At 49.9% G+C, this 124,816-nt stretch overlaps 7 protein-coding genes across 13 annotated transcripts; 1 reads left to right on the forward strand and 6 right to left on the reverse strand.

The window, feature by feature from the left end:
- Window positions 1-7,515: 7,515 nt before the first annotated feature.
- Window positions 7,516-10,358, reverse strand: MRPL28 (mitochondrial ribosomal protein L28). The gene is made up of 5 exons (XM_040078838.2): window positions 10,025-10,358; window positions 9,766-9,918; window positions 8,926-9,060; window positions 8,280-8,366; window positions 7,516-7,898 (listed from the first exon to the last, which is right to left on the reverse strand). Exons 1-5 carry the CDS (start codon window positions 10,310-10,312, stop codon window positions 7,815-7,817), a joined length of 747 nt encoding a protein of 248 aa, XP_039934772.1. The 5' UTR covers window positions 10,313-10,358; the 3' UTR covers window positions 7,516-7,814.
- A 680-nt stretch (window positions 10,359-11,038) lies between these two features.
- PGAP6 (post-GPI attachment to proteins 6) lies at window positions 11,039-28,005 on the reverse strand. The gene is made up of 13 exons (XM_040078804.2): window positions 27,909-28,005; window positions 23,721-23,898; window positions 22,030-22,237; window positions 21,818-21,951; window positions 21,195-21,460; window positions 19,723-20,042; window positions 18,937-19,030; window positions 18,242-18,365; window positions 17,461-17,597; window positions 15,376-15,554; window positions 14,421-14,567; window positions 13,927-14,043; window positions 11,039-13,475 (listed from the first exon to the last, which is right to left on the reverse strand). The coding sequence occupies exons 1-13, from the start codon at window positions 28,003-28,005 to the stop codon at window positions 13,179-13,181; spliced, it is 2,298 nt and encodes a 765-aa protein (XP_039934738.1). The 3' UTR covers window positions 11,039-13,178.
- A 7,512-nt stretch (window positions 28,006-35,517) lies between these two features.
- Window positions 35,518-36,342, reverse strand: LOC120759534 (hemoglobin subunit alpha-A). Its single transcript, XM_040078891.1, has 3 exons — window positions 36,186-36,342; window positions 35,840-36,044; window positions 35,518-35,745 (listed from the first exon to the last, which is right to left on the reverse strand). Exons 1-3 carry the CDS (start codon window positions 36,278-36,280, stop codon window positions 35,617-35,619), a joined length of 429 nt encoding a protein of 142 aa, XP_039934825.1. The 5' UTR covers window positions 36,281-36,342; the 3' UTR covers window positions 35,518-35,616.
- Window positions 36,343-38,322: 1,980 nt separating this feature from the next.
- On the reverse strand, window positions 38,323-39,217 carry LOC120759893 (hemoglobin subunit alpha-D). Its single transcript, XM_040079580.2, has 3 exons — window positions 39,058-39,217; window positions 38,739-38,943; window positions 38,323-38,503 (listed from the first exon to the last, which is right to left on the reverse strand). Exons 1-3 carry the CDS (start codon window positions 39,147-39,149, stop codon window positions 38,375-38,377), a joined length of 426 nt encoding a protein of 141 aa, XP_039935514.1. The 5' UTR covers window positions 39,150-39,217; the 3' UTR covers window positions 38,323-38,374.
- A 2,247-nt stretch (window positions 39,218-41,464) lies between these two features.
- LOC120759626 (hemoglobin subunit pi) lies at window positions 41,465-43,518 on the reverse strand. Its single transcript, XM_040079090.1, has 3 exons — window positions 43,389-43,518; window positions 42,248-42,452; window positions 41,465-41,693 (listed from the first exon to the last, which is right to left on the reverse strand). Exons 1-3 carry the CDS (start codon window positions 43,481-43,483, stop codon window positions 41,565-41,567), a joined length of 429 nt encoding a protein of 142 aa, XP_039935024.1. The 5' UTR covers window positions 43,484-43,518; the 3' UTR covers window positions 41,465-41,564.
- Window positions 43,519-48,661: 5,143 nt separating this feature from the next.
- On the forward strand, window positions 48,662-90,819 carry NPRL3 (NPR3 like, GATOR1 complex subunit). Of its 5 annotated transcripts, XM_040078854.2 has the most exons (14): window positions 48,662-48,795; window positions 50,585-50,654; window positions 55,594-55,632; window positions 59,016-59,145; window positions 62,282-62,356; window positions 64,408-64,561; window positions 65,365-65,446; window positions 71,626-71,763; window positions 72,453-72,609; window positions 74,395-74,501; window positions 75,697-75,826; window positions 83,421-83,610; window positions 84,750-84,942; window positions 89,814-90,818. In XM_040078854.2, the coding sequence occupies exons 1-14, from the start codon at window positions 48,678-48,680 to the stop codon at window positions 89,977-89,979; spliced, it is 1,749 nt and encodes a 582-aa protein (XP_039934788.1). In that variant the 5' UTR covers window positions 48,662-48,677; the 3' UTR covers window positions 89,980-90,818. The 5 variants fall into 5 exon arrangements, with proteins under 5 accessions (XP_039934788.1, XP_039934783.1, XP_039934784.1 ...); XM_040078849.2 differs by lacking the exon at window positions 55,594-55,632 and having other exon boundaries at window positions 64,408-64,612; window positions 89,814-90,819; XM_040078850.2 differs by lacking the exon at window positions 55,594-55,632 and having other exon boundaries at window positions 89,814-90,817.
- A 1,428-nt stretch (window positions 90,820-92,247) lies between these two features.
- On the reverse strand, window positions 92,248-105,620 carry MPG (N-methylpurine DNA glycosylase). 3 transcript variants are annotated; one of them, XM_040078855.2, is made up of 5 exons: window positions 105,557-105,620; window positions 101,466-101,614; window positions 100,652-100,877; window positions 97,448-97,652; window positions 92,248-92,768 (listed from the first exon to the last, which is right to left on the reverse strand). In XM_040078855.2, the coding sequence occupies exons 3-5, from the start codon at window positions 100,871-100,873 to the stop codon at window positions 92,374-92,376; spliced, it is 822 nt and encodes a 273-aa protein (XP_039934789.1). In that variant the 5' UTR covers window positions 100,874-100,877; window positions 101,466-101,614; window positions 105,557-105,620; the 3' UTR covers window positions 92,248-92,373. The 3 variants fall into 3 exon arrangements, with proteins under 3 accessions (XP_039934789.1, XP_039934790.1, XP_039934791.1); XM_040078856.2 differs by lacking the exon at window positions 105,557-105,620 and adding an exon at window positions 105,199-105,337; XM_040078857.2 differs by lacking the exon at window positions 105,557-105,620 and adding an exon at window positions 103,213-103,352.
- Window positions 105,621-124,816: the final 19,196 nt, after the last annotated feature.

Genomic DNA, 124,816 nt, shown 5'->3' on the forward strand with positions numbered 1-124,816 from the left:
GTATCACAGAGAGAGCCTGGAAAGGGCAGGTCACTGACCCTGACAGTGGTACCAGTGTGTTGGCAGAAACCCTCCTGGAAATGGGCTTTTTGGGCACCAGAGTAAACACCAACCATCTGGGAAGCTTGGGTGATTGTAAAGGGAAGCCTGTGTCCTGAGGGCAGCAGCAGTGAACGATGCCCACAGTAAAGGTCCCATGGTGTGCAAAGGGCTGGTGACAACGTGGCCACCAAAGGCTTCCAGAGAAGCGGAGGAGAAGGGGCTGCCTGGCTCCTGGAGCCGCTGCTGCCCACACCGCTGGTCCCAGTGCTGGTCCCAGTGCCCCCCCGGGGCCAGGGCAAGCGAAGGGTGGCACCAAGAGCGGGCTCTCCCCACCCACGCTCATCAGCAGGCGGCTCAGGGTGGCCGGGAGGGCTCAGCTCAAACATTCCAGCCCCGATGCAGCCGGGCTCTGCATCCCCCAGTGCAGGGAGCACACCACGCAGCCACACTACGGGCGGTGCCACGGCCCCAGCCGTGCTCTGGGCCAGGAGCTGGCTGCTCCGGGCTCTGCTGGCCGCTGGGGCGGGTTTGGGACTCAGGGATGGGACTCGGCACAGCTCGGGGACTGATCGGGTCCTGCCCGGGGCTGCTCTCCTGCTCGTGCTTCCTCCGTCTGTCAAAGGCAGCGTCTCTGTGGAGTGCTCCGGGGTTTGGCTGCGGGGGGATGGCTCCCTCGGCGCTGAGGACGAGCTGGTACCCGCCGGGTCCCCGCAGGTCCCTGCGAGGGGAGGGAGCTCCCACCTGCAGAGAGAGCAGAGCCCGCGCTGCCCTCCGAGCATCCTCCCGCAGTTCCCATGGTAACTCCCGGGCTCTGAGCCGGCAGTTTTAGCCGCACGCCATCGCGGCTTCAGCCACACACACCCACTGCCAGCTCCTTGTCACCTTCCTCCCTCTCTGCCACAAGCCGTCCCTTTCTGCCTGTGCCCCCGCAGAGGAGCCAGCGCCTCGCTCCCCGCCGCAGAGAGTGTCTCCACAAGCCCCTCCGATAAAGGATCCTTCCCAGAGCCCTACAGAGGCTTTAATTCACCTTGTTCTTCAGCATGTCATGCAGAAGACCGGGAAAACCACCCAATAAAATGTGACACGGCATTCAAAAAAAGAGAAGGGAGCTCAGCAGGAGAAGTGGGTCTGGGCATGAGTGATTTCCACAGTACTTTCAACTCTGTACATCCCAGGACCACCTGGCCAGGTGGAAACCCACTAGCCGAGTGCCTGCATCCAAGGAGATTTGCCTCCATTTTTGGTGCTGGTTCCACAGGCTCCACACTTTAAAACCGTGGTAGAGAACTGCTATGAAAAGAAAAAGCCACAGCTAATGACTTCTAGAGGAAAAGCCTTGCAGCAAGGCTTGAAGCTCAATAGACTGGGAGGATAAAGTGTGAGAAAGAGGAGAAAATCCCACGAATGGCAAAGTCCTGCACTGGGAGCAGAGCGTGACAAGGTTCCATTCCCAGAGCTGGAGCAAGGCAGCTTAAAGTTAGGAGTAAAGACTTTCCACCCCTTGAAACCTTCCAAATCCATACATGACTTTTAGGGGCAAGGGTTTAACCAAGCTCAGGTCCTCAACCAGCCTCCAACGTCAAGGGACAGCATCCTAAGGAATAAAATGAGCAGTCATAGACAGTTATGGGCTGTGGGGGCAGAGTCACCTCACATCCAGCTGGGCAGGTGAGACTTGTCTGGGAAAATCCACCTGAGTCTCACAGCACATGCAGAAGGGGTCTGTCAAGGAATTTAAAGGGCTGTGAAGGAAATTAAAATGCCTTGGAACGTGTGAGTAGTCTCCATGGGGATAAATACCTGGCTGATGCACAAAAATCTTGGCTTCATCCATGCCTGGAGCACAGCCAGAGAAATCCCCTTCCTGCTGCTCCCTTTTCCCTAGTATGTCCCATCCTGTGTGCTCCCTCCACCTCATCTCACCCCTGCTTGGGGGACACATCCCTGGGGACAGCAGGGCACAAGGATCTTCTCAGAGCAGCCACATCCCTGGGTACCCAGAGGCCGTGTGAGCAGAGCCCTGCTGCCCTCTCAGAAATGCCATTTTCTGTGTTTGAGCGCTCTGGCTGGCCTGGACCAGCACCATTTCCATGTTACCATGGCAATGGCTGCCTGGAAAACGTGTGCACTGGATGCACAGAGAGCAGAGCCAGGCAAAGCCTCTGTGGCCAGCCCGGAGCTGGCGTGGCCGCCCCTCGCAGCTCCTCCTGCTGCAGCCAGGGAGCCCGACCTGAGCCCAGGGCGTGTGGCAGGAGCAGGGAATGGAGGGAACCCCACCTGAGAGCAGCAAAGAGCTGCAAGGTGTGCCCATCTCCCCAGTGCCCCAGGCAGCTCAGCCCTCAGCTGCAGGAGAGATGGTGGCAGGAACACGGCAGGGAGCTTTTGGCCATTCTTTTGCATATGTAGATTTTATTAGTTTGGGATTTTTTTGGTTTTTTGCTTTCTTATGACTCCTTACTCTAACAACTAAGCCCTCATGTCCCTCTCCACCTCTCTGCTCAGGCTCAGGCACTCCCTGCCTGGCTGCAGACCGGTCTCACCCCAGAGAGAGTCCCCCAGAGCCCTGCCACCATCAGGCCACCAGCTCTGCCCTGACACAAGTGACCACGCACCTCGTCCCCTGCAGGGCTGGGGCAGCCGGCCAGGACGAGCAGTGCCTGGAACCAGCAGGGCTGGAAAAGCCAGTGGGCACTCATGGAGAGCCACCAGGGCCTTCTGCCACCCACAGCCAGCACCCGAGGGTGTCAGCCCCAGGGATGCTCAGACAGAGCCAGGTGCTCTGCTGCTCCACTTCACTGGGCTCCAGGTGACCCAGCACATGGCCAATGACTCCATCCTGCCATCCCTGCCTGCAGCCACCTGTCCTGGAGGTGAGGGTTTGGCACACGAGACGATTCCTTGGGTGGATGGGAGAAGAGAGAGCACAGCACAGAGTGCAGAAGGAGCTCAGGCCAGAGGGTGACTGTCCACACCCCAGAGCAGGGAGGGAACAGAGCTACTGGACTCCCTCCTCTCCTGCCAGCGCCTGGGAGCTGCTCATCCTCAGACCACGACTCACCCCCTCCTCCTGGCTGCTCTGCAGGGAGGAACTGCAGCTCGGAAGCTGCACGCAGAACAGCGAGCTTGGGAGGACCTCTGGAGGTGTCAGCCCAGGCTCCTGCTCCGAGCAGGGCTGGCTGCAAAGCTCCAGTGGGTCACTCAGGGCCTCACCCTGTCCTGAAAACCTGCGCCAGACCCTGTCCCAGCACTGCACCACCCTCCTGTGGAAGTTTCTCCTTAAGTCCAACCACCGGTTCCCCCATCACTACCCGTGGCCTCCTGCCCTTCCCTTGGCAATGAGCCCGGCTCCATCTTGATCCCCCAAATCCAGAATGATTTGTCACTCACGGGCAGAGCCACCAGGATGTTTGCTGCCATTTGCTCATCCCCAGAGCAAATTCCAGGGAGAGAGCGAAGCTGGGGGTGAGCACGGCACGTACTCCCAGCCCCAACAGCCTGAGCATCCCAGAGCAGGTGTTTGGAAGGAATTGAGTCCTGTGGGTCTGCAAACAAACACCGCAGTGATACTGGAAAGGGTTTGCTGGAACTGTCCACGTGAGTTTCTAAATCTCATGTCTCCTTGATTAATGCCATAGGACGGGGGATGACTTTTAGGCTACATTTTGCCCTGTGCTGACACCAAGTTTGGGCTGATTCACAGTGCTCCTGAAAGTCACATCCCTTTGCTGCAGTGATTCCAAACCAAGAGCCTCCAAGCCAGGAGAGAAAGACAGGCTTACCTATGAGACCAGCAGGAAAGGACATGCTGCTTTTGCTATTGCACCCCAAATATCCCTTTTGCTTGAGTACATGGGGCTTGTTGGGAATTTACAAGGAAAATATATTTAATTCCTGAAGATAAACAGGTAAGAAAATGTTTGTTGAGAAGCAGAGTCTTAATCTCAAGCTGGTTTTTGGATCAGTGACTGTGACTTGCTGGAAATCACAAGTGAGACAGGCAAAAGTCAAACATTTGTTCAAGACACCAGCAAACACCTGTTACCCTGGTTTTTCTGAGCCTTTTGATTTTCTTAGATGGAATCAGATCTTTTTAGTTATTGTACAATATTAAGAGCAGTTTTCTACCTTTCCCACAGAAGTAACATAAACAAATCCTTTGTTTTTCATTCTCTGTCCTTTGTTTGCATATTTCTAACCTGAAAACAATTGTAACTGACAGCTGGTCTGGCCACTGAGGCTGAGGGGTGGAAACCCCAAAAAGCCAATCTTCTGCTAGACCCAGAAATGTATAAAAAGTAAAAAATAAACAAAGGGGCTCTCTTCTCTCTGCTCTTTCAGCTGGGAGCTGGATCGGAAGAACGTCTGCAAAAATCTCTTGTCTGCGTGTGATTGCTTTGTGTGTCTCGGTGACAAACACCAGAATTCAGAACCACCAAGTCCCAAAGAGCAGGATTAGTCCAGCCATCCCCCCCAAGACCTTCCCTGCTTGGATGCTTTCCCCAGTTAACCTTTTTCCCTGCTATATTACTTTGCAGTGTTGAGTTTGGGGGTGATTCCCTACCAGTTGTTCCTCCACAGCTGGAACATGGGCCTAAATTCCACGTTCCAAGGGGCAGTTTCATATTTGTGGCTCGCTGGGACCATTAAAGAGAGTATCGTGTTTTTAATTCCTGAGGAATGAATTAAACAGGAATCCCTCAGTCCTGGATTGACCATCTCCCTTCCCAGAGCTGCTGATTGATGCAGCACACGTGCCTCTCCCAGCCTCTCATTCATCATCCTTTCACTGCTGCCTTGATGAGATAATTTCTCACCATTCCCCACCCCAAGCACTGCTGTCCCAGCCAGGTCTAACGCTGCCAGATCCAAGGTGACCCTGGGCAGGGCTCTCTGGCACTTTGTTGGGGGCTGTCACGTCCTTGCCAGCTGCCAGCCCGGTGTTGGATCCTCCCAACGCCCCACGTGCCTGTGCCTGGCTCTGGGCCTGGAGCAGAGGCTGGTGACCTTTGCAGAAGCCTGAGGCAGTGCTGGGGTCGGAGCTGTGCTTGGCAGCCAGACCCTTCCCCTGTCTGGGGGTGGATTTTCAATCTGACAGCACCCTACTTGCACGCGCGGGTTTGTGCCATCTGTGGTTCCCTGGGAACACGTTGTCATGGCAAACCACCGGTTCCTCTGATCTCCCCTGTCAGGGCAGCAAAAGAACCATTATCTGCCAGACTGAGCCCACCTGGACAGGGAAGAACCGTCCCTCAAGCAGCACCAAACTCTCCAGCTGCAGCCAGCTCTGTAAAAGCAGGACAGGTCTAACACTGAGCCCCGAGCTGCTCCTCCACCTCCTCAAGGTACCCTGGCCGGGGGGGTTGTAGTCCAAACTACCCCAAATGCTGTGCAGGGTCTTCCTCCCCACTCGAGACATCTGCTGCAGTGCCCAGCAGCCCTGTGTGCTCCAGCTCTGCTCCCCTGAGGCTGCAGCACCCCTGGTCCACAGTTTGCAGCAGAATAATCTGTGAGAGTACATTTCTGGGCCACATCCAACGTGGGTGTAAGGACAGGAGCAAGGGGAAGGTTTCTCCACAAAGGCAGCATGACAGAAAGTCAGGATCCATCATATCCCAAATAGATTCCCCCAGAGAACCTCTTGCAGCTTCAGCTGTGCTCATGCAGTGCCCCCCTTAGAACCTTCACCCCCAGCAGGACAGGAGCTCTCCCCCAAAAGCTCTGCTACCCCTTGTCACCCACCAAGCCCTCCTGAGGCAGCAGATCCTGCAGATGCCCAAGGAGCAGCTCTGGAGAACAGTCAGGGTCCAGGCTGGGTGGTTCCAGCCCTGGGAGGACACACAAGCAGAGCCTCGGTTCCACAGAACCAAACCTCCCACCCCTTGGACAGAGCAGCAGCTGCTCGCTGTCCCCTCAGCCCCTTGCAAGAGCTCCCTCAGGGACCCCCAGAGGGCTGGGTGGGTTCCAGGCAGGATCTGGGCAGGATCCAGGCAGGGTCCAGGGCAGGTTCCAGGCAGGATCTGGGCAGGATCCAGGGCAAGTTCCGGGCAGGATCTGGGTAGGGCCTGGGGCAGGATCCAGGACAGGGTCCAGGACAGGATCCAGGACAGGATCCAGGACAGGATCCAGGGCAGGGTCCAGGACAGGATCCGGGGCAGGCTTCGGAGGCCAGGCACGTCCCAGCAAGGCTGTGCAGGGGGGCCAGGACAGAGCCACGGGCTGAAGCTTCGCTGGGAGCTGCATTAAAATGCATGAGCTGCGCTGGCCCTAATGATGAGCAGAGCTGTCAAACAAGGAGCTTGTCCCAGCTAATTATCTCTAACGAGGGCAGAGTGTCAGGGTCCCCGAGGAGCTGGGCAGCAGCTTCCCACTCAGCTCAGTTGCAGCAGAAAGAGAAGATAACCAAATGTCATTGTGCTGGCCTAGCTGCACAATCATTAATTAGGCAAATATGACCTTCTGTGCCAGTTTGCTCTTGAGAACCTGCACTTGCTGGGGACGGAACACACAGGCAGGCTGGAAACATCCCAGCTTCTGCCACCCAGCCTGCTCCCCCTGTGCCCCTGCAGGAACAGCACAGCCCTGTCTGGCAGCCCCAGCCAGCCCTCCCAGCCTGTGCCAGGCTCCTCTGCAGGCTCAAAAACCCCTTACGACGACTCCAGCCCCTCCTCTGCCCTAAGGAGCAGCAGAGAAGTCTGGTTTTCGTGAAATGCTGTTGTTTAGATCCCATTCAACTCTACCCCAGCACGGCTCTGCTGAGACTCTGGGCTCACCAGAGACTGCTTCTGCACCTCTCCTCCCCTAGACCTTCAAGGCACTGGCAATCTCCACTCCCTGTGGTCTGCACCTCCAGTGCAGAGGGGCTGAGCCACACTCTTCTCTACAAGCCCAGTTCCTCTTCCCTCAGTCCTGTGGCTCACAAACCAAGGCAGGGCACTTGCCCTGATGTGCCAGAGAGGGGGAAACCCAAGGCAGGGGTAAGGCAAAGTCTCTTCCAGTGGCAAGGAATGATCCAGAGAGACGACCCACACAGGCTCAGCCTGCAGGCTCTGTGCTTGTCCCTCACCTCAGAGCTGATGGGAAAAGGGCAGAGGCTGATTTTGATCCACCCAGAAACCCACTGCACCACCACAAAGCTTCCAGACACCAGGGACTCCCAGTGCTGCTCATCAGCCTGTAATTATGGCAAGTGCTTTGCAGTCCTTTGTTGCCAGACAGCAGCAAAGACTTCAACACTCACTTCAACCACATTTTTACAAAATAAGATTTAAAAGTCACCAACTTACAGCAGAAACAGGGCTGTAACCCCAGGGTTAGTGAGCTGTGCTGGGGAGCTCAGCCCCACCTGCTGAGGGGCTCGGGGTCACACTTTGGGGCACAGCCATGGGGGCTGGTGAAGCAGGGGATTGATCTAAGTTACATTGTGTCTCATGGTCCCTGCTACAACACACTAATAAAATAAATATCAGAGAGAAGTTTACTGCTCTTTATACCAAAATGTGTATTTTGTATCACAGGCGAGCTCTCAACAGCAGCCAACTGCTTGTACAGGCAGAAGATCCACACTGAGTCAGTCTGACGAGAACTCTCAGAGCCACCGCACAGAAACCCCTTCCTCAGGCACAGGAACAGGTCCTCACTGAATTCAGGCTGTCATGGCACCTCAGGAACGTGGTTTTCATGTGGCCCCTTGCCCACCGGCTTGGTTCAGGCAGCAGAGCCCTGAATCCCACTGCTTTGTCAGCAGCTGGGGTTTTGCTCCCAAGGTTTCTCTCCTACTTCTTCTGCACTGCCTGTTGCTGCTCTTTCAGCTGGCTGACAAGCTCCTCAGCATACACCTTGAAGAGGGGGACAGGGTCCTGCAACAAAGCAGAGGATAAACCACGTGAAAGGAGTGAACCTGAACAGCAGCAGGGGAAAGTGCAATGGGGAGCCGAGGGAGAGCTGGCAGCTAAAACCAGAGGAAGATGTGACTGGGTTTAATTCAGGGGCTGAGCAAAGCAACCTGTTGTGCCATAGCTGCTGCTCAGCTCTGTAACCCTCCCTCACAGAGGGCAGGCACCTGTGTGGCGCATTCAGCAGCTTCCCCAGTTCAGAGAGCAGATGAGAATCAGCAGCAGCTCCCAAGGATCCCTCCCTCCCTCCTCCCTTCTCACACTGCCTGCCATCAGTGTGTACTGGAGCACATGGGTGAACACGGCCCATGAAGAAGCTGGATGTGCAGGAACCCAGGAACTCACCTTTTTTTCCAGGAGCCTCTGTTTTTCTATGGCTTCTTCCAAACTCAAGCCAACCCATTCAGCTTCCTCTTCTGGGATCACAAATTCCTGTGACAAAAGAAGTCTTTGCAGGTGACCCGGATACAAATCCTCTCTATGCTCAGGACACAAACACGTGATCCAGTGGGAACATTATTATGGACAAGCCTTAAAGGCCTGTTCCCTCATTTCTAACAACCAACTTCCCCTCTCTCCTTTCTTCTTAACAGGGGTTCTGCTCTCTGATCAGCTCTGTCTGCTCCTGCAATTCCTTTAGGTAGTTCTGGGGCTGTTTCTCAGCACAACTCCACGGACTGTGGGTGCTGGTGGTGTTTCCCTGCTGGCAACCGCCACCAGCTGCACAAAACTGAACAGCACAAGGGCACTCGGGGCTCCTTCCTCCAGGGATAGCACAAATTCTTACTTTTTTTTTTAACCTTCAATCACAGCACAAACCCTGCTTTTTGTGTCCCTAAATGATGAGTACACAAATCAGAAGCCACAGAGAGACAAGAAAACCTGGTGATGTTTATATCTTCTTGTCCCTCAGCACAGGAGCACCGACACCAGTGACGGGCGACCATCCAAGCAGCGGACACCAGGACAGGGACTGCAGGCCAGAACCCACCTTGTACTTGTCATAGATGGCCTCTCTCCTGGCTGGATCATCGGGGTGCAGCCGGGGATCCCGCCGGGCCAGGCGCAGCAGCATCGTCCGCTTCAAATCCATCCCGAGCTTGGAGCACAGGTCAACTTTGGGAGTCTGCAGAAAGGGAGCCCGGAGTTAGGCTGCACCAGGGGACAGCTGCCAGGGGGAACAGCAGTCCCCCAGCACACTGACAGAGCTGGCAGTTTATCCACACACAGCAGAGGCTCTCAGGACACGCCTTGTGAAAGGGGAAAGATCTGTGGGATTTGCTCTACAGACAATCTGATCACAGGTGTGAGTTTTAATATTAATGGTTCCAGTCAAGAGGGTGTTAAAGGCTGGGAGCATTAGATCTGTGCTAAAACATTAACAGCAGCAGTTATTCAGCCCAGAGGAGAGGAGAGGAGACTGAAGGCAGAGCTCAGCAGGGGCTGCAGCTCCTCCCAAGGGGCAGCTCCAATCTCTGCTCTCTGTGACAGGGACAGGACCAGGGAATGGCTGGAGCTCTGTCAGGGGAGGTTTAGGTTGGATATCTGGAAAAGGTTCTTTCCCTAAAGGGTGCTGGGCACTGCCCAGGCCCCCCAGGGAATGGGCACGGCCCCGAGGCTGCCAGAGCTCCAGGAGCACTTGGACAATGCTCAGGCACAGGGTGGGATTGTTGGGGTGTCTGTGCAGGGCCAGGAGCTGCACTGGATGATCCTTGGGGTGTCTATTCCCACTTGGGATTTTCTGTGCTGAATTCTAGGGCTCCGGGCCTGCCAGCCCAGGGCTGAGGGCAGCGTGGGCACAGCCCTGCCTGGCCGGGAGCCCCGCCGGTACCTTGAGGATGTAGAAGTCGAAGCCGAAGGCGGCGTCGATGAGGTCAAGAGTGCGCATGGTGACTGTGATGGTCAGCGTGGCGTCCAGGATCTCGCTATAGAACTGCCGCTCGAACAGCTGCGGCTTCCACGTCTTGGGCAGCCTAGTGGACAGCTGGGCGCGGCCCGGCGGTCAGGGGCTGCCCCGGGGGGCGGCGGCGGCCGCTGCCGGCGGGGCCCGGTGCGGGCGGCCCGGGCTCGGGGAAGGGCGCAGCGCTCACCTTGTCGCCGCGCGCGTAGCGGAAGCCGCGGATCCACCCCTCTCCGCCCCAGAGCCCTTCGTCGGCGGCGGGCGGGAAGTACACGGGCACCGGCACGTCCTGCACGCGCTCGCGCTCCCCGGTGCGCGGGTTCCGCCGGTAGCGCAGGCCGTGCGGCTCCCAGTGCACGGGGGTGGGCGGCGTGTCGTCCTGCAGCGAGGCCAGGTAGTGCTGCGGCAGCCGGGCGCAGATGCCCTCCCGCAGCCGCATGGCGGCCCAGAGCCGCGGCGGGAAGCGGTGCAGCGGCATCGCCCCGCGCCCTCGGCACCGGCACCGACCCCACCGCCGCTTCCGCTTCCGGCCGCGCGGCCGCAAACGGGGCCACGGCCGCCGCTCATTGGCTGCCGCGGACGGAACGCGACGGCGGCCGGGAGGGGCCGCGCCGCGCCCGCGTTTCGTCCCCGGCGAGGCCGGGGCGTGTGCGAGGCTGGTGGCGGCTCCTCCCGGCGGTGCCCAGAGAGGAGCAGCGATGGGCACGGACGGAACCGCTGGAGATCCACCTCAATGGACTGAGGGGAGCGGCTGGAGCTGGGCCAGGGCAGGCTCAGCTGGATCTCAGGGAATGGTGCTTCCCCAGAGGATGCTGGGCGCTGCCCAGGCTCCGCAGGGAATGGTCCCGGCCCCGAGGCTGCCAGAGCTGCAGCAGTGTTTGGACAGTGCTCAGGCTCAGGGTGGGACTGATGGCAGGTCTGTGCAGGGCCGGGAATTGCAGTGGATGATCCCTGTGGGTCCCTTCCCGCTCTGGAGATTCCGTCATGCTGTGCGGGAGGACTGCACACGGCGATGGCAGAGCCCTGGACAGAGCCCAGGGAAGGCTGGGATCTCCTCCAAGGCTGGGATCTCCTCCCTGGGGACATCCCAAACCCCACCTGGACACGTTCCTGTGTCCCCTGCTCCAGGTGACCCTGCCTGGCCAAGGGGGGTGGATGAGATCATCTCCAGCGGCCCCTCGAAGCCCTGTGATTGTGTGACTGCAGCCACCAGGCGTCTGCCCGCAAATACCGTCACCTTTATTAAATTATAAAACCGTAAGCTTTAAAATTTACCGTATAAAATAATCACAGGTATTAACAGCAAAGAAAAAAAAAATAACCTTTTTCTTTTTTTCCCCAGACACAGGAATTTGCTCAGATTTCACCCAAAATAATTAACCCTCCCTCCTGCAGGCACCAAGGCCAGGTCAGCAGGGAGAGGGAAAAGCAAAAATTAACAACTGAACACAAAATAAACAATCATGTCAGCGGGATTTCTTTCTCCAAAGCTTCTCCTGCTTCCAGCATGGAAATCCCTGAAGGGAAAGGCCCGATGAGGAATTATTGCTTTCAATGATAACCGGCAATACCTGGCCATATCAGTGGCATCACTGGTGGCACCTGGGTCATACTAGCAGCACCCAGGTCACACTGGGGGCACCTTGGCCACCCCGGTGGCACCTGGGCCACACTGGAAGCACTCAGGTCACCTTGGCAGTACCCAGGTTACACCAGTGGCACCCAAGTCACACTGGCAGCAGTCAGGTCCCAGTGGTGCCACCCAGGTCCCGCTGGCAGCACCCAGACCAGTCTGGTGGCACCCAGGTCCCACTGGTGGCACCCAGGCATGGACGGCACGGCTGTGAAGGAGCGGCGGTCTCCTGCCACGGTGCTGAGGCCTCAGCACCGCTGTGCAAACCGAGATGGGGGGAAAAAAGTGCCTAAATGTGGTAAAAGTCAGAGGAAGCCCTGAGGGCCCCATGTCCCCCTTCCCACCGTGCTGCCCTGGATGGCAGCAGCTGAGGGAAATGCAGGGGACACAGGTGACGGGGGGAGGACACTGCTGGGTGTGGACAAGTGTCCCTCACTTGTCCTGTGCCTGCTTAAAAAGGGGGACTTTGCTGAGGAAGGGGAGGCAGAGGGATAAAGTGCAGAGCTGAGCTGGGTGCTCTTCAAAGCAAAGAAAGAACCCCGAGGAGGCAAATCCTTCATTAAAAGCTCTTTCCTCCCCAAATCCACCTGAGGAGGGGCTCCCAGCAGCACACACCGGGCTGACATAGCTGGAACGATGTGGTTGAGCCCTTATCTGTAGAAGGATGGGCAAAGAACTTCCCTGGTTGCCAAGTTCTGCCCTTGCTCTGTGCGTGCCCTAGAGTAAGGCTAAGGTGAGACGCTGCAAAGGAGACCTTGGCCACCTGGGGAGCCCCTGGTGACGCTCCTGGCTGGGCTGGGACACTGCTGTGCCCTCAGGACCCTGCAGCACACCCAGGCTCCCAGGAACAGCAGGCTGGAGGAGCAGCTCAGGCACTGCCCCGAACCACCTGCGCTGCCCCAGAGAGAGCCCTGCCCATGCCAAACCCCCCAAAAGGAGGAAAACTGTCAATCCCTGAACACCATCAGCCTGGCTCCTTCCAGAGCTGAAGTTAAACTCAGACTAAACCCTGCACTGCTGCGGGTTTCACAGCTCTGGCCGAGATGCTGCTGCTGCCTTCTGCATGTCCCCACACGGGGTTTGTCACATTCCTGCAGGGTCTGATCCTGAATCCAGGGCCCAGGTTCCACAGAATCAGGACCAGGTAAGAGCAGCAGCACCTGTTTCAGAGGGAGAGAGGCTCCAGACCCCCAAGGAGATGGCAGCCAAGGGCCCAGCACGTGCTGGGATCAGCTCCCTCCCTCCCCACCAGCACCAAGGGCACTCGGCAGCATTTGCTCCCCAGAACAGAAGAAATGTGTTCTTCTCTTGGGTCCAAGTGCTGACTGCAGGATGGCAGGGGAGGTCCCTGTCCCACATCCTCTACCAGGACGGGGTGCAGAGAAGAGCCCAGCAGCCAAAGCCTTGGCTCCAGCTCAGTGTGGGCTAAGCCCAAGCCTCATGAATGCAGCAGCGGGGGAAGAAGGGTTGGCGATTTCCCCCAGGGCTATGGGGAGGTGGGGGACAAGATCTTGAACCGTGAAGAGCCTGCCCCACCCCAGCAGAAAAGCAGAGGTGGCCTCAAACTTGCCTCCACGAGACCAGCCCAGACAATTTTCATCTTTAAACCCAGTCCACGCTGCGCCCTTCTGTCCAGGCAACGAGCACGTGTGAGGGGCAGCCAGGGCCAAGAGCAGCTTCCCCATCCCTCCACCCCTGTGACCAGGACAGGTCAGGTCACAGCATAGAGCTCCTCACGGTCGTTCTGGCAGATCTGATAGCGACACGTGAGCTTCTGGGGCCAGGCCCAGGGCTTCTTATGCTTGTCCCGAGGAGGGAGCAAGAAAGCGACACTGCAAGCCACCAGCACGTGCCAGATGCTGTGGGTGTAGTAATAGTTCTCATTGGTTTCCATGAAAGCGTAGACTGAGATGGCAATGAAAGCCAAGGTGATCCCTGGGAGGAGGTAGAAAACCCAGCGCTTCCACGAGGAGGGGTAGCAGTGCCTGCGCTTTGCTCCGTGGTGAACCTGGGGGGTCAGAGCACACGGGGTTAAGCAGCCAGGCAGAAGCTGGGGCAGGGGGGGAACAGACCCCAGGGCATCTGCTGACCTCCCAGGGTGCCTGCTGTCCCTGAGGAATTCGGCCCCACCCCTGCTTGGGCCCATCTCTGCTGTGCAAAAGCCCCCCAAGAGCTGTGGCACCAGAGCCCAGCACAGAGGCTCCAGCTCCTGCCCAGGGCCAAGCCACAGCCCATGTTTTGGGACAGCACTGCAGCCGTGGGTCTGAGACCCAGAACCAGGGGATTTCTCAGCTACTGCAGGGCTGGAAGGTGAATCCCTTGCCCTGCCCCCTCCACAGGGGTGTTTCAGGGTTTCAAGCCATGCCTGTGGATGGGCTGGAGCCTTGGGTCTGCTCGACCACCAGCATTCCCCACGGGGAGCAAAGGGCAGCAGGTCCTGCCTGGCTGCCCTCACTTACCCACGCTGCAACCATGATGACGAGGGCGAAGAGGCAGGGACCCATCATGTTCCACACCCCTCTGCGGTCCAGCTGCAGGGACATGGCAATTAACAGGGTCCCCAGGACGAAAAGCACCTGGAAAAGAGACACCAGCACTACTGTCAGGAGCTCATCTGTTGAGAAAGTACAGCCAGACATGCCAGAGGCAAGGAGAACCTTTTCTGGCCTCCCAGCTCCACATCCACGCAAGAGTCAGGAAGAGCACCCTCAAGAAAGAGAAACCACAGGACCCATGAACCTTTACCCCAGATCTCAGGGGAAATCTTCAGGCCCAGCCCCTACAAGCACACAGGCTCACGAGCCAAACTGCTGGGACAAAACAACCCAGGGTGGCGTTGGGTGACAAACAGGCTTTGTCACCCAGCTGCGTCATTAAAACAGCGCTGAGAGGGCTCAGCCTGGCCACTGGTGGCTTGCTCTGGCCAGGCCACGTGGGGTCACCTGGCACTCACGTATTTCAGGATCTTCTTCAGGCGGGCCATGCAGAGGATGGTGACCCAGATGGACACCACGGAGCCCAGGAAGTCGCAGTACTGCAGGGTGTCGTAGTCCATGATGCACATCACGGCCACGCCCGGCTGGTCACACGCGTGGTAGAACTGCGGCCGGGGACAAAAGCAAAGGTCAGCAGCAGCCCAGCAGCACCACACGGCTCTCTGGGAAGGGGAGGCAGGAGAAGGCTCAGCCCACAGGCAGGATCCCTCCTGCAGCGGCTCCAGGAAGCTCCACCAAACCGCTGTGGCATTATGGAGAGCGGGTGAGAGCGGGCACCCTGCAGTGTCCCAGCAGTTCTGAAAGGGCAGGACACAGTGCTGGAACGAGTCCAGAGGGGGGACATGGAGCTGATAAGGGGACTGAAGCACCTGCTCTGTGAAAACAGGCTGAGGAAGTTGGGGCTGTTCACCCTGGAGAACAGAAGGTTGCATGGAGAACTCACAGCACCTTCCAGCACCTGAAGGGGGCTACAGGGAAGCTGGAGAGGGATTCTCCTCAGGAACTGGAGTGATGGGACAAGGACTAACGGGTACAAATTGAAAGAGGGGGAATTTAGGTTAGGTATTATGGAGAACATTTTTACTGTGAGCATGGTGAGACACTGCAACAGGTTCCCCAAGGAGGTTGTTGATGCCCCAGCCCTGGAAGCATTCAAAGCTGGGTTTGGATAAGGCCTTGAGCAACCAGGTCTAGAGGGAGGTGTCCCTGTCCAAGGAACGAGGTGATTTTTAAGGTCCATTCGAACCCCTTAACATTCTTGGATACTATGATGTGCCCATGGAGGTGCTTATCCAATGATCCCAGAAGCTCCTTGTGGAGCTCCAGGATGGGCTGCTCCATCAAGGACTCGATTCTGGCGCAGCATGCCCAGAGCTCAGGGGGAGGTGTCAGGGGACACAAGGCAGTCCCTACCGTGGAGAAGAACATGGTGTAGGTGTAGACAGAGGCCTCCACCAGGTAGAAGCGATAGACAGCGACTGCAATGGCAGGCAGGAACATGAGGTTGCTCAGGGTGAGCAGGAGCGTGGCCAGGTTCTGTGTGCCCACGCTCTGGGCCTTGGTGTCATCCGTGCAGCTCCAGCCGCCCCAACCTGCGGACAGAGAGGCTTCTGTGGATCTCAAAGTCCTGCCTTGTCCTCCCACAGCAACCAGCAGGAGCCTGGGATGCCTGAAAAGGAGCAATCCCACACCCAGACTGTCCCTGAGCCTCTTCTCCAGCAGTCTCTCACGCTCCTGCTCTCAGGGTGGTCTCATTCCTCGTCACACACTCTGCTGTGGGAAGCTGGGAACCCCAGCAGAGCCCCGTGGCTGCCCTGAGGACGTTCCCCAGGTTGTCCCCATGTAGCTGAGGCCATCCTACATCCACACTGGTACTTTCCATCCCTGCAGTAACTCAACACACGTGCTGCTTGCCGGTGGAACATCAAGCACTCCAGGCTCAGATGCTTCACGGGATGGTGTAAGGTGGGTGCAAGATCCCTCCAGATCCCAGGAATCAGGGGGAGAATAATCCCCAGCACTGAGGGAGCCACTGGGCTCCTCTCCTACCAGCTGTCATAGCAGAGCAGACCCAAAACCAGGTCAGGCTGCTCTGGACCTTCCCCAACAGACTTTTGAAGATCTCCAAGGATGGAGACCTGGAACCTGTGCCAAAACAAACAGCTCTGAAGGGGGGAAAATGTGTCTTCTCCAATTTAGGTGAAACTTTCCTTGCTGCAGCCGTTGTCCGTGGCCTCTTGCCCTTTCCTTGTGCTCACCCTGCACAGCTGGCTCCAGGGTCCCTGTAACCTCCGTGGGCAGCAGAAAGTGTGACTGGTCCCACTCCAGCTCCTCTTCCACAGGCTGAACAAACCCTCTGCCTCAGCCCATGGTGACATCCAGGGCTGCACAGGAGACTGGGAGTGAAAATTTCCTAAAGGGCAGTGCCTGACACAAAACACAGCTCTGGCTGGATACCAAGGACTGAACTGAGGCAATCTATACGACCACAAATCTGCCTCTGCTTTTTAAAAGTTATTTAAATTATTCAAATTATTTAAATTATTTAAATTATTTAAATTAAAGATTAGGATGCCCATGCCCTCTTTTTGAAAAAAGGAGCTCAGCCACAGGGCAGCCAGGGTATGTGCAGGCACTCCATGGTCAAGAAGCTGAGTTATCAGCAGCATCCATCCCATCCCAGAGTCACTGGAACACACAGCAGCAGCTCTGCCCCGTGTGCTGGCTCCCTGCCAGGCAGAGCCCAGGGAACCAACTCTCTCTGCTTTATTTCTGGGTCACAAATATGCAGATGGGGCACTTTGCTCGGAGTGATTCAGCGGAAAGCTGTCCTCAGCCTGATTCCCCAGTTCCCTTAAGGTGCTCTGTGCTTCCCAGAACCCGGCAGCCCTCAGGGAAATTGGGATGATGCTCTCCATCTCGCTCCTCACCCATCATCAGCACTGCAGCAGGGAGGTCCTGGCTCAGGCCCAGAGCAGCAGGGAACCACGTTTTGCCTCGTCCTTCTGCTGAGAACAGGTGCACTGACCCACCCAAGCACAGCAGAGCTCATCTTCCCTACACCACAGGCTTCCCAGGCCATTAAGATAATTAGGAGCTGACACAGATATTCCTTCTCCAGGGGCACCTCTGAGTCTGAGGCCCTTGGCAGGAGACACACAGGGACCGCAGCCCGGCCCCATCGCATCTCGTACCAGGAACCGACACTACAAACCTCCCCGACAGGCACAGGCTCTGACACAGGCATTTTCAGGCACCCTCGTCTCTCTGGGGATGCTCAGAAGCATTTCTCCATGCCCTGAGGGACTCCGAGCCATCCTCATCCCAATTCCCCATCACCCCTGGGCTGCCCGGGCGCTTCCCAGGACTTTGCTTCCCCAGGCACTGTGACACTGCCAGCCAGGGCAGACCCCAGGCTCCCCCACTCAAACACCACCCTTTTAAATTGCGTTGTGCCCTCGGGGAGGACGGCACAGCTTCCCAGGAGGAGGCACTCACCAGCCTTGCAGCTGCAGCCTGCATAGAGGTAGCCGTGCCTGCGCAGGAGGCTGCACTGCCCGTAGGGCCCGCAGTCGTTGAAGCAGGGGGTGAGGTACGCGAACACCGTCACTTTGGCTTCGGCACTGGCGCATTCCCTGCAAGGAGAGCACGTCCCCGTGGCGCCACAGTCCTTGGGGCAGCCCTGTGCCCCGCTCCCAATGGCCAGGCCACGCTCCTGAGTGCAAGCTCCCCGCTGTTTCGGCATCTGCTCCGCCCCTCCCAAGAGCCGCGAGCAGAGCCCGCTCCCTCGCCACTTGGGCTGCCAAACTGACGTCCAGGTGGGTGCCAGCTCTCCCCACACCGTGGCAGACCCCAGTGCCCACGACTGTCCTCAGGACCAGTGTCACCAGTGCTGTTTTGCATCACGCACTTGGCTCCTTACACAAGAAATCAGCAGGAAGGAAAACTGCACAGCTGCCTGCACCTTAGAGACCTCCCAGAAGGGTGACAGCAGCAATTATTTCCCAGTTTACCACCTCTGACTCCTCCTGGGGAAGGGGAAGCTCACCTAGGCAGGCTCTGCCACGTGCAGCCTACATGAGCTCAGCACCAAACAAGCTGCCTGGGTGCTCACAAGGGAGCGGGCGAGCAGGGCCACCCACCTCCTTGTCCCTCTGCAGCCACAGTTCAGCTGCCACCAGGCGAGAGGAGCCCACAGCCTGGACAGGAGGACAGGGGGTCGGGTTTGCTCACACAAGCCGAGGGCAGTGGGGTGCAGCGGGGTGACATCCAGACTCACCCCTGTCCCTTGGGGCAGAGGAGCTGCAGGGACAGGAACCAGTCGTCTGTCTGTGGGTACAGGACAATCAGCATCGCTTCCGCAGAGGACGTGCTCACACTCAGAGGGTAGCCCTGGGAAAAAGCTGAAAGAAAAGGGGGTGCTGTGATGCGCCAGGGCTTGAGGAGAAGGGCCCATAGCAATCCCAGGCTGAGACTGACCACACAGGAACCAGGTGCCTCCTGGCTCCCATGCTCAGGGGGCTCCAGGGGCATGGAGAGGACCCCTGCTCTCAAAACCCTTTTTCCTCAGATCTCAATTTTTTCTTTCATCTCAGTTCCTGCTAGATATCTGGGCAGCACAGGGCACCTGGAACAGCCTGTTGTCTTGGCCGGTCCTCCAGTGCACAGCTTAGCTGCTTTGCACACCAGCAGTACCTTCACCATCCCCAAACCTCCTGCCAACAAGGCTGGAAGAGCCCCAGCTGGTAACCAGACCTTCCTTTGGTGGAGGCTATCTCGTGGTGCCAAGACCCCCACTTGCACCCCAGCACCCTGGGAATGTGCCAGCACAAAGACCTCATGAGGGTTTGTGCAAAAATCGGTTTCTTTGGGACACACAATGAAATTCTGAGCCAGTCAACAACCGGCCAGGTCTAAAAGCAGAGCTCTGAGATGACACAGCTGAGCTGGTGGCAGTGCCAGCATCTCTCCTACCTGTGCTGCAGTTCTGTGTGGCGTTGAGGGACAGCACTGGTGAAGCAGCACTCACACAGGCTGCCACGGTGGCATTGGCCAGGCTCACAGATGTCTGTGCAAACAGAGCAGTGTCCCACGTTAGAGTGCCCCGATGCCATCCCCCTGCACCTTCCCCTCCCAGTGCCCAGGGCAGTAAATCCTTCAGCTCAAGTCACCCATCAATTCATGTTTCTGTTTCACTGGACTTTGTGCTACCACTGTGTTGTGTCACGGCTGAGAGGCAAAACACCCTCGTGGGGGACCCTGCCAGGAGAACTGCCCCAAAGCTGGGATACCCACACATCATTTCAGCACCAGCACAGGGGAGACACAAGTCAGAGTCTGCAGAATATCCAGGCTGAGCCCTGGTCCATCCCTCAAGAAGTAGTATGGAATTTCAGGGGGCTGATTTTGGTGGTGGTGAGGTGTCACTGAAGGAGCCTAGGAATCAGTGACTTGGACAGGAACATCCCTGGGTTCCCCTGCTCAGCCTCCTCTCCTGGTGGCAAGGTGCCAGGCTCCCATGGAGAAGATGGCATTGCAGCTGCTTTCCATTTTGTCTCCTCTGCGTCACTGCCGCCACATGCCGCAGGCTGTGCCATTTGAATTGGAGCTGGCAGGTGGGACAAGCTGGAAGCAGCTAAAAAAGGCTCCGAGTATTTTGTAACAACGAAAAGAGAAATAGTCCCACTGGCACCCACACCCTGCAGGACGCGCAGGAGCAGGGCCAAGCCCTGCCTGGGGGACACAATCCCAGCTGCACACCTTGTTGAGCAGCACGTTGACCACGAGGGATCCCCCGCTGTCCATGCCCGTGTTCAGGTTGAGCAGGAGGAGGGTGGGGGACAGGGAGCTCAGGGGCACACCAGGACCGTTGAGGAGCCGGTAGCGCACGGACACCACGTCCAGGTCCTCCCTCACGACGGGCTGGCTCTGCAGGCAGGAGCTCCGCGGGCCGGACGCGTTGCGTGGAGCCTCTCCTGCAGCTGGAGCGGAGCTGCCTGCTGCTCCTGGTCTGGCACCAGCCTGGCTCTGGTTTAGGCTGATGAAGTTAAGGAAGGGACTGCTGCTCCCTGGTCTGCAAACTAGAGCAAAAGAGGAGAGGAATCGGCACAGCCAGGTCTAGCACCTCAGCCAGGCGGGGCCCCAGCGCGTCTCCAAGGGACAGCACAAACTGGAAGGGTTCCAGGTGGTTCAAGTCCTGCATGAACTGTCCCTGAGGAGCTGTCTTTGCAGGAGGAGCATCCACAAGCTGGGACACTGTTGGGAGCCAGTGGTACAGTGTGTGGAAGCAGCCTGGAGCTGCAGGGGAGGGGGAACAGAAGAAGGGATAACACAGCAGCATCAAGGTGCCCAGGGAGTGCTCACCCGCCAGCAGCAGAGCTCAGCACCCAGCTGTCCCACAGCCACAGGCTGCACAAAAGTCTCTCCCAGCTCCCCATACGTGAGCAAACAAAGCTGAGCAGGAGGGAGAAGCCAAGCCAGTGGAGTTATGGGCACAGGCCATCACCCTGTGGCAGACGGAGCTGGAAGGGACGCTTGGAGTCCCACTGCTGGAGACTGTCCATCGCTCCCAGACACTCCAGTGCCACCCTCTAACACCTCTGCTGCCAGTGCCAGGTCTTCCAGCACACAGGATGAGGTTCTGCCTTGAAGAGGAGGTGGCAGAACCCCCAGCAGAAGAAAACTTTAAAAATTTACCTAGCTGGTGAGCTTCCAGCAGTCAAACAGGGATTATGGTCAAGTAATAGGTGTAAATGTGTTTATCACAGCCACAAGGACCTTGTGACCACCTGAACCACGCAGTTTCACCGGAAATGGTGACGTTCCCCTACTACAACCCCAGACATTTCCCCAAGTAAACCTCTGTGAAGTGGTTTCCTGCCTGTAGCCTGCTCTTGGCCAATTAGTAGTCAGCACAGCCTTAGTTTGGTGTACCACAAAAAACTATTTTCCCCATCAAATTGTAAGCCAGACACTGTTTCCTAAACAACCTTTGAAAAATAACATGGAGCTTTTCGGGTGTTTCCAAACAGGCAGCTCTAGCAAACGCCTCTCTGGGGTGAACACTGGAGTTTTCAATTTTGTTCCCAAAGCAAAAACTAGAGCATCCAAGAGGAGGCAACCAGCCTGACGGAGAGCCATGACAGCCCGGCACCCAAAGACCCAAGAGGGACACAGCACACCCAGGGTCCCCTCTGGCCCTTCCCTCACAGCTAAAGAACACGGAATCCCACCTGTGAAAGAAGCCAGCATCTCCACCGACACGCTGGCATTGGCAGCGCCGAGACTCTCCACCATGATCTGCAGCCACTTCTCCCAGGGGGGCGAATCCAGGGCCAGGCTGCAGTTGGTGCTCCCCGTGCAGGTGAGGCTCCTCTGGAAGGACTGAGGCAGGGTGATGGAGCCCAGCAGCACCCGCACGGAGCAGGCTCTCTGCTCGCTGGTGACGCAGCTGCTCAGCTGGAACCGCATCCCTGCGGCGTGTTTGGGAACGAAGACCCTGCGGGGACAGCGAGCAGCAGTTTGCAGAGCTTGGGCTCCCAGCACAAGCCAGGTCCCCAGGGCTTTGTGATGAGAGCTGGACTGCCCTGGTGCTGTGAAAATCCTTCCCAGGGCAAACGTGTGGAAGAACCGAAATTCCTGCAGTTGAATCTATGAGCACCGGGGAGGTGTTGGGGAAGGGTGCTCTTGTGCTCCCCGTGCAGACCCTACCGCTGCTGCAGGGAGCTCAGCACGAGGCTCAGAGACCCCCCAGCTCCAGCCCCACGTGGGAACAGCACTGGCTTCCCCATAGCAGCTCCTGCGGGAAATCCCACCCCGCCGTGCCCTCAGTTGCCCACCCGCTGCTCCCACTCACTTGACATGCAGTGGCTTAGCAGGCGAGACAACCTTGTGTGGCATGGGGACACCAGGCTCCAGGACTGGCATATCAGTGAGTCTGAGCACAAACATATCTGCCTGGAACATATAGGGGCATGGAGTGGAGAAACCCTGCAGGAGGGGAGAGCACAGGGGTCAGGTGTGGCTGTGATGAGACACGCGGGGCAGGGCACCGGGCGGGACGCTGACCTTGACCTCGATCCTGCCCGCAGCCTCGGGCAGGTGGGCAGCGATGAACCAGTCCCCGGCAGCGGGGCTGCTGACGTTCACAAAGGTGGTGTTTTGCACGGCGCTGCTCAGGGTGATGCTGATGTTGTAGGAGGGACGGACGGTGGCGTTGGCAGGAAAGCGAGTGCCCAGCGGGTTAATGACCGGAGGGGCTCCGTGCCGAAAGTGCCTGAGAGGGAATCCACAGGGAGAGCAAACTCAGGGGTGTACAGACACCGGCAAGATAACCTGGGTTACAAACTGGCCTGGGATTGGAAAGGGAGCAGGCTGGAAAACCCCACATTTTCAAGTGGAGTCATCATTTTCATCTGGTGAGGATTGGCTGCAATTAGCTTATCTGGGATTTATTTAGAGGTTGGTTTAACTTGGCAGCTTATTAAGATTTACACGGTTCCATCGAGCCTGGAAGCAAATTTCCAACGCTTCTTAAGGTGAAGCCCCACCCACAGACTACTGCTTTATAACCATCAGCAAATCCCCCATATAGGGAAAATCGTCCACAAAGACATTTAATTTTCTAGCTAAGATCTGCATCTTCCCATTTCCTCTTTTAAGGAAGGCAAACAGACTGAAAAGACGCTTTCCAAGGAAGGCCCGCGTTACAGACTTCAGTACAGTATTTCTGCTTTCCAGATAAGCATTTGAAGCAGCAGAAACACGCACAGCTGAGGACTGTGGGAGATATTTATTCAGTCAATTTGGCATTTAATTTGATTGCTTTTGGACTGCGCTGCAACAGGTCCAGCAAGCAGACTTGACAGGTGATATGTTATTACCCCTTGGAGCTTATCTGGTTTAGCCATCACTTCTTGGATTATTGTTTAGCTGCTGCCTTGTCCCTCATGACTCCAGACTGCTGGCAACCTTTCTGGGAAGCAGAAAGCAGGAAGATCATCTGTGCCAGGCTGCTCAGGAACAACTAAGAGTGCCAGTCTCCTCAGGACAGACCAGGGAAGCACAAGCCAAGCAGCTTCAGTCACTCCCAGATCTCTCTGGAAGGGGTGCCAGAGACCCAGGCGGCTCCATGGACCCAGCTTGCTGAGGAAGCTCAGTGTCTTCCAAAGATAAAGCTCAAAATCTGGCAAGTTTTGGACCTCAAATCCTTCAACAAGTCGAGTACTGTTTTAAGCAGCATTTCTTTCACTGGCATTGAGTTTGCAATCTTCTCATGCTCCTGTATCCACACACACCACATTCCTCTCCTGTCTCTGCTCCACGCTTGGCCATGCCCCTCACAAAGTGCCCCCAAATCTCCTCAGTTCTTCTGCACTGGGCAGTTTGCCCAACTCCAACCAGTTTGGGTCTGCTCAAGTCCCTTGTAGTCCTGCACATCCTCTGGCACCATGGGCAGGTTCTGCCAGGCCAGGAACAGCTCTGAGCAGCACATCTGCCTCACTGTGAAGCTCTCTGCAGCATCCTAAGGGGTCTCTTGGACACCACACCTGACAGGCAGCCCCAGATCCACCGGTAACACTCACACAAAACACTCCTACGGGTTTAACACAGATCCAGTCCTGCTGCATGAAGAAACTACAGCTCCTGCAGCTGAGGAACTGCCCAGCCTCCACCACCAGCCAGCCCCAGCCACGAGTGACCAGGACAAGGGGACAAGAAGCCCAGAAGGAGAAGCCCTGGCACGGGGACATACGCACACTGTGATCTCCATGCTGGTGCACTCGGGCCCTTTCCCCCGGGACGCCTGCAGGAGCCAGCGTAGCAGCACGGTGTCCTCCGGCACGTGGAAGTGGAAGAGCTTGGCGTTCCCGTACCAGCTGTAGAAGGACAGCTTCTGTGCACTCTGAGAGAAGTACTCGGAGACATAGAGGGAGTCTGGAAGGGAGAGAGCACAGCAGTTGGTGGGGGAGATGCTGGGGGCAGGCTGCAGGGCTTTATCCACCCACAGAAGCACACAGGAGGCTCAGTGTTTCTTGGAAAAGTGCACTTTGTGTCCCCGATTTCTCATTCCAGTCCCATTAGATCCGTGGTGATCCGTGCACCTCCAGCCAGAACCACCCACATGCCTACTATAAAACCATCACCCTGAGCCAGAGAGCACTAACAGATGCCTAAACTACGCTCTGAGAAATGTGCCCTGAAGATAAGAGATCACCAGAGACACCAAGGAGGAGGAAAAGGTCAGGGGGAAAGGTAGATGGCAGAAGGAAAGGTGATGGAACGGGCAGCAGGAAGCCCTGGGGCACAGCGCAGAGCAGATGGGTGCAGGCAGCACAGGGGTGCCCTGTGCCCCAGCAGCAGTTTATGGTGCCAAGAGGCAGGAGCTGTGCCCTGGTCTTCTGCTGAGCACATGGGCTGATGTTTTATGTGGGCAGAGGGTCAAGGCACGGGGGGGATGATCTCAAACTAAAGGAGGGGAGATTTAGATTGGGTGTTAGGGGGGAAATTCTTTCCTGCAAGGGTGGTGAGGCACAGGCTGCCCAGAGAAGCTGTCGCTGCCCCATCCCTGGAAGAGTCCAAGGCCAGGTTGGACAGAGCTTGGACCAGCCTGGTCTGGTGGAAGGTGTCCCTGCCCATGAGGTGATTTTTAAAGGCCCCTTCCAACCCAAACCACTCTGTGGTTATCCATTTACCCAGCCCAGGACATAGGCACTGCCCTCCTGTGACACACAACACTATGGAAATTCATGTGCTGCAACTGTAACTCTTTCAGACATCCCTTCTAAAGCCTAACGATTTTCCTAGCTGGAAGAAAGGCTGCTGGGATAGTGAGAACAGCCCCAGGGTAGGCTGAAAGGGCGTGCGAGAGGACAACAGCTACTCAGTCAAAGTGCCATCAGGACAAACTAGATCCTCCATCCCTCTGCCCAGCTATACACCTACAGATCACCCCCAGCAAAATTATACATTACCCAAACCAGCCAGACTGCAGCTCAGGCTGGAAAAGAAGCATTACACCAGCAGAGAAAGGGATAACCTGCACAGAGACGGCAGAGCCAAGGCCATCCAAAACCAAGGCTCGTAACACACAGCAAGAGGGTAGAAGGCTATGTGTTCATGTGTCTGTGGAGTGCTTCCTGATGCTCCTTTCCTGCTCTGGAATCCCCAGAGTGGGGAGAAGCTGTGGCACCTTTCAGAGGCTGATTCCTCATTTCTATCGGAGAGTAAGTGAGGGTGAGTTAACTTGCCTTCCCTCAAAGCTGCACAGGGTCGTGCTGGAAACACAGGGGACCCAACTGCGTGCAAAGAGGAAAACAATCCTCAGGCAGGACCAGATCCTTGCGACATACTTCCTGCCGGGAGGAATCTAATCCTAGCAGGAACTCCGATCCATGCCCCAAAGGAGGACGCTGGCCGGCCTGCTGTCACCCACAGCGCTGCAAGGAGACAGGAACGGTAATCATGGGTTTAACTCCTTGGCAACTTACCAAGCCAAAGCCTGCGGGCATCCTGCAAGCCCAGAAGGGAAAGGAGGGAACAGGAAAGCGAGAAATACCAGCCACACGAGGCGGCTGGAGGATTTGCTCCTGGAGGAAGAGCGCGGCTGCCTGACCTTGCCGCAGGGCTGCCCCGGCCACGCAGCCAAGGGGGCCAGCCAAGGGAGTGCACCGAGTCAGGAAAGGCCAGAGGGAAAAGGGAGCCTTGAGCAGGACAGCCAAGAGGCCACAGCCCCTGGGCAGAGCTGTCCAGGGCAGTCCCCACGCCGGGGTCACGCTGCTCTCCAGCAAGGAGCAGAGACCACAAAAGGGGCTTTTCAAACCAATGCTCCCTGGCTGAAACGCCAGCGCAGCGCGTGGCTACTGTGGACAAGAGCTGGCTGTGATCCCTGCAAGCCCAGGGACATTTCCCACAGCGGGGCTGTGGAAAGGAGCAGCCTTTCATCCGTGGTGTCTGTACCCCCAGCACACTCCCCACGCACTTGGCACACTCGTTTCTGGCAGTCCATGGAGACACTTGGGCACAGGATGAGGGCAGGCAGGGACACAAAGTGTGATTAGAGCTGGGAGAGCCCCGGTCCCTCTCCACACAACAGGTCCCATCGGACAACCCACAACCTGCCCCGACCCCACCAGCTGTCAGCCACGGTCACCACCCATCCTGCACGTCCTCACGAAGCCAAAGCTCTCTTTGTGTGGGTTTGGGGGAAGAGAGGGCAGGGCAACTGCAAAATTAAAAACTCCAGCAATCAGCGGGGCTCTTTATTAAGGACTGGTCAATTATGTGGAGCGAGCTCAAGAGCATTTCCAGGTCAGAGCAGGCAGACCTGCCCTGCCCATGCACTGCCTGTCACCAGGTAAGCACCAGCTGGGGCTGTGGACAAAGTCCACTGACAAACAGCTTCTCGTGGTGACAAGGGCTGAGACCCTGCTCACAGCTGTGCTGGGCACCCAGAGCTGCACCAGCAACCTGGTATGTGACTCCCCCCGCCCAGGCTGACAAGGAAATACCACAGATAAGCAGAACATCAGCACAGAAAAGCCTGAAAGACAGGTCACTGCAGCGAAGCGTGTGCTCTGGCAGCTCATTTGTATCAAGAGAGTTCTCTGGCATGTGCTGTGCTCTGTCTGTGTCCATCCCCATCTATTCAGCTTGCTCCCCACCAGCATGGCACCACCTGGAAAGTCCCACTTGACTATTCTGTGATGTGAAACAAGCTTTAAACTGAGCCAGAGACCCATCCAGTGGAAGCTGTTTTCCATCCTTTTCCATATAGATTTTGCATAAGCAGATGTCGAACGTATTGTGCAAAACACAGAAATGTTTTAAGACAAGGAACAGAACGTGGTAGAATCCCTGATGCACAGAGACATTATTTCAATTTCAGAGTAAAGAGTCACCTGCTACAGCTTGGGTTTGTTTGTCCAAAGATGATCTCATGGTAGTTTTGACTGCGGGTTTCACAGGGCACCCCATCAAAGGGATGAAGCCCTCATTTCAAAGCAGACACCGTCTAAAGCTACAGAGTCGACGAGCCTGACTCAAGGAAATACCGGGCTGCGTTGCAGGATGTTTTCCCACTTACAATGTAACAGAAATCCTGTTCCTTTATCCCGGGTCGAAAATCCACAATGTTGCAGAACAAGGACCCCTCGCTCCCTGGGGAGCAGCTGATCTTTGCCAGCGCCCAGATGTGACCCTGCCGAGGTGTTCCTCCAGAGGCATTCCCGCAGCCGGCGGGACGGCGCCAGGACAAAGCCGGCACCACACCTGAGGCGCAGGGGAGCTCTCCAGGGCTGGGAACCCAGCGAGCAGGATGCCAGAGCAGGGTGGGCCTGGGGCACGGGGCCATCTCACCCGCGGCTCCCCGAGAACCTCACGCTCTGCGGACTGTGAGGAAGCGATAACCACCATCAACGGGACAAGCACGGGCAGAACGAGCCGATCGCCGGGACGGGACGAGCAGGTGAACAACCTCACCTCTCCAGACCTCCCCACCGCCACCGCAGCTCCGGAGCGGGGCACGGTCCCCGCGGGACCCCAGACACACCGCTCTCCCGAAAGCCCCGCTCCCATCCATCCATCCATCCACGCGTCGGCATGCACTGGAAGTAAAGTAACCCGAAAGCAAGGCAGACCCAAGGAAAACAACCGCTGCAAACTCAGTAGAACCCCCCTGCGAGTGGCCTGACCTCCCACTGCTCTGCAGGGCCGGCACAAGCGCTGCTCCCCGGGGATGCTCAGGAGCCCCCGACTCCCTGGGGAAAGCACGAAGCCACCCCAAAGCCACCGCAGATCCGCCAGACCCGGGCCAGCTCCCGGAGCTCCCCTCAACATCACCCTCGGCTTTCGCACCGCCGCCTCTGCCCCCCCCCGAGACCCCTCCGGCCGCCCCCGCCGTGCCCCGGCCCCGCGGATCGCCCCCGTCCGGCGCCGCCGGCACTCACCGGGGCCGGTGCGGTTGGCGCGGCCGGCGGGCAGCGCCAGGAGCTGCAGCAGCAGCAGCAGCAGCAGCGGCAGGGGCGGCCCGGCTGCCCCGGCCATGGCCGCCCGCCGCTGCCCCGGCCCCGCCGCCCGCCCCGCAGCGCCGCCGCCGCCGCCGCCGCTTCCGCCGCCCCGGCCCCGCCCCGGCCCCGCCCCGGCCCCGCCCCGGCCCCGCCCCGGCCCCGCCCCGGCCCCGCCCCGGCCCCGCCCCGGCCCCGCCCCGGCCCCGCCCCGGCCCCGCCCCGGCCCCCGCACGGCCCCGCACGGCCCCGCCTCCCGCCGCACCGGGAGCGGAAAACCGGGAGGGATGAACCGGGAGGGACGAACCGGGCCGCAGGTTCCAGCCGCCACGCTCCGCCCTGCGAGCCCCCGCGATGCGCCTGGCGAGTCGGAGCATCCCGGGCACGGGGCAGAGAGCCCTGCGGAGGGGCCGGTGCTGCTCCTGCGGGTGATTCTCAGCTCCGTGAAGGCCGAGGAAGGTGGTGATTTGAGTTCAGGCTGGAGTCGCAAGCATTCACATGCCACGGTGGTAACCGGGCAGCCCAGCGTGTCCCCGCTCGGACGGGAAATCCCAGGGGAGGCTCAGCCCGTCAACCGATGGGTCATTTAATGCCCTGGAAAGTCCGGTTGCTTTCTCCGTCCGGTCTCACGTATCTGCCACGTTCATGAGACTCACGGGAGACGTGGCTTTCATAGGCATGGTCAGCTCATTCTCTGATTGTCCAGCTGTTTTCAAAAGAGTCAAGGATTTTCTTTTACCTGCGTTTTCCTTGGGAAACCCTCTGATGTGGTCCCTAGCAGAAGTAATTCAGCTTGGGGATAGTCTCGGAGTCCTTGCTCAGGCAAAAATCCCAGCACTCCCTTAGCGGTCAGCCTAGTTGAGGATTTCAGCCTGTTTCCAGTCAACCACAAGCTCCCTGGTGACGGAGTTTCTACTTCTGGAACTCAAAATCTTTGCTGCTTGCTCTCACAAGATGTTACCCTTTGTATAAATTCCTGGGGCATGGGAAGGAAATCCCCTGGGGAAGTGCCTGTCATTTTCTAGGAACTCTGACATCACCAAAATCCCAGTCAGGGCAGGCTGTGTGCTCAAAACTGGCACTGTCCTCATCTGGTTTAGGAGAAAACTTCCCTTAAGTCAGCCCAGAAGCTTAAGCACATAAAGCTCAGGGGATGGGAAAGGACTATTCTGCTAATTTCTAGCTTCAATTTCTTCGCTGCTTGTTCATTTCCGTTTGCCCTTGGGTGATACTATCCTTGGATTTTTCAGAGCTCTCCTTCTAAGAGGAAAACAAATAAACCCTTTTGTCCCCATTCCACATTAATTTAGCCTTCAACTCCACTTTTAAAGATATCAGCCCATCTCCAATCCGCCCTTATGAATTACTTTCTTGAAATGCTGTTTCTAGATATTTTCCTCTTAAAAGAGGGGAAAAAAAAAAAAAAAAAAAAGACCATCAATGTCAAAGACCTGAGCATAAATGTAGCTTATCTAAGACAGCACAGAGTCAGATCCAGAATGTGTTACAATACCTATTTTTTTCACAGCTTGGGTCCCTTGGAGTTGCTTGTTCACAAGAAAAGCATTCCAGTGTTCACTGGAATTGTGGGTGGATGCTGTAGGACATGCCACCTCCAGACTGGCAGCTGCTTCAAACACATGGGGACATGAAAATGTTGTCATTGGCTTAGTGACTGTCTGGGCTTTTCCCTCTGGCTGAGCAGCCTTGCAGCCTCAGAAGAGGCGAGTTTGGGCCAGGGAGGGTCTCCTTTGGCTGCAGAGCTGGAGCTGGGGCTGGAGAAGCCGAAGCTGCCTCCACTTGCACAGGCAGTGCTGCAGGTGGATCACAAAGACTTGCAGCCAGGCAGAAGATACAGCTGCAGTGGCATCTGCCTCGTGCTGTGTGGCATCAAGAACCCACAGGATTCAGAAAAACACATGGGGTTTCTGTCTGTGCTGAAGCCTGAGGGACCATGGCCGTGCTGGGGCCAGGGCTTCTGTCTGAGTCAGTGGCAGTCTGAATGTGGTGTCGGTGTCCCTGTGATGGTTAGGGCTGACCACTTCTGCTTCTTGCTCTTTGGCCCATGAGTCCTGAACACAGCCTTTCATTAAGAAGTTGTACAACAGAGGAAGATGCTGTTCTGCAGAGTGTATTTCCTACAGTGTTTCAAACAGGCCTGTGGAGAAGTCTGGATTATATACTGGAAGTATGCCTCTTTGAGGCAACAACCTGGAAAAATAAATAATGGTGGCCTGTGCAAATTGGATTTATGGAGCTTTAACTGTGCTGACCCATGAATTTTGGTAAATACATTTCTACTATTAATAAAGGCACTGAGATGCTCAACTATTGAGGGATGTCTAAAAGCTTTCTGGATGAGCAGCTGCAATGTACATTTTGCTGTATTGCTTTCCATAAATCCATAGCTGGGATCCTCCTGGCCATGTGCAAAAGTCTCTGGAGAGCACAGAGCTGGCACAGTCTGCTCCCCTATCTCAGTTTGACCCTAGTGTGAGGAGTAAAAAAGTGACACTGACTGGAAAACTCTCTGCTTTAACTATCTTCAGCTAGATCCTCATTGAATTGTGTCCACCCAGCAGCTTGACTTGATGTCACTGTGACAGGGGAAAGAAGAGTATAATGAAGAACCGTACCCCAGAATTAGGGACCAAAACTCTGCTGTTAGAGTTGCACAGTTGTAGCTTTTGATAGAAAAGTCAGATGATGCTCCATCACTGCAGAAGACTGCTGAAAGGATATTTGATGTACTCTGTGGAACTTTGCTATGTGCAGCTCTCTCAGTGTTACTCACAAATGGAAAAACAGAAGGTCAATCCTTTCAATGTAGATAAAGAGGGTGACCATAGGGAAATATGATCTAAAACAGAGGAGGCTGAACTTAAACTGGCTATTACAGCTCAGGAAAAAGATGCTGGAGTCCTCACTGATGGTTTGCCAAAACTGAAGCCTTGATGTGCAGGAAAGAAAAAACAAAAGAAAACAAAAGAAAAAAACAAAAGAAAAAAAAAAAAAAGCCAACAAAATACAGTGATGTCATCAGGAAGGGCATGGGCTTGCAAAATAACAAAGAGAGCATCTCCTGCCTGTTGTGTAACAGCTTGGTGCACCCACATCTGTGCAGGTCTGGCTTCTGATCATAGAATCCCATAATCATGGAATAATTTGGGTTGGAAGGGACTTCTAAAGGTTGTCTAGTTCACCCCCTCTGCCATGGGCAGGGATGGCTCTCACTAGGTCAGGTTGTTCAGAGCCCCATCCAACCTGGTCTTGAAAGTTCCCAGGGATGAGGCATCCCAGCCTCTCTGAGTAACCGGTGCCAATGTTTTACCACCTCCATTGTGGAAAACTTCTTCCTTATATCTAATCTAAATCAAACCTCTTAGTTGGAAACCATCACCCCTTGTCCTATGACAACAGGACATCTTAGGATGTGAGAACACTGTGGACTTAGAGCCCTGAGCAGGGCGACTGAAATCAAGGGATTGGGGTAGCTGCAATATGAGGGGGTTCTGGGGAGGCTGGGATTTTTCTCTGGAGAAGGGGGAGTAAAACATGCCAGCCTTACAAAATCATAAAAGGAACGTGGACCTGGTGTGTGATGAGAGTTAGAGTCCATCAATCAGTCTGGTAGGTTGATTTAAAATGGATAAAAAGGACTTTATTTGGAGCAGGTGGGAGAATGAACTTCTGGAACTCACTGCCACAGGAGGTTGTGGAAACAGACAGGATCAGCAGGTTTATAAAAAGTAGAGCAAATTCGTGAGCAGCAGCAGGTCAACAGACAGATGCTGAAGGCAACAGGCAGGAATGTAGCCTCTGGAATTGCTATTACTGCTTGTGTGGGAGCTAGAGGAACACAAGCAAAGCTGTGCCCTCCCCAGATGGCGTCTCCTGCTGCTGAAAAATACAGAAAAACAACACGGGGAGAGAGGAAGCTGATGTCACCAGCAGAGCATTGCTTATCATCTCAGCTCCAAGCAAATCAGATCTCCCAGGTGGTTGCTGCGTGGTAGGAAGACAGGGCAACCAGCAGGAAGAAAGATTTTGCATTTCTATTCAATTTCCATCTTTGTAGTGAAAATCTAATCAATGCTCATTTTCTGTCTTCTACCACTTTTCCTTTTTCCAGCGGCAAAACAGCCAGTGGAGGAGGTGGGAGGATTCCAAAAAGTATTAAAGTATATTTCAATCATTCCTTATTTTCAGACTGCTTGCCTGAAAAAAAATCCCCTTCACATCAAAAACTGATGGAATCCACCTCCAAACATCCAATATCCCCGGGAAAAGAGGGAGGGGGATGGGGTCACAGAAATGAGACCATCGTGGCTCTTATCATTAGCAGGGTGAAAGGAGGAAAGCAAGGAACTACAAACCAGGCAGCTTCAAGTAAAAAAACAACAACAACAACAAAAAAAACCAGTGGGGCTTTTAATCAAAGAAAGAGATGAGTAATAATCATGGCCATTGCCAAGAATGAATCCTTTCAGATGAATCTGTTTTCCTTCCGTGACAGATTCCAGTTCTTTGTTTACCATTATTATTTACTGTTCTGTCATCAATAACTTGTAGTGAAGAATGTCCTGATTAAGGTCTCAGATGTTCCTGAGCTGGAGGGGCTGTAAGCACTGGCTTAAAATTCAAAAGGATCCAGACAAATCAGGGAGATGATTTCAGCAGGGAAAATCTGGCATTTAGGAAGGAGCGGCTGTCCAAACACGCAGCAAAGAAGCAGAAGACCTATTGGCTACACCACTCATGGGTTACACTATTGCCATATTGAATTCCAATATGTGATGTATAAACAAGAACAGTTTGTAAAATACACGGTGTTTTCCCTCCTCATTCCAGCAAGAGGATCTGTAAACTGGTCTCCTAAGATCAGCTTCCAGCGAGGAATTAATTCTCCATCTTCCCACTTCTTGTTTGCTAGATACCCCTTGCTACTGGGAAGATAGAAAATTCATGGAGAATTCCTGTCAGCCTCCCCTAGGGTGCTTGACCTTCTCCAGAAGTATGTGTTCCTGTGTCCCTTTCCAGGACACACTCTCTGGGGACATGACTATTTAGCCAACATAATAAATTAGAATCCAGCCTATCTGGACAATGCTGTTTGCAGCTCCTCAAGAAACTGGTGAAAGTCCTGTGATCGGGTAAGTCATTACCATCAAGCTCAATTCCTGATGTCATTGAACTCCTCCTTCAATAAAAATGAGCTCTGAGATGCCACCCTCCTTGGTGACACCAGAGAACAGAACACCGTGCTGTTCTGGGAGTATCTTTGAACCCCGGGTGCTTTGTCTATCAAGAGTAAATGAGAGCTGAGAAAGTCCTGCAGAGAGTGGAGACATCAAAACAGGCATGACCTGGAGATATTCATCGTCTTTCTTCTGCTGAAGCTGCCTGGTGTGATTTGGCTGAGTGCTGCCATGGCCTGGATCAGGGGGCTTTGTGTACAAATCCTCAGCGTCACCTGGGGCTGTTTCAGGCTGCTGCTGCTGTGGCAATGCAGAAGTTGCCTCCAACTCTTTCCTCAGCACCGGAGCTGCACCAAAGCCAGCTGCAAAACCAGCCTGGGCCAGCGCTGGGGCAAATATTTGACTTGCTCTGCTCCAGAGCACGGCTGCTGTGGTGCTGGTGGGTCCCAAGGCAGCTGGGCAGGGATGCCAGCCCAGGGAGTGCCAGGCTGTGGCCAGCTCGTCTGTCCCACGGGGCAGGCGGTGTCCTGGGGCACACCAAGCCATGGGCACCAAGAGATGCCCAGTGAAGGGGGCTCCTGTGCTAGGAGCCGGGAGGCACGGGGGGCTCGGGGCTGGAACTCTCAGCACGGGGTCTGCACCCCGCTCCGAGCCGGCACCAAAGCACTCGGGACCTGGAAGCCCCGGAGCAGCCGCCCCGCTTCTCCCAGCCTCGCAGCCTCTGCCTGGCCCCGATAGAGCACCACGGCCTGAGGTCCCCATCTTGTGGCAGCAGGGACAAACGGCCGGGACAAGGCGAGCTCAGCGGGCCCCCGGCCAGGCAGAACGCTGGCAAAGTACTGCAGCGGCAGGACACTGCCCGCTGCCACCCGACGTGTCCTGCCTGAGGGCACAGCACGGCTTGGGAGCAGCCAGAAGCTAAAGGAAGTTGGGAACAACTTTCACCCCTCGCATTGCCCTTACACCTTGTCTCATGTGCCCACCTTGCTTGGGACCATAAGGGCCCTTAGAAGCTGGGTTTGGAGGAGTCCAAGTCCGTGCTGGATTTGATGCTGGCTCTTCCCAACGCTTTCCACACCAGTTCACAACTCCTCACACACCTGTGTGCCCTGAGTTCCCACCGTATCCTGGTTCTCCACAAGATTCCCAGGAAGTTGTGCCTACACCTCTGCCTGAGTGATGGAGAAGTGGAACCCGCTCTGCATAAAGGTGGATCAGATTGGCCAGTGATGCCCTGGCTGGTTTTCTCCTCCCTTCCTCACTGTGCCCAGGAACAGTGAGCACATGGGATCATGACACCTGTGGCACTTTGCAGAAGAGACCCTGAAGGACCTCCTTCCCTCTTTGGAGTTATTGGAGTTTCTCCTGTGCCTGTGCATTCACTGACAGTGCCTGGAGGCCATGGGACTAGGGAAGAGTCCATTCTTGTCAGTGCCAAGGATCGAAGGAGTCTGTGGCACACTTGGCTGGCTTTGTGAGCCACTCTGGGGCCTCTTTGAACCTTCCCCCCCTCACTAAGGACCTCCCAGCCTTTACTCAGCACCTGGCAGGTTGTAGCCTTCTGGGACTATCTGTTGCCCAGTCTCCCACCACACCCACAGCTGGAGGAGAGCCCACACTTTCCTTTATCAGCCCCCCACCACGGCCACCCTGCTGCGGGCTGCGATAAGGGCTGGAAGGCGCAGACACCAGCACAACTCCTGGGCTCCTTTTGGTGCCCTGACACTGCCCCACACTGCTGGATCTGGAGCTGAGCCCCATCTGCTCCCCTTGCAGCTCCCCAGGACCCTCCACAGTGGCAGCCCAGCAATGGGCCGTTGGGTAGAGACAGAAGGAGTCTTACACCACTGCACAGCCCTGTGTGCTGGCTGTGCAAAGAAAGACGTCCTGGCACAGGGAGCTCCTCAGGCTGTTCTCACTCTGCTACCAGGCAGAGGGTCACAGATTCCAGGAGCCCCTGTACTCCTGTGTGCCCTGCAAACATTCCCAGAAGGAGATGGCCTCTGACAGTGTCCTGAACAAGGGTGCATGGGGCCCGTGGTGCAAGAGGGGATCCCAGCATGGAATTCTGGTGGGGCAGCCTGGGGCTGCAGGGAGCCCCAGGTCTTCCATGAGTCTCTCCCCTCCATTGGTGCCTAGAAATGCTCTGTTTGCTCCCAGAGCCCCACGGCAGCAAAGCAGTCTCTGCCTGCCGGACGCCATCCCCCAGATGCTGCCTCCGCTCAGCGACAGCAAAACCAGAGCCCATTTCCTCCATGTACCCACCTGGCGGGGAGACCTCCAGTTCAGACCCCCAGAGCACACCCCCTCCCGCTCCCTTCCCGCAGGCAGCGCACAGAGCAGGACACCAGAGCTGGAGCACAAATGCAAGAGATTTTATTTCAGGACATTTGACTGCTCGCTGTCAGAGGGCTGGCGGTGTGTTGGGTCCAGCTCCGGCCACGGTACACATCTTAACGGTACTTGGCAGTCAGCACAGTGCCCACGGCGCACAGGAACTTGTCCAGGGAAGCGTGGACCTCTGGGGTCAGGAGAGCGGGGTTGCGGCTGGCCACCACCACCAGGAAGCACTGGCCCAGCAGCTGAAAGGCAAAACGATGCGGTGAGCAAGGGAATGAGGCAAGGGGGTGGCCAAGGGAGGGAAGCTGGGCAGGTCACTCCTTCCCAGACACTCACTTTGAAGTTGACAGGGTCCACGCGGAGTTTTTGGGCGTGGAGGTCGCTGAGCTTGGAGAGGGCACCAGCAATGTCATCGACGTTGTTGGCAGCTTCGACCAGTGCGGCCGCCACCTTCTTGCCGTGACCCTTGACCTGAGCAGAGCCCTTTCCTAGGTCGAAGTGGGGGAAGTAGGTCTTGGTCTGGGGGTAGGCGGCGAACATCCTGGAGAACAGAGAGGTTCGGAGACAGGTGAGACAAGGCGGCAAAGGACAGGGACAGCTGCGGGTGGGGAGCAGAGGGGGCAGGTGCGAGGGAGTCGGGGCTGGAGGGGAGAGAGGGTCACACCGGGGACGGCCACAGTACCTCTCCAGGGTCTCGGCGCCATATTCCTCGGCCTGGCCGCCGATTTTGCCGAAAGCGGCCTTGACGTTGGCCTTGTCGCTGGCGGACAGCACCATGATGTCACCTCTGAGTCGGCAGCCCCAGCACGGGTGTCCCCGCCGGCCGCCGCCGCCCTTATATGCGGTGCTGGGGCTCCGCCCGCCCCGGTGCCGGCCCGGGGGTGCTGGAGCCCGGCCAGGCGGGGCCGCCGCCCGTGCTCCCTCCCCCGCCCGGGCACCGCACCGGCCCCGGTCAGGGCTGGTTCCACAGCGGGTGGGTGGGCTCTGCCCCACGGACACATGCTGACATGGCAGCAGGGTTAGGCTTAAGGTTAGGCTGGGGGTTAGGATGAGGTTTAGGTGTCGTGCCTGGGCTGGCATGGGTTGTGGTTGGGGTCTGCGCTGGCACAGGAGCCCGTGTGCACCTGCATGTACAGACTGAGCGCCCGGCTGCCTGCACACACCCCCCGAGCTGCCCCAGGACACACAGCACTGCCAGCTGACACCTGCACGTCCTTGCACGCACTGTCCCTTGCAGCCCTCTCCATCCAGCACAGTCCCTGTGCACAGCTGCCCCACTGCACTCCCTGCTCTTGCCCCTCAGGACCCCACACCAGTGCAGCCCGCACCACCCCGCAGTGTGTGCCCTCTTCAGCCCCTGTCACACCTGTTTGCTCACAGAGCCGGGAGTCCCCTGCCCCGGCCCCCTGTCCCGCACTGCCTGTGCTGGCCCCGGTGCTGTGGGGCACTGGGGGACCCTGACTTCTCGGCAGAGCCGCAGGATCGGCACCGGGCACTGCTGCAAGCACTTTGGGAAAATACGGGGAACCACAGTGATCTGTGTGCTCCAAATGATGGGATGAAGGTGAGGAATGTCACAAGGGCAAGGAAGATGAGCGTGGTGAGGAAGACAAGGAGGGTGAGGGGGCTTGCAGAGCTCACAGTAGCTTCAGCAGGTGGCGCAGACCAGCAGTGACAGTTCTCACCCGTGTTTCCTCCGTGGCTGAGGTTCTTATCATTTGTGTTTGGGGGAGATTAGCTCGATTTGGCACCACTTCAGAGTGGGGAGGGAGGGCGGGGGGGGGGGCTGATTTTCTGGGAAGCAGCAGCAGGGCAGTGTCTGCTGCCTGTGTGTGTATGGGGGGAGCTGCCAAGGCAGCAGAGCCCTCCAAACTGGTGGCACAAAAACTAATGGGCATAAATGCACGTGAGCACGCTGGGATGTGGACTGGGATGTGTTTGAGGATGGAGCGTAGGCGCTGTGGGTTCACCTGCAGGAGCAGGGGCTGCCGTGGTCAGGGCAGGCTCTGTTTGTGAGCAGGCAGGGTCCCTGCATGCCCCCACCTGCCTCATGCCTGCACCTGGACACTCAGGCACCTCTCTCCTGCAGGATCTCATCTCCTCCCTCTGCTGTCACAGAACAGAGCAAACCCAGGGCTAGTTTGGTATCTCATAGCCCACCACCTGTGATCATTGATTTTTTAAAGAATTCAGGTTCCAAAGTCCTGAAACCAGTGTCCCTACGCTGGACTGCAGATTTGCCCATCCCATTCCTACCCTGCCCAGGTCCCAGGGGAAGAGCAGACAGCTGGGGCAGGTGTGGAGGTTCTTCCCTGGCACTTGACTGGGATTTGTGGCTCAGGAGCTGGAGTCCCAGAACAGTCTTTGTGCTTAATAGTCTGTGGTGGACTTTTTTCACTCCATGAATTCTCAGATTGCTTCTGGAATTGATGAAAGCACTTAGCTCCCACAGCACTCCAGCAGAGTCCTAAAAAGCCATCTTGATAGATGGAGACAGGCAGGATTTATCCTACAGCCCCATCATCCCCCAGGAATCCTTCAAGGGAATGCAAGGATCACATTTGTCTTGGCACAGCCTTCGCCCTGCTCCCTGGAGGGATGCAGGCACAGCTTCCTTCCCTGGGTCCAGCTATCAGCTTCATCCCATGCTGGGGAGGGCTGGAAGCAAGCAGAGCCCTGGGGGACACGCAGGGACCGCTGGGCTGGCACTGCCCTTCCCGTGCCACATCTGTGACAGCTGAACCCTCTCCCTCCCGCAGGAACACTGCCACACTCCAGCCCATCCCAGCCCCCTGCCCCGGCAGAAACAGACACGTTGCTGCAGCAAAAGAGTCTTTTTTTTATTGAAGGTACACAGGCACGGCTGACAGCTCATCTGTACTTCTCAGCCAGCACGCTGGCCACGGCCGACATGAACTTGTCGACGGCAGAGTGCACCTCGGGGCTGTACTCCTTACCCAGGCGGGTAGCCAGCACCACCTGCAAGCACTGCGCCAGGAACTGCAAGGAAAAACGGGGCTTAGTACTGCCACTACAGCCCCCATGTCCCCATCCCGGCCCCTGTCCCACACCCCCTGCACGCCATCCCCCGCTCCCCACCCTGATCCCCATCCCCAATCCTGATCTCTGTCCCCCATTCCCTGGCCCTCAGGCTCCATTCCCCATCCCCTCTTCCCTGTCCCTGCATTCTGATCCCTGTCCCCAGACTCCGTCCCCATCCCCATCCCCTGCCTGCCTTGAAGTTGACGGGGTCCACACGCAGGTTGTAGGCGTGCAGGTTGCTGAGCTCAGACAGAGCCTGGCTGAGGTTGTCCAAGTTCTTGATGGCAGTGCCCAGGGCAGCCACCACCTTCTTGCCATGGCCACGGATCTGGTCAGAGCCTGGTGACAGGTCGAAGTGGGGGAAGTAGGTCTTGGTCGGGGGGTAGGAGTGGAACATCCTAGGGGAGTGGGACAGTCAGTGGTGCTGACCCCGGCCAGACCCAGCACACGGGCCCCTCTGTGGGGCTCCCAGCCCCTTGTCCCCCTCTCCCATGCGGTCCCTAGGTCTGTACCTCCACAGGGTCTCGGCTCCGATTTCCTCCTCGGCGCCACCCAGCTTTCCCCAGATCTGCTGGATCAGCTTCTTGTCCTCGGCGGTCAGCATGGTGGCGGCTGGAAGAGTGGGCAGGGGTTGGTGGCGGCGGCAGCAGCAGAGACGCCTCTTATAGCCGCTGGCACCTCCACCCAGCCTTATCTTATCACACTGAGGGGCGAGGGGATGGCCGGGCCTGGGAGCGGCTGCAGCCCTGCCTTGGGGGGCCCCGGATCCCTCGGGGGGAGCCCTGCCCTAAGGAGGCCCATGGGGGGCCCAGCTGCCTGTCCTGCCCCACTGCACCAGCCCAACACCAGAATGGGGCAGGGGGCAACACCTTACCAGGCTGCCCCATGGACAGCAGCAGCCCTGGGCACGTCCCATGGGTGCCACAGCCCTGCCCTCCCTGGCTGGCATGTCCTCAAACCTCCTGTTGTGATCCATCATTCCTCACAGATGGGCCAGGGTCCTCCTTGGCTCTGAGGGTGTTGAGGTAGGTCCTACAAGTGTCCCATGTCCCCTCCAGACTTTGGCACATCCAGCCACTCTCTGCCCCAAGAGCCCCATGGTGTCTGAGTAGGAGCCATGGACAAGCCCCCCCAGAGAATCCCAGGCACAGAACAGCCTCCTCTTTGGGATCATGGTCTTCCCAAAGTCCATCCTGTGATGCTTGTCAGTCCTTCCCTCCTTCCCACACCAATGTGTGCTGCTGCTTCTCCCCATAAATGCTGGGAAATCCTGCAGGGCACATGGTGGCTGGTCATACAATAACAGAATTTTAGAATAATAGAATTATTAATGTTGGAAAAGGTGTCTAGGATCATGGAACCCAACCATTCCCCCAGCACTGCCAAGGCCAAGGCTAAACCTTGTCCCCAGGAACCACATCTACATATCTGTTAAATCCCTCCAGGGACAGGGACTCACCACTGTCCTGGACGGCCTGTGCCAGTGCCTGACAATGCTTACAGTGAAGAAATTTTTCCTAATATCCAACCTAGGCCTCTCCTGGCACAACTTCCTCTGGCTCTCACATCTTTCTCTCAGCCTCTGCAGGAAGGAGTTGGTGCAAACATGGGATAAGGGACACACCAGATGCTGACCTAGCACATAAGTCATGGATTTAAACCTCCAGGTTACCTGACATCCATGGATGCAGAATGCTTTAGAAGCTGCTGTGGTGACATATTTACAGCTATTTGGTGGCCTGAGAGCTTCCACAGCACCTTTCTCCCCCTTGTCCAAACACAATTCCATGGATGAGACGAGCACTGCAGTGCTGGCTCAGGTTGGCCATCAGAGCAGGCTGAAGGCTTTGCACCCACTGTTTCATGCCAGAAGTCTCTGAGACAGGAGCTGACATGGTGCTGTGCTTCAGATTTTTAGCCAAACTGGCCCTGGTAACAGGCTGATCCAGATCTTGTTGAGCAGCATTTGCACAGCATCAACACTGTCTCTGCTTCTCACTCTGCCCCCACCCAGGGAATAGATTTTGAGGTGCTGGGAGGGGACAGAGCCAGGCAGATAGGCCCAACTAATCAAAGAGGTTTTTCATACCATATGACCCCATGCTCAGCAATCAAAGGGAAAAGAAGGGGTTTGAGGGAGTTTTGGGGGGGGTTATCCATGGTTTTTGCTCATGAACTGGCTGAACATCAGCCTACGCATGGGATGTGGTGAGTGCCTTTGCATCCCGTTTTGTTTTTGCCCTGCACTTCCACTTAGTCTTCACTTACTAAACAGTTACTTCTGTTTGTTTGTTTGATCTTGACGCCCAATTTTTCTTACTTTTATCTTCCTTTGCCCTTCACCTCATCCCATTGCAGGGGGGAGGTGAGTGGGCAGCTGGAGTGCAGTGTCTGCACAGTGGGGTTAACCCACAGAAGAAACACATCAGGTACCACAGCCATACCCCATGGAGAGAGGCACGAGAGGACAATGCCCTGCATTGCAATGCAGGTTTGGTTCCCAACAGGCTGGGATGGGTTTTGGATAGGTCAAGCAAAAAGCCTGGGTTCATTCAATGTCCTAGCAGGGTAAAGGACTCATTTCTGGTCAGGCTGGAAACAGACTGTGGTGGATAGACCTTGGTGAGCAGCTGCAGTCACAGGGCTCCAGCCCATTCTGGGCTTCTGCTCAATGCTGTGTTGCTCCCACTGAATGTTATATTACCCCCACTGAATCGGCACATGAATTAGTATGAGTCCATTACTATATGAATTAGTACATGAGTTTATAAAGTTTACTATTTCCCCCTCCATATTGTGTAGACATTTCAGAGCAGCCTGAATGGTCAGGTTTGGGCAGAACACATCGAGATGAAAGCACAGAGACCATAGCTCACATTTGAATTATTTATTGGATTTTGCAGACGACTGAGCCCCTGCAGCAGGGATTTAAAGAGCTGCCCAGGAAGGGTTGATACCCCAGAGCCAGGCAGAATTGCTGGGCTGTGGATGGGCCTCCCTCACCCTCTGTTGACGTCATTTATCTGTACTTCTCTGTCAGAACAGAGGAAACACTGGACAGGAACTTGTCCCACGCAGCATGAACTTCTGGGGTGAAGTCACTGGGATAGTGGGCAGCCACGGAGCACAGGATACAGTGGGAAAGCAGCTGTAAGAGAAAGCAGCATGAATTCCATACAATGAGTACCAGGTACCAGTGTAGGGGTGTGCAATGGACCTTGGGCCCTCTGTGCTTGGGGATGACAACTATGTGTCCCAACCAGGCAGTGCTGCTGCCTGAGATGGGAGTGCAGAAGCACAGTTGTCTTTTGTATAGGGCAAAAGGCACTGCTTCATCCCTCTCCCTCTTCTGTGTGCCCCTTCCTCCCCCAAGTGCAACAAAGTGGGACTGTTTATAATTTATTAAAACTTTGTTCAAGACAGGTGATATAGCTTGATGTGTGAGGCAGATTCATGAATTATAGCAAAAACAGCAGAGATTTGAGTCTGTCTAACAGAAACCACCACAGGAGCCCCCCGAGCAGTTCTTTGCCTGCACTGGACCAGAACTTCTATTAAAAGACCCAGTGTCAGGTTAAAAATCATATGAGAAACAGGCTGTGTAGCACAGCCAGGGATCAAGCTGCCATTAGCCCACATGACCCGTGGTCTCTAATTTTGTCATGGCAGTTTCCACCCCTGAAAGCCACTGTGCTCTCTCACCTTGAAGTTCACGGGGTCTACTCTGAGGATGTAAGCATGCAGCTCGCTGAGCTTGGCCAAAGCCCCTCGGATGTTATCGATGTGCTTCACAGCTTCCCCGATGGCATTCATCACCTTGGAGCCATGGCCACGGAGCTGAGCTGAGCCTTTGCTCAGATCGAAGTGAGGGAAATAGGTTTTTGTCTGGGGGTAGCTGAGGAAAAGCCTGGAGGAGAACATGAGGAAGAGGGTCAGCAGCAGAACTGGTATGAGGTGGCAAAACCTCAGTACAAGTGCAGTGTAAACCTTCTGCAGCACATGCAGATTAGCAGGTTTATCTGTACACACTAGAGAAGAATTAAGTGTTAAAAAATATTTAAAAGTTAATGTAGTTTGGGGTTTAGTTTTGTTTGGCTTTGTTTTTAAAAAATAAAAGCCCCAACTTGCCACCAAATTTCCTGTATTATATTATAACCAAGTTTCCAGGACCTTCAAACTAAAATGAGCAAGCCAGAGCTGATATGAATGGTACTCAGCATCCTGAAAGGAAGATCACAATACTTTATATTGATCTGCATATAGCATTTAAATCACTTTGAATAACATAAGAAATTCTGATAATTTCCACACCCTTTTGTGCCAGCTTGCTTAATTGGTATGGACTTTGAATTACTGTGCCATGCTTCATGCAGTGGGTCCAGCTGTCTTGTTTCCTAACAGTTTTTTACTTACCAACTGGAACAATGAAACCTGACCATCCAGTGAATTTAGTGGACAACTATTCTCTTAATGCATAAAAATTGTAAAAGAAAGTGCATCACTTGTCCAATCAACCACTCTAAGTTTATCCCCGAACGGGGATAATGGTGTTTAGGACACTGAGTATGAATGGCTTTGAAATCCTCACCAGTGCCTCTGGCTATGAATTCTGCTGTATGGCTATAAGGAAAAAAACCCCTCTATTAAATTTTTTAAAATATCACGGTTTACTGCTAGATTGTGAAGCACTTAGCAGCACAGATATAACTCCTGAAGATTACATATCAGACAGCACAACCCTTTATCAAGTCTCCCTGGTCCCAGCCTGCTCTCACTCACCCAGGTTCTACGTGAGATGCATCCCAATAGCAGAGCCCTCTTTGGAGGCCTGCTGGGCCCTTACCTCTCCAGTGATTCTGCCCCAATGCCATCAGCTTGGTTGGCCACCTTGGCCCAGATGGTGACCACGGCAGCTTTCTCGGCTTGGGTCAGCGTCATTGTGCGGGAGGTGCTGGCTCTGTCCTTTGCAGTGACCGCTCAGAACAGGTTTGGACTCACCCCCCCTGGCAGCCCTGGTTATAAAGGGGAAGGGGGAGTGGATCCTGGTGCCTATCCACACTCATTGGTCACTGCAGAGGCCCATCCGTCACTCCAGAGGGAGTGGGGGACGCTTATCTACGGAGAAGCTTTGGCAGGGGTCAGCACACTGCCCTCCTGGCCTGCCAGCCTTATCAGCTTCTTGCTTCTTAACCTAACTGCTCTGTGGTCCAAAGAAATTGTCTACACACGTACTGATACATGAACACAGAGACAGTGCTGCAAAATTCCATTGATGAAGCATTAGGACACATCTTTAAGCTGAGGAGCATGTGGACTCCAGCATAGTAAGGAGCCTGGAGAGGAATCTGATTTCCTCCCTTGGTTCACAGATGTGAATTCAAGACGCTGGGCCTTTCTCACCCAGGCACTTCCAGTATATGTGGCGCATCACGTGCAACATTTCACATAAAATGCTTTGTAGGTAGTGGTAGGGACAGACTGTGAGATCAGTAGTGTAGTTCAGAGGAGAAATGAAATTCTGATTTTTTAAAAGTGCAGATTTTGCCATTTTGCTTCAGGACTTCACTTTGCCAGCCTCCTGCAAAGAATTAGGGACTCACTTTACAATTGTAAACTGCCTGTAGCAGTACTGGTAGTAAGGATGACTTTGGATATAGGAAGAGAGAGTTTGTGAAATTGAGTATGGTGCTAGAAAAAAGAGTGTGTGTGAGAAAGCCCAGTCAGATTTCTTTTTTGTAGTCCTCAGACTGCACACCTTTGATTTCTGACTGTGAGATCTTACTGTTAATTGTCCCCTGCACTGTAAAATAGCCCTCAGCACTCCAGTTAGTGCTGGCTGTGTTGTGCTATGTGCTGGACATGCACAGGAACTCCTGGTCCCACAACAGATGGCTGGTACCATCAGGGCACGGGCCCTGGATGGGTGAAGGACCAAACAAGCAAAACAAAGACCAGCACAGGTCTGTAATCACAGATAAGTGGGCAAAGTGTCAAAGAAATACCCTACTGGAGATGGTTGCTGCAGAACCTCTGGGAGTAAATATCCTGCCAGCACATAAAGCTGAGGTAAATCTCTTTGCCATGCTGATAAACTACAGCAGCCTCAGACATCACCACTGAGAGCTGGCAGCTGTGCACAGAGCACTGGCTGGTACAGTCAGAGGGGTCAGATAATGTTCTCTGCCCAAGCAGCCCTGCACACTTGTGTGGAGAAGGTTGCCGTGTCTCAGTCAGAGTTGTGTCTGCATTTGACAGCAGCACTATGCACTGCCACAGATGGTGTTCCCCAGCCATGGTCATCCTGCTAAAGGGAAAGCCCTTCTAGGGATCTGATGATCCTTGGGCCGTGCATGGAATGGGGCATGTCCAGCCTATGGATACCTGTACTGGAGCACAGATGTCACACAGGAGTGTGCACTGGCCTTGGAGCCCCTCAGGAGACACAGGGAGCTGTGCTGTGCTGCTGGAGCGGTGCTGGGTTTGAGGTGGCACCCGTGTGTGTGTGTGTATGGCAGGGATCTCTTCTGTGCTGTCACATGGGGATTGGTCTCTCCTCTCTGGGTAGACTCCATAGCCTGGAGGAGTTGATCCATACACTACAAAGAGACACCATTTTCCTGGGGCTGTGCCTCTGCCACTGCATCCTGGGCTCAGGTGGGAATGAACCACTGGTAGGGTGGGAACCAGGGATGGGGTCAGACAGCAACTTCTGTATCCTCTGGTGTCCCCACTTTACTGGGGCAAGGAATTTGCAGAAGGGCTCTGACCCACCCCTTGTACTCTGCACTGGGCTCTAATTTAAGCTTCTCTGCATGCCATCTGTCACACAAATTAGAATAAACCTTGGGCTTTCCCAAAAGGCAGGCACAAAGCACTTGGGGCCTCTGAGCCTGCAAGCCTGGCTGGGTTTGGGGATGTTGAATTATCATCCCCTCTGTGGGGGCCAACAACTGCTCTGGATTAAATTTCAGATTATGTTCAGTGCCACAGCTCCACCTCAGTCCTTCTGACCATGAGCTGGGTAATTCACTCACTTTAAGAGGGAATATAAAAGCAGACTCATCTGAGACCCAAGGAGGACAATTGCTTTACCATAGGGAGTATTATCAGAGGGCTCTTTGTATATTTTCCCTTTGATAGTGCCAGACAGATCCCCTGAAAACCCAGAGCTCACTCTGGCTACACAGAGGCAGAGCAGTGCAGTCTCCAGCTCAAAGTGCCACTGACAGCATAGGGTATGGACAACATGATACTCAGCTTGTACAACTTAAATGGATGGCAGTACCAAGAGAGGCTGCATTCATCATCCCTTGCTACACACATTTCCAAAACTTGCAGTTTTCCCATAGAAAATTTACTTTGAAAATACAGATGCTGCTGTTAAATATCCATTTACATAATCTTTTTGTCTCCTCCCCAAAGTGCTGCCTCCTAGGCGATGTGTTGCATGGCAGTGCTCCAAGCTCTCCTCAGTGAGAGTGTTTTTAATCAGGGGTTACTCAACCAAGCTGTGACCCAGATAAACAAAGGGATAAGGCACAGACCATCAGGATTCCTTCCTATTCTATGCAACCTGGGCATTGCTCCTCTGTGACTGCAGGATTAAGATTTGTGTGCACACAGAGTGATGTCTGCACAGAAGGATTCATCATCACTGAAATCATTATGGAATTGGAATTTCTTTTCTGAGAGTTACTCCTGCACTATCACAAAAGCCAGAGCAGCCAGAAGGTGACAGTGGTTTGCTAGAAGGAATTCATTGCTCACTCAGGGCTCTGCTGGAGATTGCTGTGGGAACTCCTCAGGCACAAACCTGGTGGGAGAAGTCTGATTCTCAACACAACGTGACAAGGAAAATGACTGTTTCCGGCTTTGCATGAACCTCTCAGCCAAATTCCTCATTCCAGCGCTCCAGCTACCCATGGGGTACTGAGACAAGGGGGCCCTGGCCTCAGGAATGCAAAGAGCTGGACAACATGATCGCTCCTGTTCTTATGTCACTGGGTCAGTGTTGAAGACATGTCCTCTGGGAAAGCCCACCAAACCTTGCTCTCTTGCTGCTGCTTCTCATGATGATCTACAGCTCCACTGCAGAATGTCCACCCTTGGGCAGGTCATGAATCTTTGTTAGGAAATCACCAAAGGGGATACATATATTTTTTTAATTAATGTAGGTCTTTTTAATCCAAAATCTGTTCCAAAAGCTGGCTACCAGAGTTTCTCATTTTAAACAGCAGAAGCAAGCAACAGACCTGTTAGCTAATTGTAAAAGTGGGATTCTAATTTCCAGCAGCCCCGATTGTAAATCCAATTGAATGGCATCACTGTGTGATCAGGGATAACTTTCACCATGGGCCTGTATTATCCACAGGAATTGACTTCCCCTCAAGGTGAATGCTGTGGATAACAGGGGCACATACATCTGCTCTAACACTGAAATATTTGAGGCATATTAAATTTTGAAAGTCTGAAAAGTGGAGTCTAAATCTTGCCTTTAATTTCCTACCAGGGCCTGAAGAACTTGCAATCATTGCTTTAAATGACACGGCTAACTACAACTAAATGTCCAAGAGCTGGGAATGACAGATAGGCCTATAATTTATTATTTAAGAAAGTAAAATTATATTTTGAAGCAGACACACTGAAATTTTAACATGACAGCCCAGTGCTGGTGCACAAGGAGTGCTCTGCTGTGATAACACGGCTGGTCTTTAATCACCCCGGGACAACTCTCTCCCCTCAGCATTGCCTTTTCTCACTCAATTGTTATCACTGGACTTGTGCAGAATGGCCCTGCAGATTACGCCCTGCTGGGACTGCTCACCTCCCTCTTTGGCCACCCACCTCTGCCCCTTGGGGGACTGCAGAGCAAAACCTAGAGTGGGGATATCTCAGAGTGTCCAAGCATCTAAGTAATGCAATGAAATACAGAAGAGTTTGCATAAAACCCCAGGGCATCCTCAAATATAATTGCTGATAACTTCTGATCTCAATTAAACACAAAAAAATATAAAGGCACCAAGACTGCTGCCAGGGGAGTAATGTCAGTCTTCCTAATCCAGAGGCAGGAATAAAAGCGCAGGAACCATGAGGCAGGGTGTATCAGAGCTGTGAAGTGAACATGAGCAACCAGCCCAAGCCAGCCTTTCTGTGAGCATGGGGAGCCCACAGGTCTGACTTCCACAGCTGCATCCCTGCAGGTATCATGGAATCATTAAGGCTGGAAAAGCCCTCTGCAATCGTGTCCAGCCATTAAACCAGCACTGTCAAGCTTACCACTAAACCATGTCCCAAAGTGCCACATCCACATGTTTTTTTAATACTTCCAGGGATTGTGATTCCACGCCTGTCCACTCTTTCCATGAAGATGATAACCCAGGGGGTCTGGGCATGGGGCAGATGATGAGCCCTCGCTGCTCTTTGCTCCCAGCTCTCAGGGAAAGTCTGGAGTTAATTACTGAACTGGCTGAAAGCCCACAAGCGACCCAAAGTCACAACTCACAGCATTGGGCGGTCCAGGATGCGGCAGCCCCTGTGGAGGGATCCAGGCCTGGGGCTGCCATGCACTCTGTGGGTATGGGGCTGAGCCGGGACACGCTGAGGGCACTGGGCTGAGCTGGAAGGTGCTGGTTGCAGGCATGTGAAGCACTGGAATGAACTGGGAGTGTGTGGAACAGGGAGAGTGGTGTCCATGGGACACTGGGATTGAGAGAAAGTAAGCGTCAGGTGCTGGTCAGAACTGGGGGCATTGGGCTGTACTGGGAACACGGCTGTGTGTGAGGTGCTGGTCATAACTGGGGATGTGGCTGTGTGGGGGCACGAGGCGCTGGTCAGAACCGGGGGCACTTGCCTGTATTGGGGATGGGGCTGTGTGTGAGGCGCTGGTCGGAACTGGGGGCACGGAGCTATACTGGGAACGGGCCATGGAGGTACGAGGTGATGCTCAGAACTGGGGGCATCGGGCTGCACTGGACACCGACCGTGGGGAAGAGGGCACGGCCGCACCGGGCAGAAGCGGCCCCGGGCGCGCTGTCCCCGCCGGGCGCCGGTAGCGGCGGCCGCGCCGTGTGCCGGCGGAAGCGGAAGGCGCAGCGGCCGGGCCCTTCCTGCGGGAAGCCCGAGCCGAGCCGGCATGGGCGAGAGCACCAGCCCCATCAGCGTGATCCTGGTGAGCTCGGGCAGCCGCGGCAACAAGCTGCTGTTCCGCTTCCCGTTCCAGCGCGGCGCCGAGCACCCCGCCGCGCAGGACAGTAAGTGCCGACGCCGGGGGCTGCGACTGCCCCGCGCCCGCTGCAGCCTCCGCCGGGGCCTGGCATCCTCCCCTGGGGGGCTGGTACACCACACGGACCCCTCCCTCACATCCTTCACACTGTCCGTGGGGGCATGGCACCCCTCACACTGTTTCTGGGTACCTGGCACCTCGCACCCCTCACACTGTCTGTGGGTACCTGTCATCCCTCACACACCCCCCTCACACTGTCTGTGGGTACCTGTCATCCCTCACACACCCCCCTCACACTGTCTGTGGGTACCTGTCATCCCTCACACACACCCCTCACACTGTCTGTGGGTACCTGTCATCTTTCACACACCACTCACACTGTCTGTGGGTACCTGTCATCCCTCACACTGTCTGTGGGTACCTGTCATCCTTCACACCCCCCTCACACTGTCTGTGGGTACCTGTCATCCCTCACACACACCCCTCACACTGTCTGTGGGTACCTGTCATCTTTCACACACCACTCACACTGTCTGTGGGTACCTGTCATCCCTCACACTGTCTGTGGGTACCTGTCATCCTTCACACACCCCTCACACTGTCTGTGGGTACCTGTCATCCCTCACACACACCCCTCACACTGTCTGTGGGCACCTGTCATCCCTCACACTGTCTGTGGGTACCTGTCATCCCTCACTGTCTGTGGGTACCTGTCATCCCTCACACTGTCTGTGGGTACCTGTCATCCCTCACACTGTCTGTGGGTACCTGTCATCCCTCACACACTCACACACACCCCTCACACTGTCTGTGGGTACCTGTTGCTCCTCACTCACACTGTCCATGAGGACCTGGCACCCCTCACAACTCCCCACGGGACTCTGCACTGCTCAGCCCTTGCCCTGCAGGTGCCCTCACTCCCCCCAGGTGCCCTGGGGCCCCCTGCCATGCCATGCCATGTCAATGGTACCACATTAGTGCCAGGTGTCATTATCCACCTGGTGCCTTACTGCTGTCCCTGGGGCAGGTGCGTCCTGTGGGTTTTGGGAGCTGCAGGGGAAGGAGGAGGCAGGATGAAAAGGAAGGCACTGATTTGGTAGAAGGGATTCAGTAAACACTATAAGCTTTAGCCAATAATGGGTAGAAATTATGAAACTTCAATCTGTCATCTTGAATAGTGTGCTGGGGGAGGTTTAATTTCTCCTGGGGAACAGGACCATGGGACTATTCAGGTGCCAGCACTGGTTGCATCTCTTACTTTGAGGCAAGTGATTTGGGGCAGTGCCTGTGGCTGGACTGGGACCAGTATCAGTGCAGGGCCTGAAGCTGCTGTGGGGTGATGAAGCTGTGTGATTCAGGTTGTGTGCTAATGGCTGTGTGTCAGGAGAAGTTTGACTCCTCTGCTTTGGTTGTGAGTCAGTTTATGATGAGAGAACCATGTCTAATTCCCTTTCTGTTTTTATAGGTAAAATCTGAAAAGATTTTTTTTTTTTCTTCCTGTTTCCTTGCCACCCCCCTCCTGCTTTTTCTTGGTAAAGGATTTCCCTTCCTCTGACTATGGGAGCATTATAATTGTCCCAAAACCTTAGCAACAAGGAGGGAAATTGCATTGGTCAGAATTTTACTTTTTGCTCTTGAACCGTAAACTGTTACCTGTGTCGGCTTATGTGAATGTTTCACTTTCTCCCATTCATCCTCTGAGGGATAAAAATTTTCTCCTATTTTCTGAATATTCTTTTGAGTGAGAATAGAAAAACATACAAACACACATTAAGCAGATTGTTCCTGGATAAATTTATCTTTATTCTTCGCTTCAGACAAGCCAAGGAGTCGATATGCTGTGAATGGCTCTGGTGACAGCACAGAGGATCAAGATGGGGACTCCAGGTAGGAGGGAAAACATTTCTTCTGGCCTAACAGGTTGAAATGGGGGAGAGGCAGCTTCCTGCTCTCTTGCCTCCTAGTTCCTGGGCACATCCTCTTGGACTGTATAGAAGACAACTTAGCAAAAAAAATGCTTTAATATCAAATTATGAACAACCTAGTGCTTAGTAAAGAGGTCTGTCTCAAGAGGAAATGCTGCAGAATCTGTTGTTTTCTGGGCAAGGTATAGGTCAGTTATTCTGTGCTCGTTAGAAAGACAATATTACCCTTTCAAAACTAGGTGTATTAATCCTTTGGCAAAATCCCATTTTTCTTTTCCTGCCTACTTCTAACTGGATATATTTTTCAGTTGCCTCAACTTCTTCCCTAGCTGATGTAATGGTCGTGTGGAATCGCTGTGCACTAATGAATAACTAATTTTGTTTCTCCAGACAGAGCTGCTGTTGTGTCAGTGGAGTGACACAGTGGCTCAAAAGGAAACTGAGGCTTGAAGAGAGTTTTTTAAGTGCAGGAAATCAGAGGGTAACAAACGCACTGAAAATAGGCGGTGTGGTGTTCAGCATGTGTGTGTGTATGGATGGACCCTCTAATTAGTTTTTGTTGAGCATTTGGAATCTGCTGCATAGTTCTTCATTTATCACTGCTGGATACAAGAGAAATCTGGGAGAGAAAAAGTTTTTTCTGTTGGCCCATAGTTCACTTGCAGATCTTTTTAGTGATATGTATTTTAATCTCCAATATGAGTAAAAGAGGGGTAGTTGCTGCTCTTCTCTTTTATAGGAGTACTAAGGAAGTAATTATTCCCCCACCTCCTTCCCCCCCCCAAAAAAAAAGCTAAGGTTGTTGTTAACTTTATGACAGAGAACAGTTTAGCTGAAATTAAAATCACCCACCTGACTGTAATCATCATCAGTTAATTTGGTTTTCCAGGACTGAGATCTTACAAAACTACATTTTGCTTGAGGTAATTTGTATCTCCTACCTCTTTTGATGCCTTTGAAACCTTCAAATGCACCCTTTGGTTGTGTGTCCAGTGAGTGCAGCATGGACAGGGCACAGCTCCAGGGGGAGAAAACAATTTGTATGTCTGGGAACTGGTGACTGGTTTTCAGACTGGGCTGGGGATGGCAGGAGGGCTCAGTGCACACCTCTGCTGGTAATCCCAGGGGTTTTGTTGGTGGCTGTTCAAAGCCCCGGCTCTAGAATTTCCCTAGATAGATTAAGAAGGTGTTGGAATGATACCAGCTTCTGTCTGACACTGATTCTTGTTGCCCCTGCCATTTTGGCAGGTTGGACAAAGCACTTAATGTGTGGCTGTATTTATTGTATGTTGCCTGTGTTGCTGAATTAGTGTGAAACAACATGTGGTTACTGCAGTGACGTTGGAAAAGCTTTTATCATTTCAAATGGTGGTCAGGTGAGAAAACTGCTGGTGTTTTCCTGAAATAGATTTTTAAAGTGAATGTGCTGGCATATAACACTGGCACTGAACAAATACTTAGATTGTTTCATTGTAGTGATGTCCAGAACACTGGGCATGAAAGTTCATGCTTAATCTCCTGGTCAGGTATTTGTTAGTAATAAAAGATTTTTTTTCAGCTCTGTCTCTATCTCCCATGCATATGAAAGGTAAATAGAAGAGCAGCAGGATTTCTGTTGCTCTGAAAGTTTATTCCTTTTAGGTGCTGGATATTGGAGTCCAGCACACTGCTGGTGTTGCTTACATGGCTGGGCATCTGCTTTCTGAAATTCAAAGTCCCTTTCAAAACTGTGTTTGTTTCCAGTTTGATTATTGAAGGCTTTTTCCCAGCAGCAGTGTAATCATCACTTTTAAGTCCCCTGCACATCACACAAGTGATGCAGCAGTTAAATGTGTCCTCTTCAGTGGTACCTGCTAGTAAAAGAAAATGCTGATGCTCTTTTTATACTGAGTGCTGTTAATTTAAATTAGTCAAGGGGAGCTTTGTTGGCAAAGTTCATATTTTTCACTGACTGATACAGGTGAAACAAAAATGCAAGTTTTAAGTACACAGATGCTTCTTCCAGCAGAAGACAAAAAGGCATCTTCAGAACTGTGCAACAGATTGCTCCAACCTTGATTTCTGTCAGGCAATTTTAGAAGTAACAGAAGTTGGTGCCTTGGAATAGATGAGATTCTAAGGGGAGAGTGGAGGCAGGAAAGTGCAGATCCCCTGGAGGGAGGGAGATGCACCTGCTTTGTAAACTGGGAAAGGAAAGGAGTTTAACTTTCATGTGCCATGACACCAGTATCATCATTGATTTTTTTCCTCACCAGCATTATGAATTCCATTGAAGATCAGGTTGTAGAGTCCAGGAATGGAGCAGTGGGTTTTGTGAGAGCCATTCCTTCAGTGGCAGCTCCATCCCTGCAAGATCCTTCTCCTGCAGTGCAGCAGTTCCCTTCCTGGACACTCAGTGCACTCAGCCCGTGGAGAGAGTTCATCAGCATGAAGCCCATTCTGTTTTCTGGGGGTGATGATTTTCTGTCTGAAATTGTCCACAATAAAAGTAATTGATGAAGTGGTTTTGTACTATTTTTGGAAGACTTCATTGAGGAGGAGTTGGAAGAAGGTTCGTTTCAATCCCTGTGTGTCAGTAGCACCCACGGGTGTTTTTGGTGGCACAACTTGAGGCTGTGGAGTGAGCAGACTGGTAGGTTGAGTTGGCGGTGTATGGCAAATTCAATCATGCTGTAGGGTTGTGTTTTTCCCACTGTGTGCTCAGTACAAAGGTTATTTCAGATTTATCTTGTAGGTGCAATAGTTCCTAAGAGGGTTGGAGTCATCCTTTTTTAAACTGGATGGCTGTCTTTGATTTATTAGCAGTCTAGCACAAATTGTGTCCCAGGTAAGATTTACTGTTGCTTTATCCCCTGAGCTATTGGAACCCAGATCAATTACTTTGGAGCTGACCTTTCCTAGAGCAGTTGAGGTGCACGTATTTCTTAATGCTCTCAGGAAGGACAAAATTAGATCAGTTTAGGTGCCTTACCTCCATTTCCATGTAGCATATTTCTATAGATAATTGGATTTCTTTTAGCCTCCAGCCTCAATTTCCTGGTCATTGTTACGCTTTTTGGTTTTTTTTAATAGACAATGGCAGCCTATTCATGATAATCCTTCCTCCAGGTTACTGGGGTGTGTTTGCTTGTATTAATTTCTGCCCAGTGGAGCTGTGTTTGGGTCCTCAGAATACATATTTTACTTCCTGCTGAAAGCTAGTTGAGCAGCGAAAGTGTTTGAGGTGTGTTGATGGTGGCCATGCAACAAAAAGGCATTCAGAAGACTGTCACTGTCAAAACAAATTGCTTGTCAAATGTCTCTGTTTGTTGGCTTATTCTCAGCCTTTCATCATTTGCACTTTTCAAAAACATCCTTCAGTTTCTGAGCGTTTTACCAGGAATACGCCCCCTCCCAATGTTTATGGAGATGCCTGCCAGTCTTTTTTCTTTGCCCTGAAAAAATATGAGGCAATTACTCCTTTGAAACCATAAGATAATGCTACATTAAAATGGTTCGAATTAGGGTTTTTTGTAGTTTTTCTGAAGGTGGTATAGCCAGCAAGCAAATATTCTAATGAGGAAGCACATATATAGTAACATATGTTACAGTGAACTGCATTTTTAGTAGCAGAGCTGACTAATTAAAGGAATTTTAGCAAGTTTAGCAAACACTTCTGTTACAAAACCCCCAAGTTACTGACAAACAAGGATTTGAATGTCCCTTTCTAACAAACAGTAGTTCTCCTGTGATAACATTTGTTTCCTCTGTCCCTCTTTCACTGGACTCTAGTGTTCTAGTATTTGTTCTGAAAGGCTTCCTTTCTGTAAGCCTGTGCTTTTTCATTCATCCACCCCTTCCTTGGAACACTCTTCCTGTAATATCACCCCATTGTGTAGTTTGTCATTTAGGTTCTCTTTTCAACGTGACTGGCAGAAATCTGCCGTGTCTCCTATTAATTAATTGTTGGAGGTTTTCAGTTTGCCTCCCCTTTCTCATGTGGGATACTATAAAGCTTTTATCAGATTCATTTTTCAGTACGTTTATGAAGTTGTTTCAGGAAACAAGTCCTTTTTAAATCTTAATTGGGGGAAAATGTGGCAATTGACTGTTAAAATGGAAGCAGGTGTTTCTGATATAAAAGTGCCAGCAGAGTCCTGCTCTGTACACCTGTTGTGAAGAAGGGTTTAGGATTCTTTGCCTTGAAAGCTTTTTCAGCCTCCACTTCCTAAGTTGTGCTTATTGCCTGGGGCACAGAGAGGGGCAGAGAAGGACTTCGTGTGTGTGCTGTGAGCCTGGCCAGCCTTGTGCCTGCTGTGTGCATCCCTGCAGGAGCAGCACTGGCTCTGTGTGCCAGGCCCTTCACAGAATCCTGCAACAATAAACACCTGGCATCCTCTTTTCCTAAGTCTTGTGGGGATGGAAACACTAGAACCGACTGGGAAGAGCTGTGGGTCATTTGGGCTACATGGGAGGTTCTTTGGTGGAAATGGTAGTAGTAGTCTAGGGAGGAAACTGAGGTTTAGAATCTGCTCTAAATCAGGCTGCAGCCTCTTCTGTGTCTCTTAAGGTAAGCATGAATTAAAAAGTGCCATGGAAATCAGCTCCATAAATGCTGTGTACTGTGGGAAAACACATGGCAGCAGCCAGTGCTCGTGCAAGGACTAAATTACCTTAGTTCTGTTTTCTCCATGTTGTCATACAGCCTGCAGTATATCCCTGGAATTCACCTTCCATTAACTTTTGACTCTCCTCAACAGTTATATTTTCTTTATGGGTGTTTAACCCTTAATAGTTCATCCTAGTTTTTAATATTATCTCTTTTTTTTTTTTTTCCCTTTCTTTTGTATTTTGTGTACTTGCCTCGTTTATTTTCTTTTGTTGTGTTTTGTTTTGTGTTTATGGTCATGTTCCCATTTCAGAGACCAATGTCCTCTAACTGATGAGCAATTGGTTTCAGGGTAAGACCAAACGTTCTAAACAATCACCTTTGTCTAGAATGGCTTTCTTTTCTCACCATCCTTTTAATTGTGCTTTTGTTTTCTGGTTTCTGTTTTACACTGAATGATGAGAAAATTATATGCTAAATCACAGTGTCCGTAGGAAATGTGTTGCTAAAGGTTTGTGCCAGGATAATTACCAAGGTCCTACTAACATTTCTGTGCTTCCTGTAGGGAGTCCAGAATGGGTGTGGCACTGTCCCTTCTGTGAACTGGGAAAAGCTGGGAGGCTCTGGGAGTGCAATAAGTATAGCTTTGGCATTGTAGTTATTCCAACAACGAGCCCTAAACCAAATTGTTTTCTGAGGAGATACTGCTTGAAAGTACAGATCAGTGGGTAAACTATTTAACCCCAGGGTAATGATGGAGGGCTCTTTAGAGGACCCAGGTTTGAGGAGCTGTGTTGGTTGCTTTTTCTTGGTGCCCCACACAGCTAAATGGGATGATTACACATGTAGAGGGAAAAGTCCTTAACTCAGGGCCCCAGAAGGAAAAAACAATGTATCCCTAGTCCCTGCTTAATATAAACCTCACCTACATACTCAGATCCTTATAAACTACTTCAAAGAAAAATTCTTTATAAAAACCTTGCTTTGAATTCCTGTGGCATATGAAAATGTTATGATCCATTCTTGGGGGAAAAAACAAATTCGTTATCTGAGTCTTCCCCCTTCTTTTCAGTGTGCTGTTGCTATGTTGTGCTCAGGAGAGGAGCATTAGAATATTTTTGACAAATCAAAGCTTTTGTTTATTGTATATTCTTTCTGCCTGCTGAATTCCTTGGTACAGAAGAGGTTTGCTTCCCCCTGGAATTCAAAATGCTCGGACTAATCTCATAAAAGGAGAAGAGTTACTGCCCAACTGCAAAAGCTAATCTGCTTCTAACAAACTCTTGGGCTCTGAGAAGTCAGTGTTTTTAGGTCATCTTAACATACCCCAAAGATGGGAAAATGTGTATTGAAATATTTAAAGTAAAAGTGTTCTTTTCTAAGATGAGGTGATGAATTGAAGTAATGGGAATAACTCATCTACTGTTCCTGGATTTCCCTATTGTCCTGAGGCCTAAGAAATGTCAAAATTATGTAAAGCACTGGCGGTTAAAAAAACCCAGACAGCAAAACTGTAAATCCAGGCTGTCAGAGGAGGAGAATGGGGCTGGAGTCCAGGTGACTCTTGGGAGAGCCTGTGGTGATAGGAGGTGCACCTGGGTCAGGTGTCTGTCCCTGAGCAGGTCCTCTGGCTGCAATTCCAGTACTCTCCCAGACAGAGCAGACCCTGCTAGTGTGAAGATCCTGAGGACTTTCCAAAATCAGCCTTTTAATCTCTTCCTCCCCAAAGAGCCACATGCGAGGTAGGGCACACAGGGCTTTTGGTGTCAAGAGCTCTCCTGGGAAACTGCTGAATTCTCACCTTTAGCACCACATCTATCTGTTAAAGGATCTGCTGGTGTAATTCCTTGTGGAAGTTATCAGCATGAAAATGGAGTTTATCAGCTCCCAGATATCCTTTGCCAAGGCTGGAGGAGGGAAGGGTAACTAATTTCTTACCAGATGACATTTTCTAATTTGCCCTCCTTCTCCCCTCACCCCCCAAAACATATGCTCCTTTTGGATCCAGTGCTGTTCCCATCTTCCTGGCTCTATGATGAGCCTATTAACGAGCAGCTGAACAGGGCAAAAAGAGGAGGAGAAGCTCACTGCTGTCATGGTGACATTTTTTTTTCTATTTTGAATGTGATCTTCAGGGACTGTCAGTCCAGGTCCTGTTCCAGTTTGCTTTGCCCTTTCCTCCCAAACTTCCCAAAGGTACAGCCCAGTGGCTGAGGAGCATGGGCTCAGTGGCCCCAGGAGTCTCTGGCTAGTCTCTGCTTGCCCTTAGCTTGGAGTAGAGCAGTCAGGGATTTGGAAGTTTGTACACAGCTGCTCCTTCCATAAACCAAACATAAGCAGCGTGCTGTGGTCAGGGTGACCTGTTTGTACAAGCCCCAGGGGCTTTGGCAGTTTGGACCTGTGTGGTCCTTCATCTCCAACATTTGTAAATAAAAGAAATTCCCTGTGTCCTGCAGTGCATTTGTCTTAATTTCTGTAGCAGTCCATGACTCAGAGGGAAGCAGGACTAAGGTACATTAATTGCTTCTCTGGGCATGGAGGGCTCACTTGTGGCCAAGAGATAAAGTGAGCACAGCACACACCCACGCCTGCCCTCCTCTCTGAGTGATACTGGGTTATCTGGGATACCTGCCTGCTGTGGGGGATGGTCTGCCAGGGACACACATCCCTGAGTGTAAATACAGAAAATGAAATAAACATTTTCTTTCTTAAAAACTGACTCTCCTCAGAAAGTGGTTTGAAATTAATTTGGTTAAATAGGAGCCTCTGGGAGATCAGATGAGAACTTGTTAATAATGAGTCTTGCACTGCTCCTATTCTAGAGCAACAAGTTTACTCTAGCATCTGAGGTCCTCTTCACTGTGGGTTTGGGCTTCACTGTCCCAGGGGACTCCTCGAGGAAAACAAATGTCGGTAGAGACCAGACCAATGTTGCGAGGCCATCGGAGAGAACAATTGTGGAATTCCTCCCTTTCACACTGGATTTTTGGCTGGTTGTGCAGCAGTGGCTGTGATTCACAGGGCAGATCCCTTGTAGACTCTTGCCCTCCTGTCTCTGAGCTGCTGCCTCCCCCACCAATCCAGAGCAATCCAGTAACCCCATGGCTGGGCACTGGAAAGGGCCTGCCCTGTCGTGAATGGGATTTATCAAATGAGAAAGCCCAGGTGAGGCCAGGCAGCTCTTGGAAGGTACCAGTGGTTGCTGAGATCTGTTAAGTGAGGAACTTGGAATGTCACTGATGGGCTTTGGAAAAGGAAGTACAAGCATTGGCTGTGTTTCTTCTAATTGAATCAGCTCTTTCTTGCCTTCCCCTGTGCCATACTGGGTGGCTTAAAGATCTCTGTTGTGCTTGAGTGACAGGCTGTGTCAATATGTAGTTGCTTAGTAAGTTCATTAACCTGCAGCTAAATCCAGGCAATGGCTAACTCCAGCTGTTTTTATATTTAAGCAAACTGCTTCTAATCTTTTCAATGTATTTTGCTGAGCATGTAATTAAATGAGCATGACCCTGCAGTTTTTGTTGTGAATGCTTCCTGTTTTATAATTGTGATGATCTGAGGGATGTAATTTAGGGGTCCTTAATTTTACATAATTGGTGGTACTCCAGGTACAGCAATCTAGTCACAATTTACAATGCTTTAATAACTGAGGAGTTAAATATATCTGTATTTGGAGAAACATTTTGGGGGTGTGCCATTTGAAGACTGTATTAACTTCTGTTTCTGCTCTTCAAGGTTTTCGGATGTCATCCTGGCAACAATTTTGGCTACCAAGTCAGATATGTGTGGCAAAAAGTTTGAATTGAAGATTGATAATGTTCGCTTTGTTGGCCATCCCACGTTGCTCCAGCATGCCCTCGGGCAGGTACGGCGTGAGATCCCCTCTGGGCACCTGCCTTCCTCACCAACTGCCTGGCTTTAGTGAGGAAACCTGCAGTTCAGAACGTGCAGCTTGGCTTTTGATCCTGGCTTTACCTCCTGACCTCCAAGCTGTCTTCTACTTACTTTGGAGTCAGTGGAGTGAGTGGCAAACTGAGGGAGCTGTCAGTGATCACAGAAACTCTTCTGGCTACTGTAGGGAAGCAGTGTGAGTAAAGAGAAGCAAAACTGGCACTCCAGCTCAAAAAGCTGTTTCTCACTATTTTAGTTACTGCAAGTTAGCTTTTAGCAGCTCTAATTAGTGTGGCAGTTAAAAAAACACCGCCAAAAACCTTCACAAATGCTAAAAGCTGCGTCAGCCTTGCTTGGCTTTTAACTTTTCCTGAGGCTGAAGATGATCCACAAGACTTAGCATACGCAGGATGTTGAAAGAGATCTAAAATTTCCTTGTGGACCAAGTCAGGCTGCTGTTTGCATTGAGACCTTCTTCCATGGCCTGTGTTTTAGGTGCTTAGAATGAGAGCAGTTTGCTACCGGAGCTATGTAAAAGGCCCTGCTTAAATCCAGGAAAGAATTCACATACTTCTGTGTTCCAAATATTTCCTGTCCTGTTCCCTCTTCCTGATCAACTGTAGGAGTGACCTAGGCTTTGGCAATTTCTGAATCCAACGCCCATTCCTGTCACTGAACTGCTTTGGTCTCATTTTTCATCAAATATGCTAAGTCATTCCTTTTTTCAGGGGAAAAGTCTGCTTGCCAATTCTATCCTGCTTTGTAGCTATAATTAGAGGTGGAAACAGCTTGCTGGTAAGTGCTGCTTGATATTTAGGGGACCAGACTGCTTTAATCCCAGTGAGGAGCTGGCCGAAAGCATCAAAAGATGCTACTTTGGGAACTCAGTTGTGAGTCTACAGGAAATGTCATGGAGGATCACCAAGACTCAGTCCTGAAAAGGTTAAACTGTCTTGGAAGACAGGATTCAAGTGTGCCCAAGATGTGCAAATCCATCAGCAGCCCCAGACAAGGCAAGTGGTGTACCAGGCCCAGGGGGCTGTATTGGGACCCCAGCCAGGAGCAGAAGGAGACAGGACAAGGGTGGGATGTACTTGACCAAGGGTCTGTCCAGGAGGCAGGCACAGCTCCAAGGTCCATCCTGGAGACAGGCACAGCTCCAGGCCCTGGGCTCCCTTTGGTGTCCTCAAGGCTCTGACAGCAGTGGCTGTTCTACCTCAGATAATTTTTCTTTATTTTACTAATCTCGTCCGAAAGGCCCAACTTCCTAAATGTGCTGCGAACGAGGTTGAAAATTTGTATTTGCATTTTCTTCACCGGTTATTATTGTACATTCTTTCCAGTCAGTCTAATCCTAATTGCATGAAATGTCACTTCATTTCCATTTGTCTAAATAAAATTGCATCCGGGCAAATAAACGAAGTTACAAAGAGCTGTAAACACTTTTTTTGTTACTTCTGAAGGTTCTTCTTTTTGGGTGTGTCTTATCACCTCAGGAGGCACCCCAGAACTTTCTAGAGTCCAGAATCTCCTAGATGTGGCAGCCATCTCTGCTGGTTTGTGTCAGTCTAAATCTGGGAGCCTCCTGCAGCTAGGAGGAAGCCAGATGGAGCTGCTTTTCCATGGAGCTCCGGCAGTGTCTGGAGTAACCCAGCAACCTCTGCTTGGTGTTTCCTCAGAGTTCATACTGCAGTAAATTAATCCACAGGACAGCTCAGCAAATTCTTACTCCCATAAGATTCAGGAGTTACAAGAGCACAAGCATTTAATCCTGTGTGCCAGATTGCTTTTTATGTAGCAATGTTCTGAATTCTTCAAATTCCTTCAGGATTTTCTTTTCCAGCTCGGTCTTCTTCTTTATTTCTGGACATGAGATGATATGAAATCTAACCTGCATCCCAGCTGATGTTATTGGTGGTAGTTTCTCTGATTTTAAGGAAGGAAAGGATCAGTCCTTACACTTGGAAATTCACGAGACATCTTGGAACCTGTAACTCCGGAACAGATAAACACAGTGAACTGCCTTTACCACTCTCCCATCACTGCCTTTCTGACAGAATGTAATTTTCACTTTAGGGAGAAAAAAGAAAAAAAGAAAAAGAAACAACCAAACAAAAACAACTAAAATATGTATCACCTCTTAGTTTTCTAAATTTTGAGACTCCTGAGCGGAAGCAGTCAGATTTTGGAGATCAGTACCGAGCAGTTCACTGCTGGTGCTTGGAACCTGTGGGGAAGGGCAGATGCTGCTCTGTGTTTGCCCTGCCTCAGGTGCTGCACATATTTTGGGTAGAGACCAACTATTGTTTAGCCTGACAGGTTCCAGCTGTTTGCACTTGGGATTGGGTGGGTGTTGAGTAGGGAGCTGCAGGGGAGGTGGGAATGCCCTCTGCATTTTGTGCTCCATCTTGTGGCGACGCATGCTCCCTTTGGAGTTGTTGGTCTGGCTGTGCAAATTCCACTTGCTTGTCTCAGCTCCAGCTGTTTCTTCTCACTGGAAAGTTTGAATCTGCCTTAGGGATGGAGCTATCTGCTAAAAAGAGAGTAGAGGGGCTGGATAATGTGTTTGAAATCCTGCAGGAAGGAAAAGATCAAACCTTTTATTTTAGTACTGCTGTTCTAGAGCATATCTTGTCTGATAAAAGCAGCAGCTTGTAACAGGATGCAATTTGAATGGGGATTTTAGGAAAGGAAGGAATAGGTGTGGCCTGAGATGAGAAATCTGTGGAATTCTGTTGACAGTGTATCTGACAGTTGTGCTAAAAATTTTAAACCTAATGTCCCTAATGATGCTAAATGTAATAAGGACACTAAGAGTGCTGTCTAAACTGACACTCATTTCCATGCTTGTGACCAAAAGGCTTTGCTTTAAGTCTTAACAGCTGCTCAGCAAAGGCAATGTTGTAGAGTAACAGTTACACTCCAATAAATAACAAAATCATAGTTCTATTTTTTTGCAAGTCATATTTGATGTTATAAATTGATTTGTCTGCTCTCTTTTCTCAGCTTGTTATTTAACTAGGGATTTTTAAAATTTTTTTATTACTTTCCCTTTGTTACTGTCTCCAACTGACACTAGCTGATGGGATTTTCTAAAAAATATTTTTCAGGTATCCAAAACTGACCCCTCACCAAAGAGAGAGATGCCCACCATGATTCTGTTCAACGTGGTGTTTGCACTAAGGGTAAGGACTGTCTTCATTCCATCTGCCAGTGGGATGTGCTGTGGGTGCATGAGAGAATGCAGTAGGCTCACACTTGTTTTATGATTAATGGCCAGGGTTTGAAAGCTGCCTCCTCTCAGCAGTGAGGTCACTGTAAAGGGAAAGTGCCAGGGAGCAGCAGCTGAGCAGCTCAATGAGGAGAAGGTTCAAGTGAAGAATAAAGAGGTTTCAATGCTCAGCAAAAACATGGAACAAATACGTAGTTTCTGCCTGGAATTTTTTTCAGGCTTCCTCTATTAATTAGATGCTGGTGTTAAGGGATCCTGGCTTGGCTAATTAGGTGTATAAAGCCCTAGAAATTTCATTATGGGCAAGCATTACTTGATTTCTGAGCTCTGGCTTTCTTTTCCCAGTCCACAGGTTGTTTAAAAATAAAAGAGGAAGCTGGAATAGTTGTCTTTATGGAAATGGTTGATTTTTGCTCGACTGGATGTAATGTCATTATTTAAAAACCTCCAGCTCCCTGCTTGTGAAAGGAACTTTTTTTTCTTTTCAGCGCTAGTACTTTTCTTACCACTGGCTTTGCAGTGGTGACATGGACATGGCCCCAGCCTGCATGCGTTGTCCTCAGATAAGGAGCAAGGTTTCACACAAGACAATTACCTGAATCAAGCAAGAAATTGTTTACAGGGCTCTGCTGGGAATCCAGTGTTCCTGTGCTTTAGGACACTCTTGGGTCAGGGAGTGCTGAATTTGCAATGGAGGAGTTGATTTTAGATTTCACATGTTAAGAGATGTTGTTTTGATGAACTGTTAAAGCCCTGTTTGCTTGCAGGGAAGTGTGTGTAGATGCACTTGCTGTCACACACATGGATGCACACCAAGCCATGTGGCAGCAGAAGTGTTGAAACCAATGCTCTTTCATTCACAGTGAAGGCTAGCCCACATTTTTCTGGAATCTAATTTCTAGTGCTTCTAGGAAAACTTGCTTTCTTTGCCCTTCAGCCATGTGATGATACTGGTGTAATTGTGTGTGTGATGCAGCACTAAATCCATTTGCCAAATGAGACACTCTTAGTTCACAGGGAGCACTCCGGTTTCTGGAAAGTGTTGGGCAAGAAGCAAGTGGAAATTTTTTCCTAGGATGGAGTAGTGCAGTGCAGGAGGTGGGTGGAGGCCCTCAGAGATAAAGATGTGTCCATCTGCAGCGGGCAGACAGAGCAGGCAAAGGCCCAAGTGTGATAATCAGCACTGATCCTGCTGTCTTTGAGCTTCAGGGCTACCAACGTGGCATGACTCAGCAAGAACAGCAGTAAAAAAACCTGATGAGTCATGGTTTGCTGATTTCTGGGCCAAGTGGTCACTTGCCAGAACTTTAAATTCCTTTAAATGTCTTAACAAACATGCAGCAGCTGCTGACTCATGCTGGAGCTACTGAATTTCCCCTCACCCCCCTTGGCAGCTGTACTGACGTGATAGATTTTTCCAGCACTTTCTTTCTGGGACTTTCATAAATGCAGTGTTAGTAATAAGCCATATTTGTGAGTTTTTTGGGAGCGTAGATCCAAATTAGTTTAGATTTGGGATGAAAGTTGGTTACAAGCTGGTAATTGGTACCTAGTTTTACTGCCTTGTCAGTACACAGGGCAAACACCAGTGTGGCAACAGGGAGTGAGTGGGACATGTTAGGGGCACTGCAGCCCTTGTGCTGCCAGTGAGTTCAACCTCAACATTGGGATGTTCTGTCTTCTCAAACAGCTTGACACTTTCTTGTCTCACTGTGTGGAGTTCTTCGCTCTCTGCTAGTAGAATGCCCATTAACAGGTGGAAAAACAAACCAGATTGCAACATCCTGCCCCAGGTGTGGTGTTCCTTTGATGCACGCAGACAAGCTTAGAAATCCAAATTACATTTGGACATCTCTGAGCTTCTGCTTGGTTCCCGGTAGAGAAAACTGTTCTTTTTCCAGTTGAGAGGCTGATTTTCGGTATCAATGGAAAACCATTGGCTGTTCCCATCGTCAGTGGAGTTCCACGTGCCCGTGGCTCAGTGGCTGCTCGTGTTCCCCGCAGGCCAACGCGGACCCGTCGGTGATCAGCTGCCTGCACAACCTGTCGCGCAGGATCGCCATCGTCCTGCAGCACGAGGAGCGCCGCTGCCAGTACCTCACCCGCGAGGCCAAGCTCATCCTGGCCATCCAGGACGAGGTGTCTGCCATGTCAGAGAGTGAGTGCTTTGAGCAGCAGTGGCTCTGTCCAGGAGCGCTCCCTCAGAGAGGTGCTGGTTGTGCCTTCTTGCTTCTTTTGTGCCTGGGATTACTGAGAACAAGTTTGGGTGCTCTGTAGCATTCTGACAGCTTTCCCCTGCATTTCGCCTCAGCCAAGTTCACTGTCCCTATGCAGAGATGTCAGTTTTGGAGGTGAAGTGGTTTCTTTGCTAGTTAAGTTCAACACAGTCCCTGGAGACTGTGCACTGAGCTATCATGTTTGCCTCTCCCTGTCAGACTGGCATGGAAGAGCTCCTGTGTGGCCTGGCTTCACCCAATCTAGAGCAAGTTTTGCATGCTTTGATGCTGTCTGCTGAGTCACCAGACTCCTTATGTGGAAGCTTTACTCTTACATGCTGTTACCTGGCTAGCAAACAGTTACAGAGCATTTTTATAGATTGTCCTTGGAAAATGTGCTATAACAATATGCACTATTTAAGGTGAACTCTGACAGTGATGTATCATCTTGCTGCAAACATTAAAAATTAAAGCTAACATCTAGAAAAACAAAGCATTTAAAGTCATCATTTGTCAGGCTTGGTTATATGTGCTTAACTGAGTTGAAGTTTAGCAGAAGTTGGCAATAATTCACTGTTTTTATCTTAACGTGTAGCCTGAGTTATTGCAAAAGCTTTGAAAATAATAGTAGATTAAAATGGTACAAATTCTGTCCCTAAGATACAGGTTGATACCGAGTGGGGAAAGAGGAAACTCTTTGCTTTGAAGTCAGTTATTTGCTTTCTTATTTTCAATCTTTCCATAGCCACAGAAGGGCCCCAGTCACCTTTTCATCACATCCTACCCAAGTGCAAACTGGCCAGAGATCTCAAAGAGACATATGACAGGTAAGTTGAATTTAGTCCCAGCTCAGAGTATGCTGTTTCTCACTGAAATCTCTTGCCTTTGTTCCTGAGTACACTATCCAATTCCACATGCTGTTAATCATTGGGATTTGGGTTTTAAACCAGACAGAGCAATGGGAAGCCTGACAGTCAGGTGAAATGTTTGCAGAACTGCTATCCTAATCACTACCTTGGTCTGTCTTTGGTATCTTGTTCTTAAAAGTTGGTGATGTCTGTCACAGCTTTAAGAACAATTTTTTTCTTCCTTAGCACAGGGGCACCTAATAACAAGTGAACTGTAGAACTGACAAGTGTCATAACAGGGATATCACAGCCCTGGGGAAATGCTCTAAGCCTGCAGCTGAGGGAAAAGTGCTGCAGGAGCACTGATGACAAGTCAGGTACTGCCCTGGCCCCATTTGTACATGCCTGGACAGCAAATTTGGATGAGATGCTGAGACTTCCAGCAGAATGGAAAGTGTAACATGCTGTTTCTTGACTGGGTTGGAAATTCTGGCAAGGGTTTCAAAGCAGTGTGTGGCTGGTGTTGAACTTGAGCAGGAGCCTGTGCCTGTCAGTGCTGCCTCCTGGGGCACAGAGGCTCCTCCAGCCAGAAAATGTGCTTTGCAAAAGGCCTGGACAGAGGGACAGAACCTCTGTGTGTGTGGAAGATGCTGTGCCCCTTGCTTGGGGTGTTTGTTGGGGATTCAGGGAATCAGGCTGGAGTTCCTCAGGGAAGCCTTTATCCCCACTGGGTTGTGGCTTCCCGTGTACAAAGGGGATCAGAGCCCTGTAAGGTGAGGCACCGGGAGCCTAAATAATATCATGGCTTCAAAGAGCATCAGAAAACTTCTGCTAAGCTGCTTGTTGTGTTCAAGAGCTGTGAATTTTGTCTTGTTTGAAGGAATGTGGTATATGGTTCCACACACCTTGCACAAAACCTGTACTAAACTTTTAAGTAAGGCAGTTTTTAGGCAGCCTGTAATTCTAATATTCCAATTACACTTTTCTGTTCCTCTAGGGCTATGTATTTATGACTGGGCAAACCCTGGTCGCTGTTTCCAAATATTTTAGGGACACAGTGACATCTTGTGGCATTTAGCTGTGACTGTAGCAACACAGAGCCCGAGCTCATGGGTTGTGCTGATATGAGCTTTCCCAGAGACGAGGAATAGACAGATCGTGGAGAAATACACTTGGGTGCTGCCCCCAGCTGTAAAACAAAGCAGTTTCTCCCTCATTTAGGCATTGGGAATGGGGAAGAAGTGGTGCAAGTTGGATTTTGACACTTTCGTATGACACGGTCAAAAGCAAATGTAAGAAATAAGGTGTTGAGAAAAATCTGAAGTGCCTGTGTGCTTGATTGGAAAGTTGTACTTGAAAAGGAGCTGACAGTGTTGTTGGATGATAAGGAGATGCTCTGCAGGGTTTTTCTATTAATACTTCATATGAGAGCATAGGAAATATCCTTGTTATACCTGCAGTCAGATCAGCTGAGAGGAGCTGCAGCACCTTGCCAGGCAGGCATAGATTTAAAATTATTTTTTAGTAAGGTAGAAGAAGGGTTCTTGAAATACAATTTTTTCTGCAAGTCCAGGATGAATTAATTATTCCTGTGTGGCAGCAGCTCTGGAGTGAAGTCTGTGTGGTCTTCCGTGAAGTGAGGGTTAGTCATAAGTGACATGGGGTTACAAAAAAGCGCAGATAGACAAGAATGCATAAAATAAATCTTGTCTGTAAGATAGGCACCAATCCTGCTCACAGTTGTAAAACTCCTGCTGTAATGATAGTTTATCCAGTTTGGACACCACATTTCAAGAGGGATTTAGGCCACCTAGAGAGTGTGGAGGAGTGTGAATGACCTCAGAGGGAAGATGGAAAGATTTGCTCCGTTGCTTTTAAAGGAGAAAGGACTGCTGGGAAGGGTAAACCTTCAGATGCATGCAGTGACAATGTGCTGTTCTAAATTTACAGACTTCTGGCATAGCCTTTGGCTGTAGGAGAACAGCCAGTGGAGTGGAGAGAGCACTTTGAATTGCAGATGGAGCTCAGCTCTCCGTTTGAGATTTGCTCCCGCCAGCATTTCCAAGTGCCTGCTGATTTCTGCAATTCCAGCCCAATTTCCAGGGTTGCTCCAGAGGTGCTGTCGAGCCCTTGGCTTCCTGTAGATGGTGCTGAGGTATTTCAGGCAAGACCCAACATGTCCCTGAGCAAGTTGGTTTGTGCAAAACCACAAGTAGAGGAATATTCTTGTCATTCAAAGTGTTCCTTGGTTTTGAATGAGCTGCCTGTGTTCCATGAGGCAGAATCAGTACCCAGGACATCTTGACTAGACATGGAGTGGTATTACACTGACAGCTCAGAGGCTTTCAGCATCTACTTCCAGGAACATTCTGTCTGTGATGGGGAGAACTAGAATGTTTCCTTTTGATTAATTCAGAAAATTGAGAATCTTCATTCATCTTGTCCCCAAACTGAAGCATTGCTGTGGAACAGAAAGCAATGTTTTTTAGACCCAAGAAAAGTTTTCAGGACTTCCAGTGCTGAAAAACTTACTGGTGTTACAATATGTGTCTCTTTTAAGGAGCTTTCACATAGTTTTATCTGCAACTGCAGATAATGTGTGAGCTTGATACTTACTAACTGCCTGTCTGATTCTAGCAAACTTCTCTTAGCTTTGCAATGGAATAAAAGTGAAAGTATGGAGAGGTTTTTTGGGGGGGTTTGGATTGTTTGTCTCTTCTTTTTAATGCAGAAAGAGCCTTTATAATTTTTTAGCCTAGTGGGACTTGAACTGATTGGTAGATCTATCCCATCTCAGCAACTCAGGGAATAATTCTGTCAGACTTAATGAATTATTAGACGTGAGACTTAATGAATCATTAGATGTGATTTCTGTGGCTGTGCTGTAAAATATCATCCAACTACAGTTATTTAGCAAAAGACAGCCCTTTGTCCTTTATAAGGAAATGTGAAATCATTTCAAAGCTCTGAGTAGTCACAACCTCTAGGAACAACAAACTCCAAAGCTACAAGCTCACCTCCACTGCACTCAAAAACATGGAGTTAATTTCTGATATAAACAGGATTGATATGATTGATATGATAAGATATGAGGTGTGTACATGGAAAATTTTGTAACTTTTTTATAAATGTGAAGCGGGATTTCTTTGTTCTGCCAATAGTTCTGGAAAAGGCTGCAGTTCTGGGAGATACGGGCAGACTTTCGGGTTCTCATTTTGGGGCAGTAGCTCACAGTTCAGGACACAGCAGGATAGAGCAGAAGAGCAGTGATAGTCCCTAAAATATTCCCTGGCTTCCTGCAGCTCTGGAGGGGTTTCTGTACATTCAGCAGCTTTCAGCTGATCTCACTTCCCGGAATTAGCCCACAATCCTGTGAGCCAGAGTAAATATTTAACAACCACAGCATCCTCTGATAAGGAGGTCCATGGCTTAACTATTTTCTGTGTTTCTTTCTATTTCTTCTGAACTTTGCTCCTTCTTGGATCGTGAGATGTCTCATGGGCCTTATGATGGAGAGACGTTAAACAGCTTTTTCCTGTGTGTCTCTCCCTGTCTCAGTTTTAAACTCTGTTATCTGATCATCCTGATCCTTGCTCTTGTGTCCCTCAAACCGCTCATCAGGTGTTATCAAACCAGAGATAAACAACAAAAAAAAAGTGTAAATGAAGTTTTTATGGAATAAAATGTTTTGGAGGGTTTAATATCCTATTGCCTGAATCTTGGTGTCTGTATTGGGGGCATTATTTAACTCTGCTGTCTGGATAAAGGCAGTTGCAAGTGTTGCTGCTGGAGGGTGTAGCTTGTTCCTTGTCAAATTACAGAGACTTAAATTATTTTCCATCCAAGGAGGGGCAGGTGAAGGAGAAATTGTGTGCATAAAGCTATAATGAAGGCTGGAAATTGTACAGCTGAATGCAAATGCAGAAGAATGAAATTAAGATCCACATCAGAACTGAAAATCTGGTTTTCTTGTTGTCTTTAATTCTAGGCTCTTGTTGTATAGTGCACTGTAGACCAAATTATTCTGTGGAGAGTGTAATTATGTAATTAAAGCTTTTGCCTTAGCGTACTTGGAAGAAAGAAAGGAACCCACCGAATCTTTGTCTGAATGTTAAACTCTGCAGGGAAAACGTCCCTGCAAGTGTTTCATGCTTTCACGTATCTCTGCTGCTCTCAGATAACCTGTTTTTACAACCCCAAGAGCTTCCAGGTGGTCTCTGAACTCGCTTGTCCCATTCCTTTGTTGCCATGTTTCCCCTTGTGAGGATTTGGCCTGGGAGATGATGTGGATAACCACAGCTTCAGCCCTTTTCCCTGATGTATTTTGAGGGAATCCAGCTTTATCTGTCAGTTGTTTTGTGGTGGGATAAGCAGTGTTACTGGAGCTGCAGCGTTTAACGAACTAAACCAGAGGTGTTTGTGCTCTGCATGTTCCTTCAGGGCTGGGAGCCTCTGAGCAGATGAGAGCTGGTGGGGCCAGAGAGACTCTGGATTCACCTCTCAGTTCCTCTTGGAAAGAGGAAAACACACAGTATCTGCTCCATTTTCAGCTTGAAAAATCAGCATTTTCCAGAGTTCAATGCATGATTTGAGAACAAAACCTTTTGAAAAGTGCTGTCTGCAGTGAGATGTTCCCCAATGAGTCTGATCATGTATGAGGTGGGAGGGGATGGTGTTTGCTCCCTCACCACTCTCTTGTGGTTTGGTGAGTAGCTGCACCAGCAGCCAAAGCTACCCAATGTTTTTGTTTAAAGCTGGAATTTCAGCTCCCTCCAAACTCTCTACACAGCCAGATGAGCTTGGAAAAGAGCATGCTGGTTTGTGACCTGCAGTTGAATGCTGGTTATAAATGGTTAAATCACCACGTAAACACTTTTCCAAGATGTGTTTTTAATCCCGGCTGTTCCTGGCATGTTTTGTAACCTGTTTTGTGTAGAGGGGGAAATTCATAGCAGTTATTTACACAAAAGTCAACTTGTGAGTCTCAACACACTTTGAATTTAAATTCAAGCTGGAATTTTCAGCATGCAAACTTTGAAATCTTATTTTAAGCCAAAAAGCTTTGTTTGGGAAGAAAGTTTAAAGACTAAAGAGCATTGAGAAATTCAGTTTTCTGGTATAGACAAGATTAGCTGTTGCTTGAGATTGATCAGCAAGTTTTTGTGTTCCTAACTCATGAAGAGGTGTGGTGGGCCCTGTTGCTTCCTCCCAGCACAGCTGTTCCTAGGCCAGCATTCCCTGCCCATGGAATGGGAATACTGTGAGGGTTTGCAGGGTGGTGGTGGCTTAGCTCCTTATGGTACATTACCCATTTTAAATAAATGTAGTTCCCTCCTGAGGTGTATTCCACCTCTGGTCTAGATTTGCAGATTTCTGTAAAAGCACCTGAATGATGTTCCTGGCTCTAATCTCTAGCTTTTCTGGGTTTTTTTTTCAGTAAAAGAGGCTTATTGTTGCTTTCAGGCTGAGCACCAGGGGTCAGATTTATTGTCTTTATTATTCCTGAGAAATCCATCACTTCTACACCAGTCCTGTTTGGAGTCAGCTTAAGGGTTTAGCTCAGTCCCTGTGGTTTCCTAGAAGGAAGAACCCATGTAACAGGCACGTTTGTGATTTCATGTGACAAGCAGGAACAGGTTAGTAAGGAAACAAACAACCTAAGCAGAACCAAAGGAGGCTGTTATTGTGGAAATATGCTGCTTGGAACAGCCCTTACCCAGTACAGACATCCTCTTTTCTTTTTCCTTGGAGGGGAAGATGGAAATTGGAGGTGAAAACAGTTCAGTTTTTCAGTTCCGAGTTCATCTTTGCCCTTTGCACTTTTGCCCTAGAGAATTTTCCTTTGCCTTGCAGTAGGTCTTGAATAAACTTCTTTAACTTGAGGCATTGCTGCAATGTTAAGGGCAGAGGGAGCAGAAGGTCAGTGGTGGCCTTGCAGATCTCCCTCAAAATGCTGGAGGGGATGGTGCTCTGTAAGTCCAAGAGCAGGAGGCCGTTGCAGTTCAGTCAGCTGGTCCTCAGCCAGCCTGGGAACACACAGGGTGCATTCAGCCTGTTCCTGTCCTTGTCTGATTTCTGTGCAGGGGTGACCCTGGCCCACTGTTTTAATTTGTGATACAGGATAAATGCTCTATGGATTTATTGCCTTCTTCTTTTAGTCTCTGCACGACAGGGGTGGTTCGTTTACACATCAACAACTGGCTGGAAGTGAGTTTTTGCCTTCCTCACAAAATCCACTATGTTGCCACCAACTTCATACCCCCAGAAGCAATTGAGAGGAGTCTGAAATCTATCAGGTAAGAGCCAGCTCTGCCCCTCAGGGTGTGGCCAGTCCTTGCTCCTGTTCCAAGGGTGATGCTGCAGATGTCTGAGGTGGCACAGGCAGGGGATGGTGTGACTGGGCTGGGGAGGAGCAGGGCCCTGGGCTCAGACTGGGCTCTCTGGTGCTGCTGGATTCATGGTGGTGGGAAGCCACGGCCTCAGTGTTCACTTTAGATGGTTGTACTGAGGGGATGCTGCAAGAGTGGCCTGCACTGTTTGCAGCCAAGAATTGTGTGTTCATTTTAATCTGTTGACCCAGAAGTAACTGCTTTTGGAAGAAGGAGAGCCCAGGTCCTCTGATACCTTATTTCCTGTGTTTATTTACCCGCAAAAGTAACAAACTTCTGCTTTCTTCCTTTCTTCTGTTCCATTCGGTATTTCAGTAATGCAGATGAGCAGTTTTCAGACTTGTTCTCAATTGTGTCTTTTTTTCCTTGTCACCGGGGTATCCAGTTACCATATAACCCTTTGTCTCCTTTTTATGGGGAGTGTCTTATGCTGTGACATAAAAACAAGCTTATTTTGAACCCAGTTAGAGCGAAAGGATGATATTAGAAATTCCTTTTTTACCATTACATTGACCCCAGGTATCTTGGTGTGGGAATAACAAAGCCTTCAGGAAAAGCTGCAGTTTAATGTGCAAATGTATTCTATTTTTCTGCAGGCCTTACCATGCCTTATTACTTTTAAATGATGAGAAGTCATTGCTTAATGAGCTCCCGTTGGACTGCTCTCCTGCCCTGGTGAGAGTAATTAAAACTACCTCTGCTGTGAAGAATTTGCAGCAACTGGCTCAAGATGCTGACTTGGCATTGCTGCAGGTACGGGGAGCTGTCAGCAGCTGCTGAGAGCCTTTTAAATCACCAGGTGTTTTCTCCTGTGTGCTCCTGCTTTGTGGGACAGGAGCGCGGCAGCTCCCTCGGTGTGAGCAGAGAGCAGGGAGAAAGTACCAGCCCCGGAGCCTGGGGAAAGGCTGGAGAAACAAAGGCAGGGTGCAGGGGCTGCTGGGCAGCCCTGCAGCCACATCCTGTCTCGGGTGGGAGTCCCCATCCCCGGGGTCTCTAGTCCTCACCACTGCTCAGGACAAGTCCATTAAAACAGGCTGATGAAAAACTTCTCTTCAAACTGTGAGCACCTCCAGGGCCTCTCTGACCAGCATCAGTGAAACCCTTCTCATATCTGATGGGAATTCCCATTGTTCTCCTTGTGCATGCTGCCTCAGGGCCTGTCCCTGTGTCCCTCTGAGGAGAGTGGCTCTGACTTCTCTGTGCCTCCTGTTTGGTAGTTAGAACCAGAGCAAACTGTACTCCTGACTGACACCACAGTGGCCTGTCTTGTCCTGCCGCGTTGATGTCTACATGCAGATGGAGCACCCAAAATGCAAGTGGATGTTTACAGCTGCCATGGCCAAATACCTTGCTTCCCCTGGAGCTGCCAAGATCTTTTCTGCCAAAGCCTTGTGAATGCCTGTACAAACCTTCCCATCCATTTCCCTTAGTCCATGGAAGTCATGGGAAGAAGATTTAGTTTAGGCTTGGGCAAAGATGTTGAGCCAGTGTCCCCAAGCCAGCAGCTCCTTCCAAATGCCTTTCCAGTAGGGACAACCAGCTCTCAAACCTGGATTGCTGGAGGTGACGCGACGAGCCCTTGGAAAGGGAAGTTTGTGCCAGTGGAGGGATGAGACTCTGGCACTCACAGGAGTTGTGAAGCCACTGAGAGACCCCTGTGGAGGACAGTGATCATTTGGGATGATTATATGAGATGATCCCAGAGTGGGAAGGGCCACTCCATGCTCCTGAGGGTTGATCCAGACCCAGGGGCACAGCCTGTGCTCTGTGTGATGGGAAACACAGCTCATCATCACGTGTTCTCCTGTTCATAGGTCAGTGCCTTCTCTTGTTCCAAGGGAAAGGTCCTGCTTTGTAATAAAACTCCAGGTCTCCCTGCAGTGGTCTGTGGTGTTACTTGGCTATGGGATGAACTCTGGAAATTCCCTACTGCTTCTGTAGTTTTGTTCTCCACAAAAAAGCACAGTTAAATGCATCTAATGATACAGGCTGGATTTTATGTCTTGTAGACACTACTTATGTGGCTTTTCCAGAGCCATTAGCAACCGCTGACTTGTTTAACACATTAAAATACTTTGTGTAGCTCATTACTGAAATACCTCCATGCAGTAAATAGGCAATGTTGGTTTCCTTTATGTTTCTGTCATAGTAGGAGCTGATTCTTCTGTTTTTCATGTATTTTATTTTTCATGTATAACACAATGAATTTTTTGCATAAAGAAAAATAGTTTTTGGGGGCATGAAAAGGAACTAAACTTGCATTGATAGAGTTTGAAGGAATTCCTTTGAGGCAGGAAATACTAAGTTGCTTAGAAATGTGAAGTGAATCTCTGGAAATTAATAACCTTGTCAAATGCTTTTTGATCTGCCACATGTTATATTAAACCATGAATTTATTCTGAAGGCAGGGTGAAAGGATGGAACATTTTTCTTTCATTTCAGCTCAAACAAGACTTTTTTTGTTGTTGTATGGAACGCTTGCTGAGAGTTTGTATATTGATTTTACTCTCCTAATTTTCCCCTGTTTTCTCAATACAGGTTTTCCAGCTTGCAGCACATCTTGTTTACTGGGGCAAAGCAATTATTATTTATCCTCTTTGTGAAAACAATGTCTACATGCTTTCTCCAAACGCCAGTGTCTGCCTGTAAGTAGAAGGAAAATGTGTTGGTGGCAGCACAGTGCTGAGGAGTGCAAATGCGCTTTCCTTCCCTGGCTGGATACAGAGTGGGATCTTTCTTCATGAATTTGTTGAGACTGCAAAACACAAACCATTGCATGAGCCTGAACTTGCACAGCCAGTGTGGGCAGGGAGGAGCAGCAGAGCAGATCGATATTCCTCTGTGGTGGTGAGGGCCCTGGAAGCAATATTTACCCTGTGGAGTTGCTCTCAGTGTTTTTAGTACTCCTGCTCACTGAATGTCCAACGTGGGAACACTCACAAACCAAAATACTTTGTGATTAAGTTAAATGCGTGGTTTATAGGGCTCTTTGTGTAGCTGGCACACCTGACCTGAATCAAAAGCAGCAAAAGTTGCTATTGTGTTGTTTCATGTGCTGCCATTCCACACTGTGTGCCTTGTCACAGACAGAAAGCAGCACGGCCATTTGGAGAGCGGGCAGAGCCACTGCAAGGAAGATGTGGAGGCAGGGGTGGGTATTTCTGCTCTGCTGAAGGTTGGCAGCCCTTCCTCTGTTGGATTTTGAGATGCCTTTTGACTCTGTGTTGGAACTCAGTTATAGGAAAATAGTTTTAAATCAAAACTTTGGTGATGGAAATATAAAAATACGACTGGAAGGGACCTTGAGGTCGTTCAGCAACAACTGTGCCTGTGTCAAACATGGCAGTGCTGTTCTTGAAGACCTTTGGAGATGGAAATGCTAAGACAGACAGTTTTCCTGATATTTAACTTGATTATCCTTTACTTCTGTTCAGTCATATTTCTTGTCCTGTCAGCACGGGGAGGGGGCACAGCCACACCTGCAGCTGCAGTTGGCACGTTCAGAGGTCATGTGTGTATCCTGCCCAGCCCTGCCCAAGCTCTGTCCCTTTGATCAGAAGCTGCACAGGTCTGGGCACCTTATTGCTTTCATTCTCCTCCTCTGGATTCCCTCCACACCTTGAATAAAATGCTGGAGCTGAATGTGAGGCTGAGGTGAAAGTGCATGAGCTTCTGGCTGGCTTCTGCAGGACACAACATGCCATCAACTATGCTCAGGGGCTTTCTAGATCACAGGGAATACTACACTTGGGAACTGGCACTTCTGCAATGCTTAATTGGATCAAAGTTACCCCAAACAGCCCTGCAGAGCTGACCTGTGCCTTTGCCTCTCTCCTGCAGTTACTCTCCCCTGGCAGATGCCTTCTCCTGTCAGTTCCGGGGTCACAACCTGCCCTCCATGCTGGCCAAGTTCTCCCTCCCGGTGTCCCTCTCCGAGTTCAAGAACCCGCTGGCACCGCCTGTGCAGGAGGTGAGCTGGGCCCTGCCCAACAGCTCCTTGTTCTGCTCACAAGGGATGGTGAGCACTCGGTCAGGAACCTGCTGTTGCACATTTACAAGTCCCCAATTACTGTGTTTCCAGCCTTATGATTTATTGCTTCATGTCCTCGTGCCAAAAAGCTGTGGGGATGTTCAAGGTGAGAGAATGCTCTGTGCTGGCAAAGCACAGTCCTAAAAGAAGTATTAGAATGTTTCTTTTCATGGAGTGATGTGGTAGGGAAAACTGAAACTCAGTTTGTTCTGTTCCAAACTGTCATTAGTTGGTAGGGCTGAATCAAGTTTGTGGATTCCTCACAATCACATTTGATTTTATTCTATTCCATCTGCTCCAAGTTCACAATCTGTTTTTAAAAGCAATTGCTGTGAAACTGGAATTGTTTAAAGGTTTTTGGAGGAAGTAGGCTCAGCATGGGGTCAGCAGAAGTCCATGTGTCACTGCATTAGTTTCTTAGTGTTCAGATCTGTGTTAATAAAATATGGATTTGGGATTTGTGACCTGTTCTGCTTGTGCATCGATCACGGCTTGTGGCATTTCTGGGAGCTGCTGGAACACAGCAAGGAGCTCAGTAACGTGAGGTCTCCTGGCTGACATTGTTCTGTTCCCAGATGGAGGAGCCTGGACCTCTGACCATAGCTCAGTGTGGCAAAGGAAGCAGAGGCAGAGTTCTTTGGCTGCTTTCTCGTGGTGTTCGTTTCTGGCCTTCAGACTTGGGTGCCTTGGTGGCTCCATGGGTTCAGCTCCTGCTCAGTTACAGAGAAGATTTCCATCACCTGTGCACTCCAGCACAGCTGTGGGGGAGAATTGGCTGTAATTACAGCTTGGCAGAGATGATGATCAGAGATAAAGATAAGGAATGATGCAGGTCTAATCCCAGCAGCGTGTACTGGTCAGCTCCACCTTGGGAGGCAGGGGAAGAGCAGGACTCCACTGTAGTTACAGAAAAATAAGTGTCCCGAAAATTGAAGCTGAAGTCATAGCATTAAATTTATTCTAACTGCAGTAGCTTCAGGAGACATTCTCAGTAATCCTTTTAAAATTAATTACTTGCCTTAATACTTCTCCTTCAATATTTCTGGTTGTTCTCAGACGTCCTACTTTTGTTTGAAATACATAAATAAAGTCTGCCACTTACTGCTGCAGTTGTGCCTTGAAACAAGGGTGTGATAAATGTTTGCCAGAGTTGATGGAGTGCTAAAGTGTTTTTTCAGAGTGTGTCCCTTCCCTCTGCTGCTCACCTGTCTGTGATGGGGTCCTAAGGGTCAGCAGCACAGCTTGCTTTCATCATCCTTTCAGCCTTATTGGAAGGATGAAGGATGATGCTGTGAAAAGCTGTGGCTTTTTGATAAAGCAAAGTGTGGCAGTTCTTAGGGGAGTTTAGATTAGAGCGCGTTTTTATGTATTTTCATATCAGTACATTTTCTTCTACTTTGATTTACCTATGTAGGACTTGTATTATTTTTTTGTCTTTCAAGACACGTGACTCCAATCCCTGCCCTGAAGTGGTCAGGCTCCAGTTGTAATTAACCGAGATCTAATCAATATAGCAAATAATCTAATGAAAAGTGGGTGGGTTTTTTTCTGCTGTGCTGTGATAAAAGCTGTTGTACTCTGAACTGTAAATATTGTCAAAATGTATTCGCTTTGCCTTTGAAAAAAATTACCAGAGGTGGGACTTCTCTCTGTAGTTTTGTTGTTTGTGTGCACAGGAGGGAATGTGAGGGTTTTTTAGCTTTAAAGGTTTCCAGTGGTTTTCTGTTATCTCGTGCTTTTCATCAGGCTGAGGGCACTGTCTGCTCCTGAAGGTCACTGTGCTGAGGGTCAATACTGTGGGAGGGGCTGTATCTGCTGCAGAAGCTGCTGTGGCCTCATGGCATCCGTGGCATCCATCCCATTTGATTCTTCTCTTCAGCATGGGATTGGCTCCCTGCTTTTGGCACATGCTTCTGGATGGGTAAAGAATACAGAAGGCATTAATAAAGCCCACCATAGGAAATAGGAGAGCTCTCAGAGGCCTTCCTGTTTTTTAAACAAAAAAAAATATTGCTTGATTTGAAAGGGGACAAAGTTATTTTTGTTCAATTGCCATTACATGAGTGGAATTCCTCTATTCCTTTGGGTAGATTAAAAAAAAAAAAAAAGTGTCACTCATTTTTCTACTTTGTGTGCTGTGGTATTTTTTGGCTGGTAGGAGATAGGAACAACCTGAGCAAGGACAGGACTGCTTTGGGAGTGCATGGCTGTGTTCTGCTTTTGCTGTCTGCCTGTCAGGTAGGCAGGAGGTGTCAGGTGAGTGCCAGGCCTGCCACTGCTCTCAGCTGTGCCCTGTGCCAGAGACTGAAAGTCTTGATGGTGTCATCCTGCTCTCTTTTCTTGCCCAACATGAGGAGCAGTGTGTTGCAGTGGAACCCTGGTCAGTGTGTACCTGTCAGTGGAGAAGATTTTGGTATCCATGCAGTGCTCCCTGCTGCTTCCCTTTCTCTGTGTTTCCCTTGGGTTCCCTGGGACAGCAGCAGGGTGAGGATGAGCCCATGCCCTCGGCTCAGCTGACCTCAAGAGATCTCAGTGCTGTGGAGCTGAGGCCCTGCTTTTCATTCCCCCTCTCAGGTGTGTGCACACAGGAGCCTTCCTCCCCTCTTCCCTTTCCTAGAGCTCTGGCTCCTGTCCAGCCTGACTCTACTCATTTAACTTGTTTCAGGTTAGCAGGTGGAATTCACTCAGGGGGATCCAGTGAGCTCCAGGGCTGGCACAGAGTGAGGGAGGTGATTTCTGCAGAGCTTGTGCAGCTGTGAGGGTGAGGGAAGCAGAAGCTGTTATCCCCGTTTCACAGTGAGTTGTCCCTTAGCTCCATCATGACTTGTAACGTCACCAGGACTTGCTGCAGTGCCTGGGTTTGTGCTGGATCTCACCAGGGTGCAGCCAGGGGCTGGGGAGATGGTGTGAGCTCACACCAAATGGAACTCATCTTGCCTTTTGGTGTTTTTTCTGGAAAAGAAGCAGTTTGCATCTCCTCTATCCTGACCCCAAAGAAGCTGTCCTTGTTCTGCTGCCTGTGGCTGTTGGCTCGTGTCCCTGTACTCTCCTCCCGAGTGGCTCAGCCTTGCTGTGAGTGCAGGGCACCCTGGGGTGCAGCTCTGGGGTTGCTCAGTGGGGTGCACACCCCTTCCAAACCTGCTGGGAAAGCACAGGAGCACGTGGTGACCCAGAACCTTCAGTCTGCACATGTTGACTGGCAGGATCTGTAGCAGGCACTGCTGCTGGTGTGGGGGAAGGCTTTGACCTGCTGCTCAGGACAAGTATTTCTTTGTCCAGCATCAAATTTCTTTACCCAGATATTCTGCATGAAGTTGCTTTGCAAACCATGAGTTAGGGATGATGTCTGTGGCTTCCCCTCCTGTCCACTGTCACCTCGGCCAAGTTACCTGCTTCAGAAGCTGTAACACCTCTCTGCTCCACCTTGAACAAACATGGACTAGCAGGAGAGATCTTCTCATCTGTAAGAAGTGTTCCTAGGTGAATTAGACATCTCATTTTCTTCCTGCATCCTCTTTATCATAATGCACATTGTCATTATTATTGTGGTTCTTTAATTCTCCCTTGATGGGATGTGGATAACTGCAGGAAAAAAACAAAACAAAACAACCCAAAAAACCCCCCAAAAACCCAAAAAAAACCAAAACAAACAAACCAGATGGCAAAGCAGGACAGCTGCTGCTGAACAAAATCTGTTTAACTTTTCACTTTTGTTTTAGTCAGTCTTGGCCATCCTGCTGGGAGTCAGGACAGAGAGATGAGGCCTCTGCCTTGTGCCTGCAGAAAACGTGCCGAGCTTTGTGCAGGGCTCATGGAAAATGAGGCAGGAAAATGTGTCAGGGGATGGAGTGGGAGGGGAGCTGTGCTGCCTGCACACCCTGAATGGGCAGCTGTGTCTTCAGGGAGCCACGCTGCACATGGGGCTGCTCTGCTGGAAGGCATTGGGAGCCACAGGAGCTTTTGTTGGCAGAAGTAGGGAAGTGGGATTAAGATGCATTTATACTCAGTTGGACTGGGTATAAAATCAGGGGTTTGGCACAGTAAGTTAAAAGAATATGTCATGCTAGGCCTGAATGGAGGGATTGGTTAAGCTGAGAATTCAGAGCTGTTGCCTAATGATTAAAATGGCAATGTTAAAACAGTAAATGTTTCATCCTACATCAGCAGGAGTTTTCAGAGTCTGTTTCCAGTAAAACAGGGAGAAGTTTTCATAGCTTAGGTGTTTTCCATGAAACAGCATGGTTTGAATGCTAAAGGAAGGTAATGCATTTCAGCAAACATCCCTGCACCCCAGTGCTTTGAAGGTGTCATCATCCTGAGCCAAGGTAGCCCTCAGTTCTCCAGACACACCTTGAAGAGGATTGGTATCAAATAACTGGATAATCCAGGCTGGAGAAAGGGGGCTTGTGTGCTTCAGCAGGCAAAACAAGCTGTGTTTTCACTGTCTCTTCACGTAGTGAGAAACAAGCTGGGAATGAGTGCTTCTAGGCTGCTGTTTCCCCTTCCCTGAACCTGTTGCTGCTCCCAGTTATCCTTAACTTTTTAGGCCTGGGAAAGAAAACAGCCTTAAAGAATCCTTGCAGGAAATTTAACACATTTCTCAAGAGCTTTACAAATGGCCCCAGAAAATAAGAAATGCAGGATCTTGTCCCTCCAAGACTTGGGGCTGAGCTTTCCTCTGGCCATCCCAAAGTGCCCAGCTGGGCTGATGTGCAGTGCTGTGTTTTTGGAAGCCGGTGCAGCGTCTCTGCTTGTGGCAGTGGGCACAGAGCAGGGCATTGTACCAGTGCCTTGCATGACAACACCCTGGCACTGCTCTGGGAATGGCCCTGGGCTGCTCCTTGCCAGCAGGAACAAGCCAGATGTGGCTGCTGCAGCAGACAGGACCCCCTCAGAGCAGGCTGGAAAGAGGCAGCATGGGCAGACAGGAAGCATGAAAGGAACATGGATGAAATTTAGATTGAATTGGTAGTTAAAAAACAGAAAATGTCACTTTATGTTTCCATCGCAGTCCTGCAGTTACAGCCAAAAGAAGGCTGGCTCTGGATTCCTTCTGTGCCAGAGCACGACTGAGGAAAGCAGTCCTGGGATGAAGTCTGTCCTTGCCTGGGAAGCTGCTCCCAGCTTGTTTGGCTTCAGCAAGGAGCCCAGCTCTAATGAAGTGCCCTGAGAGCAGGCACAGAGAGAGCCCTGCACCTCTGGGAAGGAGCAGCATTTCCAGCCAGCACAGCACAGATGGTGCAGGGACGCCTCTGCTCCTGCAGCCCTGTGTGAGCTCCACGGGAGCTTGGGAGGAGCAGATGGAGAATGGATGGAAATGCAGTGCTGGTGTCCAGAAGCACAAGCAGCTGAATGTGTTAGCAAAGCCTCTGCTAGAGCTGATGTGTGAAAACACTTCTGCCTTTGGTAAGAAATGGGTCTAAACCTGGAGGAAGTGGGAATGGTGTGAGGCACTTGCAGTAGTAGCAAAAAGCTCATCACATGGGCAGGGGCCAGTGCAGGATGCTGCAGCACTTGGGCTTTTCCTAGGACTGGCTTTTAAGAGGTACCAAATTCCTGCTGAAGTTTGGCTAGTACAGAAAAATGTCAGTGATCATCAGTCTCTGGTCTAGGGATGATTGTTCAGGTTTATTCAGGATAGAGGAAGAGTTTGCCCTAGTTCTCAGGGTCTCCAGCTCTCCGGCCCAGAGATGGCACAAAGGTGTTTGTGGCAGGGGGTGTTTGCACAAGGTTGTGGTGTAAAGCTCTAACACCACTGCTGCCACAGCTTCTTGTTCCACTGGGCCACAGCTGCCGGCTCAGGGTGGCTTTCTGGGTACTTCCACGAGGGTGTGGAGGTGATGGTGCACATGCAGGATTAGAGAGGGCTGGGTGACACTCTCCATGCACATGGAGCTGCAACAAAAGAAATTGGCTATTTTTAAATTCATGGAACCACCAGAGTGCTCAGGGCAGGCTTGTCTTGGTAAGGCACTACCCACTGCCTGTGTAGATCTGGTAGAGCCTGTCTTCCTGTCTCCTTGGATTCTTCCAGGTTTATTTTGTGCTCTGAAACGTGCAGACCTCTTTCATTTGCTAATCAGACGTCGCTGCGTGCCAACAGGTTGGAAATTTAAGTAAAATAAATGAACCATCTTTCCATCCAGGCCTGCATCTGGGAGGAAGGATTTCAGCAATGTGATCACTGCAGCAAACCTCACTCTTCCAGGCTGGCTTCAGATGTTAGCAAAGCACTGTGTCTTTGCTGTCTTTTGCCAACCTTCCTCTTCTGTAGATTTTCTGTTAAACATGTAAAATGAATTATGGCTTTTCCAAAAAATGATGTTTGAAGGCGATCCCAGATAGTGTGTGTTAAGGTTAAAATCCACTGAGCCCCCAGAAGCAGTAATCCCTGAAAAGACAGGGTGTGGGTCTGTCTGCAAACAGAAGAGGTTTCTTCTGTGATTTGATAGCCGAGGAGGAACTGAGAATTACCAGATTTATGGAAAAAGGAAAATTATGTGGGCTGATGAACTTGGGTTTGGGGCTTTTATTGCCATTTGGCCCGTTACCCTGATGATTAATGCAGCAGAGTGAGCGTCCTTCTGAGCCTGAGCTCACGCTGCATGTGTTTGTCTCACCAAAACAGTGGTGGTTGCTATGAAATCCCCAAACAGCCCTGTCAGTGACTGTGCTCTGAGCCCTTTGCTACGAGAGTTGCCTGCAGTGATATGAAAAAGCTTTTGATGCAGAAACCAAGACACAATGATGCATTTTGAAGGCTCCTCCCAGACTTTTGCACACAGACCCTACAACACTGGCCCCTCGCTCTGCCTGTGGCGTGGGTCTCCAGCAGGTGTTGGGCAGTATTTAATACATCTCATTGCTTTTGAGTCTCTTGCCTGTCTGAAAACCCAGGTGTGTTTATTAGCTTGGCCCTATATAGCAGAGGGAGGTGAAATGAGGGCTGGTGACTGCATTGAGAGGGAACTCCTTGGCAGCTCAGGCTGCTGTCCCCTGCCAGGGCTTGTGCTGCTTCTGCATTTCCCAGCCCTGTCAGGCTCCAGAGCCTCTCCCATGGCCAGTCAGCACTTTCCCATCTGACAGCAAAGGGCTCCTGTTCCTGACCACCTCCCCTGGTTGTTTCAGCTCTGCCCCATGACCCTGCCCTCCCTCTGGCTCTCTAGAGGAGCTTGCACTTCAGCCTGACCATCTGGGATTAACCCTTTGGTGATTGATTTTAGTGACCCTTGTGCAGAAACCAGCAAACTGAGGCAGGGGCAGGGCAGGTTCTTTGAGGCTGTGCTGGTCAGCGTTGCATAAAGATGTGGATCATGAAAGGCTCCATTGCAGCCTGAGCATCCACAGAGGCTCTGGGTGTGATGAAGGTTTGTGCCCGGTCACCTTTTTGTGATTAGAAAAGAGAGAAACTCTTGTGTGGGGCAAGGAGCATTTCTCCATGTGACTCCTGACTCCCCAGGTGCACCCTTTGTGTGTTGTTTTCCTCCTGCATCCCATTTCCCAGATGTTGAAGCCCTGGTTTCTCCCCCTGCAGACCCAGCTGATCCAGATGGTGATCTGGATGCTCCAGCACCGGCTCCTGATCCAGCTCCACACCTACGTGTGCCTGATGGTGCCCCCGAACGAGGAGGAGTTCCGGGCCCAGGATGAGGACATGCCCTTCACTGCCAGGGTTGGGGGGCGAAGTTTGAGCACCCCCAACGCTCTCAGCTTTGGCTCTCCAAGTATGAGCACTCTTTTCTCTGCTGTTCAGGCTCCACCTCACTTCCAGCGCTCCCCTTAGTGCTGCCAAGGGCCATCAGGCCTTGGTAATGAGACATCTCCTCTTGCTGCAGTCCTTGCTAATTAGGTCCAGCCTTTCCTAAATCTAGAGCTGGGCTCTAGATTTAGGAAAGTCCTAGGGATTATTAGACTTTTTTTTACAAAGAAGTAATGCTTTGTAATTTGCCGAATTCTCATTTGGTCATGTAAAAGATTTTTATGAGAGGTACTTTTTTTTTTTCTTTTAGAGTAACCTCATCCTCCTTTGTTGCACTCAGAAGTAACCCCTTGTGTTCTTCTGGAGGATTTTGGTTTTCAGGACAGAAAGAAAATGTGAGAATTTTTTCAGACAGCATTGGTTTCTGTGGGATATAGAGCCATTAGAGCTACCTGAGGAGACACAGAGCTGGCTTTGTTCTCACAAATGATTGATTTCTGTTTGTGTCCCCTGATTCCTTTAATCTCCCCAGTGCCATTCCTCAGGGTGATTCCAGGAAAGCATTCTTTCAAGAGATATGATGCTGAAATCACCAAACTTTCCTGCCTGTGCTGTTCTGAGCAGCCTTCTCAGAACACCACTGGGCTTGGATATGGGGAGAGATTCTCTGTACAACTTTGAGCTTTACAGGAGTCATTTATTAGGGCAGAAGTCTTGGCATGTGAGTCAGATGAGCCTGTGATCTGCTTTTTCTGGCTCCCTCACAAGAGGATATTGCTTCTCGGCCTCTCTGCCTGCTCCCACCTTCTGTGCTGTTAGGCTTTTCATGTTACCACTTCATGGTATTCCAGCACAGCTGTCTGGGAATTCTCTTTTCAAACGTTTTTTATGGACTGTTTATGGTCTCCAGAAGTACGATTTTCCACACAAATTGATGACTCTGTTGAAACATTTGAATTTCCCGTTGAGAAAATCACTGTGTTGTCATATGACTAATTGCAGATTCATGGAGCACTTGGAGAGCCACTTTCTCTGCTCTCCAGAGAAGAGGGATTAGTTGGAAAGGCCGCACAGAAACAGCCTGAATTGATAAACTTTGCATCCTTATGCTGAGCAATATAAAAATTCAGCGTGTGTGTGTGTGTCTCTCTCTTGCCCCGATAGCCAGTAGTGATGACATGACTCTGACAAGCCCTAGCATGGATAATTCCAGTGCTGAGCTGATACCTGGTGGGGACTCACCCCTAAATAAGAGGATGACAGAGAATCTCCTGGCAAGCCTGTTGGAACACGAGCGGGAAGCCATCCTGAATGTCCCAGCTGCCCAGAATCCAGAGGATCTCCGCATGTTTGCAAGGTGAGCAGTGCAGGATGTTTCCTAGCCTCCCTGCTTTGTGGAAGGATTGGTGTGGAGTCTCAGCAAATCCTATTAGCCTGGGGATTTGGAGGAGAAATTCTTTTGGGTTTGCTCCTGTATTTTGTCTGTAATACAAATTAATATTTGTGGCACAAGAACACTTGCTAACAAAGAGTCCTGGGTGTGTGGAGGAGCTTCAGGGAGTATGGTTGGACTTCTGTGTTTGCCTGCTCGTCTTCCTTGTCCACACCTGGCAGACTCAAAACTGCACAGCCTAAAAAACAGTTGTAAGCAGGCGAGGCAGAGACCCAGTGATGCTGAAGCTGACATTTTGTGTCCACTGGAGTTTCCAAGCCAGCTCTCCTTAATTTTACCTTTTGTACAGTCCATGGAACCATGAGACACAGAGCCAGCCTGAATACTTTTACAGAGGGTCCCAAGGTGTGTTTGGCAGTGATGAGAGCTCACTGCTTAGGTTAGTTAAGCTAAAGCCATTAGGATGTGTGATCAGTAGCACACATTTTGTTGTTAGGAATTTGCACTCAACAAAACCAGGCACTAGGTGGTTCTGCACGTGGTAAAAGCAGAATGACTTCCTAAACGGCCATCTGGGAAGAAGGGAGGGGGAGAATACTTTTTTCTCCAAAGGATTTCAAAACTCAGTGGCATCACTGGAATGCGACTTTCACTGGTTTTCATACTTGTGGAGCAGAAAACCACCTGAGGTAAGGACTGCAGCTGTTCCATATTCTGGATTCAGTTGGTTATCCCCTGAAAGCCTGCTTCTTGCCCTAGGATGGATACAGTCAGGTAGCCCAGGGAGATTGCAGCAGCAGGAAGATGCTTTCCTTGTCTGTGACAGAGTACAGCTCAGGGACTTTGACAGAGCTCCCAAAACTTGTGGGGAGTTACTGCTCTCTGAATTATTTGTCTCCTTCATCTTCTGCAACTCTTCAGAGAATATGCTCTGACTGGGAGGCAACATTGGCCGCTTGAGAACTCTGAAGTGTTTTTTTCTTTATTACCAGCTAAGTCATTACAAAACCACTGAGGAAGGAAAGTAACAACAAAACCATATTTAATATCTTAAGACAGAATTTGTGGGGGTCTCCTTGGACCGGTTCACTGGCAATGTAGATTCTTAGTTATCCTAGCGAGAGGAAAGGATGTTGTGATTGCTCCCCTCTCACACTCTCAGCTGGGTAAAAGAGCCACTTGGAAGTTTTGGAATTGCAGATGCAAGAAATGACTCTGATTTCTTTGTGAAACCATCTGAGTGATGTTTATTGTGCAGTTTGCTCCTGCGCCAGGTTCTCTTGCAGATCCCCAGGCCTTACCAGGTCAGAATTTCCAGTCTATTACAGATTGAATTGACAAGTGCAGAGTGCTCTGAGGCAACAGTGAGGAACAAACAGATTAAACAATAAATAAACAATAAACAGATGGGTCCTGTGGGCAGATGCTGCAGTGCGCACGTAGGAATGTTCATGCCAGACCCTCTTGGTTACTGCTGGTTTTATGAGACACTACATCTTGTAGGTTGTGGTGTATTTTCTCTCTTTTTGTGTCGTAACCATCAGAGATGAGTAAGTAAATCTGTTGCTCTCAATGAAAAAAACCGTGGTGAAGCTGCCTGAAGGAGCTGATCTCCCTCATGACCCTCATGCAGGTACTGCTCCAGCCCTGGCCAACAGCTCTGCTCTCACAGCTGCCTCCAGAGCCAAGTGCTCTGAATGCACAACTGGTGCTCTAAATATCGCGTGGTATTTGCCCTTCCCAGGATGCTGTGTGCACACAGAGGGATGGGCTATTTCCAGCACAGCAATGAAGCTCAGCCTGACACATTTTCCTGTGCTGGTGCCTCTGAGTGCCTGTCCCTTGTTACACAAACAGCAGAGTGCTGGTGCCTGTCCAGGGCTGTGCACAGCCCGTGTTTGAAGGCAGAAGCCTCAGGGGGAATAAGGAATTACTAAAGCTTGGCTTCAGTATTGGCTGCACTAACCCTCACAAGACCCAATGGGAATTCAAATTCAGGCTCTTTCCTAAGGTGCAGCTAAAGGAGGGTTGGCATATCCTTCCAGGAGGAAGCTTGGGAAGGAGACAAGTTTGTTTTGAGCCAGATCCTCAGGAGTAATCCTCCTAAGCCTTCCTCACTTCACACTAAGCAATGCTTTTGAAGCCTGAAGAAGCTGGAGGCTTCACTCATGGCTTCTCTCCCAAGCCATGGGTGTGGAGTTGCTTTCAGGGCTTATTTGTCTTGCTCTGAGATTGGGAGGTGAGATCCTTCCCTCCACTGAGGAATGCTCTTGGCAGCACTGAGCTCTGGACAGTTCTGCTTTGGTTTCAAGCAGTGCTGTGGCAGGGACATGTCCTTGGCCAGAAATAAGCTAATTCTATTTGAATTGCTAGTCTGAGAGAATTCTTTTCTTTTCAGTGTGTAGGAACACTCCAGTGCTGTTGGGGGGGGCAGCTTTTGCAACTTGAGGAGAGGAAAACAGTGATGAGCAATGGCAAGAAATGCTCTTCCATCACTGCATCTGGATGTGCACATCTGTCAGCAGGCACACCTGTGCAGCTTCAGAGGCACTCAGACACAGTGTCACTGCCCCAAGAAGTGCCATCTCGTGTTGACTGTCTCCCATAAATGTTGATTGCCCAAAAAGGTGAAGGCAGTGCCCACCATCTCTGGAGCTGAGAACCCCAAGGACAGCCTTGTAGATTCTAGTTGGGCTTTTGGGAAAACCTCCTCCCCGTGAGGGTGGTGCAGCCCAGGACAGATTTCCTGAGCATGTGGAGGGATCTCCATCTCTGAAAGGTTTGAAAAACTCAACAGCATTAGCAACAGTCCTGCTGGAGCAAGATGCTTGGCTAGAGTTTGGGGGTGTCTTCCAGCTGGCTTTTTTGTGATATTCTTTAATATCCTCTCTAGCTTTTACTGGAGTGGAAAGTATTTAGTTTTGACCAGTTACAAATCCAGACTCTTTCTGAATATAAGATAGATTTATTTATTGGCAAACTGCTCAGTCTGTGCTGCTGTGAAGGCCAGGTCGTACCATTTGCACGGAAGAGAGCTGAGCCAGGGTGTGAGCCCACAGGCGTAAGAGGCTGGCACAGGGGAGGGAGTCCCCAAAATCACTTTGTGAACTGTGATATGAGTTGTGAAATACAAATATTTCTGTTCATACCTGCGGGAACAGTCTGGCTTTGACCCAAGAACTGACACTGTCCCAGTGAGTGACCACTTCTCAGTGCACACATTGGCCCAGGGGAGGTGGCCAGCGAGCTTCATGTCAATACCCAGTGGGAGACAGTGCCAGAGGCAGATGCGCAGCCCAGATACGGGAAAGGCTGGAGCTGTCTCTGTTGTTTGTGCTGCAGGTCCAGAGAGGCAGCAGTTATGTTCTCCGTACTGGTGCCAGCTTGAGAGCTGGCAGAGGAGCAGCAGGAGGGAGTTGGCAGCGAGCTGGGGCTGCCCAGCCTCAGGCTGCCAGTGAGGGTCCTACTCTGAGCCCACAGAGCTCGTGGGGGAGAGGAGGGACGTGGCCAGTTGGGAAGCAGAAACACACGTGTGGCACTGGGCTGGAGGTGAAAACTCTGCAGTGGGGCGTGTGATGGAGGGACACTTGCTGCACAGTGACTCCTTTCCAGTCACCTGTGAGGGTGGTGGGTGACTGGAGTGCCCAGCCCGAGCAGCAGGAGGCAGCCAGGCAAATGTTGGTCCTGCAGGGAAAGCAGGAATCATTCCATCCTCCACAACAGGCCGGAGTGCTCCAGTGGATATGGGGTATATTTTGAGGGCTGTTCCTGCATGGGAGCTGTATGAATGGATTGGAGAACAGATCATGTCATCTCCACTCATTTTTACAGTCAGTTGGCATGAGGCTGCAGATGGGTAATGGAACATGAGCAGAGTGTGATGTGGAACACGTGTGGAGGCACAGCTGGCTGTGGAGCTGGAAGGGACTCTGGCCTTTGGGGTGGGGAGTATTTGAGTCACACGTGCAGCGTGGCTGTGACACTTGGGAGGGTGTCAACACAAGAGACTGAGCAGCAAACTGAGGCTTCATGTGAGGGACTGGCTTGGTGTTATGGCTCAGAGAGAACTCTGAGGAGGGGCCCTCAGCACTGGGGACTTCTCTTTGTTGTGGACCCTGCTGTGACTGACTGCGGGGCCAAGGTTTTCTGATGGCTGTAGCAAGTTGGTGGCCAGCAAAGGGCTATCTGTGCTGTCTTTGTTTAAAGAGAATAGGCAATTTAAGAAGCCAGCATGGTTTGAGCTTGGGCTTCATGGGATTTGTAACTCCCATAGCTTCTCTGTGGTGCCTTCCACCAAAATTTCCATTTCCCTGTTGTGACTGCTCCACCCAACTCAAACTGCCCAAACTCTGACTGCAGGCCCTGTAGTAACAAAGCCCCTTGGACTGCTATGAGGGAAAACTACTCTTAATTCTAAAAGGCAGTGCAGGTACCCAGGCCCCTGATGCAGAGCTGAGACAAAGGGTAGTTGCAGGCTTAGCTAAGAGAGCACAGAATAAATCTGTCATGTCCTGACTTCTCAAGGCTTGTTGGCACTTGTGTCTGTTTACTTTCTGAAATTATAACTAAGTTGAAAATTGAGTCTTGGGAAGTGCCCCAGACTGGGAAACCTCTTGATCCAAGGAGGACCTTGGCAAAGCCCCAGAGTGGGCGAGTCCCATCATTTTCCGGGGTATTTCTGTGCTAGGCATGATTTAATTCCCTTTTCATGCAAATGAGGGACATAACCCAAACAACCTTCTGATTTGCATCCCATGGGAGAGGAGACCTTGGGGGTGGCAGTATGAGTTTGAGCCGCTTTTGGCCGACATGCTCCCCTGCTCTGCTGCCTGCAGGCTGCTGCACTACTTCCGAGGCCGGCACCACTTGGAGGAGATCATGTACAACGAGAACATGCGGCGCTCCCAGCTGCTGATGCTGTTCGACAAGTTCCGCAGCGTGCTGGTGGTCACCAGCCACGAGGACCCCGTCATCTCCGTGTTCCAGTCGCTCCTCAAATGACTCTGCTGGCGCAGAGGAGGGAGGAGCCTGCCACGCTCTCTGCCGAGTCTAAAGGATGCCTAAAAACTGAATGAAGGAGGTGGTTGCGGTTCCTTCTTGCCACGTGACGCTCAGCAGGTTGTCCCTGTCCGTGCCTCGATGTCCCAGCTGCTCCCCGAGGCTCCAGGGCCTGCTGCAGGCCAGCACGTGCTTGCTCAGCCTGGGTTCCTGCCCTGCCACGCTCACAGCCCTTCCCTGGCCCTGCTGCTCCCCAGGGATCGTCAGAGTGCAACAAGAGGGTTCTGCTGTGGCACTGCTGGCAGAACGTCACCTTTGGGTGACACTGGTGCCCTGGGAGTGCTTCCTGTGCTCTCCCATGACTGCTGGGACACTCAGCCATGAGAGCTGTCCCCTGGCTCCTAGGGAAATCACCCTGGGCACCCAGGAATTCTGTTTGATCTCGCAGCAGCGAGGACAGAGGTGGGAAGGCAAAGTATCACAAGTAAACATGAAATTGTGAATGAATAACAGTCACTGTGTCACAGCTCATTCCTTCCTCATCCCAATATCCTTATTCTCGAGTGTCTGTTGGAGCAGGGCTGTCACCAAGCAGCCTCTGTGTTCTGGGCTTCCATGTTTCCCACTTTGCGCCTGGGGGTGGGAGCTTGGTTCTTGAGCAGGACTGAAAGGTGCTGGCCAAGCTGCAAGTTCAGGGACACGTTCCACCCTTGGGCTGGTGCTGAGGGCACTTGGGCTTGTCCACCAGGGCTCGTTTTGTTCCTCCAGTCCCCCTCCCACAAGTGTGGCTGGAGAGAACCAGACATGGATCCTGGCCTGGGTTAAAGCCATCCAGCAGGAAAATGAGATACAGGGCTATGTTTGCTGCTCTGGTTTGGGACTGCTCCTCCAGCCGTGCCAGGGCCAGAACAAGAGGTGACAGCCCTGGGACATGCCAGGGCCTGGGGACAGCAGGAGCTTGTGCCAGCGCAGCCCTGCCTGAGGCCACTGTCCCCCACAGCTGCTCGCTGCTCTGTGCTGCACACACAGGGGAAGGGAGGGGGAACTTTCCCTTTGTGGTGGTGTGGCTGCTTGGTGTTTGTTAGAAGATTGTCAGGTGCCCTCTGAAGACCTCCCCTTGCAGCACACAGGGCAGCTGGAGCTTTTCCCAGAGCTGCAGGCTCTCAGCAGCAGCTTCGCTTGCCCACGCAAACTGGGAGCTTTAGCTGACTGGGGGAGCTGCTCCATGACAGCTTCTTCGGGGTCCCCTCAGCGAGTCTGGCCCTGCAGCTGCAACAGGGATGGCAGAGAAGAGCAAAAAAACCACGTCTGACCTAAAAATCAGATCAGCATCACTGTAGGCCCTGTCTCAACCAGCTCCAGCACCTGAGCATCAAGGTGAGCTACTGCAATCAGAAAAAAGGCTGCCCAGAAGGGGCTAAACCCAATTCTTTCATGGGATGGGGACAAGAGTGTTTAAAATCTTGAGTTTTTTTATTGTATGTGAACCTTAAAGGGGGGGTGGAGGTGGCGGGGTGTGTCCCTGTCACCCACCCAGTGTGACTGCAGTGGGTGCAGGTCCTGCCCTGCATCCTGGAGGTTTTTCCTCTCTGTACCTCAAGTCAGGCTGCTGCACCAGTGCTTTCTCTGTGTGGGGGTTCACACAGTGCTAAGTTCTGAACTGGCTTCAAAATCAGCTGGGAAGATGAACAAAACCCATTCTTGTTCTCCAAGCTGGACATTAGAGATCAGTAGAGGCTGGAAGTGGTCTCTACTCCAAGGAAAGGTGTTGGCTCAGGTCACTCAGAACCCTGTCTGTGGAGGTGTGGATGGCCCACAGCTTCTCTGGGGCCCTGTTCCAGTGTTTGACCACCCTCATGGGGAAAATTTTTTTCCATAGAGCTAATGAGAACTTCCTGTTTTCCAGCTGGGGGCTCATTGCCTCTCATCCTGTCTGACAGCAGCCTGGCTCCGTCTTCTCTATCCCCTCCCCTGAGGCAGTTGCAGACAACAGTAAGATCCTCTCTTTACATCCTTCTCTCCCAGCTCCCATCCTCTGTCTGCTCTGCTGTCACCCAATTTTTTGACTGTTTCCCTGCAGCAACCAAGCATTGGCCTCAGCTGGGGCTGAAGTGATGGGAGCAGCCCACAGCTGTGACTCTTCTCTCACCCACCCTAACTGAGCCTGGATCCTTGGCAATGGAGAAAGTGGCTTTCAGTGTCCAAAACCAGCCTCATTCTGGCTGGGAGGTCCATGCCAGTCTCCTGTAAATAAAGCTCCACCTTGCCCCATTTGTTTTGACCAAGTAAATTTATTGTTAAAAACCCCCCAATGCCCCCTATCTGCCATGATGCAGCTCGCGGCCATTGTACAGAGCACAGCTCAAGTCCTGGTCCCTGGGACACTTGCAAGACTTGTCAGCTGCCAGGGGAGTGTCCCCTTGCTGCCATCTCTCTCTCCACTTTCTTGTCTACAACACTCACAAATCTGTTTCCTCGTAAATAAAACCTGAGCGGTTTCTGTGCCCACTCTCCCGTGTTGCCAATGCCAATCCTGGTGGTGGTCACCACGTCCTGCTCCCCCGGCGGGTCCTGCCCAGGCACCATCCAGATGGCATCATCCTGACTCAGGTCCCTTTGGTCAAAAGCCTTGTCGATGCCAAACGCCTGGCAGAGCTTGGAGGGCCCATTGCAGAGCTGCCAGTCCTTGAGCAGCCTGGCGGGTGCTTTCCTGGAGGCCCTGCGCAGCTCCCTCATGGCATCCAAGCCCTGCAGAGGTTCCAAGGAACGCAGCAGCACCGCAGCCCCCTCTCCTGTGCAGAACAAGAGCTGGCTGTTATTTGGGAATGCCTCACCTTTCAGCCCACTGCTAGCAGCACTTCAGCTCTGAGCCTGTGGCTCAGCCCGATGGAGGAGGAATGGCCTGCTGCACCCGACCACGGGGCCTGTCCTTTGCTCCAAGGGCACTCCCTTCCCTCCTCCAAATCTCCAGTGTCCTGGAGCTCTGTGCCCTTCATTCTGCAGTGCTGACTTGCTCTTCTTGCTAAGTCTGGCTGCTGCTCCAAGGCTTGCCAGAGGGCAAGAGCTTTTTCTTATGTCAGCACAATGTTCAGGAATAAATAGACATCTGGTTCAGTTTTGGCAGAGGTATCCAAAGCTGCTCCCAAACCCAGTGGATTTCTAATAAACTCTGATTACAAGAGCTCCAGCTAACAAAGGCGAGGAGGAATGAGAGTGGATGCTGCCAGCAGAAAGAGGCAGCTTGCAGAGTGAGGCTGGACAAAGAGAAACCTGGGAAGGAGCTGCAGGCACTGGGAGCAGACACTGCTGAGGGAGCCTAGGCTGGTACCAATCCAAACTCCCTTTGGAGGTGAAACAGGCCTTGGGTCACTGCACAGCTCCAATAGAGTGTGATTGGACACATGGGGCAGGGAAGCTCTCCCAAGGCAGGGAGCTGGAGCAGGACAGGGCTGCACAGTCTGGCTGTGGGATGCACAGCCCGGGGAGCAGCTTAGCAGAGAGGATCTTTCTATGACAAAAACCAGAACATTCTTAAATGTGATCTGCCACCCTCAGAAGCCTTAGGTCTCCTGCCCTCCCAGCTGTTGCAGCCAGGTGACAGTAAAGCAAAGACACAGCTCAGAGCAGACATTCCCTGTCTGACAAAGAAACGCTTCCCAGGTATTTTCCAGTGGCCAGCAGAGAGGTCTTCTCCTGCCCCTGAGTGGGAGAGGAGAGCACTGGCACAGGTCCTGTGTGCAGCCCCACACAGGTCCCCTTGTGCTGGCCACCCACGGCTTTCCTCCTGCCAGCATCTGCACCGTGCTGCTCCCCAAGAATCCCCTTTCCCTCTCCAGCCTCAAACAGCTGGAGCCACGCTCATGCCCAGCAAAGGCTTTTTTTGTAGGCACTGGCAGGTCCCTAAGGACTTGTGATTTCCCAAAATAGAATCCTTCTCATGCTTTGTACAAATCCCACACTAAATTACCCCTCTGGGCTCCCAGTGAGGTCCTGGCTCCTGGCTCTGAGGTGTGCCTGCTGCCCTGAACCATCTCGGAGCCCCTGCTGCCCCCACTACAGCTCGGTGAAGTCAACAGCCTGAATTCCAACAGCTGTCAGCAATCTGTTCCCAGGCACTCCCTTCTCCAAGGAGGGGGATTGATACTAATCTGGCAGCCAAAGCCACTTCCCTGGCCTAACAGGGATTTAGAGCTCAAAGGTCATTTTAGATTTTTAAGAACATGTTCCATGTCCTAATTCTGCTTTTTGTCGATGCACAAAGAAACATCCTTCTCATCATGTTGCTGCCTCCCTAGCCAGGAACAACTGTGGGATTCTGAGCAATCACTAATTACACTACATGCTTTCATCCATCTGAAATGCAAGTGGAAACTGTGGTCACACTTGAATGGAACTGAGTTCCTTGGGAGTTCTCATGAAGAGAGATGAGCACTTGGAAAACTGCAGGTGTTCCCTGAGCAGCACGGAGCCCAGCCAGGGGGAACTGGGCATTTCTGTCTCTGGCTGCTCTTTCTGCATGTCCAGCTGAAAGTTTCCAGGTTCTTTCTAGCTGTGTGCAAGACACACCCCACTCTGCCCAGAAAGCAGCCTTGGAAAGACGTGGAGGGTGGAGACAGCAAGCAGGACAAGAGTGCAGGGATGCCATGATGAGCTACTGCCTTCTTCCCTTCACACCTCTAAGTCCTCCTGAGCAAACTTCCACATTAGAAATTTAATTCTAATTCCCGAAGAATAGCTGAACCCTTTTGACTCAACTCCAGAGCACTTCAGCCTGGCTTCTTCCCCCTCCCAGCTTGCAGCAGTTCACTCTCAAGGGTCACCTGGGTTCAGCATCTGCCCAATGTGCACACACCAGCAGCAGCAGGGCCAGCTGGGGATGCTGAGTATTTATCTCCCCTGCTAAGAGTCACTTCATATAATGAGCAGCATTCAGGGCTAAAAGCTGGCATCTACCAACACTGCAGAGGCCAATTCTCTCCCTGAGCAGCCAGGAATCGAAACGTGGCCCTGGAGTCCCACACCCCCACAGCACAGCTTCCTGCTCCTTCCCACAAACAGCTCCAGCTCCCAAGCTTGGGAACAGCTCTTGGCCACTGGAGAGAATTTTCTTCTCCATTCATCCACCTGACTCAGTGCTCCCCAATACTTCCTTCAAAATCCTAGTCTAGGAGCTGAAAGTTAGGGAGAAGTCCCTGCAGTGTGACCCTGGGCTGAGCATCACCAGGCTCTCAATTTTACAAGCTATTCTTTCAGACCTGGCAGCAAAATAAAGATCTAGGCAAATTCCAGAGAAACAGATCACAGCTAAGTCAAAGAGAAGCATGACTGGCATTTATCCTCTTCCTAAGGTGAGGGAACCCCACATCTGTCTAGGGAAAGCCCTTAGTACTGAGATTATTGTGCTGCTCAGGATGTACTGTAGGATTCATGCACACTAAAGGACTTTGGCTGTATTTTTTCTATAAGCTCTTCTCTACCACCCGAGATTTCTCCAAATGTAGTGATGCCATGGCTTCAGGCAGTTGCAGTATTTCACTCAGTGATGGGAAGACTTCTCACAGTAAAATTCCCCAGGACGTAGCTTTATCTCAGCGATGTGCACAAAGACTTCCCCTTCCTCACTGACAAACACTGGAGCCCCCCCTTCATCTCATTATGGCTTTATGAACACAGGACTGTGGGTGACACACTCTGCCCATCCCTAAGTGATACTGGAGCCTGAACCCCAGCATAAACCAACACACAGAGAATGTTTATTCCACCTGCAGTCAGAGGCTGTGAGGTTGTGTATCAAAACAAGCGATGCCTAAAGGGTCAGAGCTCCACTGCTTCAGAGGATGCACTTGTCTCTTGGAGCTGCTTGCCTTCAGAGTGTGGTCTGTGCTATGAAGAAGAACCAAGCTATGCCACAAGAGATGGTTTTGGTGGGTTTTTTTTTTTGCCAGGATTTTTTTGTGTTTTTTCACAGTCAGAGTCAAAATAAAGTTTCCAAGATCTATCCCATATCCAGAGAATGAAGTGTTTTTGCCTTCTACCCATGTGCCACCACGAAGATGACTCCCTCAATCCTTCTCTCAGACTAAACAACAGCACAATCAAACAACTTCTCCCTCGAACTGGGGTGTGATTCCTCCCAAATTCTTTCCTTCAACACTCCTGCATGTGGGCAAATACACAGAAGGAGCAGCTCCTGTTCTGGAGCTGCACCAGCGATGCACAACGTGCACAGCCATGGTATTGACTGCAGTGCTCTGACAAAGCTGGCAGTGACAGCTCTGCCTGGTGTCACTCACGTGTGACAGGGTGATGGGGAGGGTGTTTGTAACAAAAAATCCAGTGAATTCCATCACCACAGGGAGCCCTGTAACTGCTTTGCTACAAGACTAAACACAAGTATATAAGGAAAAATTTCCCAAAGTGTGTATTTCAAAGAAATCTTTCTCAAATTCAAAGGCTAAACATATTTTTCTTTTTTTAATAAGTTGTATTATTCTTAATATTTCAAACACCAAGAATCCCATCCTGACAAATGGACCATGTGCTTTCATTATCTGAACAGCTTTGGCAGAGCCAATATAATGAAGTTCACGTGTGCTCACACCCCAGACTCCAGACCCCCATCTGAAAGTTAGGCTCTTCCGCCACTGTAACCTGGCACTGTTTTTGTGCTTGGCTTCTGTCCAAGGGCCAAAACCTGAGCATTAATGGCCACAGTAACATTTGCTTTCCACTTAGGAATACACAAGCTTTTTAACCTTTACCACTGAAATAGTGAAAAAGAACGTAAATTGGGCTTGAGATTTTTTCCTAACAGTGAGTAGTTACCTGGGAAACACTTGCTGCCATTTCAAGGTGTCTAATTAAACAACAGCTTCACTGCAAGGCAAATACTGTCATTCTTACAGGAAAGGGAAAAAAGGAAGTTTTCAGTAACACTTGCTTGTTAAATCTTTAAATATGGAAGGACAGTTTCAGTAAATTCCAGAATAATTTATTTAGAGCTTGATTGTTTTTTCTTGAGAATAATAAAAGAAGATTGAAGATTTTGTAACAATCTGGGTATTTTGATTTGCGTGGGTTTTACTGGCTTTTAGATACAGCTAGAGAGCTCAAATGCTCCTACTGACTCCTTGCTTAAGCTTAGGACATCTCAGACTTTTTGTTTTCCCCAACATTTCATTCAGCCTCTGAAGACAAAGGTAGGAGACAGAGGAGTTTCCTGCCATGGCAACAGACACAAAGATTTAGGCTGTCATTAATGACTCCCAATTTTTCTCTACATCACCACTTTTGAGGAACAAGGGTCACTGCATCACATGACTGAGGCAGCAGCCCAGGTCATCAAAACTGAAAGCTCCATCCTATCGAGATTCTCCCTCACTTCTCAATCTTTGTGTGCCTGAACAGCTCTCACAGCTGTCTCTGTCAGCCCCGTCCTGCAGGCATTCCACCTCTTTCAGCCTCAACTTACCTTGGCTGGAAACATTCATGCAGAAATAAATCCCGTAGATCTGATACACGTACAGAGTTCCTGGTTTCATGAACATTGCTGCGTTCCGTTGTGTTTGCTTCCCACCTTTCGAGTGGGAAGCTTCATCTTCCCCACCCAGATAAGCTTCTGTTTCAACAATCCTGCCCCAGAGCTCTCTGCCATCAGGAAGTTTGCGAACTAAAATCTGAAAGAGAGGTCAGAGTGCATCAGTTACCAGCCCTCAGTACAAAATAACCACAGCAAGAGCTGTGGGAACAGAGAAGTTGGAAAGAAAGGACCTGATGGTACTAAATCCTCTCCAGTCAGCAGTCTGTAAGCTAACACTAACTTTTTCAGCTTCCACTGCTCAGGCCACAGCCCAGTACAAGGAGTTCCCACCTGTCACTCACCTCACAAAATGCCTGGAGTGTCTAGATGAAGCAGTACTAAAAATAATCAATTTATCATCCTACATATACTAAAGCCCATGCAGTTGCTTTTGTGATTATTTTCTGTATTCTCCACTCCAATCCATCAGACTTAAGGCAAAAACCACCACTGATATCAACCTTGAAGCATCATGAATATATAATCTTGAGATCAGAAGAAATATGACAGTGGCACAATTAAATAACTGCTATGATTAGACAGTTTCTCTCCCTAGAGATATTTCAAACAAGTCCCAGTCCCAAATCACAGAGATAATCAGCTCTAGAGAGAGCATCAATGCTATTTCAGTATTTTCTGCACCACAGAGAAGGGCAGTGTGGGAGAGCTGGGAACTGGCTTCAGGCAGGCAACAACAGATCTTTGTTATTACAGTGTGTTCTTGCTGCTGGTACCTCCTTAAATAAAACAAAGCAGATGCAGGGGAAACAAAACATGACAGTCAAAAGATTCTCTTTAAAAATAAAACAACCACTAAACTTTGTACAAAGGAATTTGTGGTTTGACCTGATTCCTAAACTTCGTGCTTTGCTTAATGTGTATGAAATACTGCAGCAGGGTCTTGTCTGGGAACCGGCTATCAGTTTAATTATAACACTTTAATTATGCAGCCATTCAAAAATGACCCTCAGAAAACAAAGCTTAATTCCTAACAGATGTTTGTGCTGGATTGCTAATGCAGATATTGATTTGATCCATAATGGATGCCCCAGGAGTTGGTTTCCAAAGCTGCAGCTCCAGTACACCACAGCTTCCCTACCTCCCTTGTTGAAAATAATCTGTTTATTACTTTTTATGAAAAAAAAAGCACTGGTGTTCAGCAAGTGCCTGGGAACACCCCAAAAACAGACTCATGTGGCCACATTTCTCCCTCAGTATGATGACATACAATGGTTAGGTTACGGGTTAAAAAGGATCCAGGCATTTCCCTGTCTTCAGACACCAAATATTCTTTGTTGAATAAAAAAGTTTAAAAGTGGTGATAATTCCCAACACCTCACAGTAAGCCATTTCATAAAGGTTCTTTTTCTCATTGAGGATGTATCCTGATGTTACGGCAGTTCCCTCTGAAAGGCCGTTTACGGCATGTTTCTTTTTTGTTTCCAAGAACTCAGGTATCATGAAGGTAAGCAAGATTAAAATACCAGATGCATCCAAAATTTGGTAGAATGAAGGTAATGAAGGAAACACTAAATTACCTTTATGAGACAACAGGCTGAGTCATGGGAGACTGGGGGTTATGCTTAAAAGAAAATGTAAAGTTAAGATAGAAATCATGTGGTTTGTAATATTAGGCCTAAATAGGAAAAATACAGAATTAGGACTCAAAAATCATCTGCCCGGAGTAACTGAATGCAGAAGGGTGATGGAGCCATTAAGTCAAAAATGTATCAGCAATGGCAGACTTCAGGCATCCTCAGATAGACCAGGACATGTGCAGTGTTTTCTTAGACACCATCAAATGTTGTGCAGAGCGAGGAACTGGGAACCTCATGAGAAAAAATTCAGTTCTCAGATCTGGAGCAAAACCACAAAGTCTTTTCCAAAGACTTATTCCTGAAAAACAACTTAGTATCATGACTGTGAAAGATAAAGTTCAGTGTCTTTTCACAAGCATGAAAGTCCAAAAATAATCTCGCAGAGTCCTGCCTACCAGCGAAAAGAGGAAACTACGTAAAGTGAGGGAGCTTGTTGGGAAGAACTTTGGAGGCAGCCAAAGGTTAAGGCCTGAAAGCCTCTAGCAGGATGTCTGCAAAGATAGCAACACATGTGGAGTATCACAAAGAGGTGAAGGCAGACCAGAAAGAAACCCAGCAGGGCTAAAAAGCAGAGCAAAGGCGTCACTTACAAGCAAGATATCCTTAGAAAATAAAAAAAAGGCTGGATGCAGATAAACAGGCCAAAACCAACAGTTTGTGGAACAAATTCCTGAAGTTATCTAAAGCCATGAGAACCCAGACTGCTCACCCTGCAGACAATAAAGGTATAAAAAAGACTCAGAGGAGATAAGGCCAGAGCAGTGAAACTGAACACACATTTTACAGTTGAGTTTAGAAGGTCCCAGACTTTTTATAGGGAACATGCTGAGGGAACTCCCTCCCCTGGAAACAGCCAGAGAGTTTTCTGAAGGACTCACTAAGCAGAAGAGTGAATCTTCACCACTCTGACTTCCAAAGGCTTTCATCAAGGTCCAAACGTTCCCCAAAGTTTGTGCAATGGGCTAAGGGAGAAGTCTTTGGATGAACTTGGAAACTCAGAAACAAAAGATAGGAATAGCAATATTTGGAGTGAAGAGAGCTTAACTGTGGGACTGTGCAATCCTTAGCACAAGACAGTAAAATGGAGGGAAAGAAGATGCTGCTGACTGCAGAGCATTGCTTTCCACTGGGCCAAGCAAGAAACAAAAACAAGTAAAGCAATTGCTGAAAGGAAAATGATGGGCCTGAAACAGCCTTCAAACCACAAACAGCTAAGCACATTTTAGTAAAGAGAAAAAAAGGGAGGAAAACTCCACCAAAAAAACCCCAATTAAAAATGTGACAGACTAAACCTGAAAAATTACTCCTCTGACTTCATCTAGAATAGATTCAGCTACTGGTCTTTAAATTCCACTGCACTTAGCAAGAGAAGGAATGAGAACTGTATTCCTAAAATAGCCAAGGCTGGAGTCAAATGGCAAAAAAAGAATTTCATCCTTTTACACTGTTATTAGCCAGCACATGCTCCAGTACAAGAATTTCAGTGCTCGTATCTTACCTGTCCCAGAAAGGACTTGGCCAGACTAACACAGGGCTGGTTGAAAAAATCTTCTTGTAGCTGAGAAGAATTTTTTTTCTCTATCACAAAATATTTGCTGCTCTTTGGAGAAGGATCTGCTCCAGGTGTAGTGTTCAGCTGCTCCACGGCATCGATCTGAGGGAAGCTGGTGCTGTTTTGAAGAGCACTTAATTGAGTCAACAGCTTTCTTTTTCTTGGCATAGTTCTAGAAAATGGATGTAAGTATAATTGGGATTATAAAGATTATTTAAAAGCAATTAATTTCCACAGACTTCTGTTTTTACGCGTCTCTCCACAACAATGAACCTGAAAGCTATGACTACACGGACAACCTATGCAAACTGCAGCAGGTGACAGATTTAGCTGTGTTGGCACCAGGCTGGGCAAATATTGGGTTTATATGATGAGCAAACAGAAAACAGCAGTTTGAGTATTCATCTTTTAAAGACTGCAGATAAAAGCAACTGTGCTCCACTAAGCAATGAAAATAAGTTTCCTCATTAGGTTAGAAAATTCAGAAAGTGAAAGCAAAGATGAACCAGTAGTATGGACATTTTACCTAAAGCTAACATAATCTTTTCAGCAGACAGAAAAAACAGAAAACACTTCAAAAATTGTGCTGCCTCAGAAAGCCCACAGAAGTTGTGTATCAATCATTTTCAAAGGTAATGTAACTGGATCAGAATCTAAACCTCCACAGGAAATTTAGAGATGCTCTATTCACAGTCACAAACTCATTCATCGTGCTGTGGAAGTGTTTGTGTTAGAATCTCCCAAAAATGATTCAACTCACCAGAAAGATTCAACCTACTGTTCCAGCCAACAGCAGGGACCTCAGGCAACTACATCACGTGCAGCTGTTCTTCTGGTTCATCACCACTTTCCGATGTGAGCTCCAAAAAGCTCACGGGTGTTCCGTTCTCAGTGCTGCAGTCCTTATACCTGTTGAATAGGTACAACCATTTATTCACTGGATAAAGTGCTTTGAAACAGGCCAAGAGATTCTGGAGATCCGATGGAGCTGTGATACCAAGAGTGCACCGTTAGATCAAACTCCAGAATAATCTGCAGCTTTCTGTTGGTCCAGAAAAAGCCCATCTCCGAGATGGGCAGTGCTGGAGATGCTCTTTAGCCTTTGTTATTCACAGGAATTCACTTTTCCTATACTGAATACACAGAAAGCTGAAACACAACTTTAAAAATGCCCCCATTTGCACTAAATTTGGAAAGTGTCAGCTTCAAAAAAAAGGACATTTACACGGGAATGCAAAGACACCAGTTCTAAACTGAACCACATATAGATGTAAGGGTCCAACGTCATACAGATTTAGAAATGGAGAAAGAATCCTGCACACAGCTGAACCTGCAGGCAAGTATATACATAAGTAATTAGCTGTTGCCACTCATTTTTCACCAGATCCTCAGCATTTAAAAACTACTACAAAAAATTTCAACATCAAAACCAATCTTTATCTTGGTCTGATGATTCTCACAATGAAGTTCCACCAGCAGCAGTTTCTTTTCACTACAGTGAAACAAATTCAGCATTGCTACAATCTGAATCACCAGTGCCAATTCCCCAACAGTTTCATGTTTCACTTCAGAAGAATCCAGACACAAACATATAAAAATAGGCAGGAAAAAAAATCCAATCACATTGGCATGATTGGCAGAGAGGTAGGATGGTTTCATTTTTTTCTGAACACATAATTATTGCAATAATTCCATGGTATCAGAGTCTTGCCATAGAACCACCAGCTCCATGCCAGGTACTCTGCTCTGAAATGTGGCTTTTAGCTGGTGGGAATTCTTAAAAAATTTGTCAGAACTCACCAGCCTGCCTCAGACAAAACTGTCTGGTGGCCTGGGGAAATGAGTCCTGTCTAGGAGAAAGTGCTGCAGGAAGGAAGGGCCTGAGGAGGAACACGTCACCATTTCAGGCTGACCCTCTGAAACACTCAGTCAAGGCAGTACTTCCCACTGAAGACAATACCTCCAGACCTCTCTGACAGTAATAACTGGAACTTCCAGCTCATCAGCCACACATAAAGACATGCTGCAAACATGACTGACTCGAGTGGAGCATTAACTCATTTGGTAATTTGTGCTCTTATGGAATGCGACATCAGAAACAGGATCTGAGCTGCCTGGCACCTACTGCACTTCCAATTAAATCAATCCTAAAAGCTGCAAGTGCTCTTATTGACATGTTATAGCAGCAGCCTCAGGGCACTTGTAACTCCACTGCTATGGGCTGATCCTTGACACATCTCAGCATCTTCAATAGAAACAGCAGAAGGAAATTGCCAGGAGAAATGGGTCATGTATAGAAATAGGAGTGCAGAGCGAGGGGCTGCAACACCAGCTTAGAAACCTGGAAAAATACCCCCACATTCTGCCCCCTGTTTGTTCATAGCAAGATCTGAAACACAAACCTCTATGCCTCAAAGCTATCTACACTTTCTGGATAGGGTGTTGCTTCTAAATACAAATCTCTTCTAGCCCCTCAAAAAAATCAATCTGTAGAAGGCAACACATACCATGGATCCAAGTCCTGTGTATCTGGGAAGCAGGAGGCTCAATCTCTTCTGTAAGTCTACATACAAATTTGGCAGCTCTTCATTTCTATCTACAGCTTCTTGCTCATATAATAAACAAATTCTACTCCTGGGCCCCAAATAACGAGCTGTGGGTTTAATCACTTTTTACTAATCCTGTTGTAACCAAATTAACTACAAGTTGTTACGCACATCTGGGAAACACATACCAAAAAAAAAAATAAAGCATGGAAGTCAGAAAAAGAAGATCAAGAGCTGAATCCGTCAGCACAAGTGTCTGGAGCATTCAGGGCTGCTGGGCTAATCTCAGACAAGTGATTCAGGAGGCTGCAAGCCAGAATTGCAGAGACACTGCAAATCTGTGTAAAACCCAGCTCAGCAGCAGATACACCCTGCAGTCAAGGCACAAGAGAGCCTACAGGGGATTCTTTAATCCTTCTAACAGGACTGCATTTGCAGGCATTTCCTTAGGTGTTTAACGAGTTTTCATGAAAGAAGGAAAAAGAAAAAAAAATCCCACCAGCAATTTACATGTACTTTTGGCCTCCAGGTCCAGATACCTTCAAAACCTTCCTCAGGTACATCAACTTTTCTGACAGAATACTGAAGAAGAGTACACGAAAACAGTGCCTATTCTGGAGAGACAATTCCTCACAGCAATTCCCAGCTGTACAGATTGTAAGTGGGAACACATGCTAGGTCAGTGCTGGGTCAGAGCAAAGGATACTTCTCCCTGCATCCTGCTCTCCAGCCCAGGTCAAGAGCAGGAGCCTGGAGAACAGAATAAACATCCAGGGCTCCTCCACACATCTCCCATTGCTCTGGACTGGAAACTTCTGACCCAGGCACAGTCTTCCCAGAACCTCTGTGACAGTAGCCAAAGAGAGACTTTACCAAGGAAGAAAACTTTACAGAGTTAGTTATTACTGCTCCAAAAACTCACTCATTTTGTGTGGGGCCATTGCCCTGCTCCCCACCCATATGATCAGTTTACACCTGCACTTCACCACCGTCAGCCCTCTTCTTTACCACTTTAATAAGGCAAAGCCAGCTGGAAACACTGATTTTCCATGTCATCTACATACCCTCCCTGCAGCATCCCAACAGTGACCTCCAGCCACCAGGAGATTTGCCCATTTACTCACATCCTCTTTCCTATCTTTGCAATAACTGTGTATTTGTGACAGGGAAACTCCCTTATTATGTCCAGGGCTGCTCAGGTAAATGGCTTGTTTAAAACCTTCCTGAAATTTGAGTACAGACTCTGAACCAGACCTCAACACGCTTATTTAGACCTGCAGAAAATTCCAGCATTTTTAAGGCATGACTTTTAAGCCACATTGATCTTCTCCCCTAGATACTTAGGCAACTGTCCAGTCAATCCTACCTTGCTACATTTTCTATTAATTCACTTGTTGGTGGTCAAACTTCCAGGTCTGCAGTCCTTGGTTTTCCCCTAGAACCCTCTTTAAAAATTAGTGACACATTTGCTGCTGAAACCATCCCTAGCAACACTGTCCTTGGGGGCTGCATCTGGTTTGGTAGTTTATTCCTGCCTGCTTCTGCCAGTTTGGCAACTTACTCCTGCCTGTTATTCCTGTATTTTTGTTCCATAACCTCTTAAACAGACATTTAAAGGCAGATCATTCAGTGAGTTCTCAGCATGAATGATGTCTCTCTGCCTTTCCTGTCTAGTCTATCCTATTAGTAACCAGAAGTTAAGTTAATGATGTATAGTTTTCTGGACAACAGTGTGAGAAGCAGGAAAAAAAAAAACAAACCACAACCTTGAAAAAAGAGTGCAGGCATGAGCTAACATAACCACAGAGCAAATTTCTCCAAAGACAGATTCTGACAGCACGTGCAATCCTAATATCTCGAAACCATGCCAAAAAGGGACGCTTTTATTCACCTAAGGGCTGGGGATCTCATTTCCTTGCAACTCAAGTCCTCGCTCCTACTCCTTACCGGGCATCCTGAGCTTTTTTGGGATGAAACTTAACTCATCCTTCTATAAAGAACAAAGACGGTAACAACGAGCAATGACGAAAACCAAACCAAAACAAAAAAGCCTTCGTAGCAGAATTACGCTCCGTTTTGGCTGAGGACACTGGTGATTTGGAGCGGAAACCAGGGCCCCAGCGGGGGCGTGCCCGGTAGTGCTGGGCAAGGCCGGCCGGGCCCGTTCGGGCGCCGCCAGCGCCGTGGCCGAGCCCCAGGAATCTGAGCTCCCTCCTCCGCCCGCCCCGGCCATTCCCGGCCGTTCCCGGTCATTCCCGGTCGCTCCCGGTCGCTCCCGGCCGTTCCCGGGCTCCCCCTCACGCACCTGCCGGGCCGGTTCCCGCCGCGGGCGGGGCGCGCGCAGCCCCTGCCGCGGCCCCGCGGAAGCCCCGCGGCTGCCGTGAGGGGCGGGCCCGGGCGGTGGGAGGGGCGCGGCCGTGAGGGGAAGAGCCGCCGGTGGCGAGGGGTTCGCGGCGGTCCCGGTTTACAGATTCTTATTCCTCAGTGGTGTCTCGTCGTGGGTGTTGTTTTCTGGAGCACAGACCTTCTGTAAAACAGCGTTTGAACTCTCGCTGGTTTTCAGCATCCACTCCTCGGTCTTTCATGTTAATCGTTAATTCGTCAATACAAAGGCTGAGAGAATCGGGGGTGTTCAGCCTGGGTTAGAGAAGGCACGCAGAGACCTTATAGAACCCCTTCCAGTGGCTAAAAGGCCTTCAAGAGAGCTGGAGAGAGACTTTGGATAAGGGCCTGGAGTGACAGGACAACGGGAATGCTTCAAACTGACAGAGGGGATGTTGGGAAGGAATTGGGAAGGAATTCTTCCCTGTGAGGGTGCTGAGGCCCTGGCACAGGGTGCCCAGAGAAGCTGTACCTGCCCCATCCCTGGAAGTGTCCAATGCCAGGCTGGACAGGATCTGGGATAATGAGAGATGTTCTGTGCCCATTTCAGGGGGTGGAACTGAGTGATCTTTAAGGTTCCTTTCCCCCAAATTATTTTGTGATTCTACTCCAAAGAGGTCATGAAAACATACTTCAATGGACATGCATGGTCACAAGCTGGCTTTATAGAGAGCTACATTAATTACTCCCTCAGTTCCCCAAATGACAAGTATCTGGCCTGCAGAAAAAATTCTTGGCTTCAGCTTTTATCCAGATGGAGCATATGAACAAAAAGGGGTCAGAATACGATTTTCCCTCACAACATTCTGGGGGCATGCAGTTGGGGATGTTGATTCATGAACAAGTGTATGCGCAAGGGATATGAGGGAAAGTCTGATGAATCCAAGTGGATTTATTCCCATTTGTGTGATAAAATACTCATACCAGGATAGCACCAGCTTGGACCCAGTGATGCAGAGAATAGGCATTTACTGTTTACCTCTTTTTGAATTTGGAAGGGAGAAGGATAAATTACTGACTATAATTTTAGGGAATATTTGGCAGCTTTGGAGGTGCAGCCACAAGTATGGGTAGCTAAAGGTTCTTATGGAGGCAGAAATAGGGACCAGTTCATTTGAGCATGGAGACATGCTCAAATGTGAGTAGGGCAGATGAAAAAAACTCTGACATTCCTGTAAACCATGAACAGAGCCCAGAATTTCCAAATATTACTATTCCAGTTTAATAAGAAGGTGTAAAACAATACCCAAACAAACCATGAATGGAGAAAACACAGAGTCTGTTACACAATATTAATTCTTTTTTTTTGACCATGAAAAAACAGCTGATATACTTTGGAACCCAAAGCAGCTTCAAGAGTGCCCTGAAAAGCCCTTAAATCATTGTAAAGCATGATAGCACTGCCACTGTAATGGTGTAAAAAAAAAAACGGGAGGGGGGGGAGGAAACGTGGATAAATCTTAAAGGTATTGATACTGGAGATCTCTGTATGATGCTTTTAAAAATAAAATAGATAAAAATAAGCTCACAAGAGTGAGGAATCCCTGGAGGGATGTTACCTCCTGGCTGCACAGATGTGTTTAGCTCCAGTCTGAAACAAGCCGTTTGTGTATTAGCAAAGACAACAATCATTTTAAAATGATTAACAATGTTGACTGAGTGTCTTTGAAAGAGCATCTCGGACTTCCTGACTTGCATGGTTCACATCCCAGCTTTAATGTGGTATTAATATAGAAGAGGAAGACCAAAAAAGTGCCTGAAAAGGAAGATAACCAAACATCAGACTGATCTTTCAGTGAATTATGAAACTTAAAGGAGAAACTGAGCAAGAATGAGAGCTGTGGGAAGGATTTCCTGGGGTCAGACTAGTTCATCTCTGCAGACTTTTCCCCCGTGGGAGTCTGTGGGACAGGCACTCTCAAGAATGCTGGCTTCTTTGGCAGCAGATCTATTTCATGCCCAAAGGAAGTATTTAAAACCTTTAGCACCTGAGGAATGCAAATTGTTCCAAGCAACATCATATGCCATGTTCTTCATTTGTCCAATAACTTCACTGTTATAGAATCAACGCCTAAAATAGCCTCCTGTAAAAGCAGATCTGTTTGAGAAGATTAAAGTTCCCCTCCCTGTGGGGCAAAAACTTTTTAATGTGAGAGGAATGACTTGGAATCTGTGGTTAGAAAATCTGGCTGATGGAGACCCTGGGGTCTGTGGCACAATGACTGTACACAGTGCGCCAGGCTTTTCTTGGAGCAAAAACTGTTTGCAGAGTGGTTCCCTACAGCTCCCAGGCTGTGCAGAGCCCTGACTTATCATCCTTTTACAGCCAGAACTGCAGAGCAGCATGGAAGCAGGACAAAGCAGTAGGGGCAGATTTTCAAGTTTTCTCTTTGTATGGTGCCAAATGAAGCTTCAGCAGTGTCTGCTGAAAGCCTCCTCTGTCCCGTTAGGAAGAGACGGAATTCCCCACCGGCCATCGCCTGGACACTTCACGTGGCCACGCCGCTCTTGCCAGCAGTGTGGGACAGCTGCAACACTTCATGAGCCAACTCTTGAAGAATTCCCGTGGATGAAAGCACTCCAAACAGCGCAGGGTTTTTATGACATCCCCTCCTGGCCTCTCCTGACATCCAGTCTTGGCTGCTGCTTCCTGCTTATCCACAACTGCCAGTGTGTTTTATCCAGAGCTATTTCCAACCAGCGTCTGAGGTACATACAGCACTTCAATAAGTACCAGAACAAACCCGCTGCTAGAAGGGAGAGGTGCTCGTAGCTACTTTGTTATCTCCCACACCCGAGCTGAGCCACAAATCAAATGTCCAGTTCTGTATACCAAGCCCATTCAATTTGTTATGTAAGGAGATGTGTGTGTATTATCCTAAATTTGGGGATATCCATGGTAGGTACCAGTCCACCCGCTTTGCACTCAGGGTGTGAAGAATCCTCCCAAGTGCACTGCAAGCAATGAGAAAACCCAGTAAAGCAACACAGCTTCTAGGAGCCTCAGCTCTGGACCAGAGAGGGCAGGCAAGTCCTATTTAGTAACCTATTAATGGATTCTACTGAGTCTTATTTGTTTGTTTGTTATGTGTGAAAGACATTTTTGTTCTCTGACAAGACAGAAATGGTTAGCTTCACAGGATTGCTCAATGCAGAGAAACAAATAGATTAGATATTAGGAAGAAATTCTTTCCTGTGAGGGTGGTGAGGCCCTGTGACAGGTTGCCCAGAGAAGCTGTGGCTGCCCTGTCCCTGGAAATGTCCAAGGCCAGGCTGGATGGGGCTTGGAGCAACCTGGGTTAGTTGAAGGTGTCCCTGCCCATGGCAGAGCTGGAACTGGATGGGCTGTAAGGTTCCTTCCAACCCAAACCATTAAAAAAAACCAAAAACAAACACAAGCAACAACAACAACAACAAAACCCTAAAACCCAAGTGAGCAGGGCAAACTGCTGGGCTCTGCTTCCTACATCTCTAGGACTGACTGATACTTACGTGGTATCCCTGGTGAAACTGGTTTTGGTGGTACCATAGGACAGTCATACCTGGGAGCCTCTCCCAGCTGCAGAGGAGCAATGGGAAGCTGGAGAGTGAGACCAAAGGCCCAGCTGAACTAGCAGAAGGGGAGGAAGGATGAGATGTACCTGCACCAACAGTCAGCCAAGCTTTTTTAGACAAGGTAGTGTCCTGTTCTGAAGGGGTTAAAGATAGTTCATTCAGTATTTTCTAGCTCAAGATGCGAGCATGCTTATAAATCAGTCAGAACAGAGAAAGGGTATACATGAGAGTGTTGGAGGGATTTGTGGAGAAATATGTACATGTCTGTCCAGAGCATTGCAAGCCTGAGAGCTGTTAGCCATCTCCAGCTCTGCCCCTCTGCTGACAGTGCTCAGAATGTGCTGGATGCAGGGTAAAAGCCAGTTAAAGAAATTCCTCTGGCTCCTTGCCCCTAACCACTTATTCTTGCCTCTCCTTCAGAACAGTTTCCTCTCCACTGTACCAGTACAGTAACATGCAGAGCTGTGCTTAAACCAGCTGCCTGAACTGCAGGAGGTTCACATCCCTTCTCTGTGCTGCTGCCGTGTCCATGCCCTCTGGGCTGAGCACCACATCACCTTTGACATGGATGGCCTGGAGCTGTAAGAGCAGAAACAGGCATAAATGGGGTGCAAAGCTGAGGTCAGGGGAATCCACTGAGGAATCACCATTTTTCTGCATCCTGTGCAATGTCAGCATGCCAGCAGATAGCAGCAGTTCAGATAAGCTCCAGCAGTGTTTCATAACAGATAAAATTTGTGCAAATTAGGATGCAGTTGAGCTGATGATGATCATTTGTTTTTACAGGAGTAATCCTGTACCTTTTGCTGCTGGGAGGGAACTTTCAAAGGTGATGCTTGTGTGTATGAGTGTACTGGGATAAAAATTACTGGCTCCCCTGGGATAAAACATCAGAGCATTTTCCAAAGGAGACCAGAAGTTAAGCAGTGAGTGGGACTTGCTCACTCTCTAACTTAGAGGTTCATTATAAAACTTGGCATGGAGAGTGAGCAAAGACTGAAAAGGAAAGAAAGTGGCCTAGAAAGTGCCAGGATCAAAAAGAAAAGGGCAATTCACACATAGACCGAGGAGCTTATTTCCACAGGACACTGTGAGTACTAAAATGTTTGGGTTCAAGAACCTATTGAAGAAATACCAGGAAGAAAAGTCTGTCCAGGCTATTAGACACAGACATAGCATCTCTGCTTCAGGAAGTCCCTGAGCCACAAACCACTGGGTCTGGTGGAGAATTTAGGAGAAATATTACTCCATACTTGATCTGTTTTCATACTGTCTGTAAGCTTTGACAGTTGGCCGCTGTAGGGGGTGGATATCTTCTGCTCTGTGGATTTGTTTATCTGATTCATTCACCTCTTAGAAACGTTTTGCAGGAGTCACAAGTGGTTTGCTCATCCTGCTTAGCTTGATGACTTCTAGTAAATCTGAATTCATCCAGGAAATGCTCAGAAGGTGAAAGAGAATGCTCAAAGAGCGAAAATGCTTAAAATTCTTCTTTGGTGAAACAGGACTGCCCACCCAGCCCCTGGCGTTTGCTATCACAGACATTCAAATTTAGGAAACACAAGGGCGTGGGCATACTTAGAGTCATTGACCACAGGCATGACATAGCACTGGTTACTAAAACTGACCTGAAGTTGTTTGCCTTGCAGGATATGGTTAAGAGACATTGGATTGAATATCATTGAATAAGGTCACAAGAGTTAAGCTTGAAATAGCTTAGAACTTGAGAACATTTGGGATATAAGCAGGTGACTGGAGGGCTTTTTGCAAGGGATAATCATTGACCAGAACTGTTGGCACATAGGACCTGGTCTGAGAAAGGCTTTCCTGCCTCTATCTGTTCTGGCAACACAAAGATTAGCTCTGCATACACTGCAAGTTAATTATAGTTGGAGTCATTTGTAACTCCATCCTGCTTGTCCTCTTAGGTTAAAAGAAAAATTAAAATGCTGCAAGAGGCAAGCTCGTCTAAACTCATGAGGCAGAGCAAAAGACAGAGACCCCTTCTCTTGGGGTCTGCATTTCAAATTCAGTTGTTGTAACTAAAGTTGCTGCTACATTTCAGTGTTAACCTGATTTCTCAGGGTAAGAAAATTTACCCACTCACTTTGTCTATCTCCTTCTCTTTTAAATCTGCAGGTTGAGTTCCTGTAGTTTCTGTAATAAAACCTGATTTCTGGATAGAGGGAATGTATCTGGAATCTTCTTCCGCCCTTCCAAAAAGAAACAAGAATATGCTCAGCAGTTCCCTACACAGAAGTGTTCTGGGTGATCAGAACTGACCAGGCAGTGCATGCAGCTTGTGGGACACAGGAGGTGGATGGTGTGGGGGGGCTGGGGACAGGGGAGCTGTCAGCATCACCAGGTCCTCAGGAAAGCAAGAGGAGACAGAGGTTACTGTGGAAAGGAAGGGAAAGGAAATGGGACAGAGGAGTCTAGGAAACTGTACTTTGTTTCGTTGCTCAAAGAGCAACTTAAACATGAAGGATCTCCAGTTTCTGTCTGAGGCCCCATTTAAACAAAAGGGTTCTTGAACCCTCAAATCTGTCTTCAAACAAATCCCTTAGGTTTGATGTGATTATTCGTTTCCCAGAAAAGCACAGGCAGCCAGAGCTCCAGGCTAAGAATTCAAGTAACTGGAAAGCAGCAGGGTGCACCCTCTGCATATCAATTTTTCAGTTGGCATCAGACTTAGTGTTCAGTTCCAAGAACTGCCACTGAAAACAGACTCCTCCTTTTGAAGAGATGGGAACTCACATATTCCCAGGGGGAAAAAAACGGTCTAGGGACATAAATACAATATAGGTAAAGTTTGCTTTTGCATGTAAATCACTAATGATTTCTGCAGTGCTCACTAATTTTTAACATCTCCATCCTCACCTGCTGTTTCAGTCAGGACGGGTCTGTGTTGCAGCTTTGCAACACAGCAAAGCTGTCTTTTCCTTTTACTTTAGAAATGTAAAAAATAAACTAAAAAAAAAGAAAAGAAGAAGAAGAAGAAGAAGAAGAAGAAAGATCATATCCTTACCAATAAAACCATGTTGGGAAAACCCCAGCATAAATGTAATTAATAATGAAAAATAAGTCCCTTTGCTAAGGGATCTTACTCTCTTTAAGGTACTAATTCCTCCAAAGTAACCAGGAATGCTTCTTGGCAGTATAAGCCTGATCTCTGTGTAAGTGGTTTTTATCCAGCTTCGGAGGTTAATCAAGTGCCTAAGGAATCATCTCTGCTGAGCAGCAGCTCCTGAAATTGCGCAAAGATGGTGACCGGGCTCCAGCCCTTTTGGGATGTCCAAGCCTCTCTGCAACCAACTTTCAGGTGTCCTTGTCTAGGTTACCAAGATTAAATCCAAGATATCTTCTCTGCCAAGCAAAGCTCTCCTGGAATTCCTGTGCAGTTTGGGGTGATTATACTGAGAACAGCAGTTCACTGAGACATATCTACCCTAACCAAAGACCTTGGCACACATGAAACAACCAATCTAACCAGTGCTGCTGAATCTGCTTCTGCCCCTTCTGCTTGTCCTTCCAGTGTCATGGGTGGCCAAAGAGGACATGTAAGAACTGGCATCAGAAGCAGGTTTTATTCCCATAGCAGAATATGTGAATTTCCATAAGAGATGTAAACTGTGCTCTCTTTCCAAGCAGGAATCCCTTTTCCCTAGTGCGGATTGCTGCCCATCAGAGCATGGTTTCCCTTTCTGGTCTAGGAGCTGATTGAGATCGACACCACATCTGCTTGCAGTGATCTGAAACTTTCTTGCTTTTCTCCGGGCGGCCTCACTGAAGGCAAATCATGTGTGTACAACGTGCACATCTCTGTTGCTTTAGCTGGAATATGAATCCCTTTTGGCCTCATGTTAAAATACATCATCACGTGGTGAGAAACAGAATTTTGACTGGAAAGATAGGAACACAGAGCCAATATAAATATTCACTGAAAAAATAGGAATTACTTGCAAAAGGGCTAAACTCCCAATTTATTTCTTCCTGCTTCCTGAAAATTTATCACGCTTGCCTAGCTCATGGCTTTTTCCTACTTACCTGTTTTCTTTCTACTGATGTGTTTCTCAAAGCACAGCAGGAGCTGTGTCTTGCTACTTTTGTGGGCTGCAGTAGCTATTTGAATTAAAACTTTCAGTTGTGTCTTTAGTGGGATTGTGGGTTAGGCCTACTCTTAACAAATTTGTAGTGACACAGGGTAACCAAAGATACTTTGGGGTAAGTCAGAATTCCTGCATTCCTTCTTGTGTAAATAAAACTACCAGAATTGGGGTTTGGGGTTTTCTTTTTTGGTCTGAACTGCTGGAGAATTCCTCAGCATGTCTGAGGGAAAAAAATTAAAAATAAAACCGCCTTAGTGCAGTCAACACATTTGTTTCACTTTTCTCTCCACCTCTCTATACAGCAAACCAACCAGTACTGGAGAGACAAAGACAAAATTAGGAGTCCAGTGTCCACTGGGAGAGTGGTTTTGGTCACCCTGGAGGAGGTGAGGGAGGGGGATCAAATCATAGCTTGAGCTGCTCCTGGAGTTTGCAAGTACCTCAAAAATGCAAGAAGCCACTGGTAGGAACCAAGGAAACCCTGGTTGCCATGCACCAGGCAGGGCCTGGAACGGTGGTGGGATCTCCATCCTTGGTTTTTCAACTCAACTGGGCAAGGCACTGACCAACTTGCTCTGGCTTTGCAGCCCGTCTTGCTTGGAGCAGAGGGTTGGGGAGGAGACCTCCAGAACTCCTGTGCTACCAAAATCCTTCAGTAAACTTTTTGTATGACTTAAGGATCAAGCAATCCATTGCTGCTGTCAGCCACAATCAGCACTTTCCCCAACTTAAAGCATACAAATTTGCAGTTTGCAGGCCCTTTGCTGCAAAAATCCCACCAGCAATGGTTTCCTTCTTGATTCCACCAAAAAGGCAACTGCTGCTCCAGCAGAAATGTTCATCTTTCACAAACCTGATGAGTACAGGTTTCTTACAAAAACATTCACAGAAAATCTGCTCTTTCTGCCCACAGTGGAACTCAAGAGAGCAGTTGCCTCTTGCCTGAGGGACTATTCTAAGCCATTCTTTGGGAAACTCTTCCTTAAAGGAGGTCTTCCTACCCTCCATGCCCCATGTCTTCTGCCTGCAGTCTCATCTCTTGAGGTGTGCAAGGCCTTAAAATGCCATGGGGGAGGTATTTCAGATGTCCTCTTGCCTTGGCAGAAATGGCTGCAAAGGATGAAAGGATGGGAGAGGACCAGGGTGGCTTAACAAGCATGTGGGAGTGAGGAGCAGAGAGGAGCACTGGAAATGTTGAGTGACTTGGGGGACTCAGATTGAAGAGTGTGCCTTTTTTGCAGAAACTGTGACTGGCCAGGTGTCACATCCCTCCTGGGAGGGCTTGCAGTACAACAAGGTTCTTGCCTGTTTTTGCACTAGGAAACCCCTGACAGGCACTTTATCACTTATTGACTTGCATCTGGATGCCCATTAATTTTGTTCTGTCACTTCTGTAATTTTCATTTCCATAGCATATCCCATATTTGGCCTGCTGATGTGTAGCGTTTCTACAACATCACTTTTCCAGATGTCAGCTTCAAACTGGAGATTGAAACATCTGGGGAGAAAAAAAAAAAAAAAAAGGCAGAGGCTTTGACAGCTGGGGTGGTGCACGTGATGACAGGTTTGGAAAGGAAGCACAATAGCTTGATGTATTTGCTGCAGTGACTGCAGCCAAATAGCTGAGGTGTTATTTACACACGCTATTTACACACCTCACACTGGCATCCACACCAAGTTCATTACAAGCCAGCTCCTATTGGAACTGAATTTAGGTTTTTTGACGAAGAGGTTTAGAAGTTAAATATATAACAAATTTTTGGAGTCAGTGCTGCCTGTCTGGAGCAATTTCTATGGATTAGCTGAGCTCTCACAAATGCTTTCCACAAGCAGTTTGCAGGACAGTTAGAAGAATTACCATCCTATTTTCCCAGGCTGAGTGAAGTTTAAAACCCCCCTGTTCTAATCAGAGATAAATGGAGTGATCATGAGAAAGGAAATGCTTCTGTGAGTAACTTCTCTGTCCTGCCCTGTCACCCTACAGCGTGCTGTGTCTTCCCTTTCCCAAGAGAAATACATCCACGTGGTTGATCCCACTAATATGGGATAATGTATATTCCTGGGATTTGGTGTGGGTGGGAACAAGAGAAGCTGAGCTCCCATGCCAGCCGTCTCCTGTAGTCTCCTGGCCATGGCACAGTGAGGTGCCCCCAGGGGCTGCCTTCATCCTCTTACTTTGGCACCTGGGTCTCTGCTCCTGGAATCCACAACGGATTTTGAGCCTGACCTCTAAAAATGGAAAGGAGTTAAACTATTTTAGGGACTGCAGGGAGGAAGGTCAAGGGAGTTTCAGAGCTATGAGGAAAGAGCTGGGTGCCAGCAGAGAGGGATGGGACCAGTGATGTGGACTGCAGCCACAAACCTGGGATATGGAGATATTCCACAGTGAGAAACAACTGAGCCACTGGCATGGTGGGCTACAGTAACCAAAAAACCTGGGGCATTAAAGAAACTGCTAAGCAACATTTAACCCTGCTGGTGTCCATGGGATGGGTCTTCCCAAAGCTAAAGGCAGTTGCTAAAGTGGCATTGCAGACCACAGGAAACTGAGCTAAATAGAAAAACCCTCCAAAGCTCCAAACTTTATCTTTAACCATCCCAGTGCTGTCAAAATTGCTTGTTCCATCCACACTGTGATGTGTTCAGGAAAATTCCTTTAGTCTGAAACCCCCTATGAGCTGTGTACACAGCAGGCCAGGGCCGGGGGCTTTCCAGGGCTGCTCTTGCATTAACCAGCAGGTATCTTCTAAGAGGTTTGGAAAATGGGCAGCACAGGAGGATGCTATCTTGCACAGGTGAAGGCCACTTGTCTGTACAATATATTTTCTCAATTCCCAGAGAGCATAGACCTGTGCTCAAGGTGAAACAAGTTTGACACTGGTGAAAAGCATTGACCCCTGGAGGCTGTCTGCTGTGGGCTTTTGCAGCTGAGCATCCCAGGGACTTTCTCAAGGAGCCTCTCTGCCCAGGCAGCTCTGGAAACCTGTGTGCAATTGATCCCCAGTGCCAGGGAGTTGTCCTGGGTGACCCTGGGGAAGCAGAATGGGCACATACCTGATGATCTGATCCAACATCCCAAACTGGACACAGGCCTTCAGCTGGTGTGGTGCCATCACTCAGCTGGCTGCAGAGATAGGGCACCTCTGTGCCCCCTGGGGACCTCCAGGCCCTCACCTGAAAAGGGACAGGGTGTGGGTCAGCAAAAGGGCTTTGAGACTTAAACTGAGCTGGCATCCTGCAGCTGTAAAATAAGATGAATACTCTGTGTACATTTGGAGCTAAGTTTAACACCAGTTCTTCCAAACCTGTGCCCACGTAATTGGAGATTTGCCAGACTAGCCCACTGTAGAGCATGCCTGATATTTTGGGGAGAAGAAGGGATTTTTTTTCCCCAGAGCTTTTGCCAAACCTCAGTTTCTGAGCAGCGTCCTGGTACAGGAGCTCTCTACGCAGCCTAGGAAAAATAAACCAGGATGAAGCCCAGTGGTGGTGGATGGTTGCAGTCCTATGGCTTTCCCAGGCTTGCTGAGCTGCCCAGCACCGCGGCACTGTGGGACTGTGGTCAGGCAGGCACTACTCCTTCCTGCGCTGGTCCCAGTGTGAGCTGTGAGGGAGCCCAGGATTCCCAAGCTACTCTGGGCACTAAGCCACTGGCCTCCTTCCCATTAGCCATAATCACTGGTCTGCTGGAAAATTTATGAGACCTGCTGTAGTGATATTCATGAATGCAGAAGCTGTTGTAAATGTAATTTGTTTCTAGCCTTTGACACTCTTTATCTGAGCCACTTCAGCCACCCATCATTTGCAGTGGTTATGAGAGAGCTTCTGCTGATGGACTTGGATAGCCTGTCAAGGGTTGCAGGTTGATCCCTGACTCTCCCAGAGTCCAGCTTGTGCCAAGAAGCATGGCAGTTATTCCCTCAGCTTTGGAGTTATTGCTGGAAATGTTGTTGTTAGCCATTAATGTTGCTAACCCTATTTTCAAGGTTATTACAGTATTTAACTTGGCTGTTCCGGTGTGGTTTTAAAGTTGTATTTCCAACATATGATATGGGGTAAAAATAGCTGGTGTCTAATTAGAATAATCCCTGGAGAAACTCAGATTCTTCAGCTGCACAATGAGTTGTTCTCCTCACAGTATGGCAGACACATTTCAGTCAGTGACAGGGGGTCAGCCTGGACAAGGAGAAGCTGCAATCAGAGACCCCAGGAGAAAATTCCTGAGAAAAGCCCTGGGAGCATTTCATATCTTAGGAGACAGCAGCTTTTCCAAGCTGGATGCTTAGGTAGGACTTAGGTGACCATCATCAACAGCTTCTGCGCATGCATTCTGCTTTTCCTTTTCTAAGTTTCTCTGTGGGTGTGTGAGAAAAATCCCTGCCTCATCCATGGCTGGAATTTCTGGGAATCGGGCAGAATGTGGCTGCAGCGTTACAGTCTGGGGTTTGGGATGGTGATGGTGCCAGAAATAGTATTTTGCAAGCAGCAGCATGCAGCAGTCCGGCGGGCAGTCAGATTCCACTGGGCTATCATTATCCCATGAAACATTCCTGTGTCTGCAGTGGAACAAGGGGGCTGAGGGACAGCAGTGGCCTTTAGGCTGTCCTCCACCCCAGCTCCATCCCAGCTCCATCCCGCAAAGGGAGATGAGTCAGGCCCTCGGCTCTGCCACTCTGGTAGCTGGAGAATGGTCCAGATCCTCCCACGATTCCCAAAGAGCAATCAGAGACTGTGCTCTGGGGAGCTCTGGTGCAGGTGATGAACTCTAAGTGGTCTGGATGAGCTGCTGGCTCTGCTGGGCTGCCCGCAATCCAAAGGTGGCCCCTGAAGTCCTGCTAAATCCCACGTCCATCTCCTTGGGGGCTCTGGGAACATTCTGTTGGAGAAGATGGGGAGGCTGAGGAGTGGCTTAGCTTTCCCTCTCAAAGCCTGCCAAGTCGGGCTTACCATGGCTTTGCCTAGACACACTGAGCAAGTGCTCTCCAGGGCTCGGTCTTGTTTCATTTTTTTGGTTCAGGACTGAAACCAGATACACAAACAAAAATGTGAGGCAGATGCTACCAAGTTAGTGGGAAGTTGTTTGGACATCTCCTCCCTGTGCTTCCCAGGGCACTGGGAAGTGTCCTCTGCTGACTAGGACCCCCTGTCCTCCAGAGTGACACCCTGGGGCTCAGAGCTCTGCTGGGATTATGCTCTGTGTGAGGCATTTATTGCCTCTCTCCCCCAAACGGATGGAAATATTTCTGTTGTCCAAAATTAGTTTCCAAATGTGTTGGAATTTTCTTTCAGCAGGAATTCTTGAAAATCTGGTTCTCATTGTGAAGTGGAATGGCAGCTTTTCCAAACCCCCTTCTTTGGAATTTCTCACCCAAAGAGAACAGCAGATTTCAAGCATTTTGTCCCAGGGCAGCTCTCAGGATCACCCTGAGAGGTTGAGGCAGGGGCTTGCTGGGTGCTCTGAGGCTGACAGGATTTTTCACTCTAGCAGTGTTTTGAGTGTTACAGCTAAAAAATATCACTGTGCTGGTGTGGAAGATGCTTCTCATCTCCTCCAGTGAGACTGGGCTGCTTGGGGTGTGTTCATGGAACCCTGCACAAGTCCCTCACAACACCCTCTCTTTGCAAAGGGCTGCAGAGCTTTGGGTCATGCACCCGAAACCCATGCTGATACAATGGGAGAACTTTACAGCAAGGCAGAGTGTCACTAATCTTATTTAAGAATGTCGTATCTTATTTTCCATGTCTTTTTGTACCATCTGGACCTCTGGGGAAATATCTGGAGTGGCCTGGCAAATTCCCAATTGCACATCTGAAAAGAGTTATTTTCAAAAGGCCACAAAACCAACTGTTTGTGAGGGCTGATTTCAGAGTCTGACTTCACTTTGAGCAGTGGCTCCTCAGTGGTTCGGTTACCAGGCTTTTTTTTTTTTTTTTGTTAATTTATGACAAAACTCAAGCTCAAGACAGAAGACACAACTGTCTTTCAATATTAGGATGAACTCTTTAGCCCTGAACAACAAGGCAGATAATTTTATTTGAAGCCTTGATTACAGAATCTCTTTGTTTGAAATCTGTCCAGAGAAGCATTATCTCATTGCACTGAACAACCAGCCTCAGTGGGCACCACGGGAACATCTATGCCCAGGCCTGTTTTGGGACTCTCATCCCAATGCCTCTTTTGCTCAAAAGTAGGTCAGATTTTAGTCCTTTTCCAGAAGGAAAATTAAGAGCAAGTTCAGATACGAGATTTCCAGGAAACCAGAAGAAATTGCTCCTTTTATTTCTATAAGCCCTGCCAGGGACAAGCTCCTTTGTACTCAGGCTAACTCCTCTCCTAACTTTACCATATGATTGATGACTCAAATTATGGGGTTTAATTTCCCTTTTCTACCTGAGATTTCCTGTTTGGGCCCTTCCCAGATGCAATGAGAAAGGTTACCACAAAGATATTTATGGACCTAGATCTAGAGCTGCTAAATTTGTAATTGCCCAGCCCCAGGGTGGAACATGCTTTTAGCTGAATCAGTAGCTGTAAGAATACAGCACATACCGTGAAAAACTGGCCTCACTTGCAACACCACTCACCTACTGAGGCTCCTTGGGGGTGATGATGTGCAACAAAATGATATTAGAATTGGTGAGGGCTGACTCTGAGTCAGCAGCACTGGATGCTGTGGTCTCTCCATCTTCCCTGGTCCCTGATATGTCCAGAGTGCTGTGCTGCCACTCTCCTGTCTTTCAAATGCTTCTCCTGGAAGAGTTTCTTAAGTGTTTGGTTTTGATACTTCTGGGGGTCTCTGATTTTTCCTCAGAAATGTCCATTTGGAATCAGAAGCAGCAGCTCCTGTGCACAGCACAGTGTGTGTATCAGCTAGTGGTTTATACAAGATCAGTGCTTAAGATGCTGCAGGTGAATCTCAGCTCAGCACCAAGGCTGAAGAGCTTATGCTGGAGATGTGTCCCATCCAGGAGCTCTGTCCCAGTAGCCTGGGATCCCTCCCACATGTCCCAGCCATGCTCTTGTCGGAATGCCAATGGGGCTGATGCCATGAACCCAAAGGATGTGTGCACACCTGGGACTTGGAGCATTACCCTTGGATCCACCAAGCAATATACCAAGTCACCTTTGCTAATCAATTCCACTTGCAGCAAGATCCAAACTTAACTCAGGAAAGGCACAAAAACATTTCTTCTCTCCATGGCAACCACACGGAAAGGATGATGGTGGGGATTGCCCTCTTTCCAGAAGGGAGGGATGCACACTTTCCAAACTAACAAGGCTGGAGTGGCTCCTTTCTGCCAGGGCAGGAGGCCTGTTCCAGGAGATGTGGGTACCAACATGCCTTGGCTCTCTGCCTGCAGCACCCCTGTCCTCATCTCTGGTGTCTGAGCTGTCAAATCCTTCCACATTCCTGACCTAATCCACCCTCAGCTGTACTTGCTGCTCCTGCCAGGGGCATTTCTGCCCCTCATCTCAGGAGCACACTGTGGCAGAGCAGGATGCAGCTGTGTGGCTGGGTGTCTGTCCCACTCCGTGACTGGCACAGGGAGCCCTGTGCAGGCAGCCCCAGGCTCCTCTGCCCTGTCACTGCTGCAGCAGGGCAATGTTTATGGTCTGCAGCCAAGGTCAGGTGTGAACACTGCTGGCATGTACAAATAGCCACTGCTAACAGAACAAACCTCGGTGAGCAGGAAGGGTCCCTTGCTGCCAGGAAACCACATCTGAGCTCATTTACCACTGCTCTGCTGCTAATGATCCTCAGTGGGCAGCTTTAATGGTCAGCTTATCAGCATGTTGCTGATTAAATAGCTCCAGCTGAGACAGCCTGAGCCTACCACAAAATCAATTAGGTTGGAAAAGACCTCTGAGATGATTGAGTCCAACCTGTGACCAAACACCACCTTGTCACCAGCCCTGAGCACCGAATGCGGCATCCAGTCTTTCCTTAAACACCTCCAGGGATGGTGACTCCACCACCCACCTGAGCAGTTCATTGCAATCGATTCATATTTTCTGTGAAAAAGTTCCTTCTGATGTCCAACCTTAACCTCCCCTAGTACCACTTCAGACTGTGTCCTCTTGTCCTGTCACTGGGAGCTCCTGTGAAAGAGCATGGGGCCACTGCAGGGAAATCCTTCTGGCTCATACCACCAGCCTGGTGGCTCAGGGCACAAGGACCCAGCTCGCTCAGTTACACCTGGGTTAGAGAGATGGTGGCACTGTGGAAGTAATACACCTCTATCCACCAGCACAGTGGTCCTTCCCCATGGGCTGTGGCCTGCTCTTGGGAAGGCTGTCCCTTGCATGAGGCCAATTGTTGTACTGAAGATGTCATGGACATGAAGAAGTTTGCAGTTTCTCCCCAGGAGCAGAGCAGTGAGCATGGCTGCAGGGATTGCAGGCATTACACAGGTGTTTTCCAGCAAAAGGCCATATAGGAGGCTGAGAAGGGAAACCATACTGCTGGCAGTCACAGATGGTGAAAAAAACACAGAACCAAAAGCCAGCTTTGAGAAAACATCCTCATCACCTCCCCCTGCAACCAGGAATCACCACTGACCCATTCATAGCAGTCACTCTTTTTTTCCATGAGCTTGTACAGACCCAAGGGTTCCTTCTCCTTGGCAAACCCATGGTGTTCCCAGCAGAGACACCCTGCCACCCCAAACCACTCCTGGGAGCTCAGCTCCCAGATAAAAAGCATATGGACTGTTCTTATCCTGGTCTTTCCTACCTTTCTCCAAAGCATGCTGGAGCTGAGAGGCTATGAGGAAAGATCTGTGGCTGCCAGTATGAAGGTGGCATTGTGGTGAGCAAGGTTTGTCCATTTTTCCTGATTTCTCTGCTATAAATGAACCTATAAGCTGAACGACAGCTTTCTCCCTGTTCCCTCAATGTCTTCCTGCAGGTTTTTAGACAAGACATTGAGTCTCTTGATGCCAGGGAGGATAATCACTTCCATGGCTGTTGGCAAGGGTAGGAGCTGGCTGCCCTCAGTGCTCAGTAGCTTGAGGCTGAGCATTTGCTCCATTCCCTTGGTGAGAGGAGGGATTATTTACTCGGGAAAAGATCCTCATTAGAGCTGGAACATATCCCAGGGATCAGTGACCTCAAGAAAAAGCAAATTTGGTGGTGAAACCAAGAGCAGAGGTGAAAAGGCCGGACTGGTGATGGGGTCTCTGCCCAAGCCGAGCCCGGTCAGCAGTGGTTGATGCTCTGCCAGGCTCAGGGAGCACCAGAGACACAGGGTCCCCACGGCAGTGTGCGTGGTGTCGGGGCTCATGCCCCTGCGCCAGCCCCCCTGCTCTGCAAACAGGAAGCTGGCAAGCAGCTGCTGAATAAGTCATTTTGGGGAGTTTGTACCAAACTGGCTTTCAACTCCTGAATGTGTAGGAAGGAAAAAGCCGTGAATACGCCTTTGTGACCAAGTTTGGCACCAGTCACACTCTGCAAAAGGGACAAGAATGTGGCCATTTAGAGGGGATTCAGCTGCCCTTTAAGAAATGAAATGATCCCTTCCATTTCCTGCAAGGCTTTATTCAGGGGAGAATGGGACTGAGACTGAGCAGCTTCTTTATCTTTCTGGCACTGAGGGCTGTGATCCAAACCATCGATATTGGACCACAGGAGAGACCCCGCTCTAGGGAAGCTGCAGAACCGAGGGATGACCCGCTGGTCCCTCCTACTGCAGCCTAGCTGGGAAGAAATTGAACTGGGGCAGCAAAACTCCAGATCTGCCTTTTCCTGGCCGTTCCCGTGCACCCTGAGGTGATTCTGCCGGGACTCCAGCAAAATATCTGTCCACCTCCTCCACACGGCTCAGAGGGCTTTTGGAAGCAAGCAGTTTGGAAGGTTTTGCCCTTTTCTGAAACAATTCCCCACCCAGTTTTTGAGAAGTTTCTGTATATTACATGAAAAAATGGACCATGTCCAAGCATTTGCGGGATTTTTTTTTTTTTTTTTTTTGGAAAGGCTTAGATATTTCATACAGATCTTTCCTTTGTGAACAACTTGAAATCCAGGGGCTCTGTCATAATTTGGAATGAAGACACACTCTGTTTTATCAAATCCATCAGGATGCTGGCTGCCTGCCTTCTGCCTAGCTGGAGCTTTGACCATATTCACTGGTGCAATTGTCACGTCCAGTCACTGAGGAATTGGTCTCTGGGACAGCCAGTCTGCTGTAGCTGAGGTCACACATGCACCCAAAAGTTTTCCAAAGGGTGACTTAGGAGTCTTCTGAATGACTGTCTTTGGGACCTTTTAAGTCCTGAAGAAGTAGGAAGCTCCAGATGATTTCAAAATGCTTCACATGCCAGGAAAAAGGAAAACCAAGCAAGACAGATATTAGTAGGTTGGCTAGTGCTGAACCATGTCACTCCACCGGGATCATTTGATCCACGTGTGGACTTTTTGTAAGAAATGTTTGTAATAAAATATAATACATGCAGTAGGCTTGGGTGGAAGTCAAGATTAACAATTGCTCTCTTCTGGGCTTTCTTCCTTTCTTGCCTTCCCCTTGTTCAGCATCTTATGACAATCATAAACAGAGTATTTGTTAAAAACTTTGCTGGCAGCTTCCTCTTTCAGCCATGTCCTGCAGAAGGTCTGGAAAGGCAGAGACAGCTCCACCACTGCTTCCTCAGCTAAGGTCAGCTACAGTTTCTTTAGTTTCTGCTCCGAAAGTTCTGCTGGAAAACAGGGAGCCTTTACAGCTCAGCGTGTTTGACAGATGTTTGTAGGCTCACTGCTGATGAGGTTAAAGTACAAACAATCCTTCTGTTCCTGTTTGCATAGCACCAGTGTTTCAGTGCACACCACAGCATCCCGCCTCAGATCCTCTGTGCAGGGGAGAGGCAGAGGAACTGGAGAGCCCAGGGAATGGTCACTGGGAGCACTGGGGAGGAGAGCTGGGGGGTGGCTTTGCTCTCCCTGCAGGATGAGGTGGAGCAGGTTGAAACCCAGGGGCCCTGCAAGGGCAGGAGACCACAGGAGTGGCAGGGGAAATGGCTGCACACTGGGATGGGATCTGTCCCTGTGGCTGTGGCCCCGCCCTGGGACAGGACACAGACAAGTGGTGGGAACTCTGTCCTTGGAGGTCTTGGAAATCCAACAGCAAGGCCACACTCCAGACACGCCAGAGAGAGCTCATAAAACCTTTGGAAGCTGGTGTCTCCCTCCTCTTCCATGGCTACTGTTTCAACCTGAAAAATCAGGAATAGTGCAGAAGGGACAAACCAGCAAAACAGTGACAGACTGGGAAGAGGAGCCATTTGCTGGCAGCACGGGGGGACTGACAAAATCCAGATTGGAACCCATGAAATTGGATTGTTTGGAATAGTTTTTATACTAAATATTATTGTTCCTGAAGTCTATCTAACTGCAGGGTGACATGGTTAAATTAGTTGTTGCAGGAGATAGGATCTCTGTTGCTGACTCTCAGAGACAGTTGATTTTACTTTGAAATTTCACTTTCTTTGTGACTTGCCTATGCCAAAACTATTCTTACAGATTTGTG

Source organism: Hirundo rustica, chromosome 15, assembly GCF_015227805.2.
Source record: "Hirundo rustica isolate bHirRus1 chromosome 15, bHirRus1.pri.v3, whole genome shotgun sequence".
NCBI lineage: Eukaryota > Metazoa > Chordata > Aves > Passeriformes > Hirundinidae > Hirundo > Hirundo rustica.

Bases quoted from the DNA above. Each gene is read 5' to 3' on its own strand.
- MRPL28 (XM_040078838.2), bottom strand. From the start codon at position 10,312: ATGCCGCTGCACCGCTTCCCGCCGCGGCTCTGGGCCGCCATGCGGCTG. The intron at 8,367-8,925 runs GTGGGTTCTGGC...CTTTTGTCACAG, and splicing joins CCATCTATGACAAGTACAAG to GAATTTGTGATCCCAGAAGA. The intron at 7,899-8,279 runs GTGAGTTCCTGG...GCTTTGTTGCAG, and splicing joins AGAGGCTCCTGGAAAAAAAG to GACCCTGTCCCCCTCTTCAA.
- PGAP6 (XM_040078804.2), bottom strand. From the start codon at position 28,005: ATGGCCGGGGCAGCCGGGCCGCCCCTGCCGCTGCTGCTGCTGCTGCTG. The intron at 23,899-27,908 runs GTGAGTGCCGGC...TCTCCCTTCCAG, and splicing joins CGCCAACCGCACCGGCCCCG to ACTCCCTCTATGTCTCCGAG. The intron at 14,568-15,375 runs GTAGGGACTGCC...CCCCGGCCGCAG, and splicing joins ACACCATGTTCTTCTCCACG to TTCTACCACGCGTGTGACCA.
- LOC120759534 (XM_040078891.1), bottom strand. From the start codon at position 36,280: ATGGTGCTGTCCGCCAGCGACAAGGCCAACGTCAAGGCCGCTTTCGGC. The intron at 36,045-36,185 runs GTACTGTGGCCG...TCTGTTCTCCAG, and splicing joins GGCGCCGAGACCCTGGAGAG to GATGTTCGCCGCCTACCCCC. The intron at 35,746-35,839 runs GTGAGTGTCTGG...TTTGCCTTTCAG, and splicing joins TGGACCCTGTCAACTTCAAA to CTGCTGGGCCAGTGCTTCCT.
- LOC120759893 (XM_040079580.2), bottom strand. From the start codon at position 39,149: ATGCTGACCGCCGAGGACAAGAAGCTGATCCAGCAGATCTGGGGAAAG. The intron at 38,944-39,057 runs GTACAGACCTAG...CCACTCCCCTAG, and splicing joins GGAGCCGAGACCCTGTGGAG to GATGTTCCACTCCTACCCCC. The intron at 38,504-38,738 runs GCAGGCAGGGGA...TTTTCCTTGCAG, and splicing joins TGGACCCCGTCAACTTCAAG to TTCCTGGCGCAGTGCTTGCA.
- LOC120759626 (XM_040079090.1), bottom strand. From the start codon at position 43,483: ATGACGCTGACCCAAGCCGAGAAAGCTGCCGTGGTCACCATCTGGGCC. The intron at 42,453-43,388 runs GTAAGGGCCCAG...GTTCTCCTCCAG, and splicing joins GGGGCAGAATCACTGGAGAG to GCTTTTCCTCAGCTACCCCC. The intron at 41,694-42,247 runs GTGAGAGAGCAC...TTTCTCTTACAG, and splicing joins TAGACCCCGTGAACTTCAAG to CTGCTTTCCCACTGTATCCT.
- NPRL3 (XM_040078849.2), top strand. From the start codon at position 48,678: ATGGGCGAGAGCACCAGCCCCATCAGCGTGATCCTGGTGAGCTCGGGC. The intron at 71,764-72,452 runs GTAAGAGCCAGC...ATTTTTCTGCAG, and splicing joins AGGAGTCTGAAATCTATCAG to GCCTTACCATGCCTTATTAC. The intron at 84,943-89,813 runs GTGAGCAGTGCA...TGCTGCCTGCAG, and splicing joins GATCTCCGCATGTTTGCAAG to GCTGCTGCACTACTTCCGAG.
- MPG (XM_040078855.2), bottom strand. From the start codon at position 100,873: ATGCCAAGAAAAAGAAAGCTGTTGACTCAATTAAGTGCTCTTCAAAAC. The intron at 97,653-100,651 runs GTAAGATACGAG...CCTCTCTTTCAG, and splicing joins CCAAGTCCTTTCTGGGACAG to ATTTTAGTTCGCAAACTTCC. The intron at 92,769-97,447 runs GTAAGTTGAGGC...TGTTCTGCACAG, and splicing joins CATGAATGTTTCCAGCCAAG to GAGAGGGGGCTGCGGTGCTG.